Raw genomic sequence first — 144179 nt, forward strand, 5'->3', positions numbered from 1 at the left:
TCATGGGGATTAGGTTCGAACCCTTACTGAGAGGATCTTTAAAGGACCTCACCATGAAAACTCTTTTCTTGGTCAGTTTGGCCACAGCGAAAAGAGTTAGTGAGATACATGCCTTCAGCAAGAATATAGGCTTTAGACAAGGCAAGGCAATCTGCTCACTGCAACTAGGATTCCTTGCAAAAAATGAACGCCCATCACAACCCTGGCCCAGAGCGTTCGAGATTCCGAATCTAACGGACATCACAGGGGAGGAGAGAGAGAGAGTCCTATGCCCGGTAAGAGCTCTAGGGCACTATCTGGATAGGACAAAGGACTTAAGAGGAAATTCAGAAGGGCTTTGGTGCTCAGTCAAAAAGCCCCCTGTGCAGATGTCGAAGAATGCTCTGTCTTATTTTATCAGACAGTTGATAAAAGAAGCCCATATGGAATGTAGCGAGATGGACCACAAGATTCTGAAAGTGAAGACGCACGAGGTCAGGGTAGTAGCAACCTCTGTAGCATTTGAACAGAACAGGTCCCTGCAGAGTATCTTGGACACGACCCTCTGGAGAAGCAAGTCAGTATTTGCCTCTCACTATCTAAAACAAGTCGAAACATTATACGAAGACTGCTATATGCTGGGTCCGTTTCTAGCATCTAATTCAGTAGTGGGAGAGGGGAATACCCCTACAATCCCATAAACCAATACCCTTTTTCTTACCTTTGAATTGAGAATTTTTATGGTTGTTTGCGAAGGCTGGACGCAGTCTTCCGCAATCATTGAGGTGGTCGTTTTGTTCCTTGGTAGCGCCTGGAACAAGGGTATTGAGAGGAGGTCTAGTCACATAGAGGTTATACACCGGTTGACAGCCCCTAGAGATTTTCAGCCCCCTGGGTGGATCGCTGGATCTCTTAAGGAATGCAGACATAATGAGGCAGAAAAACATTGAGGTCAGCTTCCTTAACAGGTAGGAACCTAGAGTTGTTTTGCAACTTTAATTATTTTATAATTCCAACGATGTTAGCTGTCTCTGACCCTCCACCAAAGGTGTCAATCAGCTATATATATAACTACCAGGTAAGTTAGATGTTTAAAAATGATATTTTCATAATAAAATAAATTTTTGAACATACTTACCTGGTAGTTATATATAATTAAATTCCCACCCTCCTCCCCTCTAGAGACTAGGGGCATGGAAGATCTGAGGAATAGTTGGAATGGTTCCAGTTTTTGGTACCTGGGTAGATGTTCAAAAATTTAGTTAATAATCAATTTTATGTTGGTTTTAGTCACAAGTGGTGGTGAATGATTATTTGTAAAATAATCTCTCTGTTCAAAAAGCTCTTTGGTTTGAGTTAATTCCCAGACTCTTCACTGCTGTTCAAATGATTCTTGTTATGATTATTATTACAGTATTAACAATTCATATTGAAGACAGACAGGTTGTTTACCACTTTGTACTTTACAATTTGGGGAGACTTGAAAACTCCAGTGCTGAAATTTGAGATCATTATGAACTGAGTTTGAGTTTCTCAGTACATAGTCTGATGTCGAGCTGTACATTTGACTTCAGTAATCTAAAACAGACAGGATAATTACTACTTTGCACAGTAAACATCAGGGTTGATCTGCCAGCTCCCCACATTGAATATAAGCGACTTACCAAGTAATTACATAGCTATAAGTTTCCTGCTTGACAGTATAAATTTAAAAATTTGCAGGTAACGCCTTAAAGTATAGTGCAGGTTCTCTCTGGTGCAGGTGACTGATCCTGCCCACTAACGGGAATTCCAGGAACTACTAGCAGAAAACCTCATAACCTCATTCAGTTTCTGCCAGTGCTTGAGTCAACACCGAGTGCCGATGTTAGCTTTGTTCTTAAATTTGCCAGTCAGACCAAATTTCGGTGATGTATTATCGCTGATTTTGAGTAACCTTCAAGCCTACAGCTCTCAGGATCAGTATTTTATTGTTTGTTTTTAAGATCTGATTGAAGTTTATCATATTTCGCTACAGTAGTGAATTCGCAGTCAAATTGTTTAACTACTGTTAGTGTAGTTTACCCCGCTACCATCTTTACCAGTAAATGTAATAAAACATAAACATTGCGTTTGTTGCTGAACCAATATTTATAGTAATGGAATACTTAGCTGCAATTCTCAGTGTTTTTTAGGATTTGAGACATGTCTGTATGATGATGCTCTGTGTACTTCAGCTATTGTCAGTAAAGGTTAACTTTCCTTTTCTGAATAGCTCAATACAGTAACGTAAATATTGTGTTTGCTACCGGGCCGACATTTTTGGTAGCATTTGCATATCTGAAAGTCTCAGATAATGTTTGATAAGATTTGAGATATGTCTGTAAGGTGGTACTCAGTGTAAGGTCAAAGAAGACAGAACTGGGTACTGATTGATTTATTATGTTGTTTCAGATTTAGCTGGCCTTGTGCCAGCACGGGCTCCTGCTCCTAGAGCAGCCTGTAAGTGATTTATTACCTGGGCATAAGGTATACATAGCAGTGTGCGGACGGAAACGTGGTGCCCAACCCCAGGTCTCCGTGACCCTCAAGCCGAGTGAGAGCAATTTGTGTTTGTTAACTGTCAATAAAATAGCAATAACAGGAGACAATGTACATACAGTGGTAAAATATATATTGGCGAAAAGGCCTGGAAATTCTACATACAAATATATATATGAGATTCTTGCTGCATTGATAGATGCGATACATGATCGTAATTAATGGGTAAAGAAGTCATCTTTACAAGTTCTCCTCCCCCCAAAGACAATTATTATGAAATAATGATTGGAAGATCTGTTGAATGTTAATCACAGTATCTTCTTGGGAGCAGGAGTCGACCCCGAGTTCTTGATATCTGTGGTTGTGGGGCAGTTTCGACTGCTGAGTCATCCGGCGGTTTTGCCGGGCGGATGACATCCTTAGTGCGACCCTTGGGACGTCCTCAGCATTGTTTCGGGATGCCGATCTCTTCATCCGAGGTCTTGTTTTGTGGAGGAGTTCTGGGACGTCTGCCTGTTTCCTCCCAGGTTCTGCTATCCATTAGGAAGGCTGGATTTAACCTGTCGATAGATATCCAATCTTCCCGCCAATGGCTGTTGATGAAGTAGGCCTTGGATGTCCTACTGATGACTCGGCATGGTCCTCTGTATGGTCTGGTTAAGGGTGGGTGGTGAGCGTTGTTTCTCATGAAGATGTGTGTACAGGTTTTCAGGCCTTCTGGACTGAAGTTATGGATCCTGTCCGCGAAAGTCTTCCGGCAGGGTGCGAACTTCTTTGCAATTTCTCTTAGTCTTGGAAGGGGTGTATCCGGGTTGTCTGGCTCTGTGGGGAAGAATCTTCCAGGTATGGCCAGTTCTTCGCCGTAGACTTTTTCTGCGGGAGATCCCTTGCCGTTTGCCCTTGGTGCGGTGCGGAGACCCAGCAGGACCCAGGGCAGCTACGCCTTCCAATTCTCATCAGTACAACGTGTCGTCAGAGCTGCTCTCTTCATGACGTGGGTATCAGGGGGCGTGGGCGGCCTGTGCTGGTGTCGCAGAGAAGTGTCAATCCGTATTCACCTATTGGCATGTCTTTCCACTTCAGTGCGGTAAGCTGTCGTTTTCGGGTCTGCGGCCTGTTCCTTCACCAGGTTTTCGTAGTCTATGCCCAGGTGGACTGAATTTATTTCAATCCTTGATAGGGCGCCGGCTACTGGGTTTGTCTTGTCGGGGACGTAACTGATGGTGCATCCGAATTCGGAGATAGCAGCCAGGTGCCGTTGCTGTCTTGCTGACCATGCGTCTCCTGCCTTCATGAACGCATGTATCAACGGCTTGTGGTCTGTCAGGATGGTGAATGGGCTGCTGAGCAAAAGGTAGTTGAAGTGCTGCACAGCTTGGTAGATTGCCAGCAGTTCCCTGTTGATTGCATTGTACTGGGTCTCCAGCGGCTTTAACTTGCAGCTAAAAAACGCAAGTGGGCGAAGGGAACCATCTACAGTACTATCGCTCCAGCACGGCTCTGCAAGCGACGTTGCTGGCGTCGGTGGTAAGTCTCAGGGGCGCAGTGGGGTCTTGATATGTTAAGGTGGTGGCTTTGGCGAGGGCTGCCTTCGTCTGTTCGAACACCTTTTGCTACCAGACTTCCTAAGTCAGTGCTTTTGGCTGCCCCTTCAGCACTCCGGTTAGGGGGATACATGATGGCGGTGATGTCCGACACGAATCGTCGGTAGTAGTTGACCATACTGAGGAACTCCTGCAGGGACTTGATTGTTTTTGGCGTTGGAAAATCCTTCACTGCATCCACCTTGGAGGCCATGGGGCGGACACCTGTCGGAGAGACCTCATGTTCCAGGAAGTCTACCTTCACTCCGAAGGTACATTTGTCAAATCTGACGACCAATCCGTTCTCCTGAAGGCATTTTAGCACAGCCCGGATGTGACCCAGGTGCTCCTCCGGGGACCTGGAGAAGATCAGGATGTCGTCCACGTAGCAGTTGCAGAAAGGTAGGTCCCCAAGATGCTGTCCATCAGGCATTGAAATGTGGCCCCGGCGTTCCTGAGGCCAAAGGTGGAGTAGAAGGTATATGTCCTGAACAACGTGATGATGGCTGTCTTCGGAACATCGTTGGGGTTTACTGGCACCTGAAAATAGGACTTGAGCAAATCTATTTTTGCAAATATCTTGGCCCCGTGCAGGGTTCCTGTTAGGTCCTGCATGTTTGGCAGGGGATAGTGGTTTGGTTTTGTCACTAGGTTCAGCCGACAATAGTCCCCATAGGGCCTCCAGGAATTGTCTGGTTTCTTCACCATGTGGAGGGGGAACGCCCATGGACTCGATGCCTTTTTGCAGATACCCATCCTTTCCATCTTGGCGAATGCTTGTTTAGCATCTTGGAGTTTCTTGGGCGGTAGGTGGTGGAATTTGGCATGTGTCAGCGGGCCTGTGGTGGTGATGTGGTGATGGATGCCGTGCTTGGCCTGGGTACCTGGCACCTGACTCAGTTCTGGCTTGAAGACATTGGGAATTCATGCAGGAGGGCGCTGCATTTGTTTGATGAGATGGAGCATACAGCGGGCATTCCCGGTCTGGCAGAGAGCGTTTGGGGGCGGCAGGTTCCGGTATCCAGCAGGCATTGTCGGCCAACATCTACCAGCAGTCTGTGTTGTGCGAGGAAATCGGCGCCTAAAAGAGAAACTTGACATCCGTGATGATGAAGGGCCATTCATTTTTTTGGCCCAGGATGGATATTCTGTGGATCCGAGTTCCGTAGCAGCAGATGGGGCTTCCATTTGCGGCTGCGGTGCCAGACGTGCGGTCGCAGTCCTCCCCTGACAGCTGAAATACCAACTGCATAGCCCCGTGTATCAGCATCCGTTGTCCCGATATGGCGTCGTGGATGAAGAATCCTACTGGCTGGGATTCACTAAGGTTTGCAGCCACTGTTGCTATGGGTGACCACCTTCCTAGTTTGTTGTGAAAGGACAGGGGGCTCTGCAATTTTTGGCATCCTTTCCAAACCTCCGATGGAAGTAACACCAGGCTGGATTTGTCCTTGTCTTCTGCTGCTGCGGCGGCGCCTTCTTCCAGTATACTGCGTTCATGTCCCCCTCTTCTGCTTCTTCTGCTACCAGGCTGCAGGTGTTGCGGTGTGCTTGGAGGCCTTAATGGCCTCATGGAGTTTGTGTGCGAGGCACACCAATTCGTCCATCGAGAGCGCGTCTGCTTCCATGATTTGTGCCTTCACCTCCAGCGGAAGGTGCCGCAGAAATATTTCCTGTGACAAGCTGATCTCCCTCCTCTGTCCATCTGAGTCGAAGCCTGGCAGCATCAGGAGACCTCATAGTTCATCCCAGGCGTCCCTGCGTGATGCATCCCCCAGGGGCTGGTTCATCAGTTCAAGGGTACATTGGGTTCTCTCTGGGACGGGCATGGAGTGCGTGTCAATGAGTTTCTTTCATAGGTCTTCGTACTTGACTTTGCCTGGCTGCGAGTCCAACCATGAGGTGATTCTGTTGAAGACCACCTCTGGCAGCGTTGTCATGGTGACGTCTGCTTTGGTTTCCTCGTCCGTGATTTTAGCTACACGGAAATGGATGTCTGCCCGCAGGAACCAGGATGCGGTATTTTGCCGCGAGAACGGTGGCAATTTCATCGCCTGGGTTACTGCTGCCTTCGAAGGTGAGAGGGGGATGCAGACTCACACCAAAACGCGAAATAAGCTCTGTATTTAGTCCGTTAATGGTGTTTGGAACTTGTCAGAAGTCAAAACTATACGCCGTGTGGTTCCGTTAATGACTTCTGAATACGTTCGATGTGAATCGTAAATGGCAGGGCCAAACCGTTCGAGAATGCCAGAACGTACCTGAAGAAGGTATGCCTTAATTAGTCCGTTAGTGGTGTGGGTGTTCTCCGAGGTAGGAGCTTTCAGAGGTCTAGACTTTGTCGCCATATGGTTCAGTTAAAGGCTCTCTGAAGGTAAAGTGGCTGTAGTGAGTCCGTTAATGGTGAAGCAAAAACCGCTGTGTTTACCGTCACTCCTTGGGTCACCAGTTGTGAGGTCAAAGAAGACAGAACTGGGTACTGATTGATTTATTACCTGGGCATAAGGTATACATAGCAGTGTGCAGACGGAAACGTGATGCCCGACCCCAGGTCTCCATGACCCGCATGCTGAGTGAGAACAATTTGTGTTTGTTAACAGTCAGTCAGATAGCAATAACAAGAGATGTAATGTACATACAGTGATAAAATATATATTGGCAAAAAGGCCAGGAAATTCCATACAGATATATACATGAGATTCTTGCTGCATTGACAGATGCGATGCATGATCGTAATTAATGGGTAAGATAATGTCTTTACAAGTGTACTTTGACCCATGTTGGTAAAGATTAACTTTAATTATCTGAGTAGCATAAAAAACTGAAATATTGCATTCGCTACCTTGTTTACTGATTAACGTACTAAAACATAAATATTGTGTTCGCTACCGAACCAATTTTTTTGGTATTGAAATGCATGTCGACAAGTCTCAGATAATGTTTGATAGTAATTGAGATATGCCTGTATGATGGTACTGGGTACAGTACTTTGAACTTTGGTCTGTAAAGGTTAACTTTCCTTTTCTGAGTAGCGTGATAAGACGTAAGCATTGCGTTCTTTACCGAACTGGTTTTCGGTAATGAAGTACATATGTGCAAGCCTCAAATAATGTTTGTTAGGAGTCAAGATATGTCTGTATGATAGTACTCTGGGCAATTCAAGCATTTGTACTCTGGGCAATTCAAGCATTTGTTGCAAAGAATTTATTGAATATCTTCTTATTACACTTTCCTTTCCAGAGAACTGAAAAAGTGTAAGGGCAGAATGTAGCAACAAGAGAATTCGTGCTTATATTGGTGGCGCTGGGCTTTTGGAGTTTTGACATTTTTGACAGTTGAGAATCGGCTCCGATCGCCCAGGAGCGCTCACCAGCTCCTGAGTCTTGACTCCCGAGCTGCTACCTTGCCTGGTGCCTGGCTACCTTGGTGCCAGCTAATCCTGGGAGCACCCAGTGCCTGGCGCCAGTTCCCCATTGTCTGGTGCCAACTCTCTCCTGCTACTAACCCTCTTATTTTGTATCCACTTCCTTCCCATGCCATTGCCAGTCTTGTGTCTGGGTTAGAAGAAATTAACCTTGTAACAGTGAAGTATTGTGCAGTGGAGGAGGTGGCTACTTTCCCCCGTTGCTCTTAGACAAAGGCCCCTGTCCCCCTCCCCTACACCTGGAAGAAGACATACCGGAGGTCCAAGGGAGGTCGGGGGGATTACTCATGGGTAGTCACCCCTCAGTCAAGCCTGTTGTTCAGTCCCAGTTATCGATGGACAGCCGCTGGAAAGGATTCTTACTGGATGTATAGTGTAGGAGGTGGCTATCCAGCCCCTCAGATCTCCTAAACCCAGTCCCTGTCATACTCTTATGCACGAGGGTGAGACTTACCGAAGTCCATGAGAGTCAGAAGGGGTTTGCCTCTGGGTAGTTGCCTTCTCGGTCGAGCCTGTTGTCCGCAGGTGTCGATGGACAGCCATTGGAAAGGCATCCATAAGGGTGTGCTTTCATTGTAGAAGCGCTGATGGCATGTTTTCTAGTGATTCTCGGCCACTGAAAAGACTTGCTTTGGCTGCTGAGTATCTGAGCGTTCAGTGGGATCTGAGCGCCCAGTGTCTAGGCATCCAATGTCTGAGTTTCCGTCCAAGTTTTCACCTGTGCCCATGTGTCCACCTGTGTCTGCTTTTCCACCTGCAGTTTGGCGCCAGCTGTCAGGCTATACAACCCACTCACAAGCGTTTTGCCTCTCTTCAGTCTGTTCCACCTTCTCCTGATAGCTGAAAACGAGCTGACACCACTTCCTTTTTGCGTCAGTTAGTGTCTCAGAGTCCTGTCTTTTGCGGACAGGGACTGTTGTGTCCAGAAGTTTTGAGCTTGTTGTAGGAAGCTCCCTTTTCTGGCATTTTGTTTGTCCTCCCAGGAGTCTCTCAGGGAGTTGGAAGTTTGTTTTTCTTTGATTAGGGAGCAAGTCTACTGCCTTTTGTCTTTCGTCCCACTGGTGCTTCGATGGAACTTAGACCTGCTTGTCGAAGATTGCATCAGGATTTCGAAGTAAGGTCTTTCTTGACTGACCACAGGAGCACTGGCTAGAAGATAGAGGACTCTCTAGTGTTTTTCGAGAGGCATAGCCTCGGAGTGTCTCTTAGCTCTGTCCGGTTTGGACAAGGACAATCGAGATACCTTTTAGAGTTTTCTGCTCTCTTCTTTGGGTCTCTAGAAGAGAGAACTTTAGTATATCCTCGTACCCAGCCTACCTTACAGTCTCCGTCGCAGAGTCAGCTTTTGGGATGTCAGTCACAATCTTGGAACATTAGTGGATGAGTCTACAGGGACTCTGTCTTCCACAGAGTCATTTTTTCAAGTTTATCAGACTTCATAAGAGGGTTTAGCTTTTCTTCATTTGGACCAGCGCTTCCTATGGCTCCTGTTCCCGAATGCCTGGAATCAACTTCCAAGCTCCTGGCACCATCTTCCTGGCGCTGATTCCCTTTCTCCTGACTTCTGTTCTAGAGTGCCCGGCACTATCTAGAGACTGTTGTGTCGGTCTGCAGGATTTTTCATACCTGGTTTTAGACAGGCCTCTGTTTTCCTGTGACCAGGCTTTTGTGTCTTTTACGGGTTTTTTCAAGTCTTATAAACATGCCAGATGTTAGTTCTGCCACATATATTTTCACATATGTCTACGGTCTGTACAAGGTATTGTCAAGTTCACACAAACCGTTTTCAAGTCTAATAAGAAGTCATTTCCGCACAGATGTTGTCGCGTCTGCACGACAGTCAAGGATCAAAAGGATAGGCTACCAGTTCGCTCAGTTGTCCAGGAATCTGCACAAATGATTTGCAAGTTCGCTCTGTTGCTTGTGAGTCCGCAGAATTGTCAGTAAGTCTGCATGGTCAGCAATTTCCTTCTTTCTCTTTTATTAAGATAAGGTTCTAGATGGAGACAAATCAGACAGCCTATACTGTAGTCCTCTCTCTCTCTCTCTCTCTCTCTCTCTCTCTCTCTCTCTCTCTCTCTCTCTCTCTCTCTCTCTCTCTCTCTGACATTTGTCTTCCATTTCTGGACATTAACATCAGTTTTTTTCTTGATTATGTCCATGTTTCCTTGGACGACTGCAAAGGTTTTGAGATCATAGTGGGCCAGGGATTGACAGCTGGACACCGTTGTCTTTTTCCTTAGTCCTGGTCTTCAGTCGGACTTGCAGTAGTGGCTGTCTGAATTCCAGCTTTTGGAAGAAGTCCCTCATCATAAGCCTAGTCTTAAACTGCTTCTCTCTCCTTGTTCTAGTGGAAGGAGCCCACTCAGGGATCCAGGAAATTTCTCCGATGTGTCCCCAGGGGAACACACCTTCACACATATGCTAGAGAACCAAAAGCCATTCGCTTAAGGCATCAGTTTTCTTGTTCCTCATTCATTCCTAGCCTGAGGTTTTCCTTTAGACTAGACCACAGTCCTTATGCTTTTTTCTTGAGCACTCGCCAGCAAGCTACAAGGTTTTACTGTGGACAGTAAATCGAGTTTTTTTTAATTCAACTGGAATTTCTGGTGGATGAGCTGAGCCGTCAGAAACTCACTCTTACTCCTGAGTAGACCTTGAATCCCCTGATCTGTCAGGTTTTGTGCTTCTATGGGGCAGGCCAACCTTGTCTGTCTGTCACCTTAAAGGAATCTTCTACAGTAGTATGGTCAACAGACACCATACTGCAAGACTGTTCCAACCTGGACCTCCATGCTCTTCCCCTGTTCGACATGGCCAGTAAAGGGCTGAACTCTCTTCAGGCTCATCAGAACATTGTGACGTGACTCCAGCCCCACTCTGAACCATAATTTAGGGTACCTGTATTGATTGATTGGTGGACTTTCCAAGATTCCTTCCACTATTCATTTCTTTTTGAATAGCCTCTCTTCAAGAGGTACCACTAAGGTTGGTACACTATTATGTGGACAGGCTTTGGGCTGCCCGGGTTCTTGTCAGGAAGGATGGTTTTTTCAGAGGTGCTACTAGAGACTTGTGAAAGATGCAGACGTCATCTTCTAGCTCAGTCTACCATCTAAGTGAACGATGTTCCGAATCGGGTGTTTCAGACTCTTAAGTTTCTTCTTCTGAGACCTTTATGACTCATGGCAGCATTGCCTTTTTCATCGGAGAGGATATACTCTCTTATGTTCCTTCTTTTTAGGAGTATCGAGCTACGTCTGTCTCAGTACTGTAACCCGGTTTGCTAGTTTACCCTGGAATTTATTAACCGAGAATGAGTATCATTCCATGATCTGGAACTGTTCCCTCTCCCAAGAGCTTGATAGAAGAGAAGACAGTCTTAACAACCGTGGACAGTGCTCAGGGCTTCCAGGAACACCCACTAGCCCGATCCTTTTCCTCACCTGACTTCAAGCTAGGCCTGGTGCCTGCTATAACCTGGTGCCAGCACTGCCCTGACTTCCTAGGAGTGCTCGCCAGCTCTCGACTGAATAGTTATCTGATGACCAGCTCAGCTGGCACCTCCTACAGCCTGGAGCCAGCTCAGTACACCCAGCACCAGCTTCTGATCATCTGGCCCCAAATCTCCCCACATCCTTGGCTCTGGTGAGGAGTAGAAAGCTCTCTATTCTGTCGGAGTTTTTGGGTAATACCTGAGCAGGAATGGAAACACGGGCTTTTCATAACCTTTAGTGTTCTGACAAGGACACTTTCGTCCTCAGTCTAAGAACACATTGCGCTTTGTCATGTATGGACTTGATCTTTGAGACCATTCTTAGTTTCAGGAGAGCATTGTTCCTGCCTCTTAGTGAAGGCTAAAGACACCAGAACAACTTCCTGTTTAGTCCTACAATCAACCCACTGGAAGTGTAATTGATTTTTGCTTCTCACTTCTTCAGAAAGTTTAAACAGTGTTAAAACTGTTTTTGCAGTATCTTGCACTTATTAGTGCATCACAGAAGGAAGCAGAGGATTTTCTCCTCACCTTGTAGTAAGGTAACGAGTGTTGCGAGAACCAGGGGTCACAATGTACCTGGAGTACCCACCACTTTCAGTGGATGGGTCATGGTCTTTTTTCCACTACAGGTGACAGTGTTATCTGTTTTTTTTTTTATTGTGATACTGCACCCAGGGCAAGGGCACTTTTGAAGTTTTGCAGGCACTTTCGAAGTGTTGCTAATGTTTGGTTAGCTCCTTTTCTGCAAAACTTCCAATTATGCTTAGCTAGCCATCAGAGAACTTCCCTCGCAGCAAAGTTCCCACTAAAGTAGGGGCGACCCCTGCATATACTGCCACACCCACTACAGGTTAAGATGAGCACCGACCAGAGGCAATTTTCTATTGCAGGCTCTCTTAACTAACAGGGAACTGCAAGGGTTGTATTCAATGTTTGTAATTTTTTCTATTTCAAGTTCATTACATGACTTAATGTTTTGGAGTAGAATATGTCCATTTATCCCTCCTCCTTTCAATGTGGAATCAGCTATGTACAGGCGGTCCCCGGTTTACGACAGGGTTCCGTTCTTACGTCGTAACCCGAAAAATCGTCGAAGCCGGAAAATCGTCGAAAATCGTCAAAAATCATAAGAAAACCTTACTTTTAATGCTCTGGGTGCATTGAAAACGATGTAAACTGCATTATTATTGAGTTTTACATCAAAAAACCTTCAAATTATGATTATTCTGCCGTTTTGGGGCCATATTTCTTCTGTCGGATCAGCGCACGACGTCGTAACCCCGAACATGCGTTGTAAGCCAGGAAATAATTTCTGATGAATATATTTGAAAAGCGCCGTGAAACCTCGAACGTCAGTGGCGGAACCGTCGTAAACCGGGACTGCCTGTAATTACTTGGTAAGTCAAAGTCACTTACATAAAGATGACATTTTTATGACAAAATAAAGTTTTATATATACTTACCAAGTAATTACATGATCAGAGCCCTCCCTCCTCCCCTCCGATGGACATATGGCATCAACAGAGAGGTTGTTAGCTGGTATTCCAGTTAGTGGGTGGGACCAGTCACCTGCACAATACTTTGAGGCATTACCTGTGAATTTTTTAATTTAAGCTGCCATGCAAGGAAACTTATAGCTCCGTAACTATTTGGCTAGTATATATAAAACTATATTTTATCATAAAAATGTCATTTTTGTCAGCTGTAACACATTTTTGTCCTTGGCATTTATGTATACAGTATGTAGGCTACTGTATTAACAATTATACCCTGGAATTTTGTATTTTGATTGATAGGTATCGGATTGTTCCTTATTGTTTTTCAGTATAATTTTCCTTTTGAGATCACACATTCAACACCCAGCTACATAATTGCCATCCTTCATGACCCAGTTCTCTGTTTGTTGAGAATGCTGTATATAACAATAAGACACATTTTGTTGATACCCATATTTCAAATACCGGTAAGTCCATTCAACTAGTTTTGTCTGGATCTTCAACATTTTCCATTTAAACAATTATACGTTTATATGTAACTATAATTTATTGCATAAAGTCCAATTAATCTTATTCATATTCAGCAAACAAACACTTTGGACTACCCTGTGAATTGAAGATTTTTAGCTTAGTGTGTAGTTAAACTATTAATTGATGAAAGTAGGACTACAATTAGGACTCGCTGGGTTACTGATGTTAGTATACTATAAAACAAGCTCTAAAATAGAGACAATGAATGGTGTATTGGAAGAACTTGACATTAATCCCTCAGGTCCATCAAGGATCAACCTTAAATCCTTTTCTATTTATCAAATTAAAGGGAGAAGCTACAGTGGGGTGCAGAAGAGAAGCTCTTACAGCTGCTTCATTTGGATGATCTGTTGTTGTCTGCAACATCCGAGGAAGAGGTTGGAGAAATGTTTACTGTAGATGGAAAAATGGAATGGAAAGGAAAGGAATGAAAATCATTACAAGCAAAAAAAAAAAAAGCTGATAACTCTGGGAAATGAAGCGAAGGAAAAATGAGTCCAGAAGTGGTCACATGAATGCTGTGGGAAAGGCATAGGTTAACTTGGTATTCTATGTTGAATGTAACAGATAGTGTCACGTGAGATGCTCAGGGTTGCAAGATATACATGGACTAAGAGATTTTTGATGCCTGTAACACATGGGGAGGAGAGAGAGGTGGAGCACTGTATCATAACTAAATTATAGGTCTTTGAAGAAGTAGAATGTTATTGTTACCATATGTGAACATTCACCAGTTTAGCAGACATTGAGAAAGCAATAATACAGTGACAGCAGCTAGATAAAGTGAAAAGAAATTGCTGAACTAATAGTAAGTAAATGTTCAGCATCAGTAAACAAACACTTAGGGCACAAAATAAAATGGAGAATTTTTTAAAAAGGTGTGACAACAGACTTTTAAGATTCATCGTTAGAGAATAGTGGAAAGATCATGTTACATACGGGTTAGTTGCAATAAGGTGTGGTGTCCAGTAGTTGGGAAATAGCCAAAAATTATGTGGGCATAGGAAATTAAGGAAAAAGGTCAGATGAAGCCTTAGACCAGGTTTGTACTATACAGTACGAGAGCAGAGAGAACTCATTTCACATCCAAACCCTATTAGGGAAAACTGTTGTAAAAATATTAATGATGATGGTTTTTATTATTAAGGAGTTTAACCAGACTAGTGGGCTAATTTAACTCTCACAGTGCTGGTCAGTGATAATGGTTATATTTGTAATCATTATAAAAGTTTTCATTTCAACTTTTCTTTTTTTGGGGTAAGACAAGAATTGAGTTCTTTCCATTCTTCTTTATGCTGTGCCTTTTCTACCTGTACTCCAGTCAGGTCTCGGTCTTTCTCTCTCTTTCATGATTTCCTCATCCTACTACAAAATCTCTATATCCACTGTTTTTATGACTAACTGTTCCTCATACCTCCTCATCATTAGACAAACCATCTCTCTTTGAAATCCCTGATTATATTCCAGGCCGTGGAAACCACATCCTCATTGGTATTACAACCCTACCAGTATACTCAGGCTATGAATCTTAACATTTTGTAGTGGACCTTTTCAAAACTTCCTCCATTTTTCTTGTCAGTGCCAGTGTTTCTGCTATATAGAGCATTATAAAGAATTTTTCACAAATCGTAAGTTTTGCTCATCTTATGGAAATTACCATTTGTCTTGCTGTCTTGATTTCATCCGTACTGCAGCTACTAAGTACAGTACACACTCTGAACTCTTGCTTCAAAGTCCCCTGTCACCAAAGACTTGACAACACAGTTCTGCACATCTTTGTCTTCCCATTTGCTCGTGTACAGTACAGTATTACATTTTGGGCAACAGAAATGTTACTCCATGTATATGTGGTAATCTTTTGAACCTTGTGACATGTGCTACACCAAATCAAGTTCACTTCAGCCCACACTTTTTCCACAACAGACACATGGAGACTTTCATGGTTATTATTTCTTTCCAGTAACCATAAACTTTGTTTTGCTTAGGTTGATTTTGTTGTCTCCTTTCCATTCCATCGCCACAACCTCCTACTTAGATTGCTAACACTGGTCATTTTCATTCAGCAGTGCCCAGGGAGGGGACTTTTCCATAGCCTTTTTTGAAGTACACTGACCTCCTTACCATGACAAACAGCACTGGGTCCATTGCCAGTCCTTGATGGATAAAACATTTACCACAAAATTCTCTTGCTACACCTGCCAGTCTTTACTAGATATACATAGTTTCACAGTACAGTAGCATCACTAATTTTATTATGAGTTTTCTGGTACCTTTTGCCTCCATAATGCTTATCTAATTACTTGTCGTAGTATTCTCTCAAGAGCCCTTTTCAAGGTTCTAAAATACAAGGTATGGAATAGAATAGAATAGGGTATAGAATTTAGGCCAAAGGCTAGGTGCTGGGACCTATGAAGTCATTTAGCTCTGAAAGGAAAATTGACAGAAAAAGGTTTGAAAGGTGTAACAGGAGGAAAACCTTGCAGTTGCACTCTGAGTCATTTGTTAGGAGAGGGTGGAAAGTAAGATGGAAGAAAGAGAATTTGAATGGAGGTATAGTAAAAGAAATGGAAGGGGTTGCAACTAGGGGCCAAAGCGTCACTGCAAAGAACCTTAAGTAATGCCTACAGTACACTGCATGAGGTGCACTGACGGCACTACCCCTTATGGGAAAAATATGAGGTATAATGCCTTAATCATTGGATGGTATATTTCCTGTAGTTGCCTCATAAAGACTGCTTCAGTTGATCTCTGGCATGAAGCCAGACTCAAAAGTATCAATTTGCAATATTTTCATAGCATGCTCAAGCAGTTATTCTTCTACATCCATATTTTGTAGTCAATTCCATGTTCCTTTTTTTGCCATCATCATAGACGTTTTCCCACTCTTCTAGTCCTTTTTCTTCATTTGTCAGGTTTCTATTATTCTGCAAACCAAGTTCTGGTGCTTTTATTAAATCACTGTCTGTTCCAGAAGGTTCTCTGGATTTTCCAGTTTTAATCTTCCATGTAATGTTCTTAGTCCCTCTTTTATGCCAGCATCTTTCAGTTGCCAGTTGTGTCTTCTGAGCCACCTGGGTATTCTAAACAATTTCTCTTCCTCAGCTGTTTTTGGATTCTGATTCCATTACTTACAACTCCTCTTTGCCTCTCCCACCTACCTTTTAGTGTACCCCTTGAAGGCTATGTTTCTCTCCGATTGGCCTTTGGACATGTTACTTCCATCACATCTCTATGAACCTTCACTGATGTCACATCACACACTACATTTGATGTCTTTTATAAATCGTTCAGCAGTTCACCAGCTACTTTATGATGCTATATTTTCTGACACTTTCGTGATGTTCACTTTTTAACTAATTTTTCAGCTTCCATGGTTTTATTTTTTTTACTAGATCTTTTTTCTATCCTTCCCTACCGGATCATTTCATAACAATTATGTTGTGTTTAGCAAGCCTCCCCTGGTATACAATCCTTTCTTTGTTGAGATCAGAACTTATCATCATAAAATAAATCTACTTTTCAGCTTCTCTACTCTTTTAGTTTACAACTTCCTCTTCAGGCTTCATAAACATTAGCCAATTAGCCAACTTTTATTCTTGATGTTGGCAAAATTATTGTGCTGCTTCTTCCTTATTTCTTTCTCTCAAACTGTCTTCCCATCCTGTCAAACTCATATTCTGTCTCCTCCTATTTGGCCAGTGATGTCTCTTCTGTCACTGTCTGATAACCTTTCCCCAAAGTTCTTGCTTATCTTCTGGTCTTCCCAATAGTGGTGATTACACCAAAAACATATGCATCACACAATTTTTTTTCCTCTGAAATAAATAATGTAGTTGATAGTTCTGTCTGCAACTGTTCCATGTGATATATATTCAAAGGCTTTGGTTAGCTTTTGTTTTTTTTTTTTTTTTTTTTTTTTTACTCTTATCGTAGGTTTCTTGTGGAATTTTCAGCCTAGTATTATATATACCTTATAACACAAACATTATTTTTTATTTTGGGTCTGACTGCACCTTTGATCTGTTACATTTTTTGGTGGTATGGCCCTATCTGGTGCAGTTTTTTATTGGATGGATTATGGAATGTCTAATTCCTTTAATTTTTACATTTGCTACCTTTACCTAGACATGTTAGAAACATTAGCAGTTAGAAAGGAGATCACTTAGTCCAAATCTAACTTTTCTGATGATGAACTACTGAGTACATTTATTTTTCTTGGTAAGTCGTATTTCAAGGTTTTCAGCGGCTCAATTTTGTTTTTTTGAGAGAGGCAATTATTGTTGCTCAGTAAATGGTTTTTAGTTTCTAGGTTACACCAACATTCCTTATGCAGTGTTAATGTTGTGCCTAGTAACTTCAGTGGTTGTTCAGTCAGTTTTAGTCATTGCCGTGTATTTTTTTTTACTGTGTTAGTTGTGATATCCACCACACATTACTTCTCTTTTATTTTCCTGACTTCTTCAGTAGACATTTTTGAGTCTTTGATATGCTATTGAGTCTGTTTTCATCATTAGAAAACTTCAGTAATTTTTACTTTCAAAAAGGATGAAAGTTGGATGTGGCTTGAGTCTTTAATTTTCCTGTCTTTTCAAATGGCTGTGACAATCTGGGACTTAGTTTTCACTTCATTTCTAGGAAGGGACTCCACATTCTTGCATGGGTCATTAACAGCATTCGTGCATTGGTCATCAGCTGTTAGAAAAAAAGGATTGGTTGCATAAGAAGTAGGTTAATAAAGTTCATCAAGTTGGCCCCCACCTCAGTAGTATCCACATTATGCAAATGATGTATAGTTATTTTCATCATTGCCACTACTAGCCACTATGCAACCCTAGTTCTAGAAGGAAAATGCTTCAGGGCTCATGGCCCAAGAAATGCAAGCAGCCCCAATACAAAAAAATAATGCAGAGCTAAAGAATAAACTAAAAGTAAAAATAAGACAAGATAACAAAGAAAAACTTAAAGTAACAAACTATGAAGGTGACTCATGCAACCCTGCTAAAAAAAAAGGCTAAGGGATGTACTTTAATATACTTCAGGGTAGTTTCCATGCCTACTAACAAGCTCAAAATCAGGGTTGAATAAATCCTTTCTTAAAAGTATTAAGGTCATCTAACGCCAGTAGAAGAAAAGCTCAAAAAACATTTGTGATGATACTAGTGTCTAGGATTGTCAACCCATTAGATCAGACCCCCACTAGGAACAGAGTTTGACATGACTTTTACTTCATTTGGTCATGTCAGCCAATCATATTTCACAGGTGAGAGGGGATGCTGTCCAACCTCACAGTCTTTTGTTTGTATTGAGTATCATAATAAAAAGAATATTAAGTGCCATGCATAGTTTAGCAGTCAAGCCAGTCACTACTGGGTAAGGAGTAAATATAGAACATCAGAAAGGGGAAAGAACCCTACCCTATGTAATTTAGAGCGTTACATACAGGTGAATTATGATAGTCAGACCTAGGTAGTTGTTCTCCAGTGTTCCCAATGTACAGTAATAGCGAAACATTTGTATGTTAAAGCTAAATGTTTGTTCAACCTGGCTGAGAACAGAATGGTGCATTCAAACAGTTATCTGCCAAAACTGAATACATTGTAGTGCCAAATTCTTTTTTATTTATGGGTTATATAAAATGAAAACCTACCTAGAGATGTGACACATCACATGTAACGTTGTACACTCATTACAAAATGTTTGAATGGCAACTTACATTGTACATTGGGTGTACATCAGATGATTTTTACTAAAATTATGAAAAGTAACCCTATCATAAGACAATATGTTTTACAAGTGCTTCTAGAATCAGTAATTTCTATTAATTACTCAGTTAAGCTGTGAGATGTGTAGCAGTATAAAATTTCTAGTTTTTATGAGTCCTTAATTCATTTTAAAACTAAAAAACATGTGAAAATGTTGAATCTAAAAGAAAAGCAAATATTTTAAAAACTGTTAATAACAACCACAGTATTGCCATTTTTTATGAAATTTCTTCGACTTCATCCAAAACAATTGTTGAAGGATTAGTAATCCTTCAACTAAATGGTCTAGTTTTTCAGTTTCTTTTCTCACTCTCATCTTTCATAAAAAATACAATACCCCACCAATACAATACATATCTGCAGCAATATTTACTTTTCCGTCTTTCCTTTTCATAATTCTATACTTCATATTTTTAAGTCATTATTGCATTATAATAAGCCTTAATTTCATATTTTGGATATACTTTTGTGAATGAAATAAAAGACTAGACTGTCCCCACACTATTATACTCTATAAAGAGAAATTCTGGCTTTTTCTTTTTGGACTTTAGTATACATGAAATGCTACACTTTTCAGCTATTATGTATCCAAATAATTTCAAAAAAAGAATTAAAACATTTCACTGCAAACTGTGATAGCTGCAATTATTCATGAGAGTTGTACCTTGGTTAAAAATACAATCACATGAAGCAGTTAACAAAATATACAACATAAAGGAGTTTATGAAACATAAAAACAAGATTGAAAGTTCATACTATATTACAAGTATTAAATCTAGATACAAGACAGACTGACTTTGTAAAACAAAACAAAAAAATGTTGTATGAGTAACAGTCTAAAGGATAAATTTCATGTGGCAACATGGATATTTCTAAAAAAAATCGCATGAACTCACTTAAAATAATAACATAAATAACAATCATAATCACTTTACCTGTTCATAATTAATATCACAATACTGTACTGAGATGTTATTAAATAAATTTAAAACTAAATATTTTTTTCCTTTTTTAAACAATTTTTGTGCTGGGCTTAAGAAAACAATAACACTGTTTTTCACCTTATATCTTTTAACTCAACATCTGTATGCAAAACAAATGAAATAAAACCTGATGTTCATATCAGCTGACAATACAAAAAGCTATATAATGCTAGGTATGAATTAGGGAATCGGAAAGAAATGTAAAAAAATTAATGCATTTAGAATGCAAAATTTACAGAACACAGCAAGCTGGGAGATTGACTCAATCACAGACTTCAACGAAAGTGGCTGTTTACACACACACCTAAAGTCACCCCCTTGGTGTAGTATCTTTTTCAAATGTACAGACTGTATCTAGAGAGACCTGAGCCATAACAACTTGGAAAATTTACATTACCTAGTTACTGCAGTGACCTTCAACTTGATATTTTTTTCATTTATTTTACAGCTTAGGAGGCATATTTAAGAACTAGTTCCCTAGTTAGGAGGCATATTCAAGAACTAGTTCACAAGTCACCTTTTATAACTGTTTCTGTCCACTGCACTTCCTGGAGCCATGTGGTTAGAGCACATTCACTAATTCAGCCTGAACCCCAATGATCATCGTATGAAAGCACTTTTGAAATTTCATATAATGAATTAGGACTGCCCAAATTGAGTTTCACAAAATGGCCAACACTGCTGGTACATCTGATAGCTAGCAATTGTTTGTGGACTCCACCAGGGATGCACCAAGACTCCACTGATCGCAACGCTATAATTTAAATTTTGTATACAAAGCTCATCAATTTCATAAAAATGAAAAACAATGTATACAAATATTATTCTTTATGAATTTTTGATCTAGCATAAATAACATCTCATACATATTTCAACTTTATTCAACTTAAATCCATCATCGCATCATGTGTGGGGCAAGCATCACGCTGAATTGAATCAAAGAGGGACTGTAATTCAGGAGTTGACTTGATGTGAGCAACAAAATCAGAAAGCTGAGGATTTTTATCAGCATCTGGAATAGTTAGCAAAGCTGCAACTGCTCTCATGGCTGAACGTTTCAACTCATCCTGTTTCTCGTATTCTTGTTTGACAGAGTTAGCCTTGACCTTCGTAGTTACAGTCGTACGCAGTGGCTCAACCAGTCGTTCAAGCCTGAAAGAATTTCTTAGTTTTAATTCAGGGCTGTATTATGCTTTACACCATTTACTTACTATTTCTTAACTGTCCTCTACAAATAAATTAAATTGGTAACTTTTGCCAAATGAATTAGTCTTTGAAGAACTACCCTTGGCAACTTTTCATACATTGAACACTTCAGTACCAGAAAGTAAATTAACATTTGCAACTACGTTTGTTTCTTTGCTGTGCATGCTTCTGTTAAGCATAAAGCTACAATGCTTACATCAACACAAAAACAAAAAGTAATGCTACAAGGCCTGCTTCAAATGCCTTAAGTTATAAAAATTCAAAGTAGCAATGCTACAAAATATCACATTTACAAAGCAAACAAAAAAATTATTTTTTTCTTAATTCTTGTAACATAAACAGCAATTTTTCAATACTGTACATGCTCTACCTAGCCACACTAGTTCAACAGTCTGGTTAAACTACTTCAATAATTTACAATAATAATCTCCATAGACCTTACGAAGTAAGCCATTAAAACTGACAAAACCCAAGTTGAACTACACACTATGGTGATCAGATGGCTCACTATTATGCCATAATTTTTCATAAGATAAAAATGTCAACTCAATGGACCTGATAAACTAAACACCTCAACCTATTGAGCTTCCTTTACTTATTAACTACATTTACCATATGTTGCTTGCCTACCATTTTCAAGGTCATACATTTTAAAACACACTTATATTATATGTTAAGTGTAATACAGCACAGGTTAGTTTGTCAGGAATTACATGGAACTGCTGTTAGCTGTACGACATCTACAGAACATTCAAGTAAAGGCTATGATACAGGGACTTTATGTATTAGAAAGCCAGACCTACAAAGTGTGATACAGGAACTTTATGTATTAGAGAGCCAGATCCACAAAGTGTCTAAGTTGAGGTGCTACTACAAACCCAAATGCCGTTAGTGCATGATGATTCTAAAGCCTGCTGAGCAATAAAAACAAAGCAGTTACTCGTAAGTTGAGAACATACTTCACTCCTCACAAAGCCTTTCTAAGGAGGTTATTAATCAGTCAGCAAATTAACAAGTCTTACTGGAGAGGAGTAGCCTCTGCATCCTCTGATGTGAAAGCAGCGTGGTAAGGAGTTTGCCCAATCTGCCAGTTGAGAGGATCATGAATGAGAGCAATATTCTCTTGGAAATGCTGCTCCAGCTCAACCTACAGGGGTTCTGGTGGAGAAAAATCTTTGGGCCCCATTGGTTCTTGAGGCACAAGCCTCACTCTTGTCAAGCACTGAACTGAACAAGCCTTTTGTTGGAGAAGGCTGCTGAAATCAAAGCAAGTCGCCAACCTAGTGAAGTTCAGACTTCAATCCCCCTGCCCCCTATTCTTAGTCACAGCCACCTCATACAAAGACAATGGGGTGAAACATGTCTGGTCATCACCTCTCTCACCCTCCAAAAGTATCATTGGCAAACTTCAAGCACAAGAGGTGGTTGAAACTAGATATCTCTCCCTAAGTAAGGTTGGACTGTATGCTCTCCTGAGAAAGCAGGTGCCCAGAAGATGTAGATGGTGTTGGTTCCACTCTACACACTCCCAAAAAAAGAGTGAGTGACCACCTAACCTGTTGCTTGAGCATGCATGACCAGGAGACCTTGCAAGCACAGAGTAAGCAAGTTGTGAATGTCCATCCCCATTTCATGTGCACTTAGCCCAAAGACCAAGCACACACTGGTCAAGCAGAATGCATATATTCATCCTGATGTGAGGATGAGAGCTTAGGGGGATGAGGAGGGTACAGTTCTCTTTCCAAGTAAACATGAGCAGGAGAGGCTGCCTTGCCAGAAGCTGACAACCAATCATTGGTGATTTCCTACCCCTGCTTCTCTCTGAGAAAAAGGAACACAAACAAGATTTCATCTGGACTTCTTAAGCAAGGCCTTAGACTTCCCATTCTGCTTTTGTTACTTTAGTGGCAAAGAGGAGTCTGGGGATGAGGAGGAGGATCAATATGAAGACGACAATGCAGATGAAGAAGGGGAACAAGGATTGTACTTCCTCCCTCTTCTCAATCGCTGCGTTTGCCTTCCAAGCCATAGGCTTAGTTGAAGCTAATGCCAAAGCTGTTGAAGAATGTACTGGAGGATCAGCTAACAAAAGGCCTGCTGCAATGGAAAGGTACCTTTCCTTCACAAGTAGATGAAGAATGGAAGCTGCAGATACATCAAACACACTATCAGCAAGTCTTCATCTGAGATGCCAGCTTAGGAGATAATCCTGTTTCTCTTTTGGGAAATTTTCATGGAGATAAATTATTTTTCTTTTTTTTAATTTGTCAAAAAGAGCTGTTAAACTACCTTCAATATCCAGTGTATGCCAGATCTTTTTCAGTACTCAAGAAGTGACATCTTACTTGCTCTAGGAAAATCATTATAATCAACATCAGAGAACATAAAATCTGCTAGAGGTACACTAACCCTGGCAGTACCTTTGTCTCTTGAAGAAAGAGCATGAACAGGCCTCTCTGGAGCTGTAGAGATATCCTTCCTAGGTGAGGAAACAATTTGGTAGTGATAATGGAATGGAAGCTGGTGGAAGAAAGATTTATAAGAATCCCATGGTATCCTAGTGGGATATACCCCTGATGACACCAATCATCATCTTTTGTCCTGATTCTTATATTTTCCAATCTTTTCCTATTAACAAGATGATCAATCAGTACATTTCACAATGGGAAACATAACACATGCTTTTCCCCTACAAAACAAACTGTGGTGGAGAGAAAGGAATATATAATTGAGGCTAAAGGCCTGAGATCTTTAGTGCTGAAAAGGAACTGAAAGTAAAAGTTGTACTTACAATTGTTAGGAGAGGGTGTAAAGTATGATGGAAGGGAATATGAATGGAAGCACTATTAGGTCCGCTATGGGGTCTACTGAGGTGGGAGACATGAAATGACCACATGGGTGCCAAGTCCGCTTTCATTGTTGGCAGAAGAAAGGTGATTGCAGTGTGGGTATTCCTCCACTCACTCTCAATCTCTACCATGGTATACCCTATTTCCAACCTTATGGTTGGTTCATGCATGCATGCTGAAGACCTCCACATAAAAGGCAATAGAGGTGGTTAGCTTTTCATATATGATTGAGAAAAAACCTTAATATTACATACCTTTGTAAAACAGCCTGAGGGCACAAGTGGGCTAATCGTGTAAGCATTAAGTAAGTGAGCATCTTGATGTCGTAATGATCTCGAAGTCCTCCTTCAACGTGTTCTAAGAAAACGTAGATATCAACTCTATCTAAACAGGTTTCTAGTAATGTATACATACATTCAAAGGCAGCTTTTCGAATGTCTAGACCATCGTCCACGGTATGTTTGAATGGACCCATTTCAACTTCTCGTATGAGTTCTTTCTGCAATATAGGTTAAAACCATAGCATTACTAAGTGATCTAAAAGACTGATAATTTGAACATGAGGAACATGGATAAGAAACAGTTAGAAAATCAGGAGTTATGGTAGTAGTAATACAAAGAAGCATGGGATCAAGGGAAAAATGAATCAATAATGATCTAGACCTGATTGGAGCTCAGTCAAAAAGAGTAGAGGACAAGGAAGAGTGGAGAGAACTAATTTCATAAAGGGAAATGGTGATGTAAAAATGCTTATGATGATGGTGATGAAACACTGACATGTGATACCACTGACAAAATATAATTATACTGTTTTACACAAAGCCTTCTTATCTGATGTATATGAGTTACTCTAGCTGGCAATCAAATCATTACTAACCATACCAAGGAAGACGCCTACTTTCTCCTGCTTGGAGGTTGTGTGCTTGTAACTCATGAGTTAAAGTTACTAAAGGGTTGAAAATTATTCTTTCATTTAATTGCTAGAATAAATGGTTGAAGTGTTAAAAAGAAAAATTATTCAGATATGTGAGGATTCAAGGATAAAAACATTAAATCATTACCGTGTGCTCTACTGTATTCCTAATTATCTAAGAATAAAAAAAATATCTCTACATGCAGTGTTTCAGATACTGATTGAAATATGGATTCTCTATCATTATACTCCTATGGATAAAAAAATAAAATCACTATTATTTTTCACTGATTATAATAATTCCAAACTAATTACCAAGAATTCTAAAAAATTTCCTTCCTGTTTCATACACTAGTTTAAAAATGATTCTTTATGAAAAAGTACAGTCTATGAGGTAGAAAGCTTTACAGCATCTTTGCATTATAACAAGGTAATAGAAAACAAAATTATTCATAAATTAGATAAAAGCACCAAAGATATAAACAAGTTTTTAAAAAATTGAATATACTGTAAATGCAAGCTTCGACAAAAATATCTAGGAATGTGTATATGGGGAAAAAATGTAAATGCCTAAGTAATCCAAACTTAGACAAATATCTAGGATTGCATAAGGGAAAAAATGTAAATGCCTATGTAATCCAAACTTAGACAAATATCTAGGACTGTATAAGGGAAAAAATGTAAATGCCCTACTAAATCAAATGTACTACTCCATTATTACATTTATGAATCTTTGATTGTGATAACATTGCAAACAAGTAAATGTAAGGAGAACTTGAGATTATGTCACATCCAACATTACAAATGCTGTAGCATATTCCACAATTTCTTACAACAGAATTAAGTTTAGTTTCCAAATGTGGAACACGATCGACAAACAAATTTAATTCATAAAAGTAAATTTGTGTACCTTAACAATCATGCAAAAATTAGAAAATGTAACAGCACTCTTAGCCAGCAATGAAGGTGTACTTGTTATAAATGAGCAATCAAAAACAGGTGTACTGACAAAAATGGTATAGAAAAAACATAAAACTTTACTTTCATAACTGAGTTGCAATAGTACTGCTGTCAAATACTAATGTTCCCAGTAGTTTTTAAACTATAGTTTGTATGTATGCAGATAGTTATATATACACATGCTACTCTTGTATGACCTAGGATATGTGCAATCTATGCTTTCTGTAATACCTAAATTCTTGTTCACGAGCATTTTTGCTACTGCTCATTATTATTACAAAATGTATGATGATGATTTATCATGGTGAGTAATAGTACAAAAAATGACTAGGTACAGTACAAAGTTGATGGTAAACAATATCCAATTTATTGAAGAACATGCCCATTTGCCTAAAAGGAACAGAAATTTTCCAAACCATTCTCTTTGAGAAACAGCATCCTAAGTACTGTCAGACACACATAACGTTTATTAAAAATGACAAGTGCTTGATGCAAGTTATTACCCAATTTCAACCTGCCAAAACTGGTTACATGTAAAAGTAGATATGAGGCGCCTAACGGCAGAGTGTCGTAAGCGACACCGTCGCCGATTTGGAGTTAAGCACACTAACGTCCTCTCTAACCCTCTAGTTGTCGGGAGAAGAAATTTCAGTTCAAATTTCCCGCAACAACAAGGTCGAAATTCTCGTTTTGTAACATTACTTCTTTTCCTTAGTGACGCTGCACATGGCTGCACTGGCTGGTCTGGGTGGCAGACAGTTGCAAGCACCCGTGGTTCATAAACCAATCATGAGTCCAGACGCCCTGCCACACCTCCCGCACGGCCAAGGAGAAAGGCTAGCCATCAGCGGAGCCGCTGGCTATCACTGCAATAAAAAACATTCTTGTACCTTCCTTTCCATCGCCTCTGGATTTAATGTGCTTCTTTTTGTTCTTTATTCATTAATAATACTGGTTCCTCTTCATCATGTCCGACACGACATGACAATATTCCAGGACCTTCCAGGGGCAGAAAGAGAGTCCAGGACTTTGCTAATTGGAAGCAAAATGTAGCCAAAAGCTTACGTAACAAAGGTGAGGCGTATGTAAGCAGAAAAGATCTGGTTCCATTCATCCCCCAGATTTTCATGACATATTTCAACCAGCTTTTTGTGATCAAGATACCCTCACTGCTACTCCAGACACCCTTCAAGATACTCCTCATGAGAATGGCGTGGATAATGATTTACTGGACTATGACGTCTGATTCTCGCCTGAAGTAATTGGCGCTTACGTTTTCCAATCAAAATGTATTTTAGCCATTATTGACGGCAATTATTATTGTTTTGCAGGTGAGACGACTGTATCAGCCTCAGAGTATTCTGATTAAAATATCTTATCATCTTTCTGCTGCTTTTTTATTGTGTAAAGCATTACCTTTTTAGGTCTTTTTTGAAGTGAACAAAATCACCTAGGTATTCCTGTAAGATTAAGATAATCAAGGAAATTATCCAGAATGATAAATAAAATAAAGATATCATCTTTGGGGGGGTCCTAGAGGGGTTACAGGGGCATTGGTGTGTGTTTTTATGGGATTCAGTGTACCGGAGTATAAGATTGATTTCAAGATGAATGCAGTCATCGCTTTTTCTTTCGGCATGCATTAAACTCTTGGCTATTTTACAATGATGGTTTGAAAGCAGACACAATAACCTTTATTTTAAAGCAAACCCCAGTGTCGTACCTCATTTAAATGCTGAGATATCGCATTCTGAAAGTAGCCAAACTTTGACTGCGTTTTTCTCCAATTTTAGTTTTTGGCGCTTGAGAAACTCTGCTGTTAGGCGCCTCATATAAAGTCACACTTTTATCACTTGTAAAAGTTTATGCTGTTAACCAACTCATATCCTTAGGAAACAACTCTGAACCGTATGTTTACGGTGGCATTTCGTAAGGAGAAATGTACAAAGCAGATGATGTTATAAAAATTTCTTTGCATTTCCTTCTGGTTCTTAAATGATTATATTCATCATTATTATTTGATAATCTAACCAGAGTCTGGGTCAAAACACCTGACTTTCAATCTACATAAGTCAATTCAAAAGATAATGTAGTAGTAAGCATATGCTTAATTCTAGTCAAGGATGTACAATTTTATATCTGCTGTGTCAACAATGATAAAAGAATAGTAATTATATGGATGTCCTTACTTTAAAGATGACTCCAAAGCCCATTTGGGGTTAATTCAATTCCCAAGTATTTTTTAGTACAATGTTTTTTAAGCAAATAAATCAGAAAGTAAATCCTGCAACTTCAAAATTTGAACATGTTTCCTCCTGTACCTTTAAAATTTGAATATATTTCTTCAATACTTCCTGATAGTTCAATACCTATACAGTAGAACTCCAGTTCTCAACCGTATCAGAACTCGTCATAATCGGATTTTGATGTGAAATTTTGGGTAAATTTTGCTTTGGAGCTTGAACAACAAACCAGAATCCGACCTGATAAACCATGTGATTTTTGTAAATAAAATGTCTGTCAGTCGGCGCTAGTAAGCACTGCTCCCACATGTCATTTAAACCCCACCTAGCTGTGCTTCGAGTGTTCTGATCTATTTCCTTAGTTTTTGTGGCTCTTTGCACTGTATTTTGATAAAAACATGGGTTCCAAGAAAGCCATTGCAGACAAGCAGAAAAGGAAAACGGCAAGAACCACAATTGAACTTAAAATTTTTAAGTCTCTCTAACCTCTGGGTATTAGCACGTATGCGAACAGTGTGTGTGTGTGTGTGTGTGTGTGTGTGTGTGTGTGTAAAAAATTATTTGTGTGTGTGTGTGAACCAACAATTTTGCATGATGAAGGAATTAATTCTATTCTTCATGTAATCAGTAAAATATTACACATAGTTTTACAAAATGTATTCTTCATGTAATCAGGTAAAATACATACACTATTAACAACTAAAATGATTTTCTTGCTGAAGAATCTCTGAACCAACAATTTTGCGTGATGAGAAGGAATTAATTCTATTCTTCATGTAATCAGTAAAATATATACACTATTAAAAACTATGTACAGGGATTCATTCTATTCTTCATGTAATCAGTAAAATACAGACACTATTAAAAACTATGTACTGCATTCAAAACACACACTTATGTCATCGTCAGCTTCACCGAGCAAAACGTTCTTTCTCAGACAGAATACAGCTAAAACCTGATTGGCTGGCTGGTTGCCATGGAGGGCTGTTAGCCAATGACAGCCCTTTACTGTTCTATTTATAGACATTTCGATCACAAATTATGTGCACTGCACTAAGTTTGAACGTTGCCATGATCGTGATTATTTGACTGCTGATGGCAAAAATTACTCAATAATTTGCTTTATATAATTATTTCTTTATGAAGACAAGAATTTAACAATAATTTTAACTTTAAAACAGTGGTATGAAAAATCCAACACAATCTGTCATAGTGATGCATCATCATATGTGAATTCTGTTCCCGGACTGTCCTGAAATTTACGACTGCAAACTGATGATGATGTTAATCCCGGACTGTCCTGAAATTTACGGCTGCAAACTGATGATGATGTTAATAACAATAAAGAGTAACCCTCTCCAAGATCAATATGATGAAGTGTATTTCACAGTCTTACAATTGTTAACATTCACAAGTTGAATTACACTTATTTTGATCATGTATATTTTTGTGTTTTACAGAATGTTTTTGTTAAAAAAATGTGTTAGTGTAAATATGGTCTTAATTGTCCCACTATTTTATTATTGATGATCTTAATGATCTCACATTCATATAACAGTATATTAATATAAATAATAACTATAATAAATAAACAGCTATAATGAAAAAAAATAAAAAGGGGAAAAATATGTTTTTAATGCAGTATTGTAGTGCTGTTTGATTATGCTCCTAACCCCACAGTTCCAAAATAAAAAATATTCCAAAAACCAAAACACATCTGGCCCCAAGCATTTCGGACAGAGGATTGTTTACCTTATTGTGAGAGTACAGTATTTCAGTAGACTGAATGAAATTTCCTATAAATACGTAAACTACATTTATGTTACCATGACTGCCCACCAGGGCGGCACTATGGTTTGTTTACATCCTCTCATGGCAAAAGGCTGAAAGGCAAACTGACATATTGTAAACAATTTTTCATAAGTTTGTTTTAAGAGACATAATTCAGCTTTTCAATATTCTATTAATTTACTTGTAATAATTAGGTTTGTTTTTCAATGTTTTATTATTAGCAACAACTTTTGTACCTACTCAGTGCAGTACAGTACCTAGCCTAGTCTATGGCACTCGGTCTCCCATTGGCAATACAGCCGCATCGGATGTAGGGCAGTTTTTTTTATACAGTATACATTTAAAAATGAAAAGTGCATCTAATACAGTATGTTATTTAACTCTGAACTTATTTAATTGTAAATTGTGTAATGTTTTTTATAAAAAGGCAAGGTTAGGGTAATAACTGGTGGTCAAGAACAGATTAATCCGTTTTCAGTTATTTCTTATAGAAAAATTTTATTCAGATCTTGACTGAATCGAACCTTGACACTTCTTCCAGAACGGATTAACGTTGAGGTCTGGGTTCTACTGTATATAAAATTTATATTCGAATAAACACACAAACCACCTTAAAAAATTAATCACATAAACTTTCTTTTGTCTCATACCAATTTGTCTTCAGAAGTACCAGTCACCCATTACTGTTAAGTTTTAAAAGTATATTAACCCTTAAACGCCTACTGGACGTATCATACGTCGTCTAAAATTGTCTGTTGGGTGCCAAGTGGACGTACCGTACGTCGACTACAAAAAATTTCAACCTTTGGTCAACTTTGACTCGACCGAAATGGTCGAAAAACACAATTGTAAGCTAAAACTTGTACATTCTAGTAATATTCAATCATGTACCTTCATTTTGCAACAAATTGGAAGTCTCTAGCACAATATTTCAATTTATGGTGAATTTTTAAAAAAACTTTTTCTTACGCCTCTTGCATGTAACTTCGGCCGAAAATTTCAGAAATTCTTTCGTCATTTTGTCGTAATTTTTGCACTGTTCTATATTAGCTGTTACATAAAGTTTTATATATGAAAATGTGCGCAATTTCATGTACAAACAACAGAAAATAAATCATGGTTGTAGCTTTTATCAATTTTGAAATATTTTCATATAAATCACGATAAATGCCAAAATTTCAACCTTCGGTCAAATTTGACTCGACCGAAATGGTCAAAAAAACGCAATTGTAAGCTAAAACTCTTACATTCTAGTAATATTCAATCATTTACCTTCATTTTGCAACCAATTGGAAGTCTCTAGCACAATATTTCGATTTATGGTGAATTTTTGAAAAAAAAAAAAAATTTTCCTTACGTCTGCTTTCGGTAACTTCGGCGAACATCTCGAAATTCTTTCGTCTCGTTGTTGTAATATTTGCACCGTTTTATATTAGTCGTTACATAAAGTTTTATATATGAAAATGTGCGCAATTTCATGTACAATACAACAGAAAATAACTCACGGTTGTAGCTTTCATCAATTTTGAAATATTTTCATATAAATCACGATAAATAGAAAAATTCGACTTTCGGTCAACTTTAACTCGACCAAAATGGTGAAAACTGCAATTGTAAGCTAAAACACTTACAGTCTAGTAATATTCAATCAATTAGCTTCATTTTTCAACAAACGGGAAGTCTCTAGCACAATATTTCGATTTATGGTGAATTTTTGAAAAAACATTTTTTACGTCTGCAGCGTTACTTAATTCATGCATCATTTTGTGATAATATTTTCTCTGTGTTGCTTTGATCATTTTACAATTTGTTATATACCAAAATCATCGCAATTTATCTCTGTGTTGCTTTGATTGTTTTACAATTTGTTATATACCAAAATCATCGCAATTTAGTGTACAATACAACTAAAAAAATTAACTCATTAGCTTTAACCGTTTTGCTTACAGCGATTTGTATACAATTATATAAGAGTTTTTTTTTTTTCACTGTCATATACTCCAATATTTATTTATGATAATGATATTTTTTCATTTCTGATGGTTGCATACTAAACTTCAGGCAATGACAAAAAAAAAAAGGAGCCAAAAATGAACTCTTAATCTTAAAAACTAAGCGTGCTGTGATTTTTGAAAAAACTTTTTTCCGCTTCGGCGCTAACTCACCGAACACCGCCGGCATACGGGAGACATTTTTGTAAATAGAGGCTCGGCGTTTAAGGGTTAAGCTCATTTTCTTTTGAAGAAAACAGAAGAAACTAAACTGGTGAGTAACACCTAATTATGTGCTGATTAAAAATGTGCAGATAACATCTGAAAGTCAGGAGAGCCTGAGCTGTTGCTTGCAACCCATGATATAAATTTGAAATGATAATTTTTCATATAATTTTAGGATAAAATTCCAGAAAATAACCCTTACAAAACCATACAGGTGATACTTTGTATACAGCTTTTACTTTTACTTTAACAATATAGAAAATAAAATTAAATATAATCAATACCTCTATGTATTTAAGCATGTTTCCAAATTACCAAGGTTGAGAATTCATACATTTTTATATCCTGAGAAGCCAAAGATTCCAGTATTAAAGAAGTGAAGTACTTCTAATAGCCTCTGAAAGAAAGAAAGAAAGGTATATGATCCAGAGAAAGAATTCACACTGTGCACTTACTCTAACTTTTGTCTCGTTGTAGAGTTGTGGAAGAATAGTGTCCAGAAGGTCTCGAACGAGTGAAGGTTTATTGTGTGCAGCTGAATTAAATGCAACAAGTGCAACGCGTCGAACGTTGAGGTCAGGATCTTGTAGCGTAGATAAGAAATCACCAATACTGTGTCGTAGTAGGCTATCTATTGCTGATGGCTACAAACATTGGAGAACATTCTTATTATTAATTATAATAAACTTCAGGGTTAATATTTAGAAAATTTACAATGCAAATGTCCAGTATTAAATAATGTTGCTGCATGTTCAATGAAAACAATTATGAGCTCACAGGATATTTTCTTACTTGATCAGAAATTGTGAATTTAATAGCTGTGACAATTGTAGTTCTCATCATAGGTGAATCTGTTTTGAGTGATTCCTGAAGTTTTGGAAGAAGGGCGGATGGATTAATTAGAGTTAGCTTCCCAAGGCACTCTGCCACAACATTACGTGTCCCTTCCTCTACACACTCAGTGTGTCTGAACAGCTGAGTCCAAATATCACTAACAAACCCTTGTAAGACCTTGACACCCTCTGCACTCTTGCTCTGAAGACTGATAATCTGCAAAAGAACAAATTTAAAACTATCATGTTCGGAATTCTGCAAATTATAATGCTGAAAAGTGAATTTTCTAATATAGTACCTCCTACTACCAATATGAATAGTTCACATTATAAAAGTGTCAAGTTCAGAGCAAACCACTATACTAGTTCATCAAAATGAATTCAAAATTTTAAAAAGCTGGGTACTACTCAACCTTCATAACTCATGAGTACAATTTTCTACACAAATACAAATTCAGCACTATAACACCCTATTAATGTGCCATGTACAAATCACAAATACTGTATGTCAGTACATTTCTAGAGAATAACATTAGCTATCTCAAGTGGGTTGGTGCATTCCTTATGATTTTTAGGTTTCTGGTGAATAACTCAATCATTCTTATGTAGTCTGATCCTGCTGTGATAGATGGGTGGAGGAAGAGGGAAACTTGGTTAAAGAAGCTCTTCATATCAAAAATACTTTTGTTTTATGAAATTATATTTGGTCTATCACAAATACATAGCTTGAATGGCAACCTGGGAGAAGCCACACTGTGTTGCTTATGCTAAAACCATTAGAAATTTAGAGCTTAAGATTGGGTGGGAAGCTCAAAATAAGAAGCACAGCAATCTCTTAAAAAGTAACAAATACCAACAGCAAAGGAAATGAAGATAAATCTCTTGAGAATGATCTCATTCTGATGAATTACTGGGCTGAAGAAAGTACAGAATGACAAGGATGAGTTTTGACCTTACAATTTAAATAGTGATATGGTAAGATACATCCTCTAGTGACAGAGTGACTAAGACTAAAAAAGAGGGAAGTTTAATGAATTCTGTGATTCCGTGATTCCAGGAGAGACCACCAGGGGAGGCGATTAAAGGAAACTAAAAATTCCTGAAAACAATTTCTATGTGATCTCAACCTTAAAAGGAACTAAGGTTGTAGAACTGAACACTTCTAGATCTGTTATAGACCAAGAGGATGAAGCCATGGTTCCTTATATTGAAAAAGCTCCTAAGAGCATAGGCTCAATGTTTCTAATTGACAAAGATGGAGCTGACCTACAAATTCATACAAAATCTGTAAAGGGCTTCAACTAAATGCCATGCATTTTTACTTCCTGAAGAAAAGCTAGTCAAAATGTAGTACAGAATGGATTCCTCCTACAGAGAGAATGTATAAGAATGAACATCTGGACTGAGCCTGGGGCAACTTTGGACTGTTCTTATCATTTAGAGGATGAATTCTGTCAGGAGCAAGTTCCTCATTACAAACTGTGAGCCTACTGTTGTTCAACACTGACAGAAAGCTTGGCATAGCACACTGCATACAATTTACTAATGATATAACTGTACACCGTATGTACTGTACACAGAAAATGAAATCCATAGAAAATGTAACTAACTGGAAAATTTGAATGAATATAATGCAGTCTATTGGGCTGCTAATCATGAATACCAATACAAAATTGCAATTTACTTCTAATAGGCAATGTTGCTAAAATCTGTTTGAAATATGACATTGTTGCTAATGCAAAAGGTAATCACAACATCTCAACTGGAAAATGAATGTAACATCCCTATCAGATCAACAAAGGACCTGAGATTAAAGGTCACCATCCTGGATTTTGGTATCTAAAAGCAAAATAATCTTGGGTGACAAAGGGCTATAGAAATCTTACTTCATGACTCCAGTTGCCTACTCAAAGTCTAATATCATTGTTAACAGGCACTGATGATACAAATCTGTCAGTTTGCCATTGAAAGAGAATGCAGTGAGACCAATTCCATGATGAGAATACCTGAACATATACTGACCAAGAGTGCTAACTGAAAGACAGTTCATAAAATAGCCCTTAAACACATAAACACATGAGGGCCCATGCTGTAACAGAAGCAATCATCTCTGGGCTACAAGGATGCTTGAAGTCTTGAGGGAGAAGTTGCCGCATCCTCAAAATAACGTGTTATACCAGTCATCCATAACATTCTGGTGCTGATATCTTATGTGTGAACATCCAACCACTGGAGCAAGGCAAATGACTAGGTACGTATCTGTCATGAAAGAATTCATGATAAGAACCATGAGCCTTTTGCCAGTGATTCAGTACCGTATAGAGAGCAAGGACCAGGGTCTTTCTTACAGAAGACACTCGTGGGAAATCCAGTAGGGTTAACAAAGAGGTAAAGACTTCCAACCTTCCTGGTCCTTAACAAATGTGGACTGGCAAAGACAGAGGAGGGCAAGGAGGTTGGAGAGGAAGATACTAATGATAACCATGAAAAATTATTGTGACATGTGTTACTGCATTCATTGTTCTGCCTCTCATTTGGCCCTCAATGTGTAGTAGTGATGACCACCAGGTCAGCAGCAGCGGCAGCAAAAGGGTTCATTGCAGAAGCAGAGACCCTGGCAGTAAAAGAACTCCAGGGGAGGGGTTTTTGGCCAAAGCTAAAGATCAGATAGAGTTCTCTGGGCCACCCTATGGCTGACCACTGTTTTGCCAAAAACTTCCAGGCCTTTGAATGGATCAGAAATAATGCACACATTGCTGGGCAAGAACAACCCAGGATTGGCAAGAGATAGTGGGCATACAACTGCTGCATCAGCCTTCATATGCAGTCTCTGCTGCTACTAAACCCCAACGCAAAATATGAGTACAAAGTGAGAACAGCTTCTACAAGCTAAGTCAAGATTCCTCTCGCTGCCTAGGCATGGGAGAGAGAAAGAATTTTTGTCTGGCAACATCCACAAAATGAAGACAGCCATCAGTGTCCTCTTACTGGAGAATTCTTAGAATGCTCCCAACCATGGAAAATGGCGACAACATATAAAAAACCAGGCAATTTACTGGGTACTGCTGTTCCCATGTTATACAAACCTGAAATATTTAAACTTAGGTATGACAGAAACTGGATATCTCATAAAAACAAACTATTATCCATAACTGTAATCTACCGAAACACAAACTGAAGACTTCATATAATTATAACTTTTATAAAGTTCAAAAGCTTAGTATGATCAAAAACAAGAGAAGTGACCAAATCTCACTGTAGCATCCCTAATATACAGAACTACAAAAAGGGATATAATAATAAAGCTTCACAACCAAAGGTGACTTCCATGACCGTAGCACAGCAAAAAAAGATGTCACGACTTGACAGAAGCCAAAGATAAAAATGATCTTTGCTCAGTTGAGTAGTGGCTCCTACCATCCCATCTCACTGTCCACACCTAAAATGACATTTTTATAATAAAATAAAGTTTTACATATATTTACCAAGTAATTACATAGCTATAGTTTCCACTTAACGGTAGCTTAGATTCAAAATTTCGCGGGCAGCACTTCAGTATAGTTTATGTAGGTGATCAGCCCATCCAACTATAGGAATATTGAAATGACCTAGCAAACAATTCTCATTCGTTTTATGCCTTATGTCCATCACAGGGGAGGAAGGTGGGCTCCGATTCTGTAATTACTTGGTAATAAATATAAAACTTTATTTTATTATAAAAATTTCATTTTTATATTAGTAACTTACCAAGTAATATAGCTGAATCCCACCTTGACAGGAGGTGGGATACATGGACATAGTATTCTATTCCAAAAACATTAAGTCATGTAATGAATCTGAAATAGAAAAGTTGCTAGCACAGAATACAATGCTTGTCGTTCCTTATTAGTTAAGAGAGCCTGAAGTACAAAACTGCAACTGGTTGTCGCTCAACTTAACCTGTAGTGGTGTGGCAGTAGAGCCAAGGGTTGCCTCTACTTAAGTGGGAGCTTTGTAGCGAAGGGGTACTCCGATGGCTACCAAAGCATCAGTGGAAGTTATGCAGCTAAGGAGTTATCCAAGAGCTGGCAAAACTTTAATAGGTGCCCTTGCCTTGGGCGTAGTGCCAATGTAAAAACAACCAGATACACTGTCACCTACACCCATCCCATCCACTAAGAGTGTTGGGTGCTCCAGGTACTTTGTACCTCAAGGCTCCTAAAATACTCTATACCTAACCAGAAGGTGAAGAGATAGTACGAGAAAATCTTATGCTTCCTCCTGCCACACCATGCCAGTCACTATCCTGTGGTACTGCAGAATTTACACACTACTTAGCTGGTGCCATTCTGGAGTTGGCGCCAGGCGAGCTGTGGGAGCTCGCAAATTGGTATAAATATCACTGATGCCTTTTAAGCTGGGAGATCACTAAAGCCTAAGCTCTAAAGTTGGCGCCAGGCAAGCTGAGCACCAAGGGAGCCCAAAGCTCTGGGTGCTGAGTGTCCTATAGCTGGGGCTAGACTTGCAGCTGGCTGCCAGGCAAGCTAGCAGCAGCTCGAGGCTCTGGAAACTCTAAAGCTGGCTCCCGAAGAGCTGGGTGCCACCAGTGTTAGAAGTTCAGGTTTCACTTTTTAAGATAGTGAGATGTGAAGGACAATTATACTTCCAGCAGGTCAATGCAGAATGGAAGTAATGGCCATGTGTGCCTGTGAGATGTGAAGGACAATATACTTCCAGTAGGCTGATGCCAAATGGAAGTAGGGGACATATGTGCCTGAAAGCTGAAAGCTAAAGAAGCAGAGGATGCTCAGATAACCTTACCTTTCACTAAAAGAAGGCAAAGTTGTTCTTCTGAATCTGAGTGTTTCAGACATTCTCTAGATTATCAAGTCCTGATCAGGTTACCTACAAAAAAAAAAAAAAAAAAATCCAATTGGACAGAGTTCACTCTTTTCCCTCAGAGTTGGTGAACACTCCTGGTTGCTTGGAGCATGCACTGGCACCAGGTTGTAGCTGGTGTCAGGTGAGCTGGACACCAGGCGAGTTAGGAATTCGGAAGCTGGCTGGAGCGCCTGGAAGCCAAGGATGTCCGTTAAGCTCTAAGGGAGAAAGATTGGATCCAGGTCTCGGATGGATCCTCGTTCTTGGCTAAAATCAAAGGAAAAAACAATGATAACATATCTCTTGCTTCCTAGCTAGGTGTGAAAAAGGCTTCCGAGGTCTTGGAGAAGATGATGAAAGATCCAGGTCTCTGTGCTTAACTAGAGATAAGCATAGATCGGTACCTCTTCAAGGAAAGCGAGAGGACCTAGATCTCAGAAACAAGGGGTAATCTGCTGCAGGGTCAGAGGTGTCTAAAAAGAAGAGACGAAGAGTCTGAGACACCAGCTTTGGAAGATGACCACTAAGTCTGGGAGACGGAGGAAGAGGGTGACTTCTGAATCATGTAATAGCATCTGCAACACGTCTTGAAGACTCTTTGAAAGAAAATCCTATGGACAGTCCGGCGCCTGTCTGGGCAAGAGTGCACCCCCGTTGCAGTACCTCTGAAGCTAGGTTGTCTGAGAAGACACAGTTTTGGGGAAAGATCTTGAAGAGTCCACCAGTAACTGGAAACTGAGCCTGAGACTGTTCAGCGCTTCCTCGACCATGTAGAAGGTTCCTTGAAGAGGCAAACAGGTCCAAGGTTGGCTTGCTTCATACAATAAACAGATTCTGACAACTCAGGGGATTGAAAGGCCATGATGGGAAGGACAAGCTTCTGACAGCCCAGCACATCCTTCGACGCTTAGTCCCTAAATAAAATGACTAGAAGACTTGATTGATCTGTCAACATAGGAAGAACTTTGCTGATTGGTCGAGAGGAAACGCTGGATCCAGCTTCCCTGCTTAAGTAGATGTGTTAGGAATGAGGTCTAATCCAAACACACTACCACAGAGCTAGGGTCGAGCAGTAATACCGCCATAAGAGAAGCACTTTAGCTCTCTGAAGTATAAGTGAGGTTCTGTTCTTCTTGAGGACTGAGTCCTGGACATCTTCCCGGTTTGTCAAATGGGCTCCTTTGACCAAAGTCTGAGGTGCTGAGAAGAAGACTAGAACTAAGCTCAGCAGAAGAAGGAATTCCCTTGCACAAGTCATGTTCAGACAGCCACCACTGGAAATCCGACTAAAGACACCTGGGCTAAGAAACAACACGGAGGTTTCTGTTTCCGTGTCTCGGTGAAGGTTACTGTCACGAGCCTCCGAGCCCCTTTTCTTTCAAGATAATGAAGTCAGTCAACATGTAATGACTGAAGTAATGCCCAGACAAAAGGGGAAGTCAAATGCAGAAAGAGCTAGTAATCGGGAGGTCGAAGCAAAGACTCCCGATTGGGAAGCCCTGTCCAGAAAGGCGGAACTAAAAAACTCTCTTGGATTTGGACGGGGATCTGGAAGAGTGCTCCCTGCATATCCAAGCTTCTATCCAATCTCCCTGGAGAATGGGTGAAAGAAGTATCTGGATCATCTCCCTTTTGACCTTCATCTACTAAGAGAGAGAAATGAAGAACTGTGGTCATGCAGCCCATCGTCAGGGGCAGAGTTCAAGAAAAAATGTTGAGCGCTCCGAAAATAATGTCGGAATGGCGTCGTTTGGGAGCAATAACCTGTTGCAACTGTGTGAATTTCATGGTAGAAGAGAGCACCAGAGATCTTCTAGAGAATACAAAACATGAGCGAAAAAAAAAAAAAAAAAAAAAAAACAACAACACCTTCCAAGTCCGTTCATGACAGGGCACAGAAACAATCCAAGGCACTGAGCCTCTGGCACTGGGTGCTCTGACTGGACACTCGGACACTAGACTTTCGGTGGACGGTGTAACAGGCTCAACAAATTACTACGTTGGTGCTGAATGGTCGCCAATGAAGCAAAGAGTGGACAAAACCGATGTAGAAAAGTGAAGAGGTAGTGTCCGTAGTCCCGAGTGTAGTGTCAGATAACTGATAGCTGGCGCGAAACAGACAGGAGGACGAGTGGACATAGGACACAGGTGGACATGCAAACGTGAGCCCGGACACTGGGGACTCAGACACATATGGAAACTTGAAAGTTGGGAGCTTGGAACTCGGGAGCTCGGAACTTAGGCGCTCGGAACTCGGAAGCTCAGAACTTGGGAGTTTGGAATTTGGGAGCTCAGAACTCGGGCACTCAGAATCTGGGAGCTCGAAACTTGGGAACTAGGAACCTGGGTGCTCAGAAGTTGGGAGCATGGAATTTGGGTGCTTAGAAGTTGGGAGCTCGGAATTTGGGATCTCAGAACTAGGTAGCTTGGAACTTGGGCGCTCTCTGACTCTGTCCAGATTTGGCGAGCAATGACGACAATCACTGACGCACCAAAACCGGGAAATACATCTTTACAAAGGCTGAGATAAATCTGAAAAAACCCCAGACTTCACTAGTCTACACTCTGATCCATAACTAACCACAGTGGGATCCCAGAAGTGTCATTGGAGCCTCTTGTCCACACTGGAATTCTAATCTTGTTCACACTGGGATCCGTAAACTGAAAAAACGTCATTGGCACCACTACGGCCAAGGTAACACATCTTCATGGATGCCTTTTCAATGGCTGTCAGTCGATACCTGCGGGAAAACAGGCTCAACTGAGAGGTAACTATCCGGGGACAAATCCCTTTCGGACTCACGTGGACCGACAGTATGCCTCCTCCCAGGTTTGCAGGGGAGTTTGACAAGGACTGGGTTTATGAAATCTGATAGGGCCAAATAGTTACCTCCTCCACTACACATCCAACAAGACGCCTTTCCAGTGGCTGTCTGCCGATACCTGGAACCGCAACAGGCTCGACTGAGGGGACAACAAACCGTATGAGACCCCCCGACCTCCAGTGGACTTCAGTTTGCCTCCTCCCAGGTTTGCAGGGGAGTTTGACAGGGACCTTCTGTTTAGGAGCATCGGGGGACAAGTAGTCACCTCCTCCACTGCACTACACTTCACTATAACAAGGTTAACATCTGTTAACCAAGACACAAGACTGGCAAAGGTATGGAAAGGGAAGCAAGGGAGCATGTGGTAAGATGGCTAGTAAGAGAGAATTGGTGCTAGCGCTGGCACCGAGTGCATGAGAGAGGGTGCTTGGGGCGAAGCTGGCACCTGAGATCGGTGCCAGCAAGGTTTATGGTGTGAGTTGGTTCTCGGCTGTCGAGAACATCAACTCATAGCTGCCAACAAAAACCCAATTCTCTCCTCATTACTTTCTGCCTAACATTTTGAGTTCTGCAAAGGAAGGTGTGACAGTTATATCAAAATTTTTACTTACCAGAGGCTTCCAGGAAGCATAGGTCTGGTAAATAAATCATAACTGCAAAAGTTACAGGCTTAATGAAATGGCAAAATACCCAAGAACTACTTTCAAGGCAATTATCGGTGGCTTGCGCGAAGCATATGGCCGATAAACAAATCATAAATTGCCAAAATTATGGCCTAATGAAAGATAGTAATGCAATGTCGTAACATCTGAAAATTACTTTACAGCAAAAAACATTATTGCAGTCTCGCCAGTAGCCTATGGTCGGTAAACAGTTCATGAATTGCAAAAGCTAATGCCTAATGAGAAGACGTAACATACACCAGTTACTTAAAAATGAAATGCAGTAACATACAAGAATTACTTTCAAGGCAAAACTATTATCGGCACCGCCAGAAGCCTAACTAGTAAACAAACCATCAATGCATATGGCGTCGTTTACTGGCGGCTCAATGATGACTGCATCAATGTAAAACAAAATAAGAAAAAACTCATGCTGAAAGATTTTAGCTTGATGGCTACAATATATGCGTTCTGGTTGATTTAAAAAATTCTCCATCGGAATCTGCTAATAACTGGAAAATAATGAAAAAAGCTACCGCCAGACCAGGTGTTGTCACCATGGACAGCAGGAAACGAATGAGAATTGTCTGCTAGCTCGTTCCAATATTCCGTTGGTGGAACGGGCTGATCACCTACACAAACTATGCTGAAGCGCTACCTGCGAAATTTTTAATCTACGCTGCTGTCAAGTGGAAACTATAGCTACGTAATTACTTGGTAAGTCACTTTTATAAAACTACCTTGTTAAAAAGATTAAACTACTGATACCAGCAACAGGAACATCTCAACTTGACAGCAGTCAAAAAACCAAAGTTCAGCCATATGAGGGGTAACCCCAGCAACTCCACTCACTCTTCACACCTTAACTAACTTGTTAAAAAGATTCAAATGACCAAAACCAGCTGTTGCCAAAAAATACTCTTTATGTGTAAGAAAAAGGTTTGCATACTTCATTGGAAAAAAATTTTCTGTATTAAAAAATGCATTTTATGTGAATATGTATCCACATATACTATATTAAGGAATAAATAATTAATTTGAAAACATAATTCACAGTTAAAAATTACACACCTCTTTTAAAGAGTGTAAGAGAAGATACTGTCTCTTTGGGTTGGACTCAATTTCTGACAGAACAAATGGAAGGTATTCCTGGAGATTACCACAGCTAAGATGGCCCAGAGCATAAGAGGCCGCAGATTTCACTTCTTCTGATGGCGAGCTAAATGATGCCACCACAGCATCTTTCAATTGTGGAATACTGCTAAGATCACTGCAAAAAAAAAAAAAAAAAAAAGTGCGATTAACAACAAACTAATGAGGAAAAAGACTCATTTTCACCTAATCTTCTGAAGAATTAAACATCAGTTACTAATGGTAAGGCTTAATGAATAATGTAATCAGAACTATGTGCAAAATTAACAATGAAATGAGGCTTTACAGAATTTTTGGAATATTGTGCAATGTTTGCTACAAGATGAAACTAAATTGTAAAATGAAAGGTAACTACTTTTACTAACAATGAAAAAAATGTGTTAATGTCTACATTACACAGGCTTAACATTGATCTAATCATTCAACTCTCAAAAACTTGACATCCAACCAACTTACATATGCTTGCCAATTTCACCAATAGCAAGAAGTGAAAATGACTGAACAGTTGGTGATCTTGGATTCGTTACATCCATAAGGAACCTGTTGACGACCCCTACAGCTTCAGTTGGGTGTGTGAGGGTAAGAGCCGCCACACATTTTGCCATCGAATGGTAAGCCTAAAAAGGGAAAACAAATTTCTGATCTGAAATGAAGAAAATAACCAACCTACTACTGTAAGACAACTATTTAAGCAAATCTGCTGGGCTTAAGTCTCATATTGATGTTAAATAGAATTTGTGAGCTCTCTACTGAGAGCCAAATTGATTACATCTAACTGTACCTTTAATCTCTGAAATGTATTACTGCTATTATTTTCCCATTTGAAAAGACCAACACTCCACAACTCTTAGGTAACCTGGTCCTTCAGCAATCACAGACTTACTGAAAGAAGTCTGAGTAAGCTTGAAACAAGGTAAACCTTTTTTTTTGTATTTTTAGATCTGAATATGTTCAAGATTAAAACTATAAGATTAAAACTATAAATCAGTTCTGAACCCTTTCAGTACAAAATACAGCACTGCATTATTGGGAGTTCCTGGTTCCTGAGGCACCATGGATACATAACACTGAAAATATCTTGCCATTTTAACTACTATTATCTTCATTATTAATGATTTAAGTCAGATTTTGCCTCTACAGTGTTCAAACATGAATGATTCCCTCTACCTATTATCTTCTCTCTTGTGCACTTGCACCTAAATTCTCACCTGATCTAGGTTTTCACCTACATCTTCCCATGATTTTCTGGGCCTTCCTATAAGTCTTTGTCCTATTACTTTCAAATCTATTACTTTTCCAACTAACTGCTCAGTGTCCCTTTTTGTCTGTCCAAACCATCTCAATCTTTAAGACCATATCTTTCAACCAAATACTTTCTAGCATTCTATTTTCACAGCTTTTCGGAATCTACATTTTCTTTGTCTATGCCCTTGTTCCTGCTTCAGAGTAACACAAGGCCTTAATTTCAAAAGTCACTGCTCCATCTACTTATCTTTAATAACCAGCAATTTAGAAAATTCTCTCCACTTCATCCAGGCTGTTCCTACTCTTTCTCTTGCTGTCATCTCAATAAATGCTTCACCGTCCAATGTGTCCCCAAGGTAACAGGAATGTTTTATCACTTCTATCTTAAAGATCTACTTTTCTAACAGGATGTGGTTTTATTTCTCTCTGCTTTCATACACTTCAAGTGTAAAAAAACTCTACTGCATGTCTACTTTGCAATAATAGATATCTCCTGCGATACTGTTACACATGAGCAGTAATAAGTTCCAGGCCACATTATTTTCCATAGTACCCATGTGGACTCTCTTATCATTGTGCTTCTTTGTTTCCTTTTAGTCACCATGAGCTTTAAGTTTCAATCCTCTTTTCATTCTATTCATTTATATTTTAGACATTTCTACAGTATACTCCTCTAATTCTACTGAAATTCTAGATCATCAGAAAACCTACTATCCCTTTAACGCCGACTGGACGTATTTTACGTCGACAAAACTTGTCTGTCGGGTGCCAAGTGGACGTAAAATACGTCGACTACAAAAATTTTTAAATATTCGCGGAAAAATACTTATAGGCCTCGTTTGCAAAAAATTTTAAATCACGCGCCTTGAGGGATGCTGGGAGTTCACGGATCATGCTGTTGTTTTGTTTACAAGCGTGACCCAGCTGCGCATGCGTGAATTTCTTTCTTATCCCAAAAGAAAGCATCAGCTAACTCTGCTGAAAATCTCGGAAATTCTTTAGTCACTTTGTCGTAATTTTTGCACTGTTTTCCATTAGCCATTACATAAAGTTATATATATGAAAATGTGTGCAATTTCATGTAGAATACAATAAAAAATAACTCATGGTTGTAGCTTTTATCAATTTTGACATATTGTCATATAAATCACGATAAGTGCAAAAATTTCAACCTTCGGTCAACTTTGACTCGACCGAAATGGTAGAAAAATGCAATTGTAAGCTAAAACTCTTACATTCTAGTAATATTCAATCATTTACCTTCATTTTGCAACAAACGAGAAGTCTCTAGCACAATATTTCAATTTATGGTGAATTTTTGAAAAAACTTTTTCCTTATGTCCGCTCTAACTCTGCTGAAAATCTTGTAAGAGCCTGACGCCATCTCTTCCAAACACGTGTGTGTTTGTCGTCCCTCGGAGTGGACAAGACAACAAGAGCATCTCGTTTTCTTTCTCTAAAGGAACGCGATTTCAACCATACAATATTTCCGTCTGTTTCTCCCTAACCATTGTTGTCTTGATGTATGTACAATCACCACTACTTGCATTGCCATGCAAGCATTCTAATCATGTACTCATAATGTTCCAACGAATCTTCTGTATCAAACTGTGTGTATGTTTCTGTTTGTGAAGATGCCAAACGTCTCGCCACTCTGTTGGACGACGAACACACGTGTTTGGATGAGACGGCGTCAGGCTCTTACAATCTCAGAAATTCTTTAGTCACTTTGTCGTAATTTTTGCACAGTTTTCTATTAGCCATTACATAAAGTTTTATATATGAAAATGTGTGCAATTTCATGTAGAATACAACAAAAAATAACTCATGGTTGTAGCTTTTATCAATTTTGACATATTTTCATATAAATCACGATAAGTGCCAAATTTTCAACCTTTGGTCAACTTTGACTCTACCGAAATGGTAAAAAAATGCAATTTTAAGCTAAAACTCTTACATTCTACTGATATTCAATCATTTATCTTCATTTTGCAACAAACAAGAAGTCTCTAGCACAATATTTTAATTTATGGTGAATTTTTGAAAAAACTTTTTCCTTACGTCCGCATGCGCTAACTGTGCTGAAAATCTCTGAAATTCTTTAGTCACTTTCCTGTAATTTTTGCACTGTTTTACATTAGCCGATACATAACATTTTATATATGAAAATGTGTGCAATTTCATGTAGAATACAACAAAAAATAACTCATGGTTGTAGCTTTTATCAGTTTTGAAATATTTTCATTGAATCATATAAAATCGGTCAACTTTGACTCTACCGGAATGGTCGAAAAAATGCAAAATTTCTAAAAACATTCAAGTAATATTCAGTCATTTACCTTCATTTTGCAACAAACGGGAAGTCTCTAGCACAATATTTCGATTTATGGTGAATTTAAAAAAAAAAAAATTTTTTTACGTCCTCGAGTCACGAATTCATGCATCATTTTGTGATATTTTCTCTGTGTTGCTTTGATCATTTTACAATTTGTTAAATACCAAAATCATTGCAATTTAGTGTACAATACAACAAAAAAAAAAAAAATAACTCATTAACTTTAACCGTTTTGCTCACAGTGTGATTTGTATACAATTATATATGAAATTTTTTTTCGCGCTGTCATATATTCCAATATTTATATATGATAATGATATCTTTTTCATTTCTGATGGTTGCATACTAAATTTCAGGCAATGAGAAAAAAAGGAGCCACAAATGAACTCTTAATCTTAAAAACTAAGTGTGCTGTGATTTTTTAAAAACTTTCTTTCCGCTTCGGCGCTAACTCTCAAACCCCGTCAGCATATGGCAGACACTTTTGTAAATAGAGGCTCTGCGTTTAAGGGCTATAAGGGGCATCTATTTCAGCACTTCTTTGTTGTTTTTGTTTCTATACTACTATGATAAACTGGACAGTGTTCTGTACACCAATATTTAGCTGAAATGTTTTCTGATAAACCTGACCTTGTCTCTACTCTATTTTGTTTTCTAGTGCATTAACATCACCACCTCAATGGAAGCAAACTAAGAATGAAGCTGTTTTCCTGATACACGTCAGAAAGATGTCATTGTAAGTTTTTCAATGTGTTCGTTTTTTCTCTTAATGCACAATCAGTCAACATGACCATGATGTAAAGAGCTGTGAATTCCTGCTGTTGACTATAACTTTAATTAGTGTAAATTATTAAAAGTATTTGATACAAAATTTTCACTGCATCTTGCTGTGATCACACCTTTCTTAACCAATTACTGTATAAAAATAACTCACTGTGTTATGGTCACATTACGCAAGTCCAAAATCAGGTATGATCTTACCTGTTTATGAATGTTGGCAGACTGTGGTGACACCAATGGGGCAAGGAGATGGTTGAGAATATCTTGGTATTCCAAACCTGGTAATCCTGCACGAACCACTGCCTCAAACAGGTCTTGCATTGCTTTCAGAGCCCCACCTTTGAAAAAAAAAAAAAAAAAAAATCTTAAACTTTGAATTCACACTTACAACATGAAACAAATCTCACATAATTTCTCTAAGTGAAAATTAAGCATTACACATGAAAAGAATACCCTAAATTCTTTGTAAATAACATTACTGTATTTTGAACATGAAATAAGTCAACCCTCTACCAACTGGCTAAGAATCAAACTGTTTATAATTTTCACATATCTCTTACTCCATAAAATATTTCTATAATCTACTTTGCCAAAGCTGAATAATTTATTTCATTAATCTTCATAATAATTTTTCAATAGAACAGTTCTATTTCCTGTCATTGTCAGAAATTAATTTTCTAACTTAATTAAATGAACTCAAGTCTACATAGAAACTTGAAATACTGAAAGCAAAATCCCAGTGGCACATAGCCTAAACACCTCACCTTGCAACAGGGGAGATCTGACAAGTGCCATAACATCTGGCATTATCAACTGAAGGAAATTTGCCAAGGATGACTTATGCAACTTAGCAGTGGAGGTGAGCAACATGAGGCACAACTGGGCAATGTGAAGGTCAGATTCATTGATAAGGGGTGGAAGTTCTACAAGTACCTGGAAAAAATATAAACATACAGACATTTTCCTATATTTACAGACATTTTCCTATATTTATATTTATCTTATTGTTGAAAGCTGCCAGATTGTAGACAGCGTGACAGAAAGGATAAATGATCTTAATGCCAAGTGTTTAATGATTTCAATAAATGTATTATCACTGTAATCTTGTTCTTTCACTCTCTTTGATATTTATGCTAATACCATACTACTGCACATATAAGCAATGCAAAAACAAGGGCTATACAGTCTTCTTTTAAAATACTAATAAAGAGTGATGACAACAGTGTCCAGCATTTTTCTCAATTTTCCTTGAATAACTTCACTTACAATCAAATAACAAAACAATCAAATAACAACTACCAAAGAAGGTAGCTTTTGTTTCACAATTAGAAAACAAAATTATTCATACCTTATCCAGCATCTGAGGAGTCAAGGCCGTAGAATAATTGGTAACAAGGTTATCTAGTAAAGTAAGAGTAGCCAACTTTAGTGCCCTCTGGTTCTTCCGCAAAAAGGAGGATAAGATGGGTAGAGCATCGGCTAATATGGGACGCAAATCAATTCTTAGTGGTGAAGCAGCTACCTTTGTGAGTGCTTTGACAGTAGTCAGTCTTGTTATTTCATTTCGAAGTCTATCCAAGAATATTGGTAGACAAGTTCCTAGTTCTCCCTGTCGAAGGAAAAATAAATGGAATTATGACTTCATCAAGTGGTTACAGCACTGGATATTGAGTACACACTCACAATAGGAGAACCCTTTTGTTTCTCAAAGTGACAAAAACCATATTAATCTCACCTGTAAGTGATCACCTAGGTGAGAAATAATTTGACCCATACAAGCAATAGCTCTTTCCTTTACTTCTTGATCTAAATCAGCTGCTCTTAATCTTGCCAAAGTGCAATGATACAAGTCCCCAGTGTATGGTGTAAAGTCAAAAGAGGAAGCCACATCTGAAAAATAAATAAATTACTGAATATGATAAGAAACTTCAAGTCATACAATGAGACTTTTTTGTACTTGCCTTTTTTTAGCCATAAGAAACCACATTCACAGCAGAAATATTTTTACTGGGTACTGGAATGCCTATTTTACTATACTTTCAAGACTTTTTAAGATTATTGTTCTAGTTAGAAATTTAAACTGTATTCCAATATAGAAACAGTGTTGTCTGACCACAATCAGTCAGGGCAAACTCCAAATAAGGTCCTTTCATGTGTTAAAACTGTGATGTTTAATTTTGTTTAAAATATTTTCAATTAGCATCACCTCAATAATTTCAGTTTAGTACTGTATAAAGTTATGGTCCTGACATAAACAAACTCTAACACCATCCTTTAGGAAGAGAAATCAATCCTGAAAGTTTACCCACAACCCTCTCCTTTGAAGAATTTTTTTTCTATGCTATTGCTTATCATAATATGCATATTTTGCTCTCAGATAGATATACTCTCTTGTTTACTCAGTACAGTACAGTAGAATAACAAAATCACAATGAGCAAATTATTCTTACACATTAAATTCACGCCTCAAACTTTTGTACTGCCTTCACTTCTGTAACACTAAATGTGTTATGCAAGAATTTACAGCCATTTACAAAAAAGTCAAAGAACTTCAGCAGTTACATAGTTTCACCTCTTCCAGTTCTGTTAAGTCAGAACCACATAAATACACCCATATCTGTTGAGCCCAAATTGCAAAAGGTGCCATAGCTAGGATTCTGCGCAGCATAGCTGTAGGCGCTATAATGAGGTGAGAAAACCAATTTAGGGAACTGTAGCCACTGGGAGGGTTCACTATAAGGAGGGGGAGAAAACCAGTTTATTACGAAGGCAAAGCTTCAAGACCTGTTTCTTTCCCCAGGCTTATATAAGTCTGTCTGTCTGTCTGTCTGTGTCTCTCTCTCTCTCTCTCTCTCTCTACAGGTCTTTCCCCAGGCTTAGATAAGTCTGTCTGTCTGTCTGTCTCTCTCTCTCTCTATCATTTTTATGAATTTTTATTATGTTCCGAGTTACAGCTTTCTGACTTATGGCACGCCACTGGAACGGAACACCCCCCATAACCCAGGGATTGCCTGTATGCCTAAAAAGGAACTCAATTACTCTACTGTAATTAAAAAGTACTTTAATGTTTATGAGCTCAATTACTATACACTTACATGTTTATGAGCTCAATTACTATACTGTAAATAAAAAGTACTTACATGTTTTAAGTACCGTATAATACACAGGAAATCTCCCATTCATGAAGCATCATTGTATAATCTTAATGAAACTTGAAGTTCTGAATACATACATAGCTTTTCAGTTTTGTAACAGTGATCTATAATATTACTGTTATATTGCTATGAAACTTCACTGTATCCTAAGGGTAAAAAATCTAGTTTTTCCCTCAGCATATTTTAAATGGTGGTATTCTGCATTTTTAAGCATCATTATACAGCGCTCCCCCATTTTTACGTGGGCTAAGTTCCAGAACCTAGTGCAGAAATGCAAAAATCCCCTCTAAAAATGCTTATACCTGCCAAATACCTTGTACCTCTTAAACTAAAACACTTATAACTGCATAACTGCCTATTTTAACATTTCACTGCTTAATTTGAGTTCAAACAAAAACATACCTTAAATTATCATACTAAAACAATTTAATATCATTTCAAACAAAAATACACCCCAAACCATCATCCAAAAACACCCAAAGTAACCTTACATTAAAGTGCTCTCCTACTACTGTTACTCTAAGTAGGCTATATACATCCCTAAAACACTTATAAGTGCCTATTTTAACAGTTCATCGCTAAACTTGACAGTTCAAACAAAACTATACCTCAAACTATCATCTCAATCATTTCAAAGTCATGTTGCAAAATTAAGTATACCAGCCTACAACTGCTACTCTTAAGTATCCCCTATCATTCAGACACACACGTTTTCTTTGGCCTACGTAACTTTGCGCATCATTCTGTGCATACTGTAATGTACTGGGGGTACATTTTACGTATACTGATATTTTCCTGTAAGATGATTTTGAAAGGATATTTAATGTAAAGGTACGTATTTTAGGATAGTACTAGTACTGTATAGAGCATCTAAAATACGTGGGTAGTTTAGAACAATGGGACACGTACCTCCAAACAGGATGCTAGGTTTGTTATGCCATGTTAGTATTTTCATGATTACGTACAAATACATTTATGATAAAAAAAAAAAATTATTTACTACAGTAAGTTCTTGGTTGACATCATTTTGTGGTTAGTCCTCACCATCTCCCATAAATTTATTAAAAAATTTTTCTGCCATCATTCCCTCTCTCAGTACACATATGCTGAGGAAACACAGCAAAATATCTGTAACACATTATTTCACTTATAGAATCTATTTATACTATATTGATCTAATCACCACAAAAATATTTAAAATCCAAATTTCATACATAGGCTCCAGATGCAATTTTTCTGTGATGACGTACTGTCTACTCTCTCTCTCTCTCTCTTGTATATCCGTACTGTACTGTATATATTCTTTAATGAAAATATCAATTACTGTACCATACACATAGAAAGACATGAAAATAAATCTAGCAATTCAAGACAGATCAACGTAGGTAGCATTGCCATATTTTTTGCTTTATCTGATTTATTGTACCGTATTTCATTACAAGTTTGGTTGACTATGATTACCAAACATATTATAACAGTACACAAGAGAATATTTTATCACTGTTGATGTTTCATCTCTAATCACAGGAAAAATGTTTAAAATCCTAATCACAGGAAAAATGTTTAAAATCCTAACTTCATACGTAGGCAACTCTCAACATTCTCATCCCAGCCTTTAATTCTCGTCCCAGCAAGTTACTGTGCTTTGCAGTACGTATAAACACTTCAGTGCTCTCTCTCTCTCAAACAGTATACATATTACTTTAATAAAAAAAAAAAACAGCAAAATATCAATGAAACGTTTTCACTTACAGATTCCATTCATACTGTGATTAGACTTCAATGTAAAAAAACACAGGTCTCTCTCTCTCGGTATACATGTATTTTAATAAATAAAGACAGTAATTAGTGAATAAATAGTGTTGCTCTATGAAAAAAAGCAAATTAGTGATAATTTTGGAGATATGGCCCAAAGAAAAATCTCCAAATTAGTGAAATTTCCCACATGGACAAGTGAGTGATGTTCCAACAAAAATCTGCGACAAAGAGAACTGCGTAAATGAGAAATCTGTAAAACCGGGTAGGCCACTGTATTTTCTGCAGCACTCAACCTCTCCCTGCCAGATAAAGGGAAATCATTTACAGAGCACCTTGGGCAGCACACTGTAGATAATACTATGGGGTCTTTGCAGGATCCCTTCTTCACCATCTGAATTGCTCACTGCCTTTTTCACTCTTCATATGCACCATCTGGCATTTTCCTACCTAGCCTGCCAAACTTCTATAACTTTACCATGCTCCAATTTAAACTTTACTTAACAGCACTCTTTGATGATAAAACATTTCCAGCTAACAATCATTAACCTAAAAAAATACAAATAATAAAAGAGACGACGAAAACATGCTTAATTTCTATGCGCTGTTTCAGAAACTACAGAATACCATGAATTATGCACATGGATGCAAATTATTAAAATACAATTTTAAATATTTCAAATAAACAATAATTTTCAATGAGCAGTATTATGCTTTATGCACCTGAAAGATTTTGTTAAGAGAAGACATGCTGCATAGCAGCTTCTCAACTTGTAATTAATCTAGATTTTGTAACATCCATATCATGGGAATGTCAATTCAAGCCAACAGCCTCATACTTACCTAGCGGTCTAATGACCTTAACGATCTGCTGCAGCACAAGAAGGGCTTCAGCAGTTATCTTATAAAATGGATCTGCAACACAAGTGACGACCGGTGGAAGAATTTCACCAATATGTGGATGAAAAACTTCACCACTGTGGTGAACTAATAGGCAGTGTACAAATGATAATGTGTCTATCTTCATGTTACTACTGCTGTTCTTGTCCCTGTAAATAAAACATTAAATTGATCACTATTAATAATGACACACAATTATCAATAAAAAAAGGTTTTTACAATAAAACTGGTTTGTATACAAAACTACTAATGATTAATTAGCCTTATTCTGTGTGAAACAGAGTCAGGTATATCAACCTGAAGAGTTTTAAGAAGAAAATCCCACAACGCATGCCCACCTCAAAAGTCCATGTCCACTATGCAAAAGAATAAAAAGTCCACTTGCTTTCTGAAGAAAGCCTGAAGAAAAGGCAGGGCAAGACTCATTACAAGAGAATAGCAAAAGTAAATTAAGCACCGACATGAGAATTTGGTTATTGTTATTATGGGGCAAGGACAAACAAAAACCTCGTACATCATAACAAACCATGAACCTTATCGGGCGAAGGGTGAAGACATGCTATCCCTGCAACAGATGCTATTATGACATGACCTATAGAGAACCACCCTTGCTAAGGCTATGCCTGACAAACGGCATTTGAAAAGATGCTGACCACCAGTTATAAAACTGATACAAAAGGCAGTTCTAAATGACACTCCAGTGCAAGAAGAAATCAGACCATGGAATGATGAAAACAGAGATGGGAACTATCCCAGCTGTATCCAAAAACATGTGGGGTGATGACAGTCATCCGAGCCGGGGGACACCCAGGACTTCCAGGCTCATCTACATCACCTGACCATGAAAAGTAAAGGGTGTGTGGATGCCAAGACCTTTTAGGACTGGAGTGACTACAACAGCCCAAGACACTGAGCCTGACTGCAGTAAACAGAACAGAGGAAACATGACAAGTTGGACATTTTGCAGACAGGCTTAGCAAGAGCATCCTCGCTCATGCTGCTGGTCTTTGTTGACATCTCTACAATGAACCACACCAGATAAATAAAGGAACTGCAAAGATATCAAATATAAAGCAACTGAAGAACTCAGTCACTGACAAGCACAGAAATTTTGATCTTATCCTTCCTAAATCATATGGCCATGGTGGAGAAGTGTTGGGCCATAACCTGGCACAAACTTGAGAGAAAACTATAAAGGCAAGGGGGCCTAAAAAGACTGGCTGCACATCAGAATTTAAGTCACAGTGATTCAGTTTCCCATACCAAAATGACTTCGCTCAGTATTCCAACAACAGAGGCATCCGGGCCTCTGACACCATTCAAACTGTTAGGAACATCACAAGCAAAGAAATGGTTGAAATACACTGGAGTTCTTCAGCAGGTATTGTGGAATGAAATTGAATATAAAATTTAGGCCAAAGGCCAAGCACTGGGACTTACGAGGCCATTCAGAGCTGAAAAGGAAACTGAAAAATAAAAAGGTTTTAAAGGTGTAACAGGAGGAAAACCTCACAGCTATGCTATGAAACAATGGTTAGGAGAGGGTGAAAAATAAGATGGAAGAAAGAGAATATGAATGGAGATACAATAACCGGAATAAAAGGGTTGCAGCTAGGGGCCGTAGGGACGCAGCAAAGAACCTTAAGTATAATGCCCGCAGTAAACTATGTGACGGCATTATGCCCGTATAGGAGCGAACTATTATGTGGACCCACATCACCTGCACTGAAGGGCTGGGTCAAGAATGAAGGCTGAAATCAACAAATGGTAAAATAGGTCTTGTGACACGCTAAGGGACAGTAAGAAAACTGGGACAAAGGGTATGGTACAGGAAGGCGTCCACTCGGCAATGCAGTGACTAAATGCCATCAAGAGCTGGATTGGCCAAGCAAGCTTAAATTTCTTGGGGCAAAATAGTAAAACCATGTGTCCTGATACCCTCATGTCTCCCAGAAACCTGAAGCTTACAATGACAGAGATAAAAAAAAATTGTCTTAAATACAGCACTGGGTGCCAATATTTTCACCGGATAGAAAGGGAAGACAGAAGGCACTGGCTGTGAAAAAGGGTAGAAAACCCATATCAAGGAAAAGGAGAACAATCACTAAGAAAGTAAAAAAACCAAGACCCCTTGTCAGAAGGCTCTCAGACTTTCTAATTCCTTTAAAGATAGGTACCATTTGGTAAAGGAGAGGTAGAGGGGGGGACAGCAAAGTGTTAACATCTACCTTCAATAATGAGATTGATTTGTTTGTTAAATCTGGTGTCATAACATCAAGGCTGAGACTGCTGCCACAAAAGGGAATCCAGAAATCAGGAGGGTAGAAGAGGAACATGAGGCCAAGGGACTCATAGGAAAAATGGTGAAGCTAGGAGAGTGGAAGCAGGATTTGTCCTCAAGAACATGAGGATGAAAGGGAAGAGCAAGGACGAAGGAAACATGGCAAATATTCATCACAAACTTACTATAACTCCCTTTGGCTTCCTCAAGGAGAGGATCTCTTCAGGAGCACACCAGACAGGACCTACTTGGGCATGTGACCCAACATCACTGTGATCACTGGCATGTGGGGCAAGGTGCTAATTTAAACCCTCAAAAATGTTTAGACTTGAAAATTTGTACTTGTATGCCAGGATAATAAAATATGATGGTAAAATTTGCATCTATAACATATAATAAAATGGTTTTTAAATCTTTATCTGTTCTTTACAAACCTCTTGATCATAAATAGATTTATGCCATGCAACAGCTCTCCTAGCCATTCCAACTTGCTTAACCCAATAAGGAAAAGACTGCACTGTGCATGCCAAAACTACAATGATGGGGCTTTCCTGTCTTTTGTCTTAACAAAAGCATGTTTCAACAGTGGTAAGTGGAATCTCACTTGGAAGGTTGACCTTCAAAATAAAATATGATATTTTAATGATAAAATAAAGTTTGTTCATACTTACCTGGCAGATATATATATAGCTGTATTCTCTGATAGTCCGACAGAATTTCAAAACTTACGACACACCGCAGTGGGAGATCAGGTGGTTAGTACTCATCTCTCGCCACAAGGCGGGTATCAGGAACCATTCCCATTTTCTATTCAGATTTTCTAGTGCCACTGTCTCCTGAGGGAAGGTGGGCGGGCACTATTTAATATAGCAGGCAGAAGAGTATCTGCTGTAGGCATGAACAAACTTTATTTTATCATTAAAATATCATTTTGTTCATGAGACTTACCTGTCAGATATATATATAGCTGAATACCACCATTGGAGGTGGGTACAGACAGAATAGGATTTAGGAAACACAATACATGTAGGTGAATGATACCTTGGTTCCTTACCTGTTAGCATAGCTGACTTCCTGCGGATTACTGTCACCCAAGTCCTCTGCTTAACTAGAGTCTCCAAGGGGGAAGTGACCGGAGCTGGTGAGTTCTAGATGATCTGTCAATGGGGCGTGACTCACGCATGTGACCAGGACCATATTGACCATACAATGAGGGCAAACGTAAGTAAAAAAACAACCACCTGACCGGGCCTAACTAAGTTAGGATATCACAACTAAAGCTAACGAAAGGGAAGTCCGCCTAGCTGCTCCACCCAACAACCATAAAAACACTTTCTAACCATTTTCTATAGGATAGGATGAGGCTGGCTCCCTGCCTCAGGAATGTATCTGCGGAAACGTATAATCCTAGTGAGAAGCAGTTCTTACATGTCATCTTCATATCTCTGTGTGTGGTTAACAAAGAGTTATACGCTAAAATGTGGCACTAGAATGTTACTGAGTGTCATATCTTTCTGAAAAGTCACTGAAGTAGCAACCGCCTCACCTCGTGAGCATTGACTTTCAGAAGTTTAAAATCAGTGTTCCTTTGATAGCATAAATGGGCTTTTTAATCGTGAACTCTCAGAAGAATGCCAGAGCATCTTCGACATAGGTAAGTCCAATCCCTTTACTGAACACCATAAATTATCCGAGGGGCCTCGACTTTCCTTCGTTTTGTCTAAGTAGACTTTGAGAGCCCTAACAGGGCAAAGGACTCTCTCTGGCTCTTGAACCAGAATCTCAGCCATACCCTTGATTTCGAAGCTCTTGGGCCAAGGGTTAGACAGGTCTGCTGGGCTAAAAGTAGGACTTAAAGAACAACTGCGTATGTCCTTTAAAGCCTATATGTCTACTGAAGGCTTGAAGTTCGCTAACCCTCTCGTAGTTGCTAGGAGCGGTCAGAAAATAGTTCTGGGAATGTTCTCAATGTCGCAGAACGAAGAGGCTCGAAAGGACTGGACATCAGGAACCGTAACACTACATCTAAATTCCAAGAAGGAGTCCTTTGCCGAGGCACCTTCGAGGTTTCAAATGATCTAAATAGATCGTGAAGGTCTTTGTTGTTAGTCAGGTCCAGGTTTCTATGCCTAAAAACGGATGATAGCATACTCCTATATCCCTTGATAGTCGGGACTGCTAGTTTGACTTCACTCCTCAGAAACAAGAGGAAGTCTGCTACTGGACTCACAGAGTCGTAGAGGAAAGTTCTCTCTCTTTCTACACCATCTCTAAACACGGTCTCATTTCGGGATTGGTACAAAATTACTGGAAGAGAATATTTTGGCTCTGGCAATAGCTCCGCTACTGGTCTAGAAACCTCTCGCCTGGCCAGCTTCGACAGTCTGGAATGCAGTCAGACTTCAGAGCGGGAGGTTTTGTGGTACCTCTCGGCGGGGAATGTTACAGATCACTCATGGGCAGTGTTCTCGAAAGTCCACTAGGAAGGACATGACCCTGTGAACCACTCCTCGAAGGCCAAAACGGGCGATCAACGCCATCCTCGCCCCTTCCGCCACGCAAACTTCCTGATGACTCTCCGAGGATTTTGAACTGGGGAAAGGCATACACGCCCATCCCTGGGCCCAATCCCAGAGAAGAGCACCTACTGAGATCGGCTTCTCCTGGTCGAAAGTACAGGGAAGCAGTAAAGAGGAAGTCTCTTCGGGCCTTGGAAGATGCAAGAGATCTACTAAGGGGCTGCTCCCATAGCTTCCATAGTCCCGGGACACACCTTCTTGGTGCAGGTGGGTCCACTTGGTCGGTAGCAGTTGTTGCTGCTGGACTTAGAAGATCCGCACGGACGCTCTCTACACCTGCAACCCAACATCGTGAGGATCGTGAATATTCGGCCTGTGCCTACAGAAGGATGTCTCATAAAGCTAACAGGGACCGAGTGAGTTCCTCTTCCCGTTTCCTTTAGGTAAGCCAGGGCCGCGGGTGTTGTCCGAAAGGATCTGACTACTCGTTCGTGACTCGCCCTCGAAGAAAAGTAGGGCCAACTGAATCGCCTCAATTCTTTTGAGGGTTTATGCAGACACCTGTTCCCCTCTCCAGGTGCCCGACACTTCTTCTCCTAGTGTTGCTCTCATCCTGGCTGTGGACGCGTCGGAAAACAACACTAGGTCGGGGTTCTGAAGTTTGAGAGAAAAGCCTTCTGCCAACTTTGATGGATCGAGCCACCACCTTAGGTGATCCTTCACCTTTGGCGAGATCTTCAGAGAAACTTCCAGATTCTCCTTGTCCTGCCAGTTCTCTGCAAGGAAGGATTGAAGCGGTATGAGATGCAGTCTCCCCAGGGAAACAAACTTCTCCAGCGATGAAATGGTCCCCAGCAGACTCATCCATTCCCTCACCGAAAGACGCTTTCAGCAGGAAGGGCTGAAACTTTGTCTAAGCACTGTTGTTGTCTTTCTTGTGACGGAAAAGCTCAGTTACTGAATCCATCTTGAATCTCAGATAAACGATATACTGAGTCGGGGTCAGATGGGACTTTTCGAAATTCACCAGAAGTCCTAGGGACTCTGCCTAGCTAAAGTCGGTGAAGATCCTCCAGATACTCCTGCATTGACGCGGCTCGAATGAGCCAATCATTCAAATAAAGTGAGACTCTATTCCTGCAAGGTGAAGCCATCTGCAACATTCCTCATTAAAACCAGAAGGTTCATAGGCTGTGCTGAGCCCGAAGCAGAGAGCCCTGAACTGGATAAACCTGTCCCCGCAGGACAAATTCCAGGTAATTTCCTTTGATAGAGGATGTATAGGACGTGAGTAGGCTGCCTGGTGATCGAGAGAAATCCATCCAGTCGCCTGGCCTTAAGGCTCCCATAATCGGGACATTGGGATTTCCATTTTGAACTTCTTTCAGAACGAAATGGTTCAACCTGCTGACGTCCAGACTGGTCTCATCCTGACTGCTTCAGGACCAGAAACAACTCATGTAAAAGCCGATTGTAAATCTGAGACCTGTTCTACAGTTCTCTTCCTAGCATTTGTTTAAGAGGTCGGCAGAATCTGCTGCTTCTCCTGCTGATAGACGCACGTAATCCTGCATAACGATAAGACTAGGAATAGATTCGCATCCTAGCACTTGAGACTTAGTTGTCACTCGTCACAGGAAACTTTGCGCGTAGCTTGCTCACACCGTGCCTAGTGGCCAGGAGGTCATCTATTTAGAAGGGGCTCTACCTCTGAGAGACCTCTTCCTCGAAAGTACGATCTTGAAGAGGCTCCTCCGCAAAAGGGCCGAATCTGAAAGTCGCCCAAGGAAGAAGTCGGCGGACTGCTGGACGCCTAGAAGACTGGGCCAGAACTGATAGCTTCTCTGCAAGGCGTATCCTTGATCAAGGATCACGAGGAAAAAGATGGCTAGACATCGAGCAAATAGCAACTCTGCCTCTGAGAAGGAGACCGATCGTGAGTGAAGTTGCAGTAAATGGCTCTCTCTTTTAAAAGCCCCCGTACAGAAGTGGGCAGCCAGCTCTGGCCATCCCAACAGCCTGTCCATGCGGGGATAGACGCTGAAACAAATCTCCCAGACTAGCTGAGTCAGGGCTACGAGCCTGCAAGTCCAGGACTCCCAGGCACCAGTCCAGAAAGCGTTGAAAACTTCTAATGTCCCAATAGTCTTTCAGATGGTGATCGGCCCTGATAACGCCCAGGACACCTTCACATGTTGGTAGACTTCGGGCGCCCACAAGGCTACGAAGTCCCCTTGGGAGAGAAGAACTTCAACCAACCTCCTGCCTGCATCAAATCCCCCGCTTCCCACTAATCTTGACGGAGGGCAGGGCTAAAGAAGCCTTGCACCGCTTCTCTCTTGAAAGGCCTCATAGACAGACGGGCCATTTTCACAAAACCTGAAGTCTTTTGCGATTTAGACGAGGTTAACTGCGAAGGGGGAGGGCGAGGAGCAGAAGGTTGAAACTTGTCCCCAAACAAGTCCGTCAGCAACCTTGTCAAGACTTGGTAGTCGGAAGAAGCTGAAGAAGACGAGGACTGATCCTCAACTGCAGGTTCCGATGCACTAGACAGCTCTCCTTCTTCAACAGGAGCAACCGAAGAGACTGGAGAAACACCGGGAGGTCGAAGCCCTTGCAGACCAACACGCAAAAGGTCGCAAAAATCTCGGCAAGAAGAGTCTTGACGAGCGTCCCGATGAGGACGAGCAGCATGGGAGGCGTCTTGCCGAGCAGCATGAGGAGCGTCATGCTTAGCAGCATGAGAAGCATCATGGTGAGAAGCCAGAGGAGCGTCGTAACGAGGGGCGTCAAGCCTAGCAGCATGGAGAGCTTCAGAAAGAGGGAATTGGCGATCCGCTGAGACCAGTAGCTGGTCGTACACTTCTAGAGGGCGTGCTAAGCATGAGAAGACGCACGAACGCGGAGAAGGGGCGGAGAAGGATAACAACTCTTGATCAGCAGCCGGGAATCCTTCCGGACTTTACGACACGTGATCAGTCCCTTCTGGGGCCATTAACGGCTTCAATTGCCTCTGCATGTCTAGTAGCTTTACGGTAGAGGCCCTCCGGTAGGCTGATCCCAGAGAAGACGAGGCTAGGGGACACCTTCTTCCTTCTCACAGGAAGCAACAGCTCTTCCTGGAGCGACCGCGCCAAAAGCGCCATCGTCCGGGATGACGCCCTGGTCCTCTGCGCGGGATGGCGCCAAAATTCTCCGCCGGAGAAGAGTGAAGAGCGGTCATTTGGTGCTGGACGTGAAGTTGCCCCTCTTTGAAGCTTCTCTTCAAAGGGCGAGTCCTCCGAGAGTTCCACCGACACGGGAGTGATTCGGGACGAGAAGTACCCTAAGGATTCGTGCTCAGCACCCATCCTTGGCAGCCTGGGAAGCGCCAACAGGACTCCGGCCGGCGACCAGATCGGCGGGGTCCCGAATCTCTCTTGGCGCTTTCGACTCTGCCCATCCCCGAGTCCTGGGAGTCCGCAGAGGCCCAGGGCCTAGAGGCATTATACGGGCCGATCTGGACGCCCACAACACTAGGGGACAGACACTATCACTGCACTTCACAGCACTTGAAGAGCTGAGGCATTTTAGCCTGCCACGAATGGAAGACAAAATAACCGATAGGCATCACCCTTCCGCAGACACAACCTCGGGCCCGGGGCAACACCACAGGGTTAGAAAAGCTACGCTCACGGGGCTAGCAGGTGAAAAAAACACTACCCTGACTCCTACTCACTGAACATTTCTGGAGGAAGACCTCCTGATCCTATCCTGCCTCTAACTTTCACATAGGAATCATAAGTCCTCCAACTAGCATCAGCAAAGATTCACACTTTTGCATCGATCATCCAATAAACAAACATGCCCCTACACTCCGAGCATACAGTGAGGATCTACTGAAATTTTCGGTAGCCCCACCTACAGTCTGCACACAGCAAACTCTGTAACTAGGAAGAACTAGATTCAGACATCTTAATTCAAGGAAAAACAAAGCCAAATCCAAAACAGTCCACACTGCGTATGCCTAGCCACAAGTCCAAGTCAAAACCAAAAGTCAAACAAAATACTTTAAAGTGACAACCAAGTTTACTTAATCCAAGACGGAGGTACTGGAAAACAAAAAAAGCTGACTGAAAACAGGTGTTGATAGTACCAGCGACAGAAAATCTGAATAGAAAATGGGAATGGTTCCTGATACCTGCCTCCCAGCGGGAATGGGTACTAACACCTGATCTCCCCTAAATTGTCGTAAGTTTTGAAATTCTGTCGGACTATCAGAGAATACAGCTATATATATATCTGACAGGCAAGTCTCATGAACAAAATGGAATTTCCATAATATGTAATACTAAAGGTGCTCTAAAAAATGCTGTAGTATTCTTTCTTCCATACAATCCTTGAACATATGTTGAATAGCTTAGCAGTCTTGCAATGTTAGCAATTTACCAACTGACAATAATCCCTGTTATGATATTAGTGAAAAGGGCGTTGTCTTTTTCACATCTGTATCATCAAATGTTACTCTAGCAACATAGCTTGAATATAGTCATCGTTATTTTAAGCAATTTAGTCTGAATATATGCCCCATACAATAAATACAGTACAGCTTTTTCAGTCATCATTATTTTGAAAATTGATATTAGCTGATTTGACCAGTCTACCCAATCAAAAGCAAAAATTCTATATTCCTACAGTCAAGTAAAAAGTCCTCATTCCTATGGAATTTTTACTTTTGACTAAGTAGCCTAGTCAAACACCCCAATATTAATTTTCAAAATAGTAATGATGATTGAAAAAGCTGTACTTACTGGTTGGTGTATTATATGCAAATGATATTAATCAAAATAATGATGACTGAAAGCTGTATTTTCTGTACCATGTATACATTCAGGCTATATTGCTACAGTAACAACTGAAGTTAAAGGTGTAAAGAAAAAGAAAAATCCTTTTCCCTAATATCTTACGAGGGGTTACTGTCAAGTTGTCAACTGCTAATATTATAGGAGTAATATGCTATTCAACATATTTTTAAGGATCGTATATGTGAAAGAGTTCTAAAGCATTTTTTAAAGTTCCTTTAGTATTACATATGAAAGTTCCGTATTTCATTTGAAGGCATTCCTTCCAAGAGCCTTATTTTATTTGGAGATTTACTTACCAATGTTAAAACTTGCTTTCTGTTAGGACATGAGACAGGTAAGCCTTACCAGTGGTTTTAGCATGCATAGTGCAGTCTTTGTCTTTCTTGACTGTCTGTTTCATGGATAATATAAATTTTCATATGAAAATTTTTATTTGGAAACTTATCTACTTTTAAAGATAGATTATATAAGCTATCTTTAACATTAGGTAAGATTCATCCTAAATAAAAACTTTATGACATGTTTTCCTAAAATTATGACTCACAAACACCTTTTTCATAGTTTAAAAAAATGAATTACTGGAACATGTACAAATGTTACTTTGTATAAACATGCAAAATCATCATTTACATAACAAGAACGAAGCAATGAAAAAATTATCTGACAAACATGAAGAAGGTATATCTTGGAGAAAGGGCTTGATTCCATTGAGATTACCTTGGTATATGTAAAAATTGGTGGACAGAACACTGTAAAGCAATAGTTGACGGTTTTCAGGATGTAAACGTAACTAAAATGTCTCCAATATTCAAGGAATGATGACAAACTGCATGGGGAAACTACAAATATTTATAGATTTCCTTCATCTAAGTATTTTACACTTATAGCTCAGAACTTACCCTAGTGAGAACTGTATGCCTGGGATAAGGGCTGGTATGTGATGTGTAAGTGCACCGGGATACACTTGTACTAGCTCCGTCAACAATGCAAAACATCCTTGTCGTGTCTTGATACTCTTCTCTTTCATTTGACGATGAACAGCCTTAACCAATGCTGGAACCTAAAGATATTTTTTCTAATTAATTTCTTGTTAAAAAAAAAGCAAAATGCAACCTTTACCTTGGCATTACAGCCCCAACTAATCTTGAAAACTTCCATCATTTTTGCAAAACCTACCCAGTTCTTCAATTCTCTTAAGTTTATGATGCTGGCCTTAAAAAACTTATTCATCTGTTTCCTAAAAATAAAACATTCAATTAAACGACAAAAAATACATACGGTAATCGAAACCACTGATCCCAGTCATTATTTCCAAGGGCAGGACAGCCCTGAGTGAAAATGCTGACTTAAGCAGTCTCGTTGAGCTATAACAGTAACAATTTCTAAGGGTACACTAACCTGCTGTTTAAGCATTGAGATAGTTCCTTCTTCTTGTTCCATAGCATCTGGATCTAGGCTCAGGCTGAGTGAAGGACGAGTTTGTCTTAATAATGCCATATATGCATGGAAGATGTCGACCTTAACGTTTTCTTCTCTCTCTGATGGTAAGAAAACAAGTACATCAGTTTGCAATGATCATATAAAAAACTTAACATGGTAAACTTTCTCTACACATTTTCTGAAAATGTATTGCAATCTAGAAAATAAGCTTTTCAAATGTTTTCATTATGCCCACAATTAACTGTGAACCAAAGTTAAATCATGTAAGTACATTTCTGAAAAAATCAGCTTGCGTAACTAAACAGTTTACGTAACTAAAGGCCATCTTCACTTAAAATGAACTCTTTCATAACCAGTAAATGCACCTTCAATGTTATTTACCTTTAAATCTATTAATTAGCTGCGGTGAAACTGTTTTGTAGAATTCTATAAGCATTTCATGTCTTGTTGAAATAACAGCCTCTAAGCATTTTGCTGATGAGCGACGAACCTGAAGAACGTAAATATTTGAAGCATGAAATAAATAAAATATAAAAACAATGAACACAGAGACAACGTAATGAATCAACAATAACTGACATGTCATATTAACTCATAATGCATCAGTCAAAGATTTTCAATATTAACATGTCAAGTTAATGAAAGAAATCATTAAAGATTGCACATGCTTTACTGATACAACAAAGAAGGTTAGCAACATACACAACAGCATCATTGTTGAAGAAGTTCACAAAACTAACAACAATCTTGGAAAACCCACACGCAAAATTCTAGGGATGAATCATAAGACTCACAACTGAAAATCTCGTGGAAAAATTCAAACCAAACAACTAGGCAAATATAAATTTCCTAAAGCAGTTACAAATTCACTATGATGAAGGTTTCTCCTACAATAAAATGTATGACATTGGGTTACTAATACACACTCAAAAGTCCTCTCCCGTCCTTCCAACCCCCAAGTACTAAAACAGTCTACAATAATTACATTAATTAAAAATCTGCAAACTTTTTTATATACATAGTTGATACATTCCTTATGTTGAACAATTTTACTGATATTTAAAAAATACAAAGAAAAAATCCTACATTCCATGTTAATTTTCTAACAATACAATAAAATTCCTAATAATTATATTGCAAGTCACGAATGAATACTAGTTATCTTCAAAACTGACATTTTGTATCTCGCACACTTATTAGGCCCCATAACAATATATCATCCGTGCTGTGACACTGTTTGGCAGAAACCTAATTGAACAATATTTTGCCTTAACCCTACACAAAGATTTTATACCTGCTTTACTACTTGTACTTATTAAGTACCTAATGTGACAGAATAAAATGGTTTATAAATGTAATACTGTATTTGTCTTACTTCTTTTCTTCTTTCCACAGATTTTTTCTTTCACTAATACATTCATCTGTCTTGTCTGATGTACCTAACACAAGTTCGTTTGATTGAGCTGAATTGAAATGAATATAGAATTTAGGCCAAATGCCAAGCACTGGGACCTATGAAGTCATTCAGAGCTGAAATGGAAACTGACAGTAAAAGGTTTGAGGAAAACCTCGCAGTTGCACTATGAATCAATTGTTAGGAGAGGGCAGAAAGTAAGATGGAAGAGAATATGAAAGGAGGTACAGTAAAAGCAATGAAAGGGATTGCAGCTAGGGCCTGAAAGCATGCTGCAAAGAACCTTACGTAATGCCTACACCGCACCTCAAGAGGTACACTGACAGCAATAGCTCCCTGCGGGGTAAGTTTGTTTGATGTGCCTAACACACGTTCATGTCTAAGCTGAACTATTTTATTACCTTATAAGATTTTCCACTTGTCTTCCACAAGATTGAATGCTCTCTATTAAGTACACCATTAATTACATACCTTCCAGGACATGTCATCGTCATCAGAATACTCATCGTCTTCATCTCCATCATCATCTTCATCTGTGTCCATAATCCCTTCATCATCTTCATAATCATCATAATTGTAATTGGGATCATGTGTTATATATTTCAGACACATTTCAACAATCTGAAATACAAGGAAATACATTTACCAGGAAAATTAACCTTCAAGAAACAGACTTCTAGCTCCCTTCAAGCACAATATAGAAAAACAAAAATGGGGAACCCATGATTTTTCAATCAACAACCGTCTTCCAGCACTGTTCATCTTAAACATTTGCATCCACACATTTCTTAATATATAAACCTTTGTAAATGAAACTACTAATATGAGTACTATAAAACACAATGAGATCAATGACCAAGAATGTAAAACTACTGTAGTGGTTTTACGTGTCTCGTTAATGAAGCGGGAACAGTTGGTCAAGCATAGAGCAGAAAGCTGCAACTTAAAATTTCCTGTAGGTGATTTAATCTTATTCCATTCAACTCTTACATGTATGATGATTTTCATTTCCATTTTGCTCTTCACATTTTAGTGATGTACAAATTTTTTTTTCCACAAGCCTAAAATAGAAGGGTGGTTGAAGCAGTAATACTCAAAACTGACTAAACATTTCATATCATCTATTAAATAAGCTCTTCATATACTTTCCTGAAGTGAACTAGGAAAATTAATGATGCTCCCTCTTTAAAAGTCACAAGGATGTTGAGTTTTCCAATTCCATTCCTTCATTTTCAATTATTCTGTACAAGTTCATTCCCTGACCTACTTAATTTTCCAAGTTTCCTGATTTCTCAGCAAGTGTTGTGTATACAATTACCTCAACAGTTGTCTTTGGTTATTTTGTTCACATACAGAATTTCAGCCACATCTTCAGCATTGTAAGCTGAAGCATACCTTCATGAATTATACCACTACCTTGACATTTACTTACTGCCAAATCATGACTAGTAATGATAAGATGGTAAAAATTTCTTTAAATCAGGAGGCAAGCTCAGGTGAAGAAGCTTTGCCTGACAGACAGTGGTTGTACAAATACATTACAGCTCTCACTTGTTTTTTTCTTTCCCTTTTACTGAGATTATTGAAATTAATCATGGCTGTAAGGATATGATAACATTTCTACCTGAAGTGATCACTAGATATAAATAACAAAAGAAGGGAAAGGTCCAACTCAGGAAGAAAAAGTGGCATAAAATCTCACAGGATAGTATGAAAGTCTGGTTGGGAAGACAAGCACTAAAAATATAAAACATACCTGATGAACATTAGGTGCTATTCAAATAACAAATACCAGTATATTTATACTGTATTAAGGAAAATACCACATACTACAAATAACTGTACTAACTGCAAACACAGCATCATTTGATTTGCCCTCTGGCTATTTATATTAATAAGACAATGAACAACTTGCTTCAGTAAGATCTACTTACCGTAGACAAATGGTGAGTAATTTCCTTTGGACAACGAAGCGTAAATGCCTCACATGCAGATATGCAATATTCTCTAAGTTCATCATCATCAACTGCAACGTACTGTACTATCAATGGCATTACTCTTTCCAAGTATTCACCAAATCGGTGACCTGCTTGTCGACTGAAACAACAAAAAGCCTCAATTTTTATCTGCCCCATAAGGGAAACACATTAAAATAAACTGCCAAATACTGAAATTGTCTCTCTGATTTACTTGATACTGTCAACTTCCTGCCAGATGTTTATTTTTCATAGGGCACACAAGATAAACACTACACCTGTTCCTTTCTTCTATCAAACAGAGGTACATGTCAAGACTTGTTTAATATAGAAGTGAAGATTCCTCATGGAATAACGGATGATCACGTAAATGAACTCAATATTGTACATACATTGAATGCTGTATACCACCTGGCTGACTTAGCAACAACCTCACCTTCTCTATACATAGTGTGGGCATGTGCACAGAATGTTTATCCTTGGGTTAATGTACACACTACGGTATATACTGTCTCCATCTACCCTTAAATTCTTTCTATATTTAAGTGATAATAGCCCAGTATTTGACGTGTTTAAAGTTATGAATCGGAGAGAGGAATGTAGTGTTTATCTTGGTACTGTAAGAATTATTTTGATTACTAATCAATCTGTCATTAATTACAGTACAGAATTTGGGATGGTTAGTTACTGGCAGCACAAACATTTGTTGGTAAGACTTATTTCCACAGGTACATAACAGAAAAAATCCAAGAATAAATGCTGCAGAAAAATAGCCATATTGGTTAAGAAAAAGTCACACTTGAATTGAAAAGCATAACAAAGTAATAAATAGAGTATAATAAATATTTCCAGTAACTCTTCAACTGGTAATAAATATCTTGTACACACTGACAATATAGTGTACTCATGTAATAAAAGCAGCCATCAGGGTTGAATGATAAAAGGGTTTTCCCCTATTACCTTGTCTTAAGTCAAGGTCTGCATGTATTTTTTGACTGCTGTGCTGCTTCTTATATATCTATGTACAGCCATGAACTAAGTTCCTTTAATATACATGTAAAATATTGCTATATTCTTGCGCTTCTCTTGTTTACCTCTACAACAATACCCTCATTCCCCTGGTCTCAGACCCAGCCACTCACCTCCCCAGCAAAAAAATCTCAGAGTCAGCTTTGCTGCCTGGAGAACAAAGGCGACCACAAAGATGAGGCAGGAACATATACAGCAAAATTTCCTTACACTTTACCTGCATGGGAACATATGACACCCCACCACTTCAACCTCAACCACTCTGACATTCAGGGAATGTTTGGCAAAGACTTCACCTAGTGAGACAAGGCTCTATTTCTCTTGAAGCCTATTGGTACTGGCACTGGAATCTGATCTGGAGCCCCATAGGATCTGAAGGCACTGCAGCATGAATCCTCCTTCACTGGAGTAGGTTGGTCAGATTTTTGAAGGCAGTGTCCCTCTTCTTCATCATTACACTGGCCAGCACGGAGAAGGACATTTGTTTGTGGAGAATGTAAGCCCTCTTTAACAAAAAGATCATCCTCCTAGCCTTGGCTAAGTCTTCCATTCACAAGTTCTTGTCCACCAGAAATGAGCTTGTTCTGCTGAAAACCCACTCTTGCAATTTCAGAAATGAGACTGATTCCATGCAGCAAAATTTGAAGATGTCCAACGCTTGAAGGGAGACAGATTATTCTCGTTGTAAAGATGGCTAGGATACCCTGTGCAATTACCTCCGCTGCTATTACAGGTTTCCTTGGGCTCTAGAGTCACAGGGAGAACTACTTAGAGGGGTATTATAAGAGAAGATACGACTACTCAATCCTAGAACTTTTGTCTCTTGATGGTACCAATAGGGAAAAGGTTAGGAGTAAATCAACTTAGAAGCTCTCCTCTCTTCGTGATGCCAGAGAAAGGGAAAGGGCTAAGAGGATGTCAAGATAGAAGCCCCACTTGCACCACCACCACCTCTGAACAATTTGTCCACCCATTAATATTGGACTCAGAGAGAAAATATCCATAGCAGAGGTAAAATAAGTTGGTAATGGAGACTACAATGAAGCTATGAAACATTCTCATGACTGGATTAATACTCAGATAATCATTGATATGGAGGGTCTGGCTGCAAGTAGCAATGGATCAACATGGAGCCCAGGAACCAATGAAGTAAGGTGTCTAAGCTCAAATGATCTTGAATGTAAGATAAATGAACAGAAAAAGTGAGACGGGCAATATGAACAGATCTGGCCGAGCTATAGATCAAGCAAAGAATCCAAGACAGTTGGAGTGTGAAGCAAGGACTACCCGCTGTTACCAACTACTGTACTTAAGTATTCAAGACATCATCTAGTTAACTATTCAGGCAAAACAAGCCTTGTAAAATAATGTTTAGTACCTTCATATCACTACTTTTTCACCCTTTTACTGTTATTTCCCAATCTACTCTTTCAGGAAAAAATAGCTTCTAACTATCCAGAACAAAAAAATCACATATAATTGTAACTTACCTTATAGCTGCTATACACTGAATATATGTTCTGGTTGTTGACATGGAAGTATTTTTGGCCAACTCTTCTATCAAAAAGTCCATTAATCTTGCATATATCTGTGGAGAACAGGAAACTACTAGGTGGCTAAGGGAAACAATTGTACGTTTCCGAACAGCAAGACGTGGAGATGCTAGCTGAGGTAAGAGAGCATCGAGAATATTAGGATGAAAAGACACCAGCAGTGACCCAAACCTCGCCAACAGATCTCCAAGTATATCAAGTGCTTCTAACTGTACACTGACATCCTCCTGCTGTAAAAGAGAAATTACATAATGAGGCAAACAATATTTCATAAGGAATACTGAATGGCCTTATCTAATTTGACCAACAATTAGGACTGTTGGTATATTCATTGCCCTATCATTCTAACTGCCATATGAGAAACAATGCAGAGGACTCAATTTTCTTCATAGGACTGAGGTAAATATTAGGAACAACTAAGTATCAATGAATAAATAACGTAATTTCTTCCAAAACCCTGCCTATCGTAAAAACTTACCCTAACAATAGCTTCCGATAGTCGATCAGTGACCTTCTTACATATGTTGGCTACAAGAGCAGTTGATGAGGCTGGTAGTTCATTGATTACCGTCTTCAAGGCAAGGGAAGACATATCTCTTAGCTGTTCCCTGTCACTGACCATGTGATCACATAGTGACTCCACAATTGAATATACATGGAACTCCTTAACTTTATTCACAAGAGGCCCCAAACTGGAAAGAAAAAGAACAAAAATATCTGATAATTTATGTAACAGCAAAATAAAAATTACAAAACACTCCAGAAACAAGCAAATATGACTACAGCACCATATTTTAGTACTGAGCTTGTGTGCATTTTTCAAATAAAATACCCTCATTTTATATCCAATTACTCATTAACTATTTTTACTATACAAAGAGGGTAATAATTCACTGAAAAACAGTTATATTAATAACTGGTCATTCACCTTACAAGCAACCCAGCTACACCACTGCAAACAGCAAGACTCCCATTAACAACACAATCAAATGGAAATGGGAAATAAGTTTTTACAATAAAACATGTTTTTCTACAAACCCATGAATCAGACTTAATCCATGTGAGTAGTTCACAATTGAACAAAAAATTACATTTTTATTATAAAATAAAGTTTTATATATACTTACCAAGTAATTACATAGCTACTAGCTTTCTACACGGCAGTCTAAGAATTAAAATTTTGTGGTGGCGCTACTATTGTTCGTGTAGGTAACAAGGTCCTGCCCACTTTCGGGACTGATAGGTACAACTCAGCAAAGAGCTTCAATTCTTTTTACCCCTGATGTCCATATGAGGGGAGGCAGGTGGGCTCTGATTATGTAATTACTTGGTAAGTATATATAAAACTTTATCTTAAAAATGTCATTTTTGTGTAAGAGACTTACCAAGTAATTACATAGCTGATTCCATTGATTCCATATTGAATGGAGGAGGGAACATGGACATATTCTACTCCAAGACATTAAGAAAGTAATGGCTATGAAATAAAAAAGGTTCTAGCATTGGAATAATGCTTGTTGTTCTTTACCTAGTAAGAGATCTCCTGCAGACTGGTACTGCCTCTGGGAGGTGCTCATCTTAACCTGTGGACGTAGTGACAGTATGGCCAAGGATCGCCTCCACCTCAGAGGGTACTTTGCAGCCATGGAAGTTCACCGACAGTTGACATAGATTAAAAAAAAGGTGCCACTGCCCTGGGTGGAGACCAGAGTAAAAAATGCCATCACCTACAACTAGAATAAAAAAATCTCCACCCAGACCACTAAAAACTGGTGGGTACTACTGGTACAATGCACCCCCAGACTTCCCTTGAAGTCAACCCCTTACAACAAGGCAAGAGGATAGTAGAGGGACAGAGAGCCCCCTATGCTTCCTCTCCCAGCACCATGCCAGCCACAGATAAGGGTCCTAACGTGCTGCAGTTTTCAAAAACGGTTTCGACGTCCTTGAGATAATGCAACACGAAAACAGACTTGGACCTCCAAAAAGTTGATTGCAGGATAGATGATAAAGACAAATTATGGCAAAAGGCACGAGACATGGCGACGGCTCGAACCTCATGAGCCTTTACTCTAAGGGAAGAAAAGACATCATCCTGTATCTGAGAATGAGCTTCCAAAATAAGGCTCCTCAAGAAGAACGAAAGGGCACGAGATGGGTTTCTCACAGAACACCAGAGATTATTCGAGGGTCCTCTAATTTTCTCTGCCCTATGGAGGTAGTACCTCAATGATCTCACAGGGCAAAGAATCTCTCCTCCACCTCTGGTCCAAGAATGTCCACTAAATTCTTAATGGCAAAAGAGCGAGGCCAGGGATTGGAGACAACTCTTTTGTGAAAAGCATGCAGTTCGCTAATGCGTTTGGCAGTATAAGGCAGTAGCCAACGCCACAAGAAAAAGTCTTTTTCATGAGATTCTTGAGCGAAACTGAGTGAAGTGGTTCGAAGGTGGAGCCAGTAAGCCACTTCAAAACCATGTCTAAATTCCAAGACACTGCACTTCTCTTGCTTGGAGGTTTCAAAAGATCTAGTGAGGTCACTAAGGTCCTGATTAGAGGACAGGTCCAAGCCTCTATGCTTAAACACTGAGCCAAGCATTGACCTATATCCTTTGATTGTAGAGGGCGACAGCTTTCTGGAGATCGTCAAGAAGAGAAAAAAATCTGCTATTTGGCTCACAGTTGTCTCAGAAGAGATTCTACTGCTCTTGCACCATCTTCTGAAAATGGTCCACTTAGACTGGTAGAGCCTGCTAGAAGCTCTCCTGCATCTAGCAATAGCCTCTGCAGCTTGTTGCAAAAAACCTTTCGCTCTGACGAGGCTCCTGACAGTATGAATCCTGTCAGGGCCAGAGCGGACAACCCTTGATGAAACCTGAGGAAATGGGGTTGTCTGAGCAGTGCCTGTTTTTGTGGAGGAAGCCTTGGGAAGTCCACAAGGAGATGCAACAGGTCCGGGAACCACTCCTTCCTGGGCCAGAACGGAGCAACTAAGGTCATCGTGACGTTCTGGTGAGACGATACCTTGTTGATCACTTCCCTGATCAATCCAAGCAGTGGAAAGCATACATGTCCAGGAACTGTCCAATCCAACAGTATGGCATCCATTGCCCATGCTTGAGGGTCCAGAACTGGGGAGCAAAAGAAAGGCAGATGGTGGTTCCTTGATGTTGCGAAGAGATCTATGGAAGGCTTGCCCCACAGCTTCCGTAGATCGAGGTAGACTAGAGGATTGAAGGTCCACTCTGTCGGCAGGACTTGACGGCAACCACTAAACTCATCTGCCAAGACGTTCATCCTTCCCTGAACAAAGCGAGGAATGAATGTAACCTGATTCTGTTCTGCCCAAAGAAGGTCTTTCGCCATCTCGCAGAGTAAAGGGGTGAGTGCCTCCCTGCTTGTGGACATAAGACAAGGCCGTGGTGTTGTCCGCATAAACTGCTACAATCTTTCCTGCTACCAGCGGAGTGAAAGACTGAAGGCCCAGGTGAATGGCCTTTAGTTCTTTGACATTTATGTGTAAGATCCTCTGAACCGACGTCCATGCTCCTGAAACCCTTTGACTCCCTAAAAGGGCTCCTCAACCTACATCAGAGGCATCTGAATAAAACTCTAGGCTAGGGTTCAGAGGCAGAAGAGATTTCCCTCCTTGAAGTTTTTCTTCTGACAACCACCATCGAAGAACCTCTTTGATTTCTGATGAGATGGAGGAGGAGGAGGAATCTGGCTGCATCTTCCTGCACCAGCTCGCTTTCGGATAAAATAGCAGGGGCCTCATATGAAGCCTGCCCAACTTCACGAATTGCTCTACTGAGGCCAACGGGCCCAAAAGACTCATCCACTGGACAGCTGAGCAAACCGAGAAAGAGAGGAACTCCTGAACTCTCTGGAGACAAGACTCGATCCTTTTGAGGGATAGAAAAACCCGAAAAGCTCGAGAGTCCAGAATCACCCATAAATAGAGAATCTTCTGTGTCAGGAGTCAACTGTGACTTCTGAGGGTTTATCAAAATGCCTCGCTCTTGTGCTAGCTGAAGAGTCTTCTTCAAGTCCTCTGTGCACTGAGCTTCCGACGTGGAACGGAGAAGCCAATCATCCAAGTAGAGGGACACACTGATCCCGAGAAGATGAAGCCATTTCCCAAGAGGAGCGAGGATCCTGGTGAAAAGTTGAGGGGCCGTGGACAGACCGAAGCAAAGGGCCCTGAAATTAGAAAATTGTGCTTCGAAACACGAATCTCAGATATCTGCTGGAGTCTGGATGGATGGGAACATGGAAATAGGCGTCCTGCATGTCCAGGGTGACCATCCAGTTGCCTTGATGGAAAGAGGAGATGACAGAGCGGGTCGTCTCCATGTGAAACTTCGTCTTCATAAGGAATAAGTTCAGGGTGCTGACATCCAGAACAGGCCTCCAGCCCCCAGATGATTTGGGGACTACAGGTTGTAAAAACCCTCCAACAAATGATCCAGTACCTCCTCTACTGCCCCTTTGTGGATCAAGGATTCTACATCTTGGGCAAGAGCCAAAAACCTCGGATCCTTCCGAGTAGGCAGTCAAGGTGATCGGCGACCTGGACAAGGGAGGCTTCTCTTTGAAAGGAATGGAGTAGCCTCTTCTGCGACACCATTCCTACCAAAAAAGACACAGCCTGGCTCCAACAGGCATGCGAAGGACAGAAGCTTCATTTCTTAGTGGTGGGCTTGAAGGTTGACTTCTTGATGGACCTTGAGGGAGGGCGCAGGTTAGCTTGAGGTCTGGGTTAAGGTCTTGATCGTGCTCCATGAAAAGGCTAAGGTTGCAAGGGCAAGAAAGACTTGGAAACAGAGGGAGTTTCCTTAGGGTTGAGCTAAAAGGTCCATAGTAGACTTCTTCTGAAGGGCCAACAACACTTCTCTAACCATATCTTGAGGGAAGAGACGAGTCTTGTCCAAAGCAGAAAACAACAGTGCCGACTTTTGCGCAGACATTACTCCCCTAGTGGCAAAAAAACATCACACTCATGCTCAGTGTCTTCCTCATCTGATGAAATCGGAGACAAAGAAGGGTCCTTGCCCTTGAAAGATGAAGACTTCTACAAAAAGCCCATAAGACCCTCAAATTGATGAGGAAGTGGGGCTAGGGAAGAGGCCTCCTGAGTAGATGAGCATGGAAGAGGCGAGGTTGGTGCCAAGCGCTCTGCAGCTGGCACTGAGCGGACAGAGTTGGCGCCGCACAGGTTAAAGAAGCCAAGTGGCCGTGAAATGAGCGACATGCGCCTGTTAGGAGACTGGCGCTTGTGAGCACGAGACCAAAGAGAAGAGGGGGATAAGCGCTTCCACGGAAGATCAGAGCGCTTAGGCACAAGCACTGGGCGCTCGAAACCTCGGGAGTCTTCAGGCTGTACGGAGGTGGAACGGAGAAGCTGCACAAAGGTTGCGGACTGACACCTGTCTCTATACCTCATAAAAGGAGGAGAACTGTCTGCAATGGCAGAATGCTTCTTCAAAGGTCGAGAAGTGACAACTCGGCGCCGTTTGCACTTCCTTTTGGGCGAAGATTCACCCGAGTCCGAAGACAGACGATCAGCACTAACTGAGATGCCTTTCCAATGGCGCTCTGCCGAAGCCTAGGAACGGGCAACAGGCTCGGTGGAGGGGGCAACAAACTGTGGGCAAACCCCACCAGACTCCCTCCCTTGGACCTCTGGTATGTCTTCTCCACAGTGCGGGGGAGCGGGACAGGGAACTTCATCTGGGAGCGCTGGTGGGACAGGAAGCCACCTCCTCAACACACACAACACTGTCACTTTGCACTGTACTGGAAGACCTTTCCACAAAGGCTTTAAAAGACACACCCAAATCCATAACTGTGTTAGCTAAAAATTCAAATTTCCTGTCAAATCTAGATTTGAGGCTGGCAATGGTGTCAAGATTGGAAGCACAGGAACCTGTAAAGGAGTATGAGGCAAAATAGGAGGACTGGAGACAAAGCAGGGATCTGAGGAGAAGATATAATTCTATCTTCTATCACAGGAGGAGAAGGAACAGGAGCTAAACTAGCCTTATTCTCAGCTCTAAGGGCCATCTTCCTCTTTCTGTCCCTATCTAATTTCACAAAGTGTGATTTCAAAGCCTTCCACTTTAGCTCATCCCGATCCTGACATTCAGAACAAGTCAGATCTATATTACAGTCCTGTCCCCTACATTTCATACATTTAGTGTGAGATTCAAAAGAGATCTTAACTAATCTAATCCTACAAACTTCGGAACAGTACTGTACTGAACACTCAGAATTACTAAATAGCAGCAGAAAATTTTCAGCGCACACCTAAAAAGCAAAATTCGAATACTTAACCAAAATCTGGACAAATATCCCAAAAATGATGATGATGACTGCACAAAACCATCGATGTTAGTAAGGAGCCGGCAGAAACCGAATTGAAGCTCTCTGCCGAGTTGCACCTATCAGTCCCGAAAGAGGGCAGGACCTTGTCATCTACACAAACGACAGTAGCGCCATCACGAAATTTGAATTTTTAGACTGCCATGTAGAAAGCTAGTAGCTATGTAATTACTTGGTAAGTCACTTATATAAAACTGCTATGTAATTACTTGGTAAGTCACTTATATAAAACTGATCTTTTCATATAAGTCTTGAATGTGTTCATAAAAACCTATCACTTTATGAGTCTTGAATGTGCATCAGATAAAATATTAATTTTAGTTTCAAAATTAATTTTCAGTATGTAACATCAGGGCATTTGAGCCAAACCAAAAGCCATTTAGTCCAAAAGTTCTATGGCTAAACCAAGACTGGTACTGGTAAAACTCATTATTGGACCTACAAGGAAAAAAGGACTTTCCTCATCCATATAGCAAAGGACCAAATACCCCAACAGTCCTTTGATGCAAGTTATGACGATGAGGAGGATGAGTCAGGGGAGCTCCCATTACCAAAAGAAGTAGACAATCTGAGCAGCACCAGTGATCAGGTGTCTAAGGATCCATGTGTTAGATCTTTGAAATTTTACCAAAGTATTTCTCCAAAAGGCATAACTTAAGTGTCTATTTCTACCAATTTCAAAGCTACTGACACAGACACAACCTGATCTCATGACTTTACTTTAAAATTCAGTGAACAAGATTATCAAGTGCCTAATAAATACTCAGAATGGTTTGCCTGAACCAGTAAGAAATAGTTTATAGATACTTCTGGCTTGTGTGCAAATGGCTAAAAAATGCTTTGACCCTCAAGGATGTACAGGGTACAAGTTGCACTGGCACTGTGAAGTTAATGAAAGTAGGATTAGGTTGAACATACAACACTACTGAATACATAAAAAAAAGCCTAGAGCATTAGAACGGCCAATATTGTGCCAATTCTTCATGTAAATTAACTGTGACAAGAGTATCCAACTCACTTGGCAACCCTGCGTAAGTTAATGCTTCAAGAATGCCAACTTGATAGATTAATCTTTCAAGAAACCTCCTCTAACAACTTAAAATTCTGACCTCAAATGACATTTTTATGTTGAATAAAGTTTTATACATACCAAGTACAGGTAGTCTCCCGTTATCGGCAGGGGTTTTGTTCCAACAGCATGACGATAAGCGAAAATCACCGATAACCGAAAATTGGCGATTTTCAGTGCTTATCGGCGCCGATAACTGGAGACTGGCACCTCTGTTAGGTATGTACTGGTTCCAATACTTGATTATCGGCACCAATAAGTGGAAATCAGCAAATTTTGGTGCTGAAAATAGCTGATTTTCGTCACTAGACAAGCACTGTAAAACTGGATCGCCGATAACCGGGGACTGCCTGTAATCACATAGCTATAGTTGCCACTCCTGCAGCAGCCAAAATTTTTAAATTCATAGGTGGCACTATTTGTTTTGGATAGGTGACTTGCCCCGCTCACTAGAGAGGAACAACTCAGCAAAGAGCTTCAATTTGTTTATGCCCTTATGTACATTTGAGGGTAGGGGGGAGGGCTCCGATCATGTAATCATTTGGTAAGTATATATAAAACTTTATCATAAAGAGGGCTCCGATCATGTAATTATTTGGTAAGTATATATAAAACTTTATCATAAAAATGTCATTTTTACAAAAGTAACTTACCAAGTAATCACATACCTGATTCCCATATTGATAGGAGGTGGGATGCATGGACAAATCTACTCCAAAACATTAAGAATGGTAATGAATTTGAGAATAGAAAAAGTTGCTGGCATTGATACAATGCTTGTTTCCTTACCCAATATGAGAGCTGCTGCAGGAAGATACTGCCTCTGGTCGGTGCTCATTTCGTCGTATAGTGGCATGGCGATATAGCTGTGGAGTGCCTACTACTTCAGTGGAAACTTTGCAATGAAAGACGATTCCAATGGCTGGTAAAGTACAAAAAATTGCCCCTGCCCTGGACACAGTACCACAAAAGACAACCATAAAAATGACACTGTCACCCACAGTACACCAGATAAATAAAAACCACCACCCAACCATTAAAGAACTAGTTGGTACTCAAGGTACATAGTAACCCCCAGGCTCATCTAAAACTCAGCACCCTATGACAAGGCAAAGAGAGAAAAGGATGGAAAGGATGCTTCCTACGCTTCTTCCCCAAACACCATGCCAGCCACTGAAAAGGACCCAAGGCACTGCAATTACTATAAGTGCGTCACCGACTTACGGCGACAGCAACTTACGGCAGATTCAATCTTACAGCAGGATGTGTACATCGGGACTCAGGAAGCACCTGAGGTTCATGTTCCAGGGCAGAGTCTTTCAGTTTTGGGCTCTGTGCTTTGGCCCCTCTACAGTTCCTCAAGTATTCACCCACATTCTCGCACCTCTGGCAAAGTGGCTCCATCTCATGGGCATCAACGTCTGTCTGTATTTAGACGATTAGCTTCTATGCTCCCCCTCAAGAGACAAATGCATGCAGGACCTTCGGAATATTCTCCTCGCCCAGGATCCAGGCCTTTTAGTCAACCTGCAAAAGTCACAACTAGTTCCGACTCAAGTAATTCTCTACTTAGAGATGATGATTGAACGAGTTTTTGGGCTTTTCCGGCCCCCAAGAGAGCCAAGCCATGCCTTCGGACAGTTCGAAGCTTCCTCTCTCTCCCGTCCTGTTCGGCCAACAAATGGATGAGTCTCCTGGGCACTCTCTCGTCCATCGAAACGTTTGTACCTTTAGGAAGACTCTACATGAGAGTACTGCAGTTCTTGCTAAAGGCCAATTGGAGCAGGAAAACTCTTCTAGACTTGTTCATTTTCCCACTGCACCAGCAATCCAGGAGGACCTTCGGTGTTGGCTATCAGAAGAAAGACTTTTAGCAGGGAAATCTCTTCTTCCTTCGAGCCCAAGCCTAGCCTTATGCTCAGACGCATTGGATCTGGGTTGGGGAGCTCTTCTGGAGGACGTGGAAGTTTCCAGGACATGGTCGACAGAGGAGAGGAAACTCCACATCAGTGTAAGGGAACTGAACGTGATTCATTTGGACCTCCAGTCGTTTGCAGCAGCGACCTTCAACAAGACAGTAGTGATCCATTTGGACAAAAACCGCTCTGTCCTACATCAGAAATCAGGGAGGTACTCTCCTTCTTCTTCTACAAAGCAGCAAATGATCTCCTCTGGGCATAGGAAAATCGCACCAAGATTGTTACGCGATTCTTCCAGGGCAACTTGAATGTCGTAGCAAACAAAAAAGTTGCTGTAGACAGGCTCTACCTATGGAGTGGACGCTGGATCCACAGGTGTGCACTGACCTGTGAAAACAATGGAGAAAGCCGTTGATAGACCTGTTTGCAACGTCGAGAAACCATTACCTCCCATTGTATTGTTCCCCAGACCCTCCAGCATGGGCAATGGATGCCATGCTCCAAGACTGGTCAAACCTGGATGTATATGCCTTCCTACCATTCAGCATGGTCAGGGAAGTTTTAAACAAGTTTTTTACCCACAGCAATACTTCCACGACCCTAGTACAGTTCTGGCCACTACAGGAGTGGTTCCTGGACCTTCTCAGGATGTTAGCAGACTTCCCAAGACTTCTACCACAGAGACCAAGTCTTCTCAGACAGTCGCACTTCCATTGATTCCACAAAGGCTTATCTGCTCTTGTTTTGACAGGCTTCAGATTGTCAGGAAACTTGTTAGAGCAAAGGACTTTTCAAGACCAGCTGCAGAGGCAATTGCAAAGTGTAGATGTCAGTCTTCTATTAAGGTCTACCAGGCCAAGTGGGCAGTCTTCTGTAGCTGGTGTCATGCAGATTGCAGATTTTCTGCTCTTCTTGAGGGCTTCTAGAGGTTTAGCTGCGTCTACCATCAGAGGATACAGAGCCATGCTAGGTTCTGTGTTTAGACACAGAGGCTTAGATCTGTCAGCTAATCAGGATATTAGCAACTTAATTAAGTTCTCTGACACAACTATGCAAGAGAGGACAGTTTTGGTCTCCTGGAACCTGGGCATCATCCTTAAATGGCTCTCAAGCCCTCCGTTTGAGCCCCTTCACTCCAACTCTTTCTGGGATATGACAAGGAAAACCCTTCTTGTTTCTTTGGCTACTGCCAAGAGAATTAGTAAGCTACAGGGCATAGATAAGAGAGTTGGATTCTCCCAGGGAGATGTGGTCTGCTCCTTTACACTTAGGTTTTTGGCCAAGAACGAGACTTCTTACAAGCCCTGGTCCCGTTTGTTCACCATCAAGAGCTTGACAGACATCCTTGGGCCAGAAGACGAAGAAAGAGCCTTCTGTCCTGTAAGGGCCTTGAGACATTACCTTGATAGGACTGAGAGGATCAGAGGCTCCTCCAGCAACCTGTAGTGCTCTGTTAAAAATCCTTCCTGACCACTATCCAAGAACGCATTGGCATTCTTTTTAAGAGTTGTAATCTCCGAGTCACACTCAGGAATTCGGGAGGATTCTTTACCTGCTTTTTAAAGTTAAAGCCCAAGAAATTAGAGCCATTGCTACCTCATTGGCTTTTAAACGTAACTTGTCACTATCTGCGATCCTTCAATCCACCTATTGGAGGTGTAGCTCAGTGTTTGCAACCCATTATTTGCGTGAGGTGGAGACTGTGTACGAAGACTGTAGTACCCTAGGTCCGTTATCAGTGGCTGGGATGGTGTTGGGGGATGAAGCATAGGAGATATTCCTTCTACTCTCTATCTCCTTCCCTTGATACAGGTTGTTGAGTCTTGGGGGGCATGGGGGTACTGTATACCTGGAGTACCCACCAGTTTGTTTTTAGTGGATGGATAGTGGCTTTTAATTTGTGTGTAGATAACAGCGTTGTCTGGTTGTTCTTATGGTACTACGCCCAGGACAAGGCAACTCGATGCTTTGTTAGCCTTTGGAGTACTCCTTCACTGCAAATCTCCCACTGAGTAGAGGCACTCCACAGCTATACTGCCTCGCCACTACAGGTTGAGATGAACACCAACCAGAGGCATCTTCCTGCTGTAGCTCTCTTACCAGGTAAGGTTACAACAAGCATTTCACCAATCCTAGCTACCTTTCTATTTGAAATTCATTACCACTACTAAGTGTTTCTGAGTAGAATATGTTCATGTATCCCACCTCCTGTCAATGTGGGATTCACCTATGTACAGTAATTACTTGGTAAGTTACTTATATGAAAATGATATTTTCATAAAATTAAGTTTCATATATAGTACTGTATACTTACCAAGTAATTACAAAATTGGAGCCCTCCCTCCTCCCCTCTCATGGACTCAGGGCAGAAATGAATTGAGCTCATCAACTGTGTCGTACCTATTCTTCCCCAAAAGTGGGCGGGGCTAGTTACTTATACCACACATTTCAAAATTTCAAAATTTAAGCTGCTGTGATAACTGGGAACTATAGTTATGTAACGACTTGGTAAGTATATATTAAACTTAATTTTATTATGAAAATATAATTTTTCAGACCTCCTTGAGGTTCCGGCAGATCTACTGAGATCACTTTGAGCTGGAAGAAACTGATTCTCCAGTCCCACTTCAGGCTTACCAGAATTTGGGTATGCTCCACTTACATGCTGAGAAGTTTATCAAGCAGGGTCTTATCATGAGTTGGTTTTCAAGCCAAGCTGCCTAGATCATCTCTAACCTTCCCCAGCAGCAAGTATGTGGTGTGACTGTATCAGTCCAAACATTATGCCTTTTCCAGTTAGTTGTTAGAAAGGCTTTGATCCACTCCTTGACAATATCCCACAAGTAGCAAACATCTTGCTTTAAGGTTATCAAGAGGTCTTTTGGTGTCTGATCAAAGATTACAGGTGGGCATTTTACATAGGTATTTTTGAGATGAGGGGTTTAGGCTTCGTTCTTTCAGAGTGAACTGGGAAGGATTTACCAGAATACTTAAGTTCTTAGAAACCTAAACTGTTCTTTACAAGAAATCTCCCAAGGTTTTACATCTTTTTATATAATTAACTTACCAAGTACAGGCAGTCCCCGGTTTACAATGGGGGTTCCATTCCTATGCTGCGTCGAAAGCCGAAAATCATCGTAAACCAAAAAATCATTGAAAATTGTCAAAAATCCTAAGAAAACCTTACTTTTAATGCTCTGGGTGTATTGAAAACGATGTAAACTGCATTTTTATTGAGTTTTTCATAAAAAAAAAAACTCTAAATTTTTATCATTCTGCCATTTTGGAGCCCTATTTCTTCCATCGGATCGGCATATGACGCGTCGTAACCCTGGAACATGCATTGTAAACTGGGAAATAATTTCTGATGAATATATTTGAAAAGCATTGTAACCTCGGAACATCGTAAGCTGGACCCGTCGTAACCCAGGGACTGCCTGTAATTACAGAGCTATAGTTTCCACTCGCAAGGCAGCTAAAATTTTGAAATCTGCAAGTCGCACTATTTGTTTTGGGTAGGTGACTTGCCCCGCCCACTTTGGGGAAATGCAAAAGGAACACGGACATCTCACAGAGGAGACGTAGGGCCTGAGATACTAGCTTCAGAAAGTTGATCCCCAGGTCTGGAAGGCGATGAGAGAAGATTGACTTCCATGTCTTGCAATGGTCTCTGCAATACATCTAAAAAATATCTTCAATTGATAATCCTCCGGACAGTCTGGAGGCTGTCAGGGAAACATCTGACTACTGTACCTTGGTAGATCTCTTGAAGCGAGGTTGTCTGAGAAGACACAGCGGGGGAGGATCCTGTAGAGTCTGCCCACAACCAAGCAGGTTCAAGGACCATAATATGGACCAGAATAGGGCTACACAGTCAGAGTAACTTGGAGTTAGCCTGAAGATTGTGTCGCTCCTCCTTGACTGTGATGAAGGTCTTGAAGACACTGGTCCGACGGATCTATCTACAGCATGGGGTCTGTTGCACATGCTATAGGGATATGGACTGAGGAAAACAAAGATTCCTTGAAGGGGCAAACAGGTCCACGACAGGTCTGTCCCATAGATTCCACAGATCCCAGCAGCTGGGGGATCGATGGTCCAATTTTGATGTCTCAGTATGTCTGGTAGGGCTTTAGTTCTATGAACCAATCAAGAGACTAGAAGACCTGATTGATCTGTCCACAGAAACAGGGCTCTTCCTATAGAGGTGGGAAGATCTGGGGTAAAGCCTTGCTTACATAAAACATTAGAACTGTGGTCTAGTCTGAATGGTTACCACAGTCTAGAGTGCACTAAGGTCAATAAGCATTGAAGTTATGTGAAGAAACTTCCAGCTCTATGAGAAGGAAGAGAAGGAGCAGTCTTTCCGGGGAACACACCATGGAAAAACCCCCGATCCCTAACTGAAGCGTTGAAAAGAAATCCAGGACTAGTTTTACGAATGAAGGAACTTCCTTTCCAAAAGACTAAGTTTGGACAACTATAAGTATTTACATACAAGAGGAACAAGCACCCCAGAGGAAACTTGTGCTGTCAGGAGGCCGACATCTGGCAAGGACAAGAAGGGTGCTTCCTGCATCTCCAAATTCCATTCAATAGCCATGCAGATTGAAGGAAGAGGCTGTCTGGTTCGTCCTCTATCCACTGTAGGCATGCTTCACATTGATGATCATGTAGACTCGCAGCCAAAAGAGCAAACCAGTATACAGACATGCAGAATTACAGACAACTGTGTGAACTGGCTGCCAACTCTGCAGACTTTATGACAGCCTAGTGAAAATGGCAAAATCTGTGCAGATCTGACAAAAACTGAACTCGATAATGCTTAGCGTGGACTCGACAATACCCTCGTATAGAACAAAGATGTGCAGAACTGTACAAAGAGAAAAATTCTGAAAAGTTATAATGGCTTAAAAAATTCCATAACCGTAAGAACCTGGGCCCTGTGAACTTACACCAGGTATACTGAGGTGGCTGCCGAGTACTAGAGATATACAGTAATGACAAGCGCTCTACAGCAGGTGCCAGGCGCTCAGAAGAATGCGTCAGGAGCTCAGGAAAGGGTCCAGGTAAATGGAAATTGGCACCTTACAGGAAAGGTCATTCAACAAAGAACAAAACTGCAAGAAGACCGTGAGAAGAAGGTAGCTTTACCATTGACAGGAAGTAGAGAACAGCAACTGTCAACATGTAAATCTTCAGCGAAGTGAAGAGTCAAGAGGCTTAGGGGGTTCAGTCTTTGCCCAAAACCTTGGAACTGAAGGAAAATTGGAGGATGCACTGTAAAAGTCCTATTAGGTCTGTCCAATCTGGCCACTGACTCATGGGCACCAGAGCTAGAGTAGGCTCACTACTAATGTCCCGGGCACGAAAGGGGTAAAAGAGGAAAAACTCTCTGACCGTCTGAAAGCAGAGATCCTTGGCAAACGGAAAAGCTCGAAAATCCGAGAGATGCGACTGAAAGTTGACAGGAGGACTCTGGCCAGCGCTCCTGATGTCAGTCCAGAAAATTAGAACTTCCAACAATTTTGACATGAAAGTCTAGATCTGATGAGGCACTAGAGAGAGGCAAGACACTTGTCTTGCTCCTTTTAAAAGAAAGCTAAGTTTCCAACCTTGACAGATGCTTGGATGACAAGGAAGTAGCCCAAAAGAGGGAGGTTCCTTCAGCAACTCAACAACTCTGACCCAGAAGTCTTGTCTGGAGGCAGACTTGGTCTCTGTTCAATGGGAACTGGTGCACAAGACAGGACAACAGCATATTCTTAAAACTCAGGTGTCGAACCAAAGAGGAACTGGTGCCGGATACAGCTGGTTGGTACTCAGATCCCTTGGATCCCGTTACACACTTGAATCCCTCGGATCCCATTGTACACTTGGATCCCTCAGATCCCACAGGGTGCTTGGATCCATCGTATCCCACCGGACACTTGGATCCATCAGAACCCACTGAACACCTGGATCCATCAGATCCTACTGGACACTTGGATCCACTGGGTGCTTGGATCTGCTGGGCACTCGGATCCCACTGATCATTCGGATCTCTCTCACTGGACACTTGGATCCCTCGGATCCCACTGCACATTTGGATCCCTCAGATCCCACAGGGTGCTTAGATCCATTGGATCCCACCGGACACTTGGATCCATTAGATCTCACTGGACACTTGGATCCATCAGATCCCACTGGGTGCTTTGATACCTTGGGACGACCTGCTCTCTTTGGACGTTTGGGATCCACTTGGTGTTTAGAGGTCATTGGGCACTTGGGAGCCACTGGGAGCTCAGTATCCACTGGGAGCTCTGCGTCGTCCCAAAAACTTCAAGAGGGCTCCTGGTCCCTATGGCGCTTACAAGGGATTGAGGGAGCCTGATCCTCCATCGCAAGGCTGTTCAATAGCCTGGAAGAATCCTGGAAACACCAGCTCTGCCCTTTAAACTTAGCGTCTGATCCACTGGAAGATAAGGTATGAGAGTCCATTTGTACACCTTTCCAGCGGTTATCCACTGATACCTGGGAAATAGCGACAGGTTTGGCTGAGGGAGCAACTACCCATGGGCAAAAAACCCCTTTGGACTCCCCTGTACCAACAGTATGCCTCCTACCAGGTTTAGGGGAGTCTGACAGGGACCGGGTTTAGGAGATCTGGTGGGGCCAGATAGCCACATCCTCCAATACACATCTACTAAAATGCCTTTCCAGTGGCTGTCTGTCGAAACCTGGGACGGGCAACAGGCTCGACTGAGGGGGCAACTACCCGTGTGTAATCCCCCTACCTCCCCTGGACTTCCAGTATGCCTCCTCCCAGGTTTAGGGGAGTTTGACAGGGACTTTCTGTCTAGGAGCATTGAGGGACGAGTAGATACCTCCACTGCACAACACTTCATTATTACAAGGTTAACTTCTGTTAACCTAGACACAAGACTGGCAATGGCATGTGAAGGAAGCGAGGGAGCCAGGCACGGTAGCAAAAAAAAAAAAAAACCTTAATTAGAGGGCTAGTAGCAGGAGAGAAAATTTGGATGCGGGAGAGTAAGCACTAGACGATCAGGAGCCGGTGCCGGCAGCTGGGTGCTCCCAGGTGTAGATGGCACCAGGCAACTGGGCATCAAGCGAGCTAGTAGCTCATTAGCTAAGAAATCGGGAGCTGGTGAGTGCTCCTGGGCATTTGGAGCCGACCCTCGGCTGTCAAGAATGTAAATTCTTCCAAAAGCCCAGCGCAACCAAAAAAAATACAATTTCTCTCCTTACTACGTTCTGCCCTTACAATTTTTCAGTTCTCTGCAAAGGAAAGTGTAATATGATGTTTAATTAATTCTTTGAAGTACACAGAGTACCTTCATCCAGGCAAATCTCAAGTCCTAAAAAACATTATTTGAGACTTGTGGAGATATAGAGAATCATTGCCGAAAATATTGGTCCTGTAGTGAACGCAATGTTTACGTTTTATTACGCTACTCGATAAAGACGGCAGCAAATCCAAAGTTTACTTTATTATGGTACTCGGCAACACTTACCATTATTACATTATACAGTATACTCTTTGTAAAGGTGAGTTAAAACAAAGATTGTAAATTCACTATTCTAGACATATTCATTATCAAAAAAATCAGTTCAGTAGCGAACATAATTATCGGTTTGACAACGAACCAATGTTTACGCTATACAGTAGTATGCCACTCGGCAAAGTTAATCAATTAACTGCAATTTTCGCTGTAAAAGCGAACAATTGATATACTAGGCACCATTTAGTAACAGCAAAACAAGGAAAGAGCTCATTCTGAATGCTTTCAACTGAAGCTACTCGGCTTTTGGCTTGAACACCGAAGTCCGGTTAAATAACCAGCAAAAAAATAAAAGAAAAGCTGCTGCCGACAACTGATGTTAACACCAGACGTCACAAAAACAGACTGAGGATTATCTGCTAAGTCGTCCCTAACTCTCTTGTTAGGGGGCGAGGCTAGTCACTTACACAACATTTGAATTTAAGCTGCTGTGAATAAATGAAACTAAGAGCTATGTGATTACTTGGTAAGTTACTTATATAAAACAAGTATTTAAAAAAAAATAACCTGGATACATCCTGCCTATTTATAAATTTTTTTTTTTCCCGCAGGTTTTCTTTCCTATGCCATTGGTTGGGACATTAGTCTACATAAGCAGGCAACTGGCACCAATAAAAATATAAATACTTAATTTGAGACTTATCTTTTAAATACTTACATCTCCATTATATAGCTTTTACTACTGCTGGCACGAAAGTAAAAGTTACATAATGGAGAGGTAAGGTTCATTTCAAAAACTCTTCTTACCAGTTAGCTCTTCAGCAACCATATAAATTTTCACTGATTTTCAATTCTTTTTCAACAAAATCAACTACATTATCATTCACACCTCTGTCATAATTATTAACAATAAGTTTTATTTATACCTGTATCATTAATAGTAAGCAAAAAAAAAAAAAAAGAAACACACACATGCTAAACTTATATAAAATACTGCAGTTATCTGATGATGGTTTACAAGTACTCGGTTCAACTTCCTTTTAAAAAAAATACAAGAGGTATCAAATCCATGAATAACGCAATACAAAGAAAATTATTAGAAAATTTGGTTATCTCACAACTAACTTCAAGGAAACAAAATTATTCATGTTTGGATTTTATATTGTAATTTTAAAGAGAACAAAGCACAGAGCACCATATAGTATGAAGTATTGAGATCCAATTCTCAGCAGGAAAAGAAAACTTTAATGTTTCTTTTAGGCTTAAGAATGCTGTATTGTTATGAAGGAACAACAAAACACGTTGCTCCTAAAATATGGTGGTTTTAACCCGCAATCTTCTTTTCCTGTTAGGCATTAGATTTCTCAAAAATCTATCTACTTTCACTGCACTGAGACATTTTCAACACCCAACAACTTACTAATACCTTGCTAAATTCTACATGTAACAATTACTATATTATGTATAGTCCTTACTGCAAAATACTGTACAATAATTCAAAAGGAAATGAAATGCAACATACAAATTTCAATATTTATATACAATATACTGTAAATACTATATAGCTTTTATTGGTCACAAAAATTTTCTTACCATTAAGAACCATTGGCAAAGATGTCGACTTACCATTTAACAGCAAGGTTTTGTACTTCTCCATTCTTGTCCTCCAAAAGCTTCAAAAGCATTTTTACAACCTTCCGCTCAGAATCATCATCCAGTTTTATAGAGTCTTTCTGAAGTTCTGTCATCAAATCATTCGTAGCCATAAATCGATAGTCCTTATCTGTACTCGTCATCTGTAGGGTGAAATTAGAGCATTAAAAATCCAACAGTCAAAATATGCTTCTTTATGTCCTATGCCTCTCAAATTGTACAGGTCTGTCATGTCCCTTCTACCCTTAACAGTAAAATCTGTTTCACAAAACATTCTTAAATCAATATTTCTGAGGCAGACTTTTTTCTTACGAGGGCCATTTTCCCATTCTCAATTTGTCTACTAAGCTACACTTCTGGCAGTACTAAAGGCTCCAACTACTTTGCTTTTTCGCTTTTACTTTACATTTCATCCATTCCCTTATTTTTTTGTGTAGCTGTCAAACTTTTTGAACTTTACACTGATGCAGTTTTCACCTTTCATTCACGAATGAATCATTTGGACAAGATCAGTGAGGTCCAGATGTGCAACTCAGTGGTCACATTAATCCACACTACTAATTCATCATTATCATCATCATAATATAACAATAATAAACTGCTATAGAAATACAATAACAATTTCATCTCAATTGGTCCACAACATCTTGTTCTTTTCTATGCTGTGACAGAGAGAATCCTACCATCAGTTTCCTAACTGGAGGAATTAATGTTCTGTGCCATTATCTGTTTTTCTAAATGTCCAAGTCTTGGCAATGAATAACTACATTAGAAGACATGCCCCTCATCCTGTAATTTCTGGAGATATGAAATCTAGAACTGGGCATAGGTAACTGTGCAAAGTAGATGATGATGGACAAGTAGAAGATGGAAAGAAACTAGATGGAATGGATGAACTGTTAAAGGAAGGAAGCAATGTGACAGGAATCAAAGGGTTGTTGCAAAGAGCCACTAGTTGTTTCTAAATTTTGCTCAGCATGGCAAGCTGTAATCAGTATCCCCCTACAAGGTTAAGTTAGCCTAAACAAGTACACCTATAGGTATTAATGGGCTAGGCTAAAACAGGTTAGCTAATACTAAGCTACTCTGGTAAAGAAGCATAGGGCAGGTTACACGATAGCTAACTGGGCTTCCCCGCCCCTCATATGTTGCCACTACTACCATCCTACCTGATATTTCTTCAACATTGCTAGAGTGAATATCCTTAGATATTACCCACACTAGGTAATGTCTAATGTAATTTATCTTGAAATTTAAGCCTAGGTTATGCTTAACCTACAAAGGCCTCTTACATTCATGAGAATAAATAGGCAGTTCCAGCAACACAAACTGGAGAGAAAAACAGGTGAAATGGGATTCAAACACATGTGCCCAAGCAGTCCTGATGCCTAATTTCCCTCAAAATGGGCAATATACAGCCTAGGCTATACCTGTCCCTTTAACTTAAGCTGACTACCATTGCCACCTTGTCTGTTATGATAAATGAAATTTTAAACAGTCAATGTTGGATGTTCTCTGTAAGCATTCAGAGCAACACGACTAGGCCTGTACATTTTTCTGCCTTTAGCATTAAAATTTATGCATTAAAAATGTACTAAGGCCCAAATGAGTACAGTAAGTAACTCTCCAAGGAAAAAAAAAGTCCATTTCATATTTAAAACTACCATTTTGATCTGCAATAACTCTACTTTACACTCAGATCTACCAGTGGTTCACATTGATCTCGACCCACTGCTTTGAGTTACCTCAGCAAAGTAGCCACTCAAAGTAACCTCATCCAGATTTAACTATCATCTTGGATCCCCAATTTATGATAAAAAATATTCTATGGATAAGCTGTTTATTCCAAGCTCACATAGAAACAATAACAATGTATACCCTATTTCATGTATACAGTAATAAATACCAACACAATACTGTACAGTATGTATAAGAAACACTGATGAAAACAAAAAGAAAACTAATTTCATATAACATAGTCAACTACAGGTACCCCAACAAATCGTCATCATAATGAAAAATTAAACAAACATCCTATTCACATATGAGTTAACTTTAAAAGCAACACTGAGGTAACCCCAATCATACACACTTCATGACCAGAACATGGGGATTTTTATGTAACATTGGCAACTGAAAGAAAAGCATCACAAGCACCCAGGGCTTTGCAAAAGCCAACTGAAAACTTGGGAAAAGATGATTACAGTACTTTCAACATGGGGATTTAGATCCTTGTCCAACAGACATTCAAAAACTTTAAACAGACTTAGGGTACCATGCACTGACCTGGCTGGGGAGGGTCCCCCTCCCACCAAAGACCCCCACAAAGTAACACAACATTGATCATATGGACTGGCCTATGCTACCTCTTTTTGGTGGTAGGTTCAAATTACCTACATCTACCTCAGCCTCACTCTGCATAATACCCCAAAATCCAAATTATTAACAGCCTTGTACACAGCCTCCTTTATATTTTCTCACAGACATATTCATAAGGAAAATCAAGAGCTCTTACGCTGTAGCAAGCAATGGGAGAATCAGAATTCAACCAGTCAACTACAGAAAGCAATGCAATTGCCAAAAACATTAATGAGGCCATTCTATCACCTTTCTGTATCTTAGACATGGTAATGAGAAGACAGAACAAAGTAGCATTATCTAAGCTTCACTACAATAGAAGGCACATCAGCTAGGCTAAATGTAATTATGACCCCTATAAACCTTTACAATTTGGACTTCATGGTACCAACTTCATAAGGTCTTATGGAAAAGTTAAGTACAGTATACCTTAGTTTTACCAGACCACTGAGCTGATTAACAGCTCTCCTAGGGCTGGCCCGAAGGATTAGACTTATTTTACGTGGCTAAGAACCAATTGGTTAAACCTGGGTATTCATTCAATAAGTAATGGCATTCCCTTGTCCCCATAGGGTATTACATTTAATTACCAAGAAATTTTTAGATCTGGATTAAGGAGCTCTGTTGTGTTTCATTCAAGAAACTAAAAATTGCTTAGGTACGTTGCTCTGGGTCATAACTTTGTAAACTGTTAACCAGATATTCCAGTGCTCTGTATATTAACTTGTCTAACCTATATAGAAGTATTTCATTGGCGTCAGGCTATTTTTGAAAGAGTTCTACCTTTCGAGCAATTTGAATGGCAGCATATTATGACTATCGGTGTAACAATGGTTAGGCTAAGTAGGGAAATGAAAGTGCAGAAATTATCATCGAATCGTAATATTTTTCTGCATTTACTCGTTTCCGATAGGATGGCAATAAAAAGCAAAATGAAGTTGCTTTGACAGTTCAACTGGTTAATGAGATCAATTGGAGAGGGGTAAGCTAGCCTAATTCATAGGTGCTAGGGAGATCACTCGCTAACCCTACGGTACGTCAATAGCCTTGGACCCAGGATGGGCCATCCCACGATAGGCTAGGCCGTGTTTTCTACGCTACATGGCCTAGTAGATTTTACATTTATAATCATAAAGCATGTGAGCAATATATTCAAGGTCAGCACAGGCTGGTTGCGTAGCTCACACCAGCAATAAACAATAAGCTTTGCCGAGTCCCTGTGACTATTCCAGGCTACGGTAGGCCTACCCTCCTTCACGTCAACTTTATTGGTTAAGGGTCACCTACACTGTCATTCATTTGCCTGACCATAAACCTCCAATGTCACATGGTCCCTTGTGCCATGAGAGACGATTACATAATGGGGGGATGCGAGTGGGGGCGATTATTTACGGATAATGTACGCAAATGATGACAATACTTCATTGGACCTTCAAGAAGTGTATGAAGGGGGTCAACCCCTCGTGCCCTTATTTAAGATTGCTAAACCCTGATGACCTCGCTAACAACACAACCTCTTAGTGGGTTTACTACCTTCTCGAGAAGATTGGCGATGTGGTAGGAAACACTCGCCATTTTTAAGAGAGTTTCACTTCAAATGTTTAAAAGAATCTAATAGAGTTACAGCTCTCCGACCTCTTCTTTCTTGATGCCGATGACATGCATTTCTCACTAAAAACTGGCTGCTTAAATATTCTATGAAACAATAAGACGCTTTTATCTCATCATACGAATAATTATGATTAATATGAGATCTAAATTGTTTATTTTTATCATGTGTAATAATATTTTTCTTTATTTTTATAGTTGCATTTCTTGAATCCACAACAAACAAATTTTACTGAACACGTCCGCGGGAAATTCAAATACAGTGGTGTACACCTTGTTTGCCCTGGTCCGTTAATATTAAAATATGAGGAATATAGGATATTGCTGTTTATAAAGAGGGTGAAATTGAAAAATATTTCTCGAATAGCAAATGTCTTTTTAAATTTCAGCAGGCTACGTTTACTTATGAGTGAGTTACATTCATCATTAACTACGTTCTACACGGGAAATTCAGATGATAAGTGAGTGATGCTTATCCGGATTAAATATTTTTCCTTCATAGTGGGTATATACGTATATTTTATTACCATGTCTGTTTAATTCTGCACAGAAACAAAAATAAGAGTACTTTATTTCATATAAAACTGCTTGTATGATTCTAGCTATACAAAGGATACGTTTCTAAAACGATGTTAAAATCCATAATCCAAAATTACTGAATAATTCGTCTCAATGCAGAGAAGATCATGGTCAATTGTAGGTATTTAATAATTTATAAAGCCCTTCCTTATAAAATTTGGCTCAAAAATCGGCCTTGGCATTTAGTGACAGAGTATGTTAGTTGAAATCACATTCTGTTTAAAAGCCAGTAAATAATCAAGAATAAATACTTGATATTGTTACTAATATTAGGTTTATAGCTCATGAAATCATTGTTAGGCAATGAACCACGTAAGAACAAAACACAATTGAGCGGTTTTCTTAATAATTCATTCAATTTCTCCTTCTTCGACATTTGTGACACTCATTAGTTTTGTTGTTGTGTAAAATGATACTGTATCAATGGACCAGATTAAGGATACAGAGGTCCCAAGGCAAACGAGAAAGATGGACCTATAGATAACATGTTATGCAATCCCAGTCTATAACACATTAATGATTAATCACCTTAATGGCAAAATCTTATGCCTATTTCATCGTAGAAAATCGTCCATGAAGCTAACAAGTACAACACAGTGTTTTAATAAAAAATTATTTGGTGCTACTATAGTAGGCGGTCTAACTAGGGGGGTAAAATGTGTTTCGTCGTGTTTAGTACTGCCCCCTCGGGCAGAGAGAGCCCTCGGGGATCAAAATATCTGATCAAGTGCATTTAGGGACATTTGATCCCCGAGGGGCTAGTACTAAACACGGCGAAACAGTGTAGAAACACGCAGGTAGACCGCCTACTATAATAGCAACAGTTATTTTTATTGAAAAATAGCAGTAGGATGGTGAGTAAAAGTTATATATTCCTAAAATTTGTACAAAAAGCAGTGCAATCTCATGAATTATGTCACTGAAGTTCAATTAACTTTAATTTTAGTAGCTAACTAGGATAATGCAATCAAACAATATTATATATAGGCCTATATGTATATATATTTACATATACATACACACACACATATATATACATACATATATATATATCCATGTATAAATATATTATTAGCATACAACCAAATGGCAAAGGATTTCAATAGAATCAGCGTGCTTTTATTTGTAGCCGTATTTAGCCTAATAGAAAAGCCGGCCCTGTAAGACTCATCAACTAACGAAGTAGTTTTCAAAGATGAGCATTGTTGTTGTCAGCTTTCTGGCGAATGCGTCCGTTTCCGGCAATTACATAACGAAGAATGACAGCCTTACCATATCTGTTTTCATGAAAAGAAATCCATTATTACCAAATGTTACAACTTTCAAAGAAAAAACAGTTATTCTTTTATCTTATATAGGTATGTATGCATATTTATATTTATATGTACGAGCGAGTACATGTACTTGTTCTTGCTTTGTGAATGGCATATTCAAGATCAAATTATTGAGACCGGGAATCTCTCTGACGTAGCTTCGTGGTGGAACCTTCGATAAAATATGAATTCTTTTCTGTCTTTTCTTGCTTCGACGATCTCTACGCGTTGTCTTTATTGAATTTTCGAAAGGAAGAAACAACCATGATTGATTTGCATAAATTGATTTTTTATTTTCGATGTATGTCTATAAGCTCTTTCAGTGAACTCTTTAGTTTCATCGACAAAAATGATAAATGTGGTGATAAGAAACAATCTGAAAAAATAGAACTAATAGATGAAGTTTCTTTCGGTAATGCCTCTCAAATATAATAATTTTCCTCTTATTCAACATGGTCACATCGGAAGTATATTGCATTTGTTTTTTATGTTCTCGTTTATTTGTCAATCTGTCTGCCTCTCTTTTTATTAAAAATTTGCAGTATTCTTGACATGTTTACGATATCATTTCAAATCAAGAATGAACTGTGCTTGATTAAAGCGCCCAAAAAAGGATCAAATAGACCAACTGTTTCAGAATATCTTTAGAAGCAACAGGTAAACAATTATCCTCTAAGAGTCATGATTGGATTTACTGTTGGGACGAAGATCGAAAGTCAAATTTCTCGCAATCAAAATTATGGTGTTCTGTAGGGGAAATGTCGATGTCAGTATTCTACGCTTGGAAAATGTAATGAGATTTTGGTAATCAAAACATATTTTCAAACTTGTTGTATGAGGAACATTTTATTGCGGGCTTTGTAGGAAATAATATAGAATATGTTTTAATGACTGTATTTCAAAACAGTATTATTCTGATAATTATATTTTATGCATTGCTTACTTCAAGAGGCGAACACCTCCAATCGACATTACAAAGCATTGGTTATAGGACAGTTTTTAGGTACAAAAATCCTACAGTTTAATTACTATTACAAACAGACCATAGGGGAAGCTAAGACATGTATTCACAAGGAACCATGTAATAACTAATAAAGTTTATTGGGGGAGGGGGTGGTGGACAGGTGGGTCGTTGTCCATAAGAATCAATGATGACAAACGTGATGTAATAAACTGTATTTGTAAAACCAAGCTCTGAAGAATAGTCTTTAGATGTAGCCTGAAACGCTGTCTTTAATCATTAAATCAAGTATGATCGTATTATTGATTGGTTTGGCGTTAACATGACTTATCCCTTGTCAAATGATAACCTTAAATGGAAGGTAGTTCCATCATTCTTGGTCACCAGTTCTTTGTAACTGTAACCTGTAACCAGGTTTATTTTACGATGAACAAGGTCATAAGGATTTCAGTTATTAACTCGTTGCCTCTAAGTATAGTTACCACTCAAGGTACGGTAACAATATCATTATTGTTATTATTTCACGAAAAACTTACTGATGTTACAGCAGACATATGAGTTTTCTGTGTCCTTGCATCGTCCCGAAGAAAACGATTCCCTTTGATAATGAGAGGCTATGATAAAAGAACTTTATGCGAGTTCTCGATGAAAATGTTCATTCTCTGTGAAGGTAGAAAATCATGGAATATAGGACTAAGATAGGCACAAAAATATAGAATATGTATAGAGATCGATAAAGTTATTATATAGACCTTTAAGCTCGCCACGAAGCTTAGACTATCTCTTTAAAAGTGCGATGCTAATATCGTTAATAAAATTAATTTTATTGTAAAATTAAGTTTTATTTTTCAAATATTTTAATACGATATAAATATTCTAATATTTTGTCAAATTTTTATGCATTTTATATCTTTATCCCATAAAAAAACAGCCTTGACTGTATAACTTGATATAGGCTATGGTTCCCTCAGATTCTGAATGGTGGCAAGACAGGCTGAGCCGTTAGATCAATGTTTTAAGCGAGAAACAACTGGGAAAATAAATTCTAGTAAATATAAATACATTATAACTTAACCTAGACCACAAAATCTGGTTTGTATGCCCCAGAGGTAACTTTCTTGTGAATGCTGTTACTGTAAATCCTGTGCTAGAGGATCAACTGTTTGATAGATCTTCAACTATCGTAGATTGGTGTCCAGTCAGAAAGTGGCATAGTATTTAGTAGTTTTGATCACTAATGACTGAGCCACTTTCGGATTGGGCACTAATCTACATTAGTTGTAGATCTATCAAACACAACTGATCCTAGAGGACCAAGTAATCCTCTAGTACAAGATTTACAGTAACAGCGGTTCAGAAAGACTACCTCTGGGCATAGTCATTTTAGTAACAATTTTATTGGTCTAGATCTATTGTTGTGATGAATCTAATTTTACTTGTATTTATTTTTCCCGGTTGTTTCTCCATTTGAACTAAGATCTGCGACGTTCAACATGAACATGTACAGTATCTGATCTAATAACTCTGTCTGGCTTCCCATAGCCCTTCTGACAAAACTTTCTTTTTTGAGGTGCAGATGTCAGGAAATATTTCAGCATGACAAATATAAAGTCAGACGATTAATGCCGAATTTGAAATACGTACGTAGTTGCTAGATTACATTTTGCAGTTATAAGAAAATATTTACTTTGAAAATTCACCACATTTTTCATTGTGACAAATGGGACAATTTCTAACTTCTCCCCAAGGCACGATAGCAAATCAGAAAACGGACCTCTATGATCTCGGTTGACCAGCCTGTATACAGTCTAGACGAAAGCACGTTCTGGATAGAAAAGCTTTTTGAACTCCGAAGAAGAAGGACCAACATTCAAGCAGCCCTAAGGCTTTCTACCACGAATTAAATATATGATTTTTTTAAAAAGAAAATCCTAGTGCTCCTGTACAAGAAAATTAATTAACTGAGAACTTGATTTGCTGTCTAGGACACCATGGTTTTCGTGTTCTTGACTCGCGTTTGCAATCTAAGCGCAAGATCAGTCATCTACTGTATGTTCAACACTGTTGTACAGTATATCTGCATTGTAAGGTAAAATACTTAATGAGTTTTATTAGCAAACAAGTGGTTAGTTACTTGCAATACGCTGATTATGGTGGATTTCAAGGCTAAACATTCTTATGGCAGTTATTCATCTCCCTTGCGACAATGAGGACCATATTCATGTTACAACACAACTTTGGATCTACATGTCCAACTCTTGAAAATAGTTAATTCATTAATGTAAACCAATTCCACGGATTCAGTGTCAAATAAAACTCCTTAATCCAATGGTAAACACGGATTGCAAAAACCTGTGGGCCAAAATAATTGCAAAGGAACTTTCAGGCATTTTTTTGATCGTACCTTGCAGATGTCACTTGCAATGGCTGAAGGAAGTTGATTTTGGCCTTTCAAAATATTTCAGCATGACAAATATAAAGTCAAACGATTAATGCCGAATTGCCACAGTTCACTTTAGCAATCAGCCAAAATGCAATGAGAAGTACGTATTGCAATGGCTGGCTCTGCTATAGTTCATAGCAATCAGATGAAAAGCAAGGAAGCACGGATTACAGTTTTGCTCAGTTAATAAGAAAAGCATTGAGAAGCACGGATTTGCAAAATTCACCACAGTTTTTAGCAATCATTGTGATTGCAATGGTGGCTCTGGGTACAGTTCACTTTATTAAAACAATCAGCTTCTCCACTGCTATTTCAAACCAATGAGAAAAAGCAAACAGAATGGATTGCAATGGAAAATAGTTCACTTTATAATCAGCCGAAAAGCAATGAGAAGCATGATTGCAATGGCTGGCTCTGCTATAGTTCACTTTAGCAATCAACCAAAAAGAAAGCACGGATTGACGAAAGCACTATAGTTCTGCAATCATAAAAAACAAAGCTTTTTGAGGCTGGTTCTGGAAGAAGCAGGACCAACAATTGGAGTTACAATGGCTGGTTCTGCTATAGTTCACTTTAGCAATCAGCCGAAAAAGCAATGATGATTTTTGCAATGGCTGAAAAGTTCACTTTAGCAATCAGCCGAAAAGCAATGAGAAGCACGGATTGCAATGGCTGGCTCTTGCTATAGTTCACTTTTAGCAATCAAATGAAAAGCAATGAGAAGCTTGCAATGGCTGGCTCTGCTATAGTTGAAATAGCAATCAGTGAAAAGCAAAAAGCAATGAACACCATGGATTGCAATGGCTGGCTCTGCTATAGTTCACTTTAGCAATCAGCCAAAAACAATGAGATCACGGATTGCAATGGCTGGCTCTGCTATAGTTCACTTTAGTAATCAGCCGAAAAACAATGAGAAGCACGGATTGCAATGGCTGGCTCTGCTATAGGTTGTAAAGCAATTCAGCAGCAATGAGTTTTATTAGCAAACAAGTGGCTTGCTATAGTTCACTTTTTACGCTGAAAAGCAATGAGAAGCATGGATTGCAATGGCTGGCTAACTATAGTTCACTTTGGCAATCAGCCGAAGACTGAGAAGCATGGATTGCAGTGGCTGGCTCTGGGTTCACTTTAGCAATCAGCCAAAAAGCAATGAGAAGCATGGATTGCAGTGGCTGGACCATAGTTCACTATTTTAGCAAACCGAAATGCGGGCAATCAGGTGAAAAGCAATGAGAAGCACGGATTGCAATGGCTGGCTCTGCTATAGTTCACTTTTAGCAATCAGCTGAAAAGCAAAAAGCAATGAAAAGCATGGATTGCAATGGCTGGCTCATTGAACTTTAAAATTGTTAGCATTGAATCATGGATTGCAAAAATGCTCTGTTATAGTTCACTTTAGCAATCATGCCGAAAAAAAAACATTAATGCTATAGAGCAATCAGCCGAAAAACAATGAGAAGCAAAATCTATAGTTCACTTAAAAAAAGCCGTGAGAAGCATGGTTGCAGTGGCTGGCTCTGCTATAGGCACTTTAAGCAATCAGACTGAAAAGCAATGAGAAGCATAAATGTAAAAAAACAAATGAAGCACGGATTGCAATGGCTGGCTCTGCTATAGTTCACTTTAGCAATCAGCCGAAAAGAATGAGAAGCACGGATTGCAATGGCTGGCTCTGCTATAGTTCACTTTAGCAATCAGCCGAAAAGTAATGAGAAGCATGGATTGCAATGGCCAGCTCTGCTATAGTTCACTTTAGCAATCAGCCGAAAAGCAATGAGAAGCACGGATTACAATGGCCGGCTCTGCTATAGTTCACTTTAGCAATCAGCCAAAGAGCAATGAGAAGCACGGATTGCAATGGCTGGCTCTGCTATAGTTCACTTTAGCAATCAGCGAAAAGCAAACAAAGCATGGATTGCAATGGAAGCATGGCTCTGCTATAGTTGGCTTTAGCAATCTGCGAAAAGCAATGAGAAGTTCACTTTAGTTAATCAGCTTCGAAAAGCAATGAGAAGCATGGATTGCAATGGTTGGCTCTGCTATAGTTCACTTTAGCAATCAGCCATAAAAGCAATGAGAAGCACGGATTGCAAGGGCTGGCTCTGCTATAGTTCACTTTAGCAATCAATGAAAAGCAATGAAGCATGGATTGCAATGGCTGGCTCTGCTATAGTTCACTTTAGCAATCAGAAAAGCAATGAGAAGCACGGATTGCAATGGCTGGCTCTGCTATAGTTCACTTTAGCAATCAGCCGAAAAGAAATGAGAAGCATGGATTGCAATGGCTGGCTCTGCTTGAGTAATCAGCCAAAAGCAATGAGAAGCATAGTTCATGGCTGGCTTGCTATAGTTCACTTTAGCAATCAGCCGAAAAGAATGAGAAGCATGGATTGCAATGGCAGGAATAGTTCACTTTAGCAATCAGCTGAAAAGCAAACATGGATTGCAATGGCTGGCTCTGCTATAGTTCACTTTAGCAATCAGCGAAAAGCAATGAGAAGCATGGATTGCAATGGCTGGCAACTTTAGCAATCAGCCAGCAATGCAGAAGCATGGATTGCAATGGCTGGCTCTGCTATAGTTCACTTTAGCAATCAGCCGAAAAGCAATGAGAAGCATGGATTGCAATGGCTGGCTCTGCTATAGTTCACTTTAGCAATCAGCTGAAAAGCAATGAGATGCACGGATTGCAATGGCTGGCTCTGCTATAGTTCACTTTAGCAATCAGCCAAAAAGCAATGAGAAGCACGGATTGCAATGGCTGGCTCTGCTATAGTTCACTTTAGCAATCAGCGAAAAGCAATGAGAAGCACGGATTGCAATGGCTGGCTCTGCTATAGTTCACTTTAGCAATCAGCCGAAAAGCAATGAGAAGCACGGATTGCAATGGCTGGCTCTGCTATAGTTCACTTTAGCAATCAGCCAAAAGCAATGAAGCAGATTGCAATGGTGGCTCTGCTATAGTTCACTTTAGCAATCAGCTGAAAAGCAATGAAGCATGGATTGCAATGGCTGGCTCTGCTATAGTTCACTTTAGCAATCAGCCAAAAAGCAATGAGAAGCAGTTCACTTCAGATTGCAATGGCTGGCTCTGCTATAGTTCACTTTAGCAATCAGCTGAAATGGATTGCCAATGAGAAGCACGGATTGCAATGGCTGGCTCTGCTATAGTTCACTTTAGCAATCAGCCGAAAAGCAAAAGCAACGGATTGCAATGGCTGGCTCTGCTATAGTTCACTTCAGCAATCAGCCGAAAAGCAATGAGCAAGCATTGCAATGGCTGGCTCTGCTATAGTTCACTTAGCAATCAGCTGAAAAGCAATGAAGCACGGATTGCAATGGCTGGCTCTGCTAAGTTCACTTTAGCAATCAGCCGAAAAGCATGGATTGCAATTACAATGGCTGGCTCTGCTATAGTTCACTTTAGCAATCAGCCGAAAAGCAATGAGAAGCACGGATTGCAATGGCTGGCTCTGCTATAGTTCACTTTAGCAATCAGCTGAAAAGCAATGAAGAAACATAGATTAGCAATGGCTAAAGCAATGCTATAGTTCACTTTGCAATCAGCCGAAAAGCAATGAGAAGCATGGATTGCAATGGCTGGCTCTGCTATAGTTCACTTTAGCAATTAGCAATCAGCAAGCATGGATTGCAATGGCAATGAGCAATCAGCCGAAAGCAATGAAGAACATGGATTGCAATGGCTGGCTCTGCTATAGTTCACTTTAGCAATCAGCCGAAAAGCAATGAGAAGCACGGATTGCAATGGCTGTAGTTCACTTTAGCAATGGCTCTGCATGGATTGCAATGGCTGGCTCTGCAATCAGCTGAAAAGCAATGAGAAGCACGGATTGCAATGGCTGGCTCTGCTATAGTTCACTTTAGCAATCAGCTTAAAAGCAATGAGAAGCACGGATTGCAATGGCTGGCTCTGCTATAGTTCACTTTAGCAATCAGCTGAAAAGCAATGAGAAGCATGGATTGCATGGCTGGCTCTGGCTTTCTGCAATGAAGCATAGTTCATGGCTGGCTCTGCTTTAGCAATCAGCGAAAAGCAATGAGAAGCATGGATTGCAATGGCTGGCTCTGCTGTAGTTCACTTTAGCAATCAGCCAAAAAGCAATGAGAAGCATGGATTGCAATGGCTGAATAGTTCACTTTAGCAATCAGCTGAAAAGCAATGAGAAGCATGGATTGCAATGGCTGGCTCTGCTATAGTTTAGCAATTTAGCAATGGATTGCAATGGTCAAAAAGCAAAGCAATGAAGCATGGATTGCAATGGCGGCTCTGCTGTATTTGGCAATGAAAAGCAATGAGAAGCATGGATTGCAATGGTTCTGCTGTAGTTCACTTTAGCAATCAGCCATAAAGCAATGAGAAGCATGGATTGCAATGGCTGGCTCTGCTATAGTTCACTTTAGCAAGCAGCTGAAAAGCAATGAGAAGCATGGATTGCAATGGCTGGCTCTGCTATAGTTCACTTTAGCAATCAGCTTAAAAGCAATGAGAAGCATGGATTGCAATGGCTGGCTCTGCTGTAGTTCACTTTAGCAATCAGCCGAAAAAGCAAGCATGGATTGCAATGGCTGGCTCTGCATGGATTGCAATGGCTGGCATCTGCTATAGTTCACTTTAGCAATCAGCCGAAAAGCAATGAGAAGCATGGATTGCAATGGCTGGCTCTGCTATAGTTCACTTTAGCAATCAGCCGAAAAGCAATGAGAAGCATGGATTGCAATGGCTGGCTATAGTTCACTTTAGCAATCAGAAAAAGCAAAAGCATGGATTGCAAGCGTTGTATTTTTCAGCTGAAAAGCAATCAGCTCGATAGTTCAAGCAACCAGAGAAAAGCAATGAGAAGATTGCAATGGCTGGCTCTGCTATAGTTCACTTTAGCAATCAGCTGAAAAGCAATGAGAAGCATGGATTGCAATGGCTGGCTCTGCTGTATTTCACTTTAGCAATGCAATGAGAAGCATGGATTGCAATGGCTGGCTCTTTAGTTCACTTTAGCAATCAGCTGAAAAGCAATGAGAAGCATGGATTGCAATGGCTGGCTCTGCTATAGTTCACTTTAGCAATCAGCCGAAAAGCAATGAGAAGCATGGATTGCAATGGCTGGCTCTGCTGTAGTTCACTGGATTGCAATTTAAACTTTAGCAATCATGGATTGCAATGGCTGGCTCTGCTGTAGTTAACTTTAGCAATCAATGCAAGAAGCATGGATTGCAATGGCTGGCTCTGCTATTTCAGCAATCAGCTTAAAAGCAATGAGAACATTTAGCAATCAGCAATCACGAAAAGCAATGAGAAGCATGGATTGCAATGGCTGGCTCTGCTGTAGTTCACTTTAGCAATCAGCTTCAAAGCAATGAGAAGCACGGATTGCAATGGCTGGCTCTGCTGTAGTTCACTTTAGCAATCAGCCGAAAAGCAATGAGAAGCATGGATTGCAATGGCTGGCTCTGCTGTAGTTCACTTTAGCAATCAGCAATCAATGAGAAGCTTAAAAGCAATCAGCTTAAAAGCAATGAGAAGCATGGATTGCAATGGCTGGCTCTGCTATAGTTCACTTTAGCAATCAGCTTAAAAAGCAATGAAGCATGGATTGCAATGGAGTTCACTTTAGCAATCAGCCGAAAAGCAATGAGAAGCATGGATTGCAATGGCTGGCTCTGCTGTAGTTCACTTTAGCAATTAGCTAAAAAGCAATGAGAAGCATGGATTGCAATGGCTGGCTCTGCTGTATTTCACTTTAGCAATCAGCTGAAAAGCAATGAGAAGCACTGATTGCAATGGCTGGCTCTGCTATAGTTCACTTTAGCAATCAGCCGAAAAGCAATGAGAAGCACGAATTACAATGGCTGGCTCTGCTGTAGTTCACTTTAGCAATCAGCCGAAAAGCAATGAGAAGCATGGATTGCAATGGCTGGCTCTGCTGTATTTCACTTTAGCAATCAGCTGAAAAGCAATGAAGCATGGATTGCAATGGCTGGCTCTGCTATAGTTGCAATCAATGAAAAGCAATGGCTGGATTGCAATGGCTGGCTCTGCTGTAGTTTTAGCAATCAGCTTAAAAGCAATGAGAAGCATGGATTGCAATGGCTGGCTCTGCTGTAGTTCACTTTAGCAATCAGCTTAAAAGCAATGAGAAGCATGGATTGCAATGGCTGGCTCTGCTGTAGTTCACTTTAGCAATCAGCTTAAAAGCAATGAGAAGCATGGATTGCAATGGCTGGCTCTGCTGTAGTTCACTTTAGCAATCAGCCGAAAAGCAATGAGAAGCATGGATTGCAATGGCTGGCTCTGCTGTAGTTCACTTTAGCAATCAGCCGAAAAGCAATGAGAAGCATGGATTGCAATGGCTGGCTCTGCTGTAGTTCACTTTAGCAATCAGCCGAAAAGCAATGAGAAGCATGGATTGCAATGGCTGGCTCTGCTGTATTTCACTTTAGCAATCAGCTTAAAAGCAATGAGAAGCATGGATTGCAATGGCTGGCTCTGCTGTAGTTCACTTTAGCAATCAGCCGAAAAGCAATGAGAAGCATGGATTGCAATGGCTGGCTCTGCTGTAGTTCACTTTAGCAATCAGCTTAAAAGCAATGAAGCATGGATTGCAATGGCTGGCTCTGCTGTAGTTCACTTTAGCAATCAGCTGAAAAGCAATGAGAAGCATGGATTGCAATGGCTGGCTGCTGTAGTTCACTTTGCAATCAGCTTAAAAGCAATGGGCTCTGCTGGCTTTCACTTTAGCAATCAGCTTAAAAGCAATGAGAAGCATGGATTGCAATGGCTGGCTCTGCTATAGTTCACTTTAGCAATCAGCTTAAAAGCAATGAGAAGCATGGATTGCAATGGCTGGCTCTGCTGTTCCTTTAGCAATCAATGAAGCATGGATTGCAATGGCTGGCTCTGCTGTAGTTCACTTTAGCAATCAGCCGAAAAGCAATGAGAAGCATGGATTGCAATGGCTGGCTGTAGTTCACTTTGCAATCAGCTTAAAAAGCAATAGCATGGTTCAATGGCTGGCTCTGCTTAGCAATCAGCCGAAAAGCAATGAGAAGCATGAATTGCAATGGCTGGCTCTGCTGTAGTTCACTTTAGCAATTGAAAAGCAATGAGAAGCATGGATTGCAATGGCTGGCTCTGCTGTAGTTCACTTTAGCAATCAGCTTAAAAGCAATGAGAAGCATGGATTGCAATGGCTGGCTCTGCTGTAGTTCAGCAATCAGCCGAAAAGCAATTGGATTGCAATGGCTGGCTCTCAGTTCACTTTAGCAATCAGCTGAAAAGCAATGAGAAGCATGGATTGCAATGGCTGGCTCTGCTGTAGTTCACTTTAGCAATCAGCCGAAAAGCAATGAGAAGCATGGATTGCAATGGCTGGCTCTGCTGTAGTTCACTTTAGCAATCAGCCGAAAAGCAATGAGAAGCATGGATTGCAATGGCTGGCTCTGCCATAGTTCACTTTAGCAATCAGCTGAAAAGCAATGAGAAGCACTGAAATGGCTGGCTCTGCAACTTTAGCAATCAGAAAAGCAATGGATTGCAATGGCTGGCTCTGCTATAGTTCCCTTTAGCAATCAGCTGAAAAGCAATGAGAAGCATGGATTGCAATGGCTGGCTCTGCTGTAGTTCACTTTAGCAATCAGCTTAAAAGCAATGAGAAGCATGGATTGCAATGGCTGGCTCTGCTGTAGTTCCCTTTAGCAATCTGTCTCTGCTGTGTTCACTTTAGCATGAGCAACGAGAAGCATGGATTGCAATGGCTGGCTCTGCTGTAGTTGACTTTAGCAATCAGCTTAGAAAAGCATGAGAAGCATGGATTGCAATGGCTGGCTCTGCTGTAGTTCACTTTAGCAATCAGCTTAAAAAAGCAATGAGAAGCATGGCTCTACTGTAGGGCAATTGCTGTAGTTCACTTTAGCAATGAAAAGCAATGAGAAGCACGGGATTTCAATGGCTGGCTCTGCTATAGTTCACTTTAGCAATCAGCCGAAAAGCAATGAGAAGCACAAATTGCAATGGCTGGCTCTGCTGTAGTTCACTTTAGCAATCAGCAAAGCAATGAAAACATGGATTGCAACGGCTGGCTCTACTGTATTTCACTTTAGCAATCAGCTTAAAAAGCAATGAGAAGCATGGATTGCAATGGCTGGCTCTGCTGTAGTTCACTTAGCAATCAGCTTAAAAGAATGAGAAGCATGGATTGCAATGGCTGGCTCTGCTGTAGTTCATTTTAGCAATCAGCCGAAAAGCAATGAGAAGCATGGATTGCAATGGCTGGCTCCTGCTTTAGCAATCAGTTCAGCTTGCAAATGGCAATCAGTTTACTAGTTTATTCACTTTAGTAATCAGAAAAGCAATGAGAAGCATGGATTGCAATGGCTGGCTCTGCTGTAGTTCACTTTAGCAATCAGCGAATGAAATGGATTGCAATGGAAAAGCATCAGCCGAAAAGCAAGAAGCATGGTATTTTGCAATGGCAATGGCATCAATGGCTGGCTCTGCTATAGTTCACTTTAGCAATCAGCAAAAGCAATGAGAAGCATGGATTGCAATGGCTGGCTCTGCTGTAGTTCTTTAGCAATCAGCCGAAAAGCAACGAGAAGCATGGATTGCAATGGCTGGCTCTGCTATAGTTCACTTTAGCAATCAGCCGAAAAGCAACGAGAAGCATGGATTGCAATGGCTGGCTCTGCTATAGTTCACTTTAGCAATCAGCCGAAAAGAAACGAGAATCATGGATTGCAATGGCTGCTGTATTTCACTTTAGCAATCAGCTTAAAAGCAATGAGAAGCACGAATTACAATGGCTGGCTCTGCTTTAGTTCACTTTAGCAATCAGCCGAAAAACAATGAGAAGCATGGATTGCAATGGCTGGCTCTTCTATAGTTCACTTTAGCAATCAGCAGAAAAGCAATGAGAAGCATGGATTGCAATGGCTGGGTCTGCCTTTAGTTCACTTTAGCAATCAGCCGAAGCAAAAAGCAATGAGAAGCATGGATTGCAATGGCTGGCTCATAAGCAATGGATGTAGTTCATGGCTTCTCAGCCAAAGCAGCCGAGAAGCAATTTAGCAATCAGCATTAAAAGCAATGAGAAGCATGGATTGCAATGGCTGGCTCTGCTATAGTTCACTTTAGCAATCAGCCGAAAAGCAATGAGAAGCACGGATTGCAATGGCTGGCTCTGCTATAGTTCACTTTAGCAATCAGCCGAAAAGCAATGAGAAGCATGGATTGCAATGGCTGGCTCTGCTATAGTTCAATCAGCCGAAAAGCAATCAGCCGAAAAGCAATGAGAAGCATGGATTGCAATGGCTGGCTCTGCCATAGTTCACTTTAGCAATCAGCCAAAAAGCAATGAAGCATGGATTGCAATGGTTGGCTCTGCCATAGTTCAGTTTAGGCAATCAGCCGAAAAGCAATGAGAAGCATGGATTGCAATGGCTGGCTCTGCCATAGTTCACTTTAGCAATCAGCCGAAAAGCAATGAGAAGCATGGATTGCAATGGCTGGCTCTGCTATAGTTCACTTTAGCAATCAGCTAAAAGAAAGCAATGAGAAGCATGGATTGCAATGGCTGGCTGCCATAGTTCACTTTAGCAATCAGCCGAAAAGCAATGATGGATTGCAATCATGGATTGCAATGGCTGGATTGCAATGGCTGGCTCTGCTGTAGTTCACTTTAGCAATCAGCCGAAAAGCAATGAGAAGCACTGGATTGCAATGGCTGGCTCTGCTATAGTTCACTTTAGCAATCAGCAGAAAAGCAATGAGAAGCATGAATTGCAATGGCTGGCTCTGCCATAGTTCACTTTAGCAATCAGCCGAAAAGCAATGAGAAGCATGGATTGCAATGGCTGGCTCTCGAAGTAGTTCACGGAGTTTAGCAATCAGCTTTAGCAAAAGTCGAAGAATGAGAAGCATGGATTGCAATGGCTGGCTCTGCTATAGTTCACTTTAGCAATCAGCTGAAAAGCAATGAGAAGCATGGATTGCAATGGCTGGCTCTGCTATAGTTCATTTTAGCAATCAGCAGAAAAGCAATGAGAAGCATGGATTACAATGGCTGGCTCTGCTATAGTTCACTTTAGCAATCAGCCGAAAAGCAATGAGAAGAAGCATGGATTGCAATGGATGGCTTACTATAGTTCACTTTGCAATGAGAAGCACGGCTGGCTGCTCTGCTATAGTTCACTTTAGCAATCCGAAAAGCAATGAGAAGCATGGATTGCAATGGCTGCTCTGCTATAGTTCATTTTAGCAATCAGCCAAAAAGCAATGAGAAGCATGGATTGCAATGGCTGGCTCTGCTATAGTTCACTTTAGCAATCAGCCGAAAAGCAATGAGAAGCATGGATTGCAATGGCTGGCTCTGCTATAGTTCACTTTAGCAATCAGCCGAAAAGCAATGAGAAGCATGGATTGCAATGGCTGGCTCTGCTATAGTTCACTTTTCAGCAATGAGAGCATGGATTGCAATGGCTGGGTTCAATGAGAAGCATGGATTGAAATGGCTGGCTCTGCTGTAGTTCACTTTAGCAATCAGCCGAAAAGCAATGAGAAGCATGAATTGCAATGGCTGGCTCTGCTATAGTTCACTTTAGCAATCAGCCGAAAAGAATGAGAAGCACGGAGCAATGGCTGGCTCTGATAGTTCACTTTAGCAATGGATTGCAATAAGAAGCATGATTGCAATGGCTGGTTCTGCTATAGTTCACTTTAGCAATCAGCCGAAAAAGCAATGAGAAGCATGGATTGCAATGGCTGGCTCTGCTATAGTTCACTTTAGCAATCAGCTGAAAAGAATGAGAAGCAAATTGCAATGGCTGGCTCTGCTATAGTTCACTTTAGCAATCATGAAAAGCAATTGAAGCACGGATTGCAATGGCTCTGCCATAGTTCACTTTAGCAATCAGCAGAAAAGCAATGAGAAGCATGGATTGCAATGGCTGGCTCTACTATAGTTCACTTTAGCAATCAGCTTAAAAGCAATGAGAAGCATGGATTGCAATGGCTGGCTCTGCTATAGTTCACTTTAGCAATCAGCAGAAAAAGCAATGAGAAGCATGATTGCAATGGCTGGCTCTGCCATAGTTCACTTTAGCTGAAAAGCAATGAGAGCCGAAAAGCTATAACTTTGCTAATCATGAAAAGCTGGATTACACTGGCTGGCTCTACTATAGTTCAGCCAAAATCATGAATTGCAATGGCTGGCTCTGCCATAGTTCACTTTAGCAATCAGCAGAAAGCAATGAGAAGCATGGATTGCAATGGCTGGCATGACTGGCAATGCGGAGCAATCAGTTGGCTATGCATAGGATTTTTAGCAATCAGCCGAAAAGCAATGAGAAGCATGGATTGCAATGGCTGGATTGCAATGGTTCTACTAAACTTTGCCAATGGATTGCAATGGCTGGCTCAGCTGAAAAGCAATAGTTCACTTTAGCAATCAGCTAATAAAAGCAATGAGAAGCATGGATTGCAATGGCTGGCTCTGCTTATAGTTCACTTTAGCAATCAGCAGAAAAGCAATGAGAAGCATGGATTGCAATGGCTGGCTCTGCCATAGTTCACTTTAGCAATCAGCTGAAAAGCAATGAGAAGCATGGTTGGCTCTATGGATTGCAATGGCTGGCCCTGCTATAGTTCACTTTAGCAATCAGCCGAAAAGCAATGAGAAAGCATGGATTGCAAATGGCTGGCTCTCTAAGCAGTTCACTTTAGCAATCAGCCGAAAAGCAATGAAGCATGGATTACAATGGCTGGCTCTGCTTAGTTCACTTTAGCAATCAATATAAAGCAATGAAGTATGGATTACAATGGCTGGCGCTGCTTTAGTTCACTTTAGCAATCAGCCGAAAAAGCAACGATAATGGCTGGCTCTGCTAAGCATGAATTGCAATGGCTGGCTTTATCAATCAGGCCAAAAAAGAATAGTTCAATGGCTTAGCAATCAGCAATCAGAAAAGCAATGAGAAGCATGGATTGCAATGGCTGATTCTGCCATAGTTCACTTTAGCAATCAGCCGAAAAGCAATGAGAAGCATGGATTGCAATGGCTGGCTCTGCCATAGTTCACTTTAGCAATCAGCCGAAAAGCAATGAGAAGCATGGATTGCAATGGCTGGACTGCCATAGTTCAGTAATCAGAATCAGAAGGAAATGAAAACATGGATTGGCAATGGCTGGCTCTGCACCATAGTTCACTTTAGCAATCAGCAGAAAAGCAATGAGAAGTATGGATTGCAATGGCTGGCACTGCCATAGTTCATTTCAGCAAAAAGCAATGAGAAGCATGGATTGCAATGGCTGGCTCTGCTATAGTTCATTTTAGCAATCAGCCGAAAAGCAATGAGGAAGCACGGATTGCAATGGCTGGCTCTGCCATAGTTCACTTTAGCAATCAGCCGAAAAGCAATGAGAAGCATGGATTTACAATGGCTGGCTCTGTTATAGTTCACTTTAGCAATCACAAAGCAATGAAATTGCATGGCTGTTCTGTTTATACGGATTGCAATGGCTGGCTCTGCCATAGTTCACTTTAGCAATGAGAAGCACGGATTGCAATGCTGGTTCTGATATAGTTCATTTTAGTAATTGAAAAGCAATGATAAGCACGGATTGCAATGGCTGGCTCTGCTATAGTTCTCTTGGAGCAATCAGCAGCAATGAAAGCACTGATTGAAGCATGGCTCTGAGTTTGCAATGGCAATGTGGCCTGATTGCTGCCTATAGTTCACTTTAGCAATCAGCCGAAAAAGCAATGAGAAGCACGAATTGCAATGGCTGGTTCTGCTATAGTTCACTTTAACAATCAGCAGAAAAGCAATGATAAGCATGGATTGCAATGGCTGGCTCTGCTATAGTTCAGTTGAGCAATCAGCCGAAAAGCAATGAGAAGCATGGATTGCAATGGCTGGCTCCTGCTATAGTTCACTTTAGCAATTAGCCGAAAACCAATGAGAAGCACTGATTGCAATGGCTCTGCTATAGTTCACTTGAGCAATCAGCCAAAAATGAGAAGCTGCATGTTCATTTTAGCAATGCAATGAGAAGCACAGATTGCTTGGCTATGCTATAGTTCAGAATTTAGCAATCAGCTGAAAAGCAATGAGAAGCACGGGATTGCAAATGGCTGGCTCTGCTATAGTTCACTTTTAATCAGTGAAAAGCAATGAAGCACGGATTGCAATGGTTCTCTGCTATAGTTCACTGTAATCAGCAAAAGAATGAGAAGCACGGATTACAATGGCTGGCTCAAGCTAAGTTCACTTTGTTAATCAGCTGAAAAGCAATGGCTGGATTGCAATGGCTGGCTCTGCTATAGTTAACTTAGCAATCAGCTGAAAAGCAATGAGAAGCATGGATTGCAATGGCTGGCTCTGCTATAGTTCACTTTTGCTAAAAGAATCAGCCTGAAACCAATGAGAAGCATGGATTGCAATTTGCTGGCTCTGCTATAGTTCACTTTAGCAATCAGCCGAAAAGCAATGAGAAGCACAGTTGCAATGGCTGACTCTGCTATAGTTCACTTTAGCAATCAGCCAGAAATGGATTGCAATGGTTGGAATAGTTCATTTTAGCAATCAGCCGAAAAGCAATGAGAAGCATGGATTACGTGGCTGGCTCTGCTATAGTTCACTTGAGCAATCAGCAAAACCAATGAGAAGCATGGATTGCAATGGCTGTCACTGCTATAGTTCACTTTAGCAATCAGAAGAAAAGCAATGAGAAGCACGGATTGCAATGGCTGGCTCTGCCTATAGTTCACTTTAGCAATCAGCCAAAAAGAATGAGAAGCATGGATTACAATGGCTGGCTCTGCTATAGTTCGCTTTAGGCAATCAGCCGAAAAGAGAAGCACAGATTGCAATGGCTGGCTCTGCTATAGTTCACTAAGCAATCAGCCGAAAAGCAATGAGAAGCATGGATTGCAATGGCTGGCTCTGCTATAGTTCACTTTTTAGCAATCAATGGCTGCTCGAACAGCAATCACAAAAAATGAGAAGCACGGATTGCAATGGCTGGCTCTGCCATAGTTTTTAGCAATCAGCCAAAAAGCAATTATTGCAATGGCTGGCTCTGCCATAAAAGCATCAGCCAAAAGAATGAGAAGCATGGATTGCAATGGCTGGCTCTGCTATAGTTCACTTTAGCAATCAGCCGAAAAGCAATGAGAAGCATGGATTGCAATGGCTGGCTCTGCTATAGTTCACTTTAGCAATCAGCAGAAAAGCAATGAGAAGCATGGATTGCAATGGCAATGGCTGACTTTGCTATCGTTCATTTAGCAATCAGCCGAAAAAGCAATGAGAAGCATGGATTGCAATGGCTGGCTCTGCTATAGTTCACTTTAGCAATCAGCCAAAAGCAATGAGAAGTTGCAATGGCTGGCTCTGCTATAGTTCACTTTAAAATCAGCCGAAAGAATGAGAATCATGGATTGCAATGGCTGGCTCTGCCATAGTTCACATTAGCAATCAGCCGAAAAGCAATGAAGCGCATGGATTGCAATGGCTGGCTCTGCTACAGTTCACTTTAGCAATCTGCCGAAATGCAATGAGCATGGATTGCAATGGCTGGCTCTGCCAACAGTTCACTTTAGCAATCAGCCAAAGCAATGAGAAGCCTGGATTACAATGGCTGGTCCTTGCCATAGTTCCACTTTTATAATCAGCTAAAAGCAATGATAAGCATGGATTGCAATGGCTGGCTCTGCCACAGTTCACTTTAGCAACCAGCCGAAATGCAATGAGAAGCATGGATTACAATGGCTGGCTCTGCTACAGTTCACTTAGCAACCAGCAGAAAAGCAATGAGGAGCATGGATTGCAATGGCTGGCCCTGCCATAGTTCACTTTGGCAATCAGCCGAAAAGCAAATGAGAAGCATGGATTGTGGCTGGCTGCCACAGTTCACTTTGGCAATCAGCCGAAAAGCAATGAGAAGCATGGATTGCAATGGCTGGTTCCTGCCACAGTTCACTTTAGCAATCAGCCGAAAATGCAATGGAGAATGGCATGGATTGCAATGGCTGGCTCTACTATCGTTCACGGTAGCAATCAGCAGAAAAACAATGAGAATCATGGATTGCAATGGCTGGCTCTGCATAGTTCAATTTAGCAACCAGCAGAAAAGAAATGAGAAGCATGAATTGCAATGGCTGGCCCTGCCATAGATCACTTTAGCAATCAGCAGAAAAGAAACGAGAAGCATGGATTGCAATGGCTGGCCCTGCCATAGATCACTTTAGCAATCAGCAGAAAAGAAACGAGAAGCATGAATTGCAATGGCTGGCCCTGCCATAGATCACTTTAGCAATCAGCTAAAAAGAAACGAAGCATGGATTGCAATGGCTGGCTCTGCTATAGTCCCTTTAGCAATCAGCAGAAAGAAATGGTAGGAAGCATGGATTGCAATGGCTGGCTCTGCCATAGTTCACTTTGGCAATCAGCAGAAAAGAAATGAGAAGCATAGATTGCAATGACTGGTTCTACTATAGTTCACTTTAGCAATCAGCCGAAAGAAATGAGAAGCATGGATTGCAATGGCTGGCTCTGCCACAGTTCTCTTTAGCAATCAGCAGAAAAGAAATGAGTAGCATGGTTGCAATGGCTGGTCCTGCCACAGTTCTCACTTGTAATCAGCAGAAAAGAAATGAGAAGCATGGATTGCAATGGCTGGCTCTGCTATAGTTCACTTTAGCAATCAGCAGAAAAGAAATGAGAAGCATGAATTGGCAATGGCTGGCTCTGCCATAGTTCCCTAGCAATCAGCAGAAAAGAAATGAGAAGCATGGTGCAATGGCTGGCTCCTTAGCAATAGTTCATGGTTTTAGCAATCAGCAGAAAAGAAATGAGAATCACGGATTGCAATGGCTGGCTCTGCTATAGTTCCCTTTAGCAATCGGCCGAAAAGCAATGAGAAGCATAGTTGCAATGGCAGACTCTGCTATGGATTCACTTAGCAATCAGCCGAAAATATGAGAAGCATGGTGCAATGGCTGGCCCTACTATAGTTCCCTTAGCAATCAGCAGAAAAGAAATGAAGCATGGATTGCAATGGCTGGCTCTGCCATAGTTCCCTTTAGCAATCAGCAGAAAAGCAACGAGAAGCATGGATTGCAAATGGCTCTGCTATAGTTCCCTAGCAATCAGCAGAAAAGCAACAGAAGCATGGATTTGCAATGGCTGGCTCTGCTATAGTTCATAGCGATTGAGAAGCATGAATTGCAATCAGCAGAAAGAAACGAGAAGCATGGATTGCAATGGCTGGCCCTGCTATAGTTCCTTTAGCAATCAGCAGAAAAGAAACGAGAAGCATGGATTGCAATGGCTGGCCCTGCCATAGTTCCCCTTTAGCAACCAGCAGAAAAGAAACGAGAAGCATGAATTGCAATGGCTGGCCCCGCTTTATAGTTCCTTTAGCACCAGCAGCAGAAAAGCAACGAGCTAAGCATGGTAATTGAATCATGGAATGGCTGGCTCTGCCATAGTTCACTTTAGCAATCAGCAGAAAAGAAACGAGAAGCATGGATTGCAACGGCTGGCTCTACTATAGTTCCCTTTAGCAATCAGCAGAAAAGCAACGAGAAGCATGGATTGCAATGGCTGGCCCTGCTATAGTTCCTCTTTAGCAATCAGCAGAAAAGAAAACGAGAATCATGGGGATTGCAAATGGCTGGCCCTGCCATAGGTCCCTTTAGCAACCAGCAGAAAAGCAACGAGAAGCATGGATTGCAATGGCTGGCTCTGCCATAGTTCACTTTAGCAATCAGCAGAAAAGCAATGAGAAGCAATGGCTGGCCCTGCCATAGTTCCATAGCAATCAGCAAAAAGAAACGAGAAGCATGGATTGCAATGGCTGGCTCTGCCATAGTTCATAGCAATCAGCAGAAAAGCAACGAGAAGCATGGATTGCAATGGCTGGTTCTGCCACAGTTCCCTTTAGCAACCAGAAGAAAAGAAATGGAAGCATGGATTGCAATGAGCTGGCCATAGTGCAATGGCTGGCTTCTATAGTTAGCAATCAGCAGAAAAGAAACGAGAAGCATGGATTGCAATGGCTGGCTCTGCTATAGTTCAATTTAGCAATCAGCCGAAAAGCAACGAGAAGCATGGATTGCAATGGCTGGCTCTGCCATAGTTCTAGCAATCAGGAGAAAGAAATGAGAAGCATGGATTGCAATGGCTGGCTCTGCCATAGTTCAATTTAGCAATCAGCCGAAAAGCAATGAAGCGCGGATTGCAATGGCTGGTTCTGCCATAGTTCCCTTAGCTATCAAAGAAAAGAAATGAGAAGCATGGATTGCAATGGCTGGCCCTGCTGCAGTTCCTTTAGCAATCAGCAGAAAAGAAATGAAGAAGCATGGATTGCAATGGATGGCTCTGCCATAGTTCAATTTAGCAATGAGAACCGAAAAGTCAACATAGTTCAGTTGGCAGTCATGGAATTGCAATGGCTGGCATGGATTGCAATGGCTGGCTCTGCCATAGTTCACTTTAGCAATCAGCAGAAAAGCTTAATGAGAATCATGGATTGCAATGGCTGGCTCCACATAGTTCACTTTAGCAATCAAAGCAGAAAGCAATGAGAATCATAGTTGCAATGGCTGGCTCTGCCATAGTTCACTTTAGCAATCAGCCGAAAAGCAATCGAGAAGCATGGATTGCAATGGTTGGTTCTGCCACAGTTCACTTTAGCAATCAGCAAAAAGCAATGAGGAGCATGGTGCAATGGCTGGCTCTGCCACAGTTCACTTTAGCAATGAATTGCAGCAGAAAAGCAATGAGGAGCCATGAATTGCAATGGCTGGCTCTGCTAAGTTCACTTTAGCAATCAGCCGAAAAAGTAATGAGAAGCATGGATTGCAATGGCTGGCTCTTAACCATAGTTCACTTTAGCAACCAGCAGAAAAGCAATGAGAGCATGGATTGCAATGGCTGGCTCTGCCATAGTTGCAATGGCTGGCAATGAATTGCATGGATTACCAATGACTGGCTCTGCCTGTAGTTTACTTCAGCAATCAGCAGAAAAGCAGTGAGAAGCATGGATTGCAATGGCTGACCCTGCCACAGTTCTCTAGCAATCAGCAGAAAAGCACGCGAAGGCAGATTGCAATGGCTGGCTCTGAAATAGTTCACTTTAGCAACCAGCCGAAAAGCAATGGATTGCAATGGCCGGCTCTGCTGTATTTTCACTTTAGCAATCAGCTGAAAAGCAATGAGAAGCATGGAGTTTAGCAATCAGTTTCACTTTAGAAAAGCAATGAGAAGCATGGATTGCAATGGCTGGCTCTGCTGTAGTTCACTTTAGCAATCAGCCAAAAAGCAATGAGAAGCATGGATTGCAGTGGATGGCGCTGCTATAGTTCACTTTAGCAATCAGCCGAAAAGCAATGAGATGCATGGATTGCAATGGCTGGCTCTGCTTTAGTTCACTTTAGCAATCAGCCGAAAAGCAATGAGAAGTATGGATTGCAATGGCTGGCTCTCGCTATAGTTCATTTTAGCAATCAGCCGAAAAGCAATGAGAAGCATGGATTGCAATGGCTGGCTCTGCTGTAGTTCACTTTAGCAATCAGCCGAAAAGCAATGAGAAGCCTGGATTGCAATGGCTGGCTCTGCTGTAGTTCACTTAGCAATCAGCTTAAAAGCAATGAGAAGCATGGATTGCAGTGGCTGGCTCTGTATTTCACTTTAGCAATCAGCTGAAGCAATGAGAAGCATGGATTGCAATGGCTGGCTCTGCTGGGTAGTTCACTTTAGCAATCAGCCAAAAAGCAATGAGAAGCATGGATTGCAATGGCTGGCTCTGCTGTAGTTCACTTTAGCAATCATCTTAAAAAGCAATGAGAAGCATGGATTGCAATGGCTGGCTCTGCTGAAAAGCAATGTATTTCTTTAGCAATCAGCTTAAAAGCAATGAGAAGCATGGATTGCAATGGCTGGCTCTGCTGTAGTTCACTTTAGCAATCAGCTAAAAAGCAATACATGGATTGCAATGGCTTCTGTAATTCATTTTCAGCCTTTAGCAATGCAATGGTTGGCTAATAGTTCACTTCTTTTAGCAATGAGAAGCATGGATTGCAATGGCTGGCTCTGATTTAGGTTCACTTTAGCAATCAGCCGAAAACAATGAGAAGCACTGATTGCAATGGCTGGCTCTGCTATAGTTCACTTTAGCAATCAGCCGAAAAGCAATGAGAAGCACGGATTGCAATGGCTGAAGCGGATTACACTGGCTGTAGTTCACTTTAGCAATCAGCCGAAAAGCAATGAGAAGCACGGATTGCAATGGCTGGCTCTGCTATAGTTCACTTTAGCAATCACTTTAGCAATCAGCTTAAAAGCAATGAGAAGCATGGATTGCAATGGCTGGCTCTGCTGTAGTTCACTTTAGCAATCAGCTGAAAAGCAATGAGAAGCCTGGATTGCAATGGCTGGCTCTGCTGTAGTTCACTTTAGCAATCAGCCAAAAAGCAATGAGAAGCATGGATTGCAATGGCTGGCTCTGCTGTAGTTCACTTTAGCAATCAGCCGAAAAGCAATGAGAAGCATGGATTGCAATGGCAGGCTCTACTGTATTTCACTTCAGCAATCAGCTTAAAAGCAATGAGAAGCATGGATTGCAATGGTTGGCTCTGCTGTAGTTCACTTTAGCAATCAGCCAAAAAGCAATGAGAAGCATGGATTGCAATGGCCGGCTCTGCTGTAGTTCACTTTAGCAATCAGCCGAAAAGCAATGAGAAGCATGGATTGCAATGGCTGGCTCTGCTATAGTTCACAATTTAGCAATCAAGCTGAAAGTTCAAGCAATGAGAAGCACGGAAGCACAGTTGCAATGGCTGGCCCTGCTATTTCACTTTGGCAATCAGCTTAAAAGCAATGAGGAAGCCTGATTGCAAGCTGTAGTTCACTTTAGCAATCAGAAAAGCAATGAGAAGCACGGATTGCAATGGCTGGCTCTGCTATAGTTCACTTGAGCAATCAGCTTAAAAGCAATGAGAAGCATGGATTGTGGATGGGCTATGCTATAGTTCACTTTAGCAATCAGCCGAAAAGCAATGAGAAGCATGGATTGCAATGGCTGGCTCTGCTTTAGTTCACTTTAGCAATCAGCTTAAAAGCAATGAGAAGCATGGATTACAATGGCTGGCTCTGCTATAGTTCATTTTAGCAAAAGCAATGAAGCATGGATTGCAATGGCTGGCTCTGCTATAGTTCACTTTAGCAATCAGCCGAAAACCAATGAGAAGCACGGATTACAATGGATGGCGCTGCTATAGTTCACTTTAGCAATCAGCCGAAAAGCAATGAGAAGCACGGATTACAATGGCTGGCTCTGTTATAGTTCACTTTAACATCAAAGCAAAAAGCAATGAGAAGCATAGTTCACTTTAGCAATCAGCAGCAATGGCTCTGCTGTAGTTCACTTTAGTAATCAGCTGAAAAGCAATGAGAAGCATGGATTGCAATGGCTGGCTCTGCTGTAGTTCACTTTAGCAATCAGCCGAAAGCAATGATAAGCACTGATTGCAATGGCTGGCTCTGTAGTTCACTTTGTAATCAGCTGAAAGCAATGAGAAGCATGAGCATTGCAAATGGCTGGCTCTGCTGTAGTTCACTTTAGCAATCAGCTTAAAAGCAATGAGAAGCATGGATTGCAATGGCTGGCTCTGCTATAGTTCACTTGAGCAATCAGCCGAAAAGCAATGAGAAGCACGGATTGCAATGGCTGGCTCTGCTATAGTTCACTTAAGCAATCAGCCGAAAAGCAATGAGAAGCACTGATTGCAATGGCTGGCTCTGCTATAGTTCACTTGAGCAATCAGCCAAAAAGCAATGAGAAGCATGGATTGCAATGGCTGGCTATGCTATAGTTCATTTTAGCAATCAGCTGAAAAGCAATGAGAAGCACAGATTGCAATGGTTGGCTCTGCTATAGTTCACTTTGTAATCAATAATCAGCAATGGTTAAAAAGCTAACAGAAGCATGATTGCAAGCACGGATTACAATGGCTGGCTCTGCTATAGTTCACTTTAGCAATCAGCTTAAAAGCAATGAAGCATGGATTGCAATGGCTGGCTCTGCTATAGTTGACTTTGCTAATCAGCCGAAAAGCAATGAGAAGCATGGATTGCAATGGCTGGCTCTGCTGTAGTTCACTTTAGCAATCAGCTGAAAAGCAATGAGAAGCACTAATTTACAATGGCTGGCTCTGCTATAGTTCACTTTAGCAATCAAATAAAAGAATGAGAAGCATGGTTGCAATGGCTGACTCTGCTATAGTTCACTTTTTAGCAATCAGCCGAAAGCAATGAGAAGCATGGATTTCAATGGTTGGCTCTGCTATAGTTCACTTTAGCAATCAGCCGAAAAGCAATGAGAAGCACAAATTACAATGGCTGTCTCTGCTATAGTTCACTTTAGCAATCAGCCAAAAGCAATGGAAAACATGGTAATTGCAACAATGGCAGGCTCACTGTATTTTTAGCAATCAGCCAAAAAGCAATGAGAAGCATGGATTGCAATGGCTGGCTCTGCTATAGTTCGCTTTAGCAATCAGCCGAAAAGCAATGAGAAGCACTGATTGCAATGGCTGGCTCTGCTATAGTTCACTTTGCAATCAGCTGAAAAAGCAATGAAGCATGGATTGCATTGGCTCGCTTCTGCCATAGTTCACTTATCAATCAGCAGGAAAGCAATGAGAAACATGTGATTGCAAATTTATTGGCTCTACATAGTTCACTTTAGCAATCAGCCAGAAAGCAATGAGAATCACTCACATGGATTGTACGGCTGGCTCTGCCATATTTCTCTTACATTAGCAATCTGCAGAAAAGCAATGAGAAGCATGGATTGCAATGGCTGGCTCTACTATAGTTCACCTAGCACCTGGGTAGAAAACAATGAGAAGAAGCATGGATTGCAATGGTTGGCTCTGCCAAAGTTCACTTTAGCAATCAGCAGAAAAGCAATGAGAAGCACTGATTGCAATGGCTGGTCCTGCCATAGTTCACTTTAGCAATCAGCCAAAAGCAATGAGAAGCACGGATTGCAATGGCTGGTTCTGCCACAGTTCACTTTAGCAACCAGCAGAAAAGCAATGAGAAGAATGGATTGCAATGGCTGGCTCTGCCATAGTTCACTTGATCAACTTGCTGAAAAGCAATGAGAAGCACGATTGCAATGGCTGGCTCATATAGTTCACTTAAGCAATTAGCCGAAGCAATGAGAAGCACTGATTGCAATGGCTGGCTCTACAGTAGTTCACTTGAGCACCAGCCAAAAAGCAATGAGAAGCATGGATTGCAATGGCTGCACATGCTATAGTTCATTTTAGCAATCAGCTGAAAAGCAATGAGAAGCATGGATTGCAATGGCTGGCTCTGCCATAGTTCACTTTGTAATAAGCTGAAAAGCAATGAGAAGCATGGATTGCAATAGCTGGCCTCTACCATAGTTCACTTTGCAATGGCAATGAGAAGCATGGATAATGGTTCACTTTAGTTCAATCAATCAAAGAATGAGAAGCATGGATTGCAATGGCTGGCCCTGCCATAGTTCACTTTTATAATCAGCTGAAAAGCAATGATAAGCACAGGATTGCAATGGTTGGCTCTGGCTATAGTTCACTTTAGCAATCAGCCGAAAAGCTGGGAGAAGCATGGATTGCAATGGATGGCGCTGCTATATTCACTTTAGTAATCAGCCGAAAAGCAATGAGAAGCATGGATTAGCCGGCTGGCTCTGCAGGTTCACTTTAGCAATCAGCCTAAAAGCAATGAGAAGGATTGCAATGGCTGGTTTCATATAGTTCACTTTAGCAATCAGCCGAAAAGCAATGAAATATCACCATGTTTGATCAGTCAGCAGCAGAATCAATGAATACTCAGTTACTCAGCTGTAGCTACGCTATAGTTCTTTTAAGCAATTAATAATAGAATATGGAATTGAAACCAATAGCCGCAGTTCTCACTAGTAATCAATAGAAGCAATGTGTGACGTGGTTGTTACAATGTTGCCGTGTTGCACCAACAATCCGCTAGTAATAATAAAGCATGGAATTAATAGCGCATAATGCATAGATTACATGGCAATCAACCAGCAGTAATAGAAACGCTAAGGGACTGCAGTGTTTCCTGTCAGTTTCACTTTTGGCAATCAGCAGAAAGCAATGCAGGCTTATGGATTGCTGTGGCTGGCTCTGCCATAGTTCACTTGCAGCTGAATAGAAATGCAATGAGAAGCATAGATTGTAATTTGCTGGCTCTGCCATAGTTCACTTTAGCAATCAACGAGGCAATGCAAAGCATGGGCAATAGCTGACCTACCATAGTTCATAGCAATCAGCCAGCAATGAAGTATGGATTGCAATGGCTAGCACACCATGATTCATAACAGGAGACCTTGAAAAGCAATGAGAAGCATGGATTACGTGGCTGGCTCTGCCATAGTTCACTTTAGCAATCATGAAAAACAATGAAGTATGGATTGCAATGGCTGTCACTGCCATAGTTCACTTTAGCAATCAGCAGAAAAGCAATGAGAAGCATGGATTGCAATGGCTGGCTGCTATAGTTCACTTTAGCAATCAGCTTAAAAGCAATGACTGGATTGCAATGGCTGGCTCTGCAATCAGCCGAAAAGCAATGAGAAGCATGGATTGCAATGGCTGGCTCTGAGAAGCATATTGCAAGTTCACTTTAGCAATCAGCCGAAAAGCAATGAGAAGCATGGATTGCAATGGCTGGCTCATGTAGTTCATTGCAATCAGTAAAAAGCAATGAGAAGCATGGATTGCAATGGCTGGCTCTGCTAGTTCACTTTAGCAATCAGCCGAAAAGCAATGAGAAGCAAAATGGCTGGCTCTGCAATGCAATCAGAAGAAGCATGGATTGCAATGGCTGGCTCTGCTGTAGTTCACTTTAGCAATCAGCCTGAAAAGCAATGAGAAGCATGGATTGCAATGGCTGGCTCTGCTGCCATAGTTCACTTTAGCAATCAGCCGAAAAGCAATGAGAAGCATGGATTGCAATGGCTGGCTCTGCTATAGTTCACTTTAGCAATCAGCCGAAAAGCAATGAGAAGCATGGATTGCAATGGCTGGCTCTGCTGTAGTTCACTTTAGCAATCAGCCGAAAAGCAATGAGAAGCATGGATTGCAATGGCTGGCTCTGCCATAGTTCACTTTAGCAATCAGCAGAAAAGCAATGAGAAGCATGGATTGCAATGGCTGGCTCAATGAGAAGCATGGATTGCAATGGCTGGCTCTGCTGTAGTTCACTTTAGCAATCAGCAGAAAAGCAATGAGAAGCATGGATTGCAATGGCTGGCCCTGCCATAGTTCACTTTAGCAATCAGCAGAAAAGCAATGAGAAGCATGGATTGCAATGGCTGGCTCTGCTGTAGTTCATAGATTTAGCAATCAGCAGAAAAAGCAATGAGAAGCATGGATTGCAATGGCTGGCTCTGCTGTAGTTCACTTTAGCAATCAGCAGAAAAGCAATGAGAAGCATGGATTGCAATGGCTGGCTCTGCCATAGTTCACTTTAGCAATCAGCAGAAAAGCAATGAGAAGCATGGATTGCAATGGCTGGCTCTGCTGTAGTTCACTTTAGCAATCAGCAGAAAAGCAATGAGAAGCATGGATTGCAATGGCTGGCTCTGCTATAGTTCACTTTAGCAATCAGCAGAAAAGCAATGAGAAGCATGGATTGCAATGGCTGGCTCTGCTAGTTCACTTTAGCAATCAGCAGAAAAGCAATGAGAAGCATGGATTGCAATGGCTGGCTCTGCAATCAGCTTTAGCAAAAGCAAAGCAATGAGAAGCATGGATTGCAATGGCTGGCTCTGCTATAGTTCACTTTAGCAATCAGCCGAAAAGCAAATGAGAAGCATGGATTGCAATGGCTGGCTCTGCTGTAGTTCACTTTAGCAATCAGCAGAAAAGCAATGAGAAGCATGGATTGCAATGGCTGGCTCTGCTGTAGTTCACTTTAGCAATCAAAAGAAAAAAAGCAATGCAATGAAGCATGGAAATTGCAATGGCTGGCTCTGCCATAGTTCACTTTAGCAATCAGCCGAAAAGCAATGAGAAGCATGGATTGCAATGGCTGGCTCTGCCATAGTTCACTTTAGCAATCAGCAGAAAAGCAATGAGCAGAAAAACAACGAGAAGCATGGATTGCAATGGCTGGCTCTGCTGTAGTTCACTTTAGCAATCAGCCGAAAAGCAATGAGAAGCATGGATTGCAATGGCTGGCTCTGCTGTAGTTCACTTTAGCAATCAGCTGAAAAGCAATGAGAAGCATGGATTGCAAATAGTTCACTTTAGCAATCAGCAGAAAAGCAATGAGAAGCATGGATTGCAATGGCTGGCCTGCCATAAAAGCTTTTAGCAATCAGCAGAAAAGCAATGAGAAGCATGGATTGCAATGGCTGGCTCTGCCATAGTTTCAGAAATGAAGCATTTAGCAATCAGCAATCAAAAGCAATGAGAAGCATGGATTGCAATGGCTGGCTCTGCCATAGTTCACTTTAGCAATCAGCAGAAAAGCAATGAGAAGTATGGATTGCAATGGCTGTCACTGCCATAGTTCACTTTAGCAACCAGCAGAAAAGCAATGAGAAGCATGAATTGCAATGGCTGGCTCTGCCATAGTTCACTTTAGCAATCAGCCAGAAAAGCAATGAGAAGCATGGATTGCAATGGCTGGCTCTGCTATAGTTCACTTTAGCAATCAGCGGTGCCAATGAAAATGAGAAGCAATTGCAAGAAGCATGGATTGCAATGGCTGGCTCTGGCTGTATAGTTCACTTTAGCAATCAGCAGAAAAGCAATGAGAAGCATGGATTGCAATGGCTGGCTCTGCTATAGTTCACTTTAGCAATCAGCCGAAAAGCAATGAGAAGCATGGATTGCAATGGCTGCTCTGCTGCCATAGTTCACTTTAGCAATCAGCAGAAAAGCAATGAGAAGCATGGATTGCAATGGCTGGCTCTGCTATAGTTCACTTTAGCAATCAGCCGAAAAGCAATGAGAAGCATGGATTGCAATGGCTGGCTCTGCCATAGTTCACTTTAGCAATCAGCCGAATGAGAAGCATGGATTGCAATGGCTGGCTCTGATAGTTCACTTTAGCAATTGAAGCAATTGGCAATGGCTCTGCCTGTAGTTCACTTTAGCAATCAGCCGAAAAGCAATGAGAAGCATGGATTGCAATGGCTGGCTCTGCCATAGTTCACTTTAGCAATGAAAAGCAATGGCATGGATTGCAATGGCTGGCTCTGCTATAGTTCACTTTAGCAATCAGCCGAAAAGCAATGAGAAGCATGGATTGCAATGGCTGGCTCTGCTCACTTTAGCAATCAGCGAAAAGCAATGAGAAAGCATGGTTGCAATGGCTGGCTTTAGTTCACTTTAGCAATCAGCCGAAAAGCAATGAGAAGCATGGATTGCAATGGCTGGCTCTGCCATAGTTCACAATTTAGCAATCAAGCCGTTCACTTTAACAATCAGCAAAGGAAAAGCAATGAGAAGCACGGATTGCAATGGCTGGCTCTGCTATAGTTCACTTTAGCAATCAGCTGAAAAGCAATGAGAAGCATGGATTGCAATGGCTGGCTCTGCTATAGTTCACTTTAGCAATCAGCTGAAAAGCAATGAGAAGCACGGATTGCAATGGCTGGCTCTGCTATAGTTCACTTTAGCAATCAGCAAAAGCATGAGAAGCATGGATTGCAATGGCTGGCTCTGCTGCTATAGTTCACTTTAGCAATCAGCAGAAAAGCAATGAGAAGCATGGATTGCCAAGTTCACTTTAGCAATCAGCAGCAATGAAGCATGGATTGCAATGGCTGGCTCTGCTATAGTTCACTTTAGCAATCAGCAGAAAAGCAATGAGAAGCATGGATTGCAATGGCTGGCTCTGCCATAGTTCACTTTAGCAATCAGCCCAATGAGAAGCATGGATTGCAATGGCTGGCTCTGCTATAGTTCACTTTAGCAAGAAAAGCAATGAGAAGCATGGATTGCAATGGCTGGCTCTGCCATAGTTCACTTTAGCAATCAGCAGAAAAGCAATGAGAAGCATGGATTGCAATGGCTGGCTCTGCCATAGTTCACTTTAGCAAAAGAAAAGCAATGAGAAGCATGGATTGCAATGGCTGGCTCTGCCATAGTTCACTTTAGCAATCAGCAGAAAAGCAATGAGAAGCATGGATTGCAATGGCTGGCTCTGCCATAGTTCACTTTAGCAATCAGCCGAAAAGCAATGAGAAGCATGGATTGCAATGGCTGGCTCTGCCATAGTTCACTTTAGCAATCAGCAGAAAAGCAATGAGAAGCATGGATTGCAATGGCTGGCTCTGCCATAGTTCACTTTAGCAATCAGCCGAAAAGCAATGGATTGCAATGGCTGGCTCTGCTATAGTTCAAGAAAAAAGCAAAGCAATGGAAGCAATGGATTGCAATGGCTGGCTCTGCTATAGTTCACTTTAGCAATCAGCAGAAAAGCAATGAGAAGCATGGATTGCAATGGCTGGCTCTGCCATAGTTCACTTTAGCAATCAGCAAAAAGCAATGAGAAGCATGGATTGCAATGGCTGGCTCTGCCATAGTTCACTTTAGCAATCAGCCGAAAAGAAATGAGAAGCATGGATTGCAATGGCTGGCTCTGCTATAGTTCAGAAAAGAAATGAAAGCTTTAGCAATCTGGCTCTGAAAAGTTCACTTTAGCAATGAGAAGCATGGATTGCAATGGCTGGCTCTGCTATAGTTCACTTTAGCAATCAGCAGAAAAGCAATGAGAAGCACGGATTGCAATGGCTGGCCCTGCCATAGTTCACTTTAGCAATGAAAAGCAATGAGAAGCATGGATTGCAATGGCTGGCTGCCTGCAATCAGCAGAAAAGAATGAAGCATGGATTGCAATGGTTCCATAGTTAGCAATCAGCCGAAAAGCAATGAGAAGCATGGATTGCAATGGCTGGCTCTGCCATAGTTCACTTTAGCAATCAGCAGAAAAGCAATGAGAAGCATGGATTGCAATGGCTGGCCCTGCCATAGTTCACTTTAGCAATCAGGAAAAGCAATGAGAAGCATAGTTCAATGGCTTTGGCCCAATCAGCTGAAAAGCAATGAGAAGCATGGATTGCAATTGCAATGGCTGGCTCTGCTATAGTTCACTTTAGCAATCAGCAGAAAAGCAATGAGAAGCATGGATTGCAATGGCTGGCCCTGCTTTAGTTCACTTTAGCAATCAGCAGAAAAGAAATGAGAAGCATGGATTCAATGGCTGGCTCTTAGCTTTAGCAATCAGCAGAAAAGCAATGAAGCATGGATTGCAATGGCTGGCCTGCCTAGTTCACTTTATCAATCAGCCGAAAAGCAATGAGAAGCATGGATTGCAATGGCTGGCCTGCTATAGTTCACTTTAGCAATCAGCAGAAAAGAAATGAGAAGCATGGATTGCAATGGCTGGCTGCCATGGTTCACTTTAGCAATGCCGAAAAGCAATGAGAAGCATGGATTGCAATGGCTGGCTGCCATAGTTCACTTTAGCAATCAGCCTTTAGAAAAGAAAGCAAGAAGCATGGATTGCAATGGCTGGCCCTGCTATAGTTCACTTTAGCAATCAGCAGAAAAAGCAATGAAGCATGGATTGCAATGGCTGGCTCTGCCATAGTTCACTTTAGCAATCAGCAGAAAAAAGAAATGGATTATTGCAATGGCTGGCCCTGCCATAGTTCAAAAGCAATCAGCAGAAAGAAAGAGAAGCATGGATTGCAATGGCTGGCTCTGCCATAGTTCACTTTAGCAATCAGCAGAAAAGCAATGAGAAGCATGGATTGCAATGGCTGGCTCTGCATAGTTCATTTTAGCAATCAGCAGAAAAAAATGAGAAGCATGGATTGCAATGGCTGGCTCTGCTATGCAAGCTTCACATAGTTCACTTTAGCAATCAGCAGAAAAGCAATGAGAAGCATGGATTGCAATGGCTGGCTCTGCCATAGTTCACAATCAGCAGAAAGCAATGAGAAGCACGGATTGCAATGGCTGACCCTAGCAATCAGCAGAAAAGCAATGAGAAGCATGGATTGCAATGGCTGGCTCTGCTATAGTTCACTTTAGCAATCAGCAGAAAAGCAATGAGAAGCATGGATTGCAATGGCTGGCCCTGCCATAGTTCACTTTAGCAATCAACAGAAAAGCAATGAGAAGCACGGATTGCAATGGCTGGCCCTCAATTATAGTTCACTTTAGCAATCAGCTGAAAAGCAATGAGAAGCATGGATTGCAATGGCTGGCTCTGCCATAGTTCACTTTAGCAATCAAGCAGCCATAGCAAAGCAATGAGAAGCATGATTGCAATGGCTGGCCCTGCCATAGTTCACTTTGGCAGAAAAGAAATGAAGCATGGATTGCAATGGCTGGCCATAGTTCACTTTAGCAATCAGCAGAAAAGCAATGAGAAGCATGGATTGCAATGGCTGGTTCTGCTATAGTTCACTTTAGCAATCAGCAGAAAAAAATGAGAAGCATGGATTGCAATGGCTGGCTCTGCTATAGTTCACTTTAGCAATCAGCAGAAAAAAGCAATGAGAAGCATGGATTGCAATGGCTGGCCCTGCCATAGTTCACTTTTAGCAATCAGCAGAAAAGCAATGAGAAGCATGGATTGCAATGGCTGGCTCTGCCATAGTTCACTTTAGCAATCAGCAGAAAAGCAATGAGAAGCATGGATTGCAATGGCTGGCCCTGCTATAGTTCACTTTAGCAATCAGCAGAAAAGCAATGAGAAGCATGGATTGCAATGGCTGGCCTGCCATTAGTTCACTTTAGCAATCAGCAGAAAAGCAATGAAGCATGGATTGCAATGGCTGGCTCTGCTATAGTTCACTTTAGCAATCAGCAGAAAAGCAATGAGAAGCATGGATTGCAATGGCTGGCTCTGCCATAGTTCACTTTTTAGCAATCAGCAGAAAAGCAATGAGAAGCATGGATTGCAATGGCTGGCTCTGCCATAGTTCACTTTAGCAATCAGCAGAAAAGCAATGAGAAGCATGGATTGCAATGGCTGGCTCTACCATAGTTCACTTAGCAATCAGCCGAAAAGCAATGAGAAGCATGGATTGCAATGGCTGGCTCTGCCATAGTTCACTTTAGCAATCAGCAGAAAAAGCAATGAGAAGCATGGATTGCAATGGCTGGCTCTGCCATAGTTCACTTTAGCAATCAGCAGAAAAAAATGAGAAGCATGGATTGCAATGGCTGGCTCTGCTATAGTTCACTTTAGCAATCAGCAGAAAAGCAATGAGAAGCATGGATTGCAATGGCTGGCTCTGCCATAGTTCACTTTAGCAATCAGCCGAAAAGCAATGAGAAGCATGGATTGCTCTGCCACATAGTTCAATGGCTGGCTCAATGAGAAGCATAGTTCAGTTCACTTTAGCAATCAGCAGAAAAGCAATGAGAAGCATGGATTGCAATGGCTGGCTCTGCCATAGTTCACTTTAGCAATCAGCAGAAAAGCAATGAGAAGCATGGATTGCAATGGCTGGCAATCTGAAAGCAATGAGAAGCATGGATTGTTGGCTGGCCTGCCATTTAGCAATCAGCAGAAAAGCAATGAGAAGCATGGATTGCAATGGCTGGCTGGCTCTGCTATAGTTCACTTTAGCAATCAGCAGAAAAAGCAATGAGAAGCATGGATTGCAATGGCTGGCTCTGCCATAGTTCACTTTAGCAATCAGCAGAAAAGGCAATGAGAAGCATGGATTGCAATGGCTGGGCCAATAGTTCACTTTAGCAATCAGCCGAAAAGCAATGAGAAGCATGGATTGCAATGGCTGGCTCTGCCATAGTTCACTTTAGCAATCTGGCTCTGCCAAAAGCAATGAGAAGCATGGATTGCAATGGCTGGCTCTGCTATAGTTCACTTTAGCAATCAGCAGAAAAACAAGAAAAGCAATGCTCTGAAGTTCATGGATTGCAATGGCTGGATTGCTGGCTGGCTCTGCCATAGTTCACTTTTTTAGCAATCACAATAAAAGCAATGAAGCAATTGCAATGGCTGGCTCTGCCATAGTTCACTTTAGCAATCAGCCGAAAAGCAATGAGAAGCATGGATTGCAATGGCTGGCTCTGCTATAGTTCACTTTAGCAATCAGCAGAAAAGCAATGAGAAGCATGGATTGCAATGGCTGGCTCTGCCATAGTTCACTTTAGCAATCAGCAGAAAAGCAATGAGAAGCATGGATTGCAATGGCTGGCCCTGCCATAGTTCACTTTAGCAATCATTGCAGAAAAGCAATGAGAAGCATATTGCAATGGCTGGCTCTGCCATAGTTCACTTTAGCAATCAGAAAAGCAATGAGAAGCATGGATTGCAATGGCTGGCTCTGCTATAGTTCACTTTAGCAATCAGCAGAAAAGCAATGAGAAGCATGGATTGCAATGGCTGGCTCTGCCATAGTTCACTTTAGCAATCAGCCGAAAAGCAATGAGAAGCATGGATTGCAATGGCTGGCTCTGGCTCTGCCATAGTTCACTTTAGCAATCAGCAGAAAAGCAATGAGAAGCATGGATTGCAATGGCTGGCTCTGCTATAGTTCACTTTAGCAATCAGCCAAGCAATGAAGCATGGAATGGCTGAAGCATAGTTGCAATGGCTGGCTCTGCAATCATAGTTCACTTTAGCAATCAGCAGAATGAAAGCAATCAGCAATGAGAAGCATGGATTGCAATGGCTGGCTCTGCCATAGTTCACTTTAGCAATCAGCCGAAAGCAATGAGAAGCATGGATTGCAATGGCTGGCTCTGCCATAGTTCACTTAGCAATCAGCCAGAAAAACAATGAGAAGCATGGATTGCAATGGCTGGCTCTGCTATAGTTCACTTTAGCAATCAGCAGAAAAGCAATGAGAAGCATGGATTGCAATGGCTGGTTGCTATAGCTTGAGGATTCAATGGCTGGCTCTGCAAAGTTCACTTTAGCAATGCAATGAGAAGCATGGATTGCAATGGCTGGCTCTGCTATCGTTCACTTGGCTGGCAAGTTCACTTTAGCAATCAGCAGAAAAGCAATGAGAAGCATGGATTGCAATGGCTGGCTCTGCTATAGTTCATTTAGCAATCAGCAGAAAAGCAATGAGAAGCATGGATTGCAATGGCTGGCTCTGCCATAGTTCACTTTAGCAACCAGCAGAAAAGCAATGAGAAGCATGGATTGCAATGGCTGGCTCTGCCATAGTTCACTTTAGCAATCAGCCGAAAGCAATGAGAAGCATGGATTGCAATGGCTGGCTCTGCCATAGTTCACTTTAGCAATCAGCAGAAAAGCAATGAGAGCATGGAGAAGCAGCAGAAAAGCAATGGATTGCAATGGCTGGCTCTGCTATAGTTCACTTTAGCAATCAGCTGAAAAGCAATGAGAAGCACGGATTGCAATGGCTGGCTCTGCTATAGTTCACTTTAGTAATCAGCCGAAAAGCAATGAGAAGCACGGATTGCAATGGCTGGCTCTGCTATAGTTCACTTTGCTAATCAGCTGAAAAGCAATGAGAAGCATGAATTGCAAATGGCGCACCCTGCCATAGTTCACTTTAGCAACCAGCAGAAAAAGCAATGAGAAGCATGGATTGCAATGGCTGGCTCTGCTATAGTTCACTTTAGCAATCAGAAATAAAAAGTAATGAGAAGCAGTGGCTGGCTCTGAAATAGTTCACTTTAGCAATCAGCAAAAAGCAATGAAGCATGGATTGCAATGGCTGGCTCTGCTATAGTTCACTTTAGCAATCAGCAGAAAAGCAATGAGAAGCATGGATTGCAATGGCTGGCTCCATAGTTACTTTAGTTCACTAACAATGAGAAGCAATCAGCAGAAAAGCAATCAGAGAAGCATGGATTGCAATGGCTGGCTCTGCTATAGTTCACTTAGCAATCAGCCGAAAAGCAATGAGAAGCATGGATTGCAATGGCTGGCTCTGCTATAGTTCACTTAGCAATCAGCCGAAAAGCAATGAGAAGCATGAATTGCAATGGCTGGCTCTGCCATAGTTGACTTTAGCAACCAGCAGAAAAGGAATGAGAATCATGGATTGCAATGGCTGGCTCTGCTATAGTTCACTTTGGCAATCAGCAGAAAAGCAATGAGCATGGATTGCAATGGCTGGCTCTGCTATAGTTCACTTTAGCAATCAGCCGAAAGCAATGAGAAGCATGGATTGCAATGGCTGGCTCTGCTAGTTAGTTAGCAATCAGCAGAAAAGCAATGAGAAGCAGATTGCAATGGCTGGTTGCTCTGCCATAGTTGATTTTAGCAATCAGCAGAAAAGCAATGAGAAGCAATGGGCTGGCTCTGCCATAGTTCACTTTAGCAATCAGCCGAAAAGCAATGAGAGAAGCATGGATTGCAATGGCTGACTCTGCTATAGTTCACTTTAGCAATCAGCCGAAAAGAATGAGAAGCATGGATTACAATGGCTGGCTCTGCTATAGTTCACTTTAGCAATCAGCCGAAAAGCAATGAGAAGCATGGATTGCAATGGATGGCGCTGCTATAGTTCACTTTAGCAATCAGCCGAAAAGCAATGAGAAGCATGGATTGCAATGGCTGGCTCTGCTATAGCTAGCAATCAGCAGAAAAGCAATGAGAAGCATGGATTGCAATGGCTGGCTCTGCTATAGTTCACTTTAGCAATCAGCAGAAAAAGAAATGAGATTCAGGATTGCAATGGCTGGCTCTGCTATAGTTCACTTTAGCAATCAGCCGAAAAGCAATGAGAATCATGGATTGCAATGGCTGGCTCTGCCATAGTTCACTTTAGCAATCAGCAGAAAAGCAATGAGAAGCATGGATTGCAATGGCTGGCTCTGCTATAGTTCACTTTAGCAACCAGCCAAAAGCAATGAGAAGCATGGATTGCAATGGCTGGCTCTGCTATAGTTCACTTTAGCAATCAGCAGAAAAGCAATGAGAAGCATGGATTGCAATGGCTGGCTCTGCCATAGTTCACTTTAGCAATCAGCCAAAAAGCAATGAGAATCATGGATTGCAATGGCTGGCTCTGCTATAGTTCACTTTAGCAATCAGCAGAAAAGCAATGAAGCATGGATTGCAATGGCTGGCTCTGCTATAGTTCACTTTGCAATCAGCAGAAAAGCATGGCATGGATTGTTCTGCTATAGTTCACTTTTATAATCAGCAGAAAAGCAATGAAGCATGGATTGCAATGGCTGGCTCTGCCACAGTTCACTTTAGCAATCAGCAGAAAAGCAATGAGAAGCATGGATTGCAATGGCAATGAAGCTGGCTCTGCCATAGTTCACTTTAGCAATCAGCAGAAAAGCAATGAGAAGCATGGATTGCAATGGCTGGCTCTGCTATAGTTCACTTAGCAATCAGCAGAAAAGCAATGAGAAGCATGGATTGCAATGGCTGGCTCTGCTATAGTTCACTTAGCAATCAGCAGAAAAGCAATGAGAAGCATGGATTGCAATGGCTGGCTCTGCCACTAGTTCATTTTTTAGCAATCAGCAGAAAAGCAATGAGAAGCATGGATTGCAATGGCTGGCTCTGCCATAGTTCACTTTAGCAATCAGCAGAAAAGCAATGAGAAGCATGGATTGCAATGGCTGGCTCTGCCATAGTTCACTTTTGCAATCAGCAGAAAAGCAATGAGAAGCATGGATTGCAATGGATGGCTCTGCCATAGTTCACTTTAGCAATCAGCAGAAAAGCAATGAGAACCATGCAATTGCATTGCAATGGCTGGCTCTGCTATAGTTCAGTTTAGCATAGTGAAAACGCAATGAAGCATTTAGCAATCAGCAGAAAAGCAATGAGAGGCATGGATTGCAATGGCTGGCTCTGCCATAGTTCTTTGGCAATCAGCCAGAAAAGCAATGAGAGCATCAGATTGCAATGGCTGGCTCTGCCATAGTTCGCTTAGGAATCAGCAGAAAAGCAATGAGAAGCATGGATTGCAATGGCTGGCTCTGCCATAGTTCACTTTAGCAATCAGCCGAAAAGCAACGACAAGCATGAATTGCAATGGCTGGCTCTGCCATAGGCAATCGTCAGCCGAAAAGCAATGAGAACCATGGATTGCAATGGCTGGCTCTGCCACAGTTCACTTTGGCAATCAGCAGAAAAGCAATGAGAAGCATGGATTGCAATGGCTGGGCTCTGCCATAGTTCACTTTAGCAATCAGCAGAAAAGTAATGGAAGCATGGTGCAATGGCTGGCTCTGCTATAGTTCACTTTAGGAACCAGCAGAAAGCAATGAATCATGGATTGCAATGGCTGGCTCTGCTATAGTTCACTTTAGCAATCAGCAGAAAAGCAATGAGAAGCATGGTTGCAATGACTGCTCTGCCATAGTTCAATCAATCAGCAAAAAGGAAAGCATTGCAATGGCTGGCTCTGCCATAGTTCACTTTAGCATGAATTGCAGTGGCGCCCCCCTGCCACAGAAACCAGCAATGAGCATCGATTGCCTTGTAATGGCTGGCCATGAATTGCAATGGCTGGCTCTGCTATAGTTCACTTTAGCAATCAGCAGAAAAGCAATGAGAAGCATGGATTGCAATGGCTGGCTCTTAACTATAGTTCTAGCAATCATGAAAAAGCAATGAAGCATGGATTCAATGGCTGGCTCTGCCATAGTTCAGCAATCAGCAGAAAAGCAATGAAAAGCATGGATTACAATGACTGGCTCTGCCTGTAGTTCACTTTAGCTATCAGCAGAAAAGCATGAGAAGCATGGATTGCAATGGCTGGCCCTGCCATAGTTCACTTTGCAATCAGCAGAAAGCAATGAAGCATGGATTGCAATGGATGACTCTGCCATGTTCACCCAGAATCAGCCAGTTCACTTTTAACAATCAACCAAAAAGCAATGAGAACCATGGATTGCAATGTCTGGCTCTGCCATAAGTTCAGTTTAAGCAATCAGCAGAAAAGCAATGAAGCATGGTGCAGTGGCGCCGCCCTGCCACAGTTCACTTTGCTTAACCAGCAGAAAAGCAATGAAGCATGGTTAGCAATGGCTGGCCATGAATTGCAATGGCTGGCTCTGCTGTAGTTCCTTGGCAATCAGCAGAAAGTAATGAGGCGCATGAATTGCAATGGCTGGCTCTTATGGATTCATAAATCGTGAAGCAATGAGAAGCATGGATTGCAGTGGCTGAAGCCATAGTTCGCACACGTCAGCAGAAGCAATGAGAAGCATGGATTGCCAATAACAACCACCATAGTTCACTAGCAATCAGCAGAAAAGCAATGGGAAGCATGGATTGCGTGGCTGTTTCTGCCATAGTTCACTTTAGCTATCAGCGAAAAGCAATGAAGCATGGATTGCAATGGCTGGCCCTGCCATAGTTCCTTTTGCAATCAACCCCAGAAAACGAATGAAGCATGGATTGCAATGGATGGCTCTGCCGTAGTTCGCTTTAACAATCGGCCGAAAAGCAATGAGAACCATGGATTTTTAATGTCTGGCTCTGCCGCAGTTCAGTTTAGCAGTCGGCAGAAAACAATGAGAAAGCATGGTTGCAATGGCTGACCGCCATAGTTCACTTTAGCAATCAGCAAAGCAATGAGAATCATGGATGCAATGGCTAGCTCTGCCATGGGTCAATCAGCAGAAAAGCAATGAGAAGCATGGATTGCAATGGCTGGCTCTGCCATAGTTCACTTTAGCAATCAGCCGAAAAGCAATGAGAAGCATGGATTGCAATGGCTGGCTCTGCTATAGTTCACATAGTTTTTAGCAATCAGCAGAAAAGCAATGAGAAGCATGGATTGCAATGGCTGGCTCTGCTATAGTTCACTTTAGCAATCAGCAGAAAAGAAATGAGAAGCATGGATTGCAATGGCTGGCTCTGCCATAGTTCACTTTAGCAATCAGCAGAAAAGCAATGAGAAGCATGGATTGCAATGGCTGGCTCTGCTATAGTTCACTTTAGCAATCAGCAGAAAAGCAATGAGAAGCATGGATTGCAATGGCTGGCTCTGATTGCATTGCAATGGCTGGCTCTGCTATGGCTTTAGCAATCAGCAGAAAAGCAATGAGAAGCATGGTTGCAATGGCTGGCTCTGCCATAGTTCACTTTAGCAATCAGCAGAAAAGCAATGAGAAGCATGGATTGCAATGGCTGGCTCTGCTATAGTTCACTTTAGCAATCAGCCGAAAAGAGAAGCATGATTGCAAAGCTGCCATAGTTCACTTTGCAATGGCTGGCATGGATTCAATGGCTGGCTCTATAGTTCACTTTAGCAATCAGCCTAAAAGCAATGAGAAGCATGGATTGCAATGGCTGGCTCTGCTATAGTTCACTTTAGTTCACTTTAGCAAATCAGCAATGAGAAAAGCAATGGAGAAGTTCACTTTGCAATTGCAATGGCAATGGCTCTGCTATAGTTCACTTTAGCAATCAGCAGAAAAGCAATGGCTGGCCAGCAATCAGCAAAAAAGCAAGCATGGATTGCAATGGCTGGCTCTGCTATAGTTCACTTTAGCAATCAGCAGAAAAGCAATGAGCAAGCAATGGCTGGCTCTGCCATAGTTCACAATGGCTGGATTGCTGCTATAGTTCACTTTAGCAATCAGAAAAGAAAAGCAATGATTGCAAGCACTTTGGATTGCAATGGCATGGATTGGCTCTGCCATAGTTCACTTTAGCAATCAGCCTGAAAAGCAATGAGAAGCATGGATTGCAATGGCTGGCTCTGCTATAGTTCACTTTAGCAATCAGCCGAAAAGCAATGAGAAGCATGAATTGCAATGGTTCACTTTGGCTCTGCTATAGTTCGCTCTTTAGCATCACCAGCAATGGCTGGCGCAACAGCTATAGTTCACTTTAGCGCAATCAGCCGAAAAGCAATGAGAAGCATGGATTGCAATGGCTGGCTCTGCCATAGTTCACTTTAGCAATCAGCAGAAAAGCAATGAGAAGCATGGATTGCAATGGCTGGCTCTGATAGTTCACTTTGGCAATTGCAATGGCAATGGCAATCTGGCTGCTATAGTTCACTTTAGCAATCAGCCGAAAAGCAATGAGAAGCATGGATTGCAATGGCTGGCTCTGCCATAGTTCACTTTAGCAATCAGCAGAAAAGCAATGAGAAGCATGGATTGCAATGGCTGGCTCTGCTATAGTTCACTTAGCAATCAGCAGAAAAGCAATGAGAAGCATGGATTGCAATGGCTGGCTCTGCTATAGTTCACTTTAGCAATCAGCAAAAAAGCAATGAGAAGCATGGATTGCAATGGCTGGCTCTGCTATAGTTCACTTTAGCAATCAGCCGAAAAGCAATGAGAAGCATGGATTGCAATGGCTGGCTCTGCTATAGTTCACTTTAGCAATCAGCCGAAAAGCAATGAGAAGCATGGATTGCAATGGCTGGCTCTGCTATAGTTCACTTTAGCAATCAGCTGAAAAGCAATGAGAAGCATGGATTGCAATGGCTGGCTCTGCCATAGTTCGCTTAGCAATCAGCAGAAAAGCAATGAGAAGCATGGATTGCAATGGCTGGCTCTGCCATAGTAGCAATCAGCCGAAAAGCAATGAGAAGCATGGATTGCAATGGCTGGCTCTGCTACAGTTCACTTTAGCAATCAGCCGAAAAGCAATGAGAAGCATGGATTGCAATGGCTGGCTCTGCAAGTTCACTTTGCAACCAGCTGAGAAGCATGGATTGTAATGGCTGGCTCTGCTCAGAAAATAGTTCACTTTAGCAATCAGCCGAAAAGCAATGAGAAGCATGGATTGCAATGGCTGGCTCTAGTTCACTTATCAGTTCACTTTAGCAATCAGCCGAAAAGCAATGAGAAGCATGGATTGCAATGGCTGGCTCTGCCATAGTTCACTTTAGCAATCAGCAGAAAAGCAATGAGAAGCATGGATTGCAATGGCTGGAAAAGCAATGAAAAAATGCAAAGCATGGATTGCAATGGCTGGCTCTGCTATAGTTCACTTTAGCAATCAGCCGAAAAGCAATGAGAAGCATGGATTGCAATGGCTGGCTCTGCCATAGTTCACTTTAGCAATCAGCCTAAAAGCAATGAAGCATGGATTGCAATGGCTGGCTCTGCTATAGTTCACTTTAGCAATCAGCCGAAAAGCAATGAGAAGCATGGATTGCAATGGCTGGCTCTGCCATAGTTCACTTGCAATCAGCAGAAAAGCAATGAGAAATGGATTGCAATGGCTGGCCCTGCCATTCACTTTGGCAATCAGCAGAAAAAATGAGAAGCATGGATTGCAATGGCTGGCCAAGTTCCCTTTAGCAATCAGCCGAAATGAGAAGCATGGATTGCAATGGCTGGCTCTGCCACAGTTCACTTTAGCAATCAGCAGAAAAGCAATGAGAAGCATGGATTGCAATGGCTGGCTCTGCTATAGTTCACTTTAGCAATCAGAAAAGCAATCAGCATGGATTGCAAAGAAATGAAGCATGATTGCAATGGCTGGCTCTGTTCACTTTAGCAATCAGCAGAAAGCAATGAGAAGCATGAATTTGCAATGACTGGCTTCAATGAGAAGCATGGATTGCAATGGCAATGGCTGGCCCTGCCATAGTTCACTTTAGCAATCAGCAGAAAAGAAATGAGAAGCATGGATTGCAATGGCTGGCCCTGCCATAGTTCACTTTAGCAATCAGCAGAAAGACAATGAGAAGCATGGATTGCAATGGCTGGCTCTGCCATAGTTCACTTTAGCAATCACTGCAATGAGAAGCATGGATTGCAATGGCTGGCTCTACTATAGTTCACTTTAGCAATCAGCAGAAAAGCAATGAGAAGCATGGATTGCAATGGCTGGCTCTGCCATAGTTCACTTTAGCAATCAGCAGAAAAGCAATGAGAAGCATGGATTGCAATGGCTGGCCTGCCATAGTTCACTTTAGCAATCAGCAGAAAAGCAATGAAGCATGGATTGCAATGGCTGGCTCTGCTATAGTTCACTTTAGCAATCAGCAGAAAAAAGAAGCATGGATTGCAATGGCTGGCTCTGCATAGGCAATTGCAATGAGAAGCATGGATTGCAATGGCTGGCTCTGCCATAGTTCACTTTAGCAATCAGCAGAAAAGAAATGAGAAGCATGGATTGCAATGGCTGGCTCCATAGTTCACTTTAGCAATCAGCAGCAAAAAAATGAGAAGCATGGATTGCAATGGCTGGCCTGCTAGTTCACTTTAGCAATCAGCAGAAAAGCAATGAGAAGCATGGATTGCAATGGCTGGCTCTGCCATAGTTTTAGCAATCAGCAGAAAAGAAATGAGAAGCATGGATTGCATGGCTGGCTGGCTGTTCCCTCAGCCAATAGTTCAATGGCTGGCTCTTATAGTTCAATCAGCAGAAAAGAAATGAGCATGGATTGCAAAGCTGGCCCTGCCATGGCAATTGAAGCATGGATTGCAATCAGCCGAAAGCAATGAGAAGCATGGATTGCAATGGCTGGCTCTGCCATAGTTCCTTTAGCAATCAGCAGAAAAAAAGAAGCATGGATTGCAATGGCTGGCCCTGCCATAGTTCACTTTAGCAATCAGCAGAAAAGCAATGAGAAGCATGGATTGCAATGGCTGGCTCTGCCATAGTTCACTTTAGCAATCAGCAGAAAAAAATGAGAAGCATGGATTGCAATGGCTGGCTCTGCTATAGTTCACTTTAGCAATCAGCAGAAAAGCAATGAGAAGCATGGATTGCAATGGCTGGCTCTAGTTCACTTTAGCAATCAGCAGAAAAGCAATGAGAAGCATGGATTGCAATGGCTGGCTCTGCTATAGTTCACTTTAGCAATCAGCAGAAAAGCAATGAGAAGCATGGATTGCAATGGCTGGCTCTGCCACAGTTCACTTTAGCAATCAGCAGAAAAGCAATGAGAAGCATGGATTGCAATGGCTGGCTCTCAGTTCTGAATCAGCAGAAGCAATGAGAAGCATGGATTGCAATGGCTGGTCCTGCCACAGTTCACTTTAGCAATCAGCAGAAAAGCAATGAGAAGCATGGATTGCAATGGCTGGCTCTGCCATAGTTCACTTTAGCAATCAGCAGAAAAGCAATGAGAAGCATGGATTGCAATGGCTGGCTCTGCCATAGTTCACTTTAGCAATCAGCAGAAAAGAATGAGAAATGGATTGCAATGGCTGGCTCTGCCATAGTTCACTTTAGCAATCAGCAGAAAAGCAACGAGAAGCATGGATTGCAATGGCTGGCTCTGCATAGTTCACTTTAGCAATCAGCAGAAAAGCAATGAGAAGCATGGATTGCAATGGCTGGCTCTGCCATAGTTCCCTTTAGCAATCAGCAGAAAAGCAATGAGAAGCATGGATTGCAATGGCTGGCTCTGCCATAGTTCACTTTAGCAATCAGCAGAAAAGCAACGAGAAGCATGGATTGCAATGGCTGGCTTAGCTGCAATGAGAAGCATAGTTCCTGGCCCTGCCATAGCAATCAGCAGAAAAGCAATGAGAAGCATGGATTGCAATGGCTGGCCCTGCCATAGTTCACTTTAGCAATCAGCAGAAAAAAGAAAGCATGGAGAAGCATGGATTGCAATGGCTGGCCCTGCCATAGTTCCCTTTAGCAATCAGCAGAAAAGCAATGAGAAGCATGGATTGCAATGGCTGGCTCTGCCATAGTTCCTTTAGCAATCAGCAGAAAAGAAAGCATGGATTGAATGGCTGGCTGCATGGATTGCAATGGGCTGGCCTCTGCCATAGTTCACTTTAGCAATCAGCAGAAAAGCAATGAGAAGCATGGATTGCAATGGCTGGCAATCTGCAATAGTTCACTTTAGCAATCAAGCAGAAAAGCAATGAGAAGCATGGTGCAATGGCTGGCTCTGCCATAGTTCACTTTAGCAATCAGCAATCAGCAGGATTGCAAAAGCAATCAGAGAAGCATGGATTGCAATGGCTGGCTCTGCCATAGTTCACTTTAGCAATCAGCAGAAAAGCAATGAGAAGCATGGATTGCAATGGCTGGCTTTTGGATTACAATGGCTGCCATAGTTCACTTTAGCAATCAGCAGAAAAGCAATGAGAAGCATGGATTGCAATGGCTGGCCCTGCCACAGTTCACTTTAGCAATGAAGCATGGATTGCAATGGCTGGCTCTGCCATAGTTCACTTAGCAATCAGCAGAAAAGCAATGAGAAGCATGGATTGCAATGGCTGGCTCTGCCATAGATTCAATGGCTTTAGCAATTAGCAATCAGCAGAAAATTGCAATGAGAAGCAATTGCAATGGCTGGCTCTCAGTTCACTTTAGCAATCAGCAGAAAAGCAATGAAGCATGGATTGCAATGGCTGGCTCTGCCATAGTTCACTTTAGCAATCAGCAGAAAAGCAATGAGAAGCATGGATTGCAATGGCTGGCTCTGCTATAGTTCACTTTAGCAATCAGCAGAAAAGCAATGAGAAGCATGGATTGCAATGGCTGGCTCTGCCATAGTCTCACTTTAGCAATCAGCCGAAAAGCAATGAGAAGCATGGATTGCAATGGCTGGCTCTGCTACAGTTCACTTTAGCAATCAGCAGAAAAGCAATGAGAAGCATGGATTGCAATGGCTGGCTCTGCCATAGTTCACTTTAGCAATCAGCAGAAAACCAATGAGAAGCATGGATTGCAATGGCTGGCTCTGCTATAGTTCACTTTCAGCATTTGCAATGGCTGGCTCTGCCAAAAGCAATCAGCAGAAAAGAAAAGCATGGATTGCAATTGCAATGGACCCTGCCATAGTTCACTTTCAATGAGAAGCATGGATTGCAATGGTTCTGCCATAGTTCACTTTAGCAATCAGCAGAAAAGCAATGAGAAGCATGGATTGCAATGGCTGGCAATCCCTGCCATAGTTCACTTTAGCAATCAGCAGAAAAGCAATGAGAAGCATGGATTGCAATGGCTGGCCTGCTATAGTTCACTTTAGCAATCAGCCAAAAGCAATGAGGCATTGCAATGGCTGGCTCTGCCATAGTTCACTTTAGCAATCAGCGGAAACCAATGAGAAGCATGGATTGCAATGGCTGGCTCTGCTATAGTTCACTTTAGCAATGCAGAAAAGCAATGAGAAGCATGAATTGCAATGGCTGGCTCTGCCATAGTTCACTTTAGCAATCAACAGAAAAGCAATGAGAAGCATGGATTGCAATGCCATAGTTCACTTTAGCAATCAGCAGAAAAGCAAGAGAAGCATGGATTGCAATGGCTGGCCCTGCCATAGTTCACTTTAGCAATCAGCCGAAAAGCAATGAGAAGCATGGATTACAATGGCTAGTTCTTTAGCAATCAGCAAACGAAGCATGACTTGCAATGACTGGCCTGCTAGTTCAGCAATCAGCAGAAAAGAAATGAGCATGGATTGCAATGGCTGGCCCTGCCATAGTTCACTTTAGCAATCAGCAGAAAAGCAATGAAGCATGGATTGCAATGGCTGGCCCTGCCATAGTTCACTTTAGCAATCAGCAGAAAAGCAATGAGAAGCATAAATTGCAATGCCATAGTTCACTTTAGCAATCAGCAGAAAAGAAATGAGAAGCATGGATTGCAATGGCTGCCCATAGTTTATAGCCATGCCATAGTTCACTTTAGCAATCAGCAGAAATGCAATGAGAAGCATGGATTGCAATGGCTGGCTCTCACCATAGTTCACTTTAGCAATCAGTAGAAAAGAAATGCCAGTTGCAAGTTCACTTTAGCAATCAGCAGAAAAGAAACAATGATTGCAAGCATAGTTCACTTTAGCAATCAGCAGAAAAGAAATGGCTGGCAATGGCTGGCCATAGTTCACTTTAGCAATCAGCAGAAAAGCAATGAGAAGCATGGATTGCAATGGCTGGCCCTGCCATAGTTCACTTTAGCAATCAGCAGAAAAGCGAGAAGCATGGATTGAAGCATGTTCACTTTGCAATGGCTGGCTCTGCCATAGTTCACTTTAGCAATCAGCAGAAAAGCGAGAAGTATGGATTGCAATGGCTGGCCCTGCCATAGTTCACTTTAGCAATCAGCAGAAAAGAAATGAAGCATGAAATTGCAATGGCCCTGCCATAGTGGCAATCAGCCGAAAATAAATGAGCATTGCAATGGCTGGCTCTGCCATAGTTCCTCAATCAGCAGAAAGAAATGAAAAGCATTTGCCGATGCTAATGAGAAGTATGGGATTGCAATGGCTGGCTCTGCTATAGTTCATTTTAGCAATCAGCCGAGTACAATGAGAAGTACGATTGCAAATGGCTGGCTCTGCTATAGTTCACTTTTAGCAATCAGCCGAAAAGCAATGAGAAGCATGGATTGCAATGGCTGGCTCTACAGTAGTTCACTTTAGCAATCAGCCGAAAAAGCAATGAGAAGCACGGACGCAATGGCTGGCCCTGTTATAGTTCCCTTTAGCAATCATCCGAAAAGAAATGAGAAGTATGAATTGCAATGGCTGGCTCTGCTATAGTTCACTTTAGCAATCAGCCGAAAAGAAATGAGAAGCACGGATTGCAATGGCTGGTTCTGCCATAGTTCACTTTAGCAATCAGCTGAAAAGAAAATTGATGGCTGGCTCTGCACGGATTGCAAATTGCTACTCTGCACAGTTCACTTTAGCAATCAGCGAAATGCAATGAAAGCTGGATTGCAATGCACAACTCTGCCACAGTTCACTTTAGCAATCAGCAGAAAAAGCAATGATAAGCATGATTGCAATGGCTGGCCTGCCATAGTTCACTTTGGCAATCAGCCGAAAAGCAATGAAGAAGTTGCAATGGCTGGCTTGCAATTGCTGGCCGAAAAGCAATGAAAAGCATGGATTATAGTTCCCTTTAGCAATCAGCCGAAAAGCAATGAGAAGCACGGATTGCAATGGCTGGCTCTGCCATAGTTCACTTTAACAATCAGCAGAAAAGCAATGAGAAGCATGGATTGCAATGGCTGGCCTGCCATAGTTCACTTTAGCAGTCAGCAGAAAAGAAATGAGAAGCATGGATTGCAATGGCTGGCCCTGCCATAGATCACTTTAGCAATCAGCAGAAAAGAAACGAGAAGCATGGATTGCAATGGCTGGCCTCTGCCATAGTTCACTTTAGCAATCAGCAGAAAAGAAGCAATGAGAAGCATGGATTGCAATGGCTGGCCCTGCCATAGTTCAATTTAGCAATCAGCCGAAAAGCAACGAGAAGCATGGATTGCAATGGCTGGTTCTGCCATAGTTCCCTTTAGCAATCAGAAGAAAAGAAATGAGAAGCATGGATTGCAATGGCAAGGGAAGCATGAACCAATGGCTGGCTCTGCCATAGTTCACTTTAGCAATCAGCAGAAAAAGCAATGAGAAGCATAGATTGCAAATGGCTGGCTGCCATAGTTCCTTTAGCAATCAGCCGAAAAGAAATGAGAAGCATGGATTGCAATGGCTGGCCCTGCCATAGTTCACTTTAGCAATCAGCCGAAAAGAAATGAGAAGCATGAATTGCAATGGCTGGCTCTGCCATAGTTCCTTTAGCAATCAGCAGAAAAGAAATGAGAAGCATGGATTGCAATGGCTGGCCTGCCATAGTTCACTTTAGCAATCAGCCGAAAAGAACGAGAAGCATGGATTGCAATGGCTGGCCCTGCCATAGTTCCTTTAGCAATCAGCAGAAAAGAAAGCAGAGCAATGGCTGGAGTTCACTTTAGCAATCAGCCGAAAAGCAATGGGAAGCAATGGCAATGGCTGGCTCTGCCATAGTTCACTTTAGCAATCAGCAGAAAAGAGCAATCAGCAGAAGAAATGAGATTGCAATGGCTGGCCCTGCCATAGTTCACTTTAGCAATCAGTAAGAAAAGAAAACGAGAAGCATGGATTGCAATGGCTGCTCCTGCCATGTTCACTTTAGCAATCAGCAGAAAAGAAAACGAGAAGCATGGATTGCAATGGCTGGCCTGCCATAGTTCACTTTAGCAATCAGCAGAAAAGAAACGAGAAGCATGGATTGCAATGGCTGGGCCCTGCCATAGTTCCTTTAGCAATCAGCAGAAAAGAAATGAGAAGCATGGATTGCAATGGCTGGCTCTGCCATAGTTCACTTTAGCAATCAGCAGAAAAGCAATGAGAAGCATGGAGCAATGGCTGGCCCCATAGTTAGTTCTTTAGCAATCAAGAAAAGCAACGAGAAGCATGGATTGCAATGGCTGGCCCTGCCATAGTTCACTTAGCAATCAGCAGAAAAGCAAAAAGCATGGATTGCAATGGCTGGCCTGCCAGAGCAATCAGCCAAAGCAACGAGAAGCATGGATTGCAATGGCTGGCCCTGCCATAGTTCACTTTAGCAATCAACAGAAAAGCAATGAGAAGCATAGATTGCAATGGCTGGCCCTGCCATAGTTCCCTTTAGCAATCAGCAGAAAAGAAATGAGAAGCATGGATTGCAATGGCTGGCCCTGCCATAGTTCACTTTAGCAATCAGCAGAAAACAATGAGAAGCATGGATTGCAATGGCTGGCTCTGCCATAGTTCACTTTAGCAATCAGCAGAAAAGAAATGAGAAGCATGGATTGCAATGGCTGGCCTGCCATAGTTCACTTTAGCAATCACAGAAAAGAAACGAGAAGCATGGATTGCAATGGCCCTGCTATAGTTCAATTAGCAATCAGCCGAAACCAATGAGAAGCAGTTGCAATGGCTGGTTCTGCCATAGGCAATCAAAAGAAAAAGCAATTGAGATTTAGCATGGATTGCAATGGCTGGCTGGCTCTGCCATAGTTCACTTTAGCAATCAGCAAAACCAAAAAGCAATTGCAATGGCTGAGTTCCTTTAGCAATGGATTGCAATGGCAATGGCTGGCCCTGCCATAGTTCACTTTAGCAATCAGCCGAAAAGCAATGAG

At 41.1% G+C, this 144179-nt stretch overlaps 1 protein-coding gene across 1 annotated transcript; it reads right to left on the reverse strand.

Annotated features, from left to right (window-relative positions):
• Positions 1-19536: 19536 nt before the first annotated feature.
• Cand1 (Cullin-associated and neddylation-dissociated 1) lies at positions 19537-92269 on the reverse strand. Its single transcript, XM_067098168.1, has 20 exons — positions 91934-92269; positions 88016-88185; positions 69992-70205; positions 69451-69743; positions 66890-67052; positions 65427-65576; positions 63923-64031; positions 63500-63639; positions 63001-63161; positions 52401-52606; positions 48383-48537; positions 47996-48256; positions 47412-47580; positions 46849-46985; positions 42744-42904; positions 42207-42405; positions 32748-33005; positions 32411-32599; positions 24087-24331; positions 19537-20929 (listed from the first exon to the last, which is right to left on the reverse strand). Exons 1-20 carry the CDS (start codon positions 91973-91975, stop codon positions 20659-20661), a joined length of 3693 nt encoding a protein of 1230 aa, XP_066954269.1. The 5' UTR covers positions 91976-92269; the 3' UTR covers positions 19537-20658.
• Between the last annotated feature and the right edge of the window lie 51910 nt (positions 92270-144179).

This window comes from Macrobrachium rosenbergii, chromosome 54, assembly GCF_040412425.1.
Source record: "Macrobrachium rosenbergii isolate ZJJX-2024 chromosome 54, ASM4041242v1, whole genome shotgun sequence".
NCBI lineage: Eukaryota > Metazoa > Arthropoda > Malacostraca > Decapoda > Palaemonidae > Macrobrachium > Macrobrachium rosenbergii.

Bases quoted from the DNA above. Each gene is read 5' to 3' on its own strand.
- Cand1 (XM_067098168.1), bottom strand. From the start codon at position 91,975: ATGGCGAGTGTTTCCTACCACATCGCCAATCTTCTCGAGAAG. The intron at 88,186-91,933 runs GTAGTAAACCCA...TTCACCCTACAG, and splicing joins TCGCCAATCTTCTCGAGAAG to ATGACGAGTACAGATAAGGA. The intron at 24,332-32,410 runs GTAAGTGCACAG...CCTATATTGCAG, and splicing joins ACAACGAGACAAAAGTTAGA to AAAGAACTCATACGAGAAGT.